At 47.1% G+C, this 144,179-nt stretch overlaps 1 protein-coding gene across 9 annotated transcripts; it reads right to left on the bottom strand.

Moving 5' to 3' along the window:
- Window positions 1–42,554: 42,554 nt before the first annotated feature.
- Window positions 42,555–130,224, bottom strand: Bin1 (bridging integrator 1). Of its 9 annotated transcripts, XM_027936815.2 has the most exons (18): window positions 98,740–98,982; window positions 70,497–70,577; window positions 63,454–63,508; window positions 63,229–63,323; window positions 62,716–62,811; window positions 61,699–61,806; window positions 57,141–57,226; window positions 56,895–56,970; window positions 55,522–55,604; window positions 52,328–52,475; window positions 50,826–50,954; window positions 47,603–47,710; window positions 47,131–47,154; window positions 45,992–46,099; window positions 44,961–45,050; window positions 44,606–44,716; window positions 44,279–44,380; window positions 42,555–42,748 (listed from the first exon to the last, which is right to left on the bottom strand). In XM_027936815.2, exons 1-18 carry the CDS (start codon window positions 98,821–98,823, stop codon window positions 42,641–42,643), a joined length of 1,692 nt encoding a protein of 563 aa, XP_027792616.1. In that variant the 5' UTR covers window positions 98,824–98,982; the 3' UTR covers window positions 42,555–42,640. The 9 variants fall into 9 exon arrangements, with proteins under 9 accessions (XP_027792616.1, XP_027792609.2, XP_027792607.1 ...); XM_027936808.2 differs by lacking the exons at window positions 47,131–47,154; window positions 47,603–47,710; window positions 98,740–98,982 and adding an exon at window positions 130,137–130,224; XM_027936806.3 differs by lacking the exons at window positions 47,131–47,154; window positions 47,603–47,710 and having other exon boundaries at window positions 98,740–98,979.
- Window positions 130,225–144,179: the final 13,955 nt, after the last annotated feature.

Below are 144,179 nucleotides of genomic sequence, written 5' to 3'. Positions count from 1 at the left end.
GTCTTAGACTATTGTAAGCAGAGCTCAATGGTGATTCTGGTGGGAACTCAGAAGACCAGAATGTCAGTAGGAGTGTGGACTGTGCTCATGTGGTTTGAGAGAGAAATACTAACACAATGGGGAACTGGAGTGAAGGCCATTTGTGTTATATTTTGGCAAAGGACTTGGCTACGTTTTGCCCATTTCTGATATCTTGTGAGAGGCTGAATGTAAAGGTGAGGGACTAATCAATCTGTTGGAATAAATTTCACCGCAGCACAGCATTCAGTCAGTTGCATGCCTCTTGCTGACAGCTTTTATCCAGGTTTACTGTGAAGATTGGGATCAAAAAAAAAAAAAAATAGCTAAAGGCTTTTGGAAACTTGCAGTTTGACCAAAATGTGCTTGTAAAACTGGGACCAAAGAAGTTGTGCTTTTGAAAGAGATGACACCCACTAAAGAGGTGCTACGTATTTTGAACAGAAATAATAGGAAAAGTGCCTGGAGGGCATCTCAGGAATTTCAAGACCACACCCACTACAGACTCAAGGGTGTAGAAGGGAAAATTCCTTTGATAAGTGCGATGGAGCATTCTACTGTCATGTATAACCAATTGGAACAAATTATAAACACTTTTTAAAAAAGAGTGATGAAGGTGGCCTACTTGCAGGAAGGGTTGTTTTCTCAATAAGCAGCCACTCAGAGGCCACTGCAACCATGATCTCAGGGAGCTCAGCTACTGAATGAGCTGGCAACAGATCTTGGTATAATCCACATGGTGCTGGTTCTGCAGGAATGCGGGACGCTCCAGTAAAGGGGTCATGAACACTTCCACAAGATTTCAACAAAAGGCCTAAGAGTCCAGACAAAGCATTGCAGAGTGAAGATGAAGATGGAAATGAAACTGGAATGGAGACCCTGGGAATTAAGAAATGCCAGTAACAAGGATTGTTTGCTGAAATAATCTGCTGGCTGTGGAGAGAGTCAGACTAAAAGAGAGGCCATGTGGGCTGCAACTGGTGAGGCAAAAGGAACAGAGCTACCCAAACCCTTTGGAGAACACATCTCAGAGCTGTGTGTCCTAGATGCTGTACGTGGAGTTAGGGGACTTGTGTCCAGCTGGATTTTAGTCTTGCTTTGGCCCCATCCCTTCTTTCTATGCCCCTACTCCTCCTTTTGAAATAGAAATGTTTACCCTGTGCCATTACATATTGAATACACATAACTTGCTGAGATTTTTATAGGGGCTCATGGCCAAGAGTTTGCCTTGAGTCTCAGAAGAGACTTTGAACTTGGACTTTTGGGCAATGCTAGAACTATTCAAACTATGGCACTCTTGGTGCTGGACTAAGTGCATTTTGCATTGTGAGATGGATATGAGCTTTGGGGGGCCAGGGGTGGAGTATTATGGTTTGGATAGCAGGTGTCCCCTAAAACTTCCTGTGTTGATTCAGCAATGTTCAGAAGTAAAGTGATTGGAACCTGATCAGTCCATCCTAGTTTGAATGGACTGAGTGGGTGGTAACTGTGGGGAGAAGGGGTATGGCTGAAGGAAGCAGGTCACTGGGAACATGTCCAGAAAGGGTTGTTCTTCCATGAAGTCCCCCCCACCTTTCTGCTTCCTTGCTGCCATGAAGGGAGAAGTTTTCCTTCACCTAGCCCTCCCACCATGATGTTTTGCCTCACCTTGAGCCCAAAGCGTTGGCTCTCTATGCACTGAGACCTCTGATACTAGGAACCAAAATACACTTTTCCTTTTCTAAGTCATTGGTGTCAGATATTTTGGTCTTAGTGACACAAAACCTGACTAAAACACTATTCAAATCATAGATACCCATTCAGAATGTTCCCCACCAACCTCCAGACCCAATTCATTCTCAGCACCATCTACTTCTTTCTAGTTCTTTGGAGAGTTGCTCAGAGTCCTGAGCCACTTTCTCTGTGGTAGGGGGAAAGCAAGCACTGAACTGATGACTGGGAAGAAAGTACTTATCTCTTGACTCTGTCTCTTCTACACCGGGGCTGTTTCTCTTCCCAATCCTGACCTGGCCCTCTCCTCCACCCTGGGTCAGGCTCACACTGCAGTCCTCCCCGCTCTCCTTCAAGCATAGTCTTTCTGTGTCCCAGTCTGGGGCCCTGCTCAGGGACTGACTAATCCAATGAAGCTATCCAGGCTAGGACCCTAATGAGCCATAACATCTTAATGGACTCTGCCTCCTATAAAACACTTGAATCTTAATTCAGCCTTGGTGCATTAAACCAAAGAAGAAAATAATTGAGACAGACAAAAAAAGAGACAGAGTGGTGGAGAGGGACAAAGGGAGTGAAAGAGCTAAAAATCCACCATGCTCAAAATATGCCACTCTTATGATTCATAATTATAATTAAATAATTATAATCTCATAATTCATATTATGGATTAAAGCATTTAAAAAAAAAAACAGTAGGTATAGGCTGGGGCTCTAGCTGTGTGGCAGAGCACTTGCCTAGCATGTGTGAGGCCCTGGGTTCAACCCTTGGCACCACATAAAAAGAAATAAATAAAATAAAGGCATGCTATCAATCTACAACTACAAGCAAAAACAAACAGTAGGTACAAGAAGATCTGTCTAATCTCCCTTCTGTTTTTAAAAGCGAGAGATTGAAGGTAGAAGTCTATAAAGTAAACAGGGCAATGATTCTTAAAGTATCTCCCTGTGCCAGACCCATCACTAGCACCTGGAAATGTATTTAAGATACAAATTCTCAGGCTCCACCCCCACTGGATCATAGATCTAGGGGTGGAGGCCCAATATTCTGCATTTTAATACGCCCTCCTAATGATTCCGATGAGGGCTAAAGTTTGAGAACCAGTGATAGAGAGCAATGGAAAGAGAACTATAGTTCCCCACTGGCAGTCAGAAATTCTAAGACTCTGAGTTATAACCAGATGAGATCTCTTATCATGCAAACAACTGAAGCAAACAGACAAGAAGTCAAGTCTGGTTGAGCATGGACTGTGTTGGTTCCAGCCCCAAAGAGCTGGCAGGCAGAGCACCCCAGGGCCTGTACTGAGGCTTTCACAGAGGACAATGCCCATAGGGACTGTCCAATTGACTGATCCAGGGACAGGGTTCCTCACCATTCCCACCCAGCTGTGATAGCTGTGGGTCTGTATTCCTGTACCCACCTCCCCAGTGGGTCAAGTTCTTATTCTTAACAACTATTCTCTCCATGCTAGCCATTGCACAGTGGGAATGCTAAGAGGAAATAGCCAGTCTTTTACCCCTAGGTAATAACTGGCTAGGTCAGGTCTCTCCCTCCTAATGTCCCCTCTTCACTCCATGTGTCCACATCATGTTCTCCCAGCTATCCTCCTACCCTGCATGGACTCCATCTCCCATTCCTGCTATGAGTCCTCCTCTCCCCGACTTCCTGTGGGGACCCAGGATTCAATGCCCACTGCTCTCCTCTTTCTGAACTTACCTCAGAGTCTTATCCAGACCCAGGGAAATCTGTACAAGCATATTTTGGCAGGCTAATCTAGATCCTCCTCCAACCAAAAACTGCTCCGGCCCAAACTCTGCATTTAGATCTCCAGCTCAGACCTCTCCATTGCACCCCGGGCCCACATGGTCATCTCCACTGGCATCTCTCATGGTGACATCAGTTCTAACTTGTCCAGTAATGAGTTTTCCCCCAAGAATCCAGAACACTGCTCCGCATGCCAGTGGTGACAACTTCATCCTTCAAATTGTCAGCCTTAACTCCTTTCTTCCCCTCATAGCCTTTAAGAAATTCTGTTGATATTGACTTGAAAAATGTGTCCAAAATCTAATCACTTCCTACCACCTCCAATTGTATGGGCCAATCCTCCTTTACTTCCATAAACTCTTTATCAGTGCTTCTGTTTTTAACAGCAGCCAGAGGGAGACTTTCACATGATCTAGCCATCCCACTACTGAATATATATCCAAAAGAAATTAAATTAGTGTATCAAAGCAATATCTGCACTTCCAAAACTATGAGCCAAAGTAAATTCTTTCTCTAAGATTATCTCAGGCATGTGTTACAGTAACAGAAAACTGACTAACACACTCCAGTTGGTATTTGTAATAGTTCATTTTCTTTTACTGTAGAAAATACCTAAGGCTGAACAAATAAAAATGTTTTCTTAGTTCACAGTTCAAGGGCATGGCACTGCCACTGGCTTGGATCTGGTGAGGACTTCATAGCAGACGGTGTAACAACAGCAAAGCACACTCAAGAGGAAGAGATCAGGGGGTAAGACAGGAAGTCAGAGCAAAATGAGGGGCCTTCCACTAGGCTCCACCTCTTAAAGGTCCTCCTACCACTTAACATTGCTATACTGGGGACCAAGATTCCAATACATGAAGTTTTGTGTGGACAAACCACATCCAAACCATAGCAGTGCTCCCTTCAAAAATGCCTCCATCCTCTCAGCCACCATGCTGCCTCTGTTCTAGTTCTGATTCTGTTCCAATATCTGCTCTGTACCATCTGTGTTTTGAGTCTCAGCTCCTTTGACAGCATTCAGCCACCCCATGCCCCTTTCTCCATCTGCACTGGTCACCTACATATCCCTCCAACGCACAACACTGTCTCTCCTGGACCCTGAGACACAAGGTATGTAGTAAAGTGAGGCTTTTCACTGACCCTTTTGCAAGGTCTTTGCAAGATTGAGTGTTTGGTGAGCAGATGCACCCAGAACAGTTCCAATCAGCGTGTTATTCCCTGGTGCACAAGGTCCCATCCCTGGTTCCTCATTGGCTGAGCACTGTGGGGTGGACAGCCTTCCAGAACATCACCTTACGTTTTATTGTCTCCTATTGTGTTATATAAAGAAATATAGTACATTGATTTGTCCCCACCTCCCTTTGTTCTCTGCACCCCTCCCAGAATATGGATTCCCTACCTTCTTACTACCCACATACCAACCATCTTTCTCCCTTTGAGCTTGTTCTCATACCCTTCTTCCTTCAGGAAAGCTTTCTGATCCCCATCTCAAACTGTAATCCCTTTTCTCTTGGTCCCTGCAGGATTTCCAAGTTTGTGTCACTGTGTGTAATAGAGGAGACCCTCCATGTATGCTTCTCCAACTTTGGACCAGTCTCATGCTTGTGCTTGCAGAATTTTTCCTGTGATGCAGAGAAGTGTTGTAACAAGGTCATGGACTTCGTAACTGCATGACTTTGGGTAACTTCCTCAACACCTCTGAGTCTCAACTTGGTCATCAAGAAAAATAGCATGCACTTGTGGGGAGGCTTTGAAAATTAAATGAGAAAACATATATAAAGTACCTAGAACAGTATCTGGAATCTAATAGGCACTTATAAGAGGAAATGAACATTGTATTCACCATTATAAGGGGCTTCCTTCCTCTTTGTCACAAGATTCTACAAGCCAAGCATTTTCAGGGGGATGTGCTAAATGATTCCTTAGATGTGTCATAAGATATTCCAGTGTCTACAGAACAGCCTCCCTTTACAATATTCTGACTATGCCGAGCTATCAACAAGGACACATGACTACAACCACTACTACCACCCACCTAAGATTCTTCCCTAGGACCCCAAATCTAGCTTCAGAATCTTTCATAACACAGTCTTCAAAGCAGCCACTCCTGAGAGTTGTTATAAAGAACAAGTGTTTGAATTATCCTTTTATATAAATATCTATGATGCAGACCTAGTGTAGATCAGCCTGCATGTCAGTCCACAGAAATACAGTGGAAATGACAGGGAAATGGGGAAGGTCCTGTGGTCCTGTCTATAGGTGCTCAGAGTGGAAGCAACCTGCAAGGATGCTTCGGGGAAAAAGCAGGTGTTTGGAATGCTGAGGAGCCTCTAGACCTGAGCACTAAGCAGGAGTTGTATGTCTGTCCACTTTTTCCCAAGTCCTTCATGTTCCTTGGGGGTCCACCCCATCATAAGGTATAGAGCCAGGAAGTATTTAGCTCCTGGCCTTTCTGGGGACAATCCTGGAAGTATTGTCCCATGGTGGTGACCTCACTGTCCTATCTTGTGCTGACTTTGTCTCCTTCTCTATCTCATTCAGCCCCATTCCTTCTCTCTTGCTTCGCTGTGCCCAGGTGTTTGCTTCAGTCTGTTTTCAAGGGAGCCTGGCACTGGAGTTATGGGTTCCATAGTGTAGTGGTATGAGAAACAAGCTCACCTGCTCAAACCCAAAGAATGAACTACGAGACACGAGGTACATAGTAAGGTGAGGCTTTTTACTGACCCTTTTGCAAGGTCTTTGCAAGATTGGGTGTTTGGTAAGCAAATGCACCCAGAGCAGTTCCAATCAGCATGTTATTCCCTGGTGCACAAGGTCCCTCCCCTGGTTCCTCATTGGCTGAGCACTGTGGGGTGGACAGCCTTCCAAAACATCACCTTACGTTTTATTGTCTCCTATTGGGTTATTTAAAGAAATATAGTATGTTTAGTAGTCCCCACCTCCCTATGTTCTCCGTCTTAGGTTGAGTGCATCTTGCAGATTCTCCCCGTTGGTCAAAACAGCCCCTTCCCCCTCACCTCCTGTTTGTCAAGGAGCTGTGATTTTGTCACACTCTGGTATTAAATGCGTTTAACTTTACATTTTGTGCTCCCCTCCTGTTGTTTTTCTTATAAAATTTTACCTTTAAGGCAAAATATTCTTAAAATGGACCACTGGACTTTCTATTTCTCACAGGGGAATGATCTGGAACTCTCCCCAGTGCCTCCATCTCGCCAACAACACAGCAGACAAGACAAACCAGGTGTAAAAGAGCTGGCTGCAACATTAAGCTGAGAAAGCTGCGAAAAACCACGCAACACAAAGAGTAGTTTTCAAATCGAGGGAGAGACGGCTCTGCGACCTTAAGGGTCAGCTTCCACACCGAAAGGAGCACTGGAAAAAAGAGACCGTGAGCCCACATTTCCTTTATTTTATAGCAGAAACATCAGAGGGAGATAAGCTTTCAAGGGGGGAGTCTTGCTTCATGATGTCTGGTGGTCAGCAGATTGATTGACATCTTGGAGAGTCACACCCATCTCAGGTGCTGTGTGGGGTTTTAGGCAGAGCTAGAGGTGCACCTACATCATGAATTCAGTCCCTGACAGGAAGTTGGCAGAGACAGGCCTATCCCCTCCAGAGGCGACTATGCACAACACAATCCACACACACCTCATGGACAGCTCGTGAGGCCTCCATGTGTGGGGATCTGAATGAAGAGGTAAGAATGAGCACTCTGTAAGGTTGACTTCCTTGCACAAGAGGATCCTGGGTGGGGCAAGTGAGCATAATTTCCCTAGGGCCAACCAACAAGTTCAAGGACCATGAGGGCAGAGTCTTGGATTGGGCCACAAATATGACAGGGGCTGCCTCAGTCACTCCCAGCACAAATCTGGAGTTGGACAAGAGATGCTGCAGGAGCCATCATAACACACAGGCCAGGGGCAGGAGCCAGAGGGAAGGGTACAAGGAGAGCAGGACTTTTTACTTCTAGGGAAGGCTGCATAGTCGTGGGGTCCCTTGGACCTGCCTGGGGTCCTAATGACATAATGACTGAGGGAGCTCTTGCCAGACTCCCTGTGCAGGGAGAGACTCTGATCCGCTTAGGGACACTTTGCTATGTGTATAAGCCATCCTCTGTCCGAAAGTGAGGAGTGAAGAATGAGCGGTGACCATTAGGCACCCATCTGCTCAGCATCAGCCAGGGTGAAGGCGACCTTCCTCACCCTCCACCTGAGGCTGCCTCAGTCTGATTCATAAAACTACCAGGTGTTTTCAGGCCAAGGTTCTGACCACCAACTCTGGAGGGCTTCAGGGGGGTGGTCCAGGGTGGAGAGACTCTGGAGAGGAAGTTCCCGTTCTCAAAGTCCCCTTAAAGGATCCAGTTATTAACCTAAGTGACTCCATTTTGTCTCTCTCTGATCTGTTTTTGTTTGTTTGTTTTCTGATTTGCTTTTTCCCTCAATTTGTCACAAATGGGTTGCAGTCTTTCCTCTTATCCTGGACTCTTCATGCCTGCATCTATCCAAGCTTGCTTCCTAGAGGACTCCACATCTTTTCAGGATCACAGGTCTAACAGATAAACATACTAGAAAGCAAAGGGAGATTGCCAATGCAACCCCTCTACTCCCCACCAACCTCCTTCCTCACCACACCCCCTCCAACACCCCCCCGCCCCCGCCCAGCAGTGGCAACTTCCTTGACACTGATAAGACTCTATGTCACCAGATCTGAGATAATGACCCACCAGATTATGCCCTGACCAGGATCACTAGCTGTACAAACCCCCTTGACTCTTGCCTATGTTCTTTCCTATCTGTAATCTCAAGTCTGTTAATGATACACAGGAGACACCCCTTATATTGTCTTCTAACACTAAAATTAAAATGCCTTTCTTATTTTACCTTCAACTAACTTCTCCACCTGTTTTTCTTTTGGAACGAGTGGCCAAATCTAGTCTGTTAGAACCCCTGAGTCTGGCCTCTATCCTAGATAGAACTCCAGTAATACTCTCTAAAATTCACTGCCAGCCTCAAAGCTGGGGAAAGAGGGGGAAAAACAGATAATAGTTGTTGAGGGAGATTGTGGAAGGGGATAACTCTCTATGTCCCCAAAAGGACTGTGGAGTGATGTCACCCCGGATCCTGCCTCCTAGCCAGCTCATGAGCTATTTCTGGGCTTCTTATTTTATTCTTTGTGCCTGCCTGGCCTCCGAGGAGGCTTAGCAGATCTCAGATGCTCCTGAACAGATCACTGCTCGAGCTCCTCAAGACCTTCACTGTCCACCTTTGCCAAGTGAAATCCAAGTGTCTTCACAAACGGGCTGCAGTCTCTCCTCTCGTCCTGGACTCTTCATGCCTGCATCTATCCAAGCTTGCTTCCTAGAGGACTCCACATCCTGCCCCATCCATCTCCTTCCCACACGCAAAGTGCAGCCCTCCCTTACCTCTCCTGCCCTGGTGGGAATGCATCTTGGCATCTTCTCCCTCTGAGGTAAGAATGAAGAAATAAGGATTAGATAGAAAAGGACACAGACAGGGAAGGAAAGAGGGACTGTAACTCTGAATCTAAAAACTCCATGAGCACCGTCACCTTCACCCCAAGTCCTATTTTCCTCCATGCCTGAATTCTTTAAAGTTCCAGTGAATCTTGTGCTATAAATCCAACTAATTGGCGCCTATATCCTTTGTTAGCTTGCAGAATGTATTTTTAGACTGATTAAATGAAGCCTGGAGAGAGAGATTATTAAAGATCCATAATACGGGTACAGTCCAAGAGCTATCTATTAACTAGATAACGTCAATCTAAAGATTCTGAGAAGCTGTTCCACGCTCCCCGATCAAAGGAATGGAGATCCTTAGGGCTGATGCCACTCCCATATGCTTCTCAAGTTCACCATTTACAAAGTTTCCCTTAAAAGAAGCCTGAGACCCCCAAAGTACCCACACTACCTCTCCCTTTAAGTGAATACCCTGCTCTATTGCTAACTTTTCTGAAAATCTCTACTTGTGTCTTTTTTGACACATCCTGAAATTCTTTCTGAGATTTAAGTCAAGAAACCTCCCAGGGGGCTGGGGATGTGGCTCAAGCGGTAGCACGCTCGCCGGGCATGCGTGCGGCCCGGGTTTGATCCTCAGCACCACATACAAACAAAGATGTTGTGTCACCTGAAAACTAAAAATTAAAATATTAAAAGTTCTCTCTCTCTCTCTCTCTTAAAAAAAAAAGAAAGAAAAAAAAAAAGAAAAAAAGAAACCTCCCAGGGATGAGTTAAGGTCTCCTCACCCTTCTGGGGACCTCCTCAGACCTTATCCAGTGATACCTCTGCACTTGGAGCATGAAACAGATGGTTCACTTCTTGGGTCCAGTCTTTTTACTTTTTATACAAGTTGTAGGATGGCAGTTTCCCTGGAATTTCAGCTCCAGTTCCCCCTTGTGGCAGGTTTAAGCCAAAAAAAAGTATATGATAAACAAAACATCAAATTTTTAATTAAAGACGGGATTGATATTACTGATTTTTCTTTCCTTTTGCCTCAGGCTCCAATATTACTAGGCAATGATCCTGGCTTGATTTTAAATTTTAATATTTTGTTTATCATGGAAATTTTGCACTGATTTTTGTTTTTTAAAAATATTGCGTTAAAATTAGCATTGTATTATTGTGAAATATATCTATTTGGCCTTCCCCAAGTTTCCCAGCAGCAGTTCCTATAGGAAGTCCTTGGAATCTCTGGGGTGAAAATTGTCTTTTTTATGCTAATGATCTCATGGAAGTTTCTAGTCTCTGGGAAGCTTCAAGATGGGGGCTGATCATAGGAAAGACCAAGGTATGGTTAGAGTGGAACTTTCAGCTGCCACATCACCAACCTCCAGGGAGAGAAGGGCTGAAGGTTAATTTGATCATCAGTGGTCAATGATTTAATCAATCATGCCCATGTAGTAAAACCTCCATAAAATCCCCAAAAGACAAAGTTAGTATGAGCTTCAAGATGACTGCAGACATGGAGGTTCCTGGAGGGTGATGTACATAGGAAGAGCACTGAAGCTTTGCATCCCTCCCTCATAACTTGTCCTGCACCTCTCTTCTGTTCCCTGTGTAACATCCTCTATACTAAGTAGGTAAAGGTTAAGGGTTTCCCTGTGTTTTAGTCAGTTTTTTCTCTGCTGTGACTAAAAGATATGCCCAGAACAATTGTAGAGGAGGAAAAATATATTTGAGGGTGTTGTGTGTCCCACAACTAAACATTCAAGGTCACTCCAGGTGAACTGGGCTGGCACGGAATAATCACACAGAGACAGAGAAATACCTTTTTCTTTGGGTCCTGTGATGGCTGCTCTGACCTTAGGGGTCCACGGAAAGAGAGAGAGCGAGGAGCACAGGCTGATCCCTTTTATTGGGGAGAAGCTGTTCATATGAGGCAAGGGATCGGGTTTCATTGGGTTGGGTCTAGCTTCAGGATGTCTTCTGTCAGCAGGTTGACTGACATCTAGGAAGGCCATGCCCATCTCATGGGCTGAGTGAGGATCAAAGACAGAGCAAGAGAAGGGGACTGGCAATGGGAGTTTCCATTGAACATTCTGTCCCAAACAGGGCAAAGGGGTTGGATCACAAAGGAATAGGTGCATGTAGCTCAACCCCTGTGGGTAATGCCTACACCTGGAGCCACTCTTTGCTATCCAAGATGGGACAACACCCAAGTCACTATGAAATGTAGTGATTGATCAGAGCCTCGTGCATCCAGGACAGCTCCCAACATGAGGGCTCATGGTTTCAGAGCTCTCAGTCCATAGAAGGCCTGCTCCATTCCTTCAGGACTTGAGGTGAGGCAGAACATCATGGCGAAAGAGTGTAGCAGAGGGAAGCAGCTCACATGACAATTGGAAAGCAGAGAGAGAGAGAGAGAAATTCCACACTCTAGATACAAAATATATACCCCCTAGCCAAGCCCTCAATTCCCTCCTCCAGCTACACCCCACCACTTCAGTTACCACTCAGTTAATCCCTACCAGAGGATTAATTCAACTGATTGGGGTAAGAGTCTCATAAACCCATTCATTTCTCCTCTGAACCTTCTTGCATTATCTCATATGTGAGCTCTTGGGGCATACCTCACCTCCAAACCATAATGCCCTGAGCTTAGTGAGCAACTCTAGCAAATATACTGAGCCCAAGGAGGGATCTGATGGGAGCCTTGAATTTTAGTGTTAAGGGACAGACAGGTGAGGATGGTGGGAACATAAGTTTAAGAGAATTATTCTATAAAATGGCCCCACTGTGCTGACCCCCACATGCCTTCTTTTCCGAAAAGAAATTTGCCTGATGCCTGGCCTAAGTGGACAGGATATGTCACATTCCTCAGCAAATTACCTGTTATCTGCAATATAAATGCAGGCCGGAGATAATGTCCATGGGAGGAACCCAGGAGACTTAGGTGACCAGATCCTGAAACTCTGGAAGATAAGTATAATTCATCCTAACAATAAAATCTGCAAGAATGTATGGTTAAGAATCCAATTAGAACTGGTCAGCCTGGGCCAAGGTGACCTAGAGTTGCCATGGCAATGGGGACATGAAAATCTAATATTATCTTGTTGTCAGTTGAAAGTCAAGAGGTAGACTTGGGCAGGACTCTCCGGAAACTTCTCTGGGATTCCAGTAAAACCAGGGTGCAGGAAAGGTACACTGTTCCTCTCCTCTCTAAGAGGACTCACTCTCTACCTTGAGAATGTCCCCTTTCCCTTTTCCTATCCGTTCAATAAACTCATGCCTGTTACTGTGGGTGACATATTTGAAATCTTTCTGACTTAATTGCAAGAATCAGGCTTTGAAGAAGGGATCTTCATGTTGCCTCAGTTTCCCAGAATGTCCCAGCTCTGTAACATTGGCACAGACAAAATAACCTGGAGCTTGTAATGGCATCTGAGGGGAGGGCAGTCCTATGGGACTGAGCCCTCAACCTGTGGGATCTGATGTTATCTCTAGATGATAGTGTCAGAACTGAATCACAGGACACTCAGCTGATGTTTGCTGAAGAATGTAGAATTGATTTCTTGATTGGTGAGTCACAGAAGTATGCTGTAGTGAAAAAGAATTTGTTTTTATTTCAGACATATATATCTCGATGGCTAAGTTTCTTGATGTTTAATGTCTGTCCCCGAGGTGAGTGCCTCACTCCCCTGATACTGGTCTTGGAAATCGGGATCTGGTCCTTATCCCCACCCCCAACCCCCATGTTGAAGATTAAACATCCCAGAAATATCGAGGCAGGAGCAAAAAGTAAATTTTACTTAAAAGACAGAACGGAGGGAGAGAGAGAAAAAGAGAGGCTTCTCCAGAGAGGAGAGAACCCAAGAGCTGATGCCTGAGGGAATGGAGATGTCTTGCCCCTTTTACAGATTATGTGATCAAAAGTCACCAAAAGGCAGGAAGAGAGCCACCCAGGCACAATTGCTTGTATTGGAAAGCACAGTCCTTCCTCTTCCCCAGAGGTTGTCAGCAACCAGGCGATGGGGAAGTGCTATATACTCATTTCCTTTTTATTAATAATCTCCTTTGCCCTGGTGTCACCCTTGCCATATTAAACAGTTCACCTTCTAATGAAGGAAGACTCCCAACCCAGCAGGTTCCTACAGTGTCTCACAGTGCAAGAGGGATGGCACATCACCCTGAGCCCAAAGTGGCTAAGATAGCCATGGATATCAGAGCCCCTTTGAAATTCAAAGCCCTAAAATGTTTTTCCCCATCTCAATGATGCTGAGAAACTGCCCCCCAAGCCCAGGTGACCCCAGCAAGGGTTGAAAAACAGGAATTCTGGCAGTTCTCTGATTAGCACAGCCTAGCTAAATCTACATATGTTTATCTCTTGTCTTTCATTTCTATAAATGGTAAAAGCTTCTCTAGGACCAGTGGAAACAGATTAGCTGCTTCTCCCCAATTTTGATCATACTGTTACTAAAAATTTATTTTTTCCAGCCTTTGACAAAATCTAACACACATTTATGTTTAAAAAAAACTGAAAAAATTATGGATAGAAGGAACATATCTCAAAATCACAAAGGCTGTATAGGACAAATTCAAAGCCAACATCATATTGAAAAGATAAAAAAACTGAAAGCATTTTCTCTAAAATCAGGAACAAGATAAGGATGTCCACTCTCACCATTCCTGTTCAACATAGTTATTGAAACACTACACAGAGCAATTAGGCAAAAGAAGGAAATTGAAGGAATACAAATTGAAAAAGAAGTCAAATTACTTCTTTTTATTGATGACATGGTTCTATACTTAGAAGACCCAAAATATTTCACCAGAAATTTTTACCTTCACACATCAGATACAGCACAAATCTCTAGGGTATATTAAAAAAAAAAAAAAAAAAAAAACTCAGTCAATAAATGGGCCTAGAGATGATAAGCAATTTCAGCAAAGTAGTAAAACACAAGATCAACATACAAAATAACTTTCCCATATTCCAATAATTAATCTGCTGAGAAAGAAATCAGGGCTGGGCACACACAGGTAATCTCAGTAGCTCATGGGGCTGAGGCAGGAGGATCAAGAGTTCAAAGCCAGCCTCAGTAAAAGCAAGGTGCTAAGCAACTCAGTGAGACCCTGTCTCTAAATAAAATGCAAAATAGGGCTGGAAATGTGGCTCAGTGGGAAAGCCCCTGAAACCCAGTACCAAAAAAAAAGAAGAAAAAGAAAAGAATCAGAAAAACTATTCCATTCATAATAGCCTCAAAATTTTTAAATATTTTGGAGTTAATCTATCCAAGGAGATGAAAGACCCTTATAATAAAATTTATAGAACACTGAAGAAAGAAATTGAAGAAGACCTTAGAAGGTGGAAAGAACTGTCATGTTCTTGTTTAAGTAGAATTAATATTGTAATATTCTCAAAATGGCCATCTTACCAAAAGCAATAAACAGATTCAATGCAATCCCTACCTAAATACCAAAGACATTTTTCACAGAAATAGAAAAAAAATCCTAAAATTCATATAGAAGAATAAAACACCCAGAAGAGTTAAAGCAATACTGAGTAATATTGCTGGCATCAGATACCTGATCTCAAATTATACTGAAAAACTGTACAAAAACAGCCATGTATTAGTATAAAAACAGACATGAAGACCAATGGTACAGAATAGAAGACATAAACCCACACATCTATAGTCATCTGATCCTTGACAAAGGTACCAAAAACATACATTGAATAAAAGATAGCGTTTTTAACAAATGGTGATGGGAAAACTGGATATCCTTAAGCAGAAAAATAAATGAAACTATCCTCTCTTCTTGTACAAAAATCAACTCAAAGTTGATCAAAGTCCTAGGAATTATGCTAGATATACTGCTAGAAAAAAACATAGGGTCAACACTCGAACATACTGGCACATGTACCAACTTTCTTAATAAGACTCCTAAATCTCAAGAAATAAAACCAAAGAACAATAAGTGGGATGGCTTTAAATTAAAATTTCTATTTAGCAAAGGAAGATTGAGCCTACAGTATGGGAGAAAAATCTTTGTCAGTTACTCTTCCAACAGGAGATTAATAACCGGAATATGTATAGAACTCAAAAAACAACAACAAAAAAGCCATCAATAAATGCAAACAAACTAAACAGCCATTTCTCAAAAGAAATGCAAATGGTCAACAAATATATGAGAAAAATGTTCAACATTCTTAGCAATCAGGGAAATACAAATCAAAACTACATTGAGAATTCACCTCACTCCAGTGAGAATGTCAATCATCAAGAACACAAATATTTATAAACATGGGCAAGGATGTGGGAGAAAAATACACTCATATATGTTGAGTACAACCACTCTGGAAAGCAGTGTGGAGATTCCTCAAAAGACTAGGAATGGAATCACCATATTACCTAGCTATCCTCCTTGGTATTTATCCAAAAGAACTAAAATCAGCATGTTACAGTGATACAGCCACTTCAATGTTTATAGCAGCACAATTCACAATAGCCAAGTTATGGAACCAGCCTGAGTCTCCCTCAATAAACAATTGAATAAAGAAAATGTGGGATATATACACAATAGAGAATGTTATTGGCTGGTGAATAGATGGAACTAGAGAACATCATCCCGAGTGAAATAAGCCAGATTCAGAAATCAAAAGTTCAGTGTTTTTTCTTATATGCAGAAGCCAGAGAGAAATAAGGAATATTTTTAAAGGTGGGGTGGATTTCATGAAAATAGAGGGGAGAACAGTGGAGTAGAGGAAAGGGGAAGAAAAAGGGATGGGGAAGGGGAGGAACAGCAGAATGAAATAACCAAACTCTGTCATGTGCATGTGCGAACATATCACAATGAATTCCACTTTTATATATAACTATAATGTACCAATTAAGAAAACAAATCAGGGCTGGGAATACAGCTCAGTTGGTAGAGTGCTTGCCTTGCATGCACAAGGCCCTGGGTTCAATTCCCAGCACCACCAAAAAAAAAAAAGAAAGAAAGAAAGAAAAAAGAAATCAAACACAAAAAGAACAAATAAGGGGAAACCAATTTTAAATGTAACACTCATATTAAAATCCATTCAATTGAAGAAAAAAATCATTTTTCCTTTTGTCATGCCTAGTTCTTATCCAGGTGGGAGACTGAGTCCAGCGATCCAGGGTCCAGATCAATTCCCTGGCTTGAATGCCAGTAACAGTGGGAGAGAAGATAAGACCAGAGGAAGAAGGGAGACAAACAAAATCAGGAAAAAAGAGCAAAAATACAGAGGGACAAAAGTAGAAAGAGAGACATGCAGAAGACAAAAGATTATAGACACCAAAAGGGACTGGGTGCAAGCCAGTGATTATGAGAGTTTGCAGTGTCTCCCCTACCCTACAATGCAAACTTTGTCCTCATTTGGGAGCTTTGCTTCCAACCACTAATATTTATAATCTACCAGACATAGCAGCAGGACCAAGGTGTCTAAGGAGTTGAAATAATCTCCATAGACTGAAAGCATATAACCACTTATAAATGCATTTTGTATTCCCTTTGAATTGCATGATGGCCCTGCTCACCTTCACCTATGTGATTACCTGTAAGAGCAAAGCCCAGCAGGTCAAGATAGATGACCCTCGATGTACAGGGTAAACCAGATGTCCCTATTTGCTCAATGAAGTCCAACTTCACATGTGTTGTCTCTGTGTAATTACAACTAGTCTACTGTCTCTGTCCTAATTAGAACAGTTTATACTTAGCCTGTATGATCATCTTACCCATACTGAATCAGTTATTGAGCTTCAGATAAATCCCCTGCGGCAGGCAGAGCACATAAGATTGTCTTTATTTTATAGATGAAGCAACAGAAGGTCATAGAAGTTATGATCCTGCCCAAGATTGTAAAATTGCTACATGGAGGATCACCATTTACAGTGGTGCCACCTGTTTTCCAAGTGGTCCATCCATTTGTGGCAATCCATGGAAAAGCCTTCTCTTCCACTGAGGTGAGTGTTGCATAAGCCAGTGCTAAATCTCACTCTTCCCGGCCAAGCCTATTGTCCTCTGTTGAACTGGAATCAGAGCAGAGAATGAAACAAGATGAGGCAGGAGAAGCAGGCCAGGCTTAGACCATGTAAAGCCTGCGTCCTGTTACAGATGTGATTTTTACTCCCAACAGCAAAGGACAGCTATATACAGACAGGCAATATAAAGAGATCCAAGTTTGGGGGTGCTCCTCAACTCAAGATAGTGTTACAGCTTGATAAACTCATCTCAAGCTGAAAGCCTAAGTTGAAAACGTACTGAATACATCTAACCTATCAAACTTCATAGCTTAAGAGGATGGGTTGATCCCTCATACTGCGTGGCTGACCGGGAACTGCGACTAGCAGCTGCTGCTGTCCAGCATCTCAAGAGAGAATGGCACCATATATCACTAGCCCACGAAAAGACCAAAATTCACAGCTTCTACTGCACCATTGTAAAGTTGAAATGTCCTAAAATTGAACTATCATAAATCAGGATCATCTATATGCACATGGTCGTCACATTTTATAAGAGCTCTCAGGCAAAGATTCATGGAAAGCTATGATAGCCAGCAGAGCTGGGAGTGGGGCGAGTCCACTCATTCCTTTGTCCAAAAAACACGCAGTCCATAGAACTGCAGAATTGCTCTGAAGTTCAAGAAACATTTGTCAACCAAAATGAGTTCGTCAAATACTCTATTCCATTCTTTGTACTCAAACCATGCGCTTACTATCTGGATTCACTTGCCCACCATCTTTCACCCTCCCCTTACCACTCCAATCCTGTCTAATCTCTTCTCAGAAATTCCTTCAGTGGACTTCCATTTCCAAAGCACCCCAGTAAATTAGGGGGCGAGGAAGCTTTGAAGGCATGGCACACCCAGCATCTCTCTGGCACAGGGATACCTCCTTCAAGGGTCTCTCAGGACCAGACAACAGTTGCTCTAGGGTTGGCACCATTAGCTCATCTAATCTCCTTTACCTCTTGGGAGACCAAGGTTATCTCCATTTAATATATGGTAAGGGAAGCAACCCTGTGCAGTGACAGAAGAGGATGCCCCCTGTAACTCAAAGGAAATGACCAGTGCTGCTAGTCTTCGAGTCCACAGTGAAGTTTGAAATATGCACAATTGGACTTTGGCTTTAAAAAGAAATTTTTTTCTTGGTATTGGGGATTGAAGCCAAAGGGGTTCCACCACTGCACCACACCCCCAGCTTTTTATTTTTATTTTGAGACAGGGTCTCAAAATAAGTTGCCCAGGCTGGCTTAAAACTTGTGATTCTCCTGCCTCAGCTTCACCCCAGTCACTGGAATTACAGGTGTGCACCACCATACCTGGCCTCAGAATTCTTACTTGTAATGCTGTAAACACTTCACCCAGGTACACCAAGGTCCTTGTTACCCAAAGACACTGGCAAATAAATAAATAAAGTTCACTAAGAGCAAATTTGCTTAAAGCAGAAACTAAAATTCATAGGAAAAGGAATTATGTAGAATACCCCCCACCTTGTATTTAGACTTTATTTTGAAATTTTATTTTGAAAATTATAAATAAAAATTTAAATACAATTATGTTATGATGTGTTAAATCAAACTGAGTTTACTACCATAATCCTTCACTTCTGTTTTTCGTTGTTGGGTTTTTTTTTTCTTATTTTACTTTGTATTATGCAAAACTTCAAGCAGAACAGCAAAGAACAAAATTCTTTCTTCATGATGTCCTTTAAATTCTTCCTCTACCCCTTTATTTCCTATGAACTCCAAAATTAGAACTAAAGCCTTAATGTTTTTAACTCTTAGAATGAGCAGAGAAAGAATCAAGTGTTGATTGGCAGGAGAAAGATATGTTGTTTCCCACATAGTGTGTGCAAACAGTATTAGGTATGACCAAGTGCTCTTGGCTTCACGATGAACTTGACTAGTAGAATATATTGATTATCTAGTTTTCGTAATTGTTTATTTCTTGTGTATTTACTTTTTGACTAAATTATGACTTTATATTGTGAATTTTTTTGAGTGACGTTAACCTATATAAACACAATGCCATTATAAGAAAATCAACAGAAGTACCTTAATACCATCTAATATCCAGGACAAATTTAAATTTCTTCCAATTATTCTGCAAAACACCTTATAGTTCACTTGTTCAAACAAAGATCCAATGAAGAACCACTCAGTGCTGTTATGGTTCTGACTTCTAATAGTTTTTCAGTTGGATATTGCACTTCCCAGTATGGTGGACACTGGCTACGCATGGCTATCTAAATTAATTTAAAATAAACAAATAAATAATATTGAAAATGCAGCTCTTCAGTTTCACTAGTCATACTTTCAGTGTTTAATAGTTTCTCGTGGAAATGGAAGGAGACCCTCATTGTTACACAAAATTACATATAAGAGGTTGTGAGGGGAAAGGGGGAAAAAAAACAAGGGAGAGAATTGAATAACAGCAGTTCGGGTAGAGAGGGAAGATGGGAGGGGAGGGGTCGGGGGATAGTAGGGGATAGGAAAGGTAGCAGAATACAACAGTCACTAATATGGCATTATGTAAAAATGTGGATGTGTAACCGATGTGATTCTGCAATCTGTATTTGGGGTAAAAATGGGAGTTCATAACCCACTTGAATCAAATGTATGAAAGATGATATGTCATGAGCTTTGTAATGTTTTGAACAACCAATAAAAAAATAGAAATTAAAAAAAATAAATAACAAAAAGGATCAGAAAAAAAATAGTTGCTCTGATAAGCTAGAACATTTCCATCACCACAGAAAATTCTACTGGACACTGCTGATCTAGAACATTCCTCTTGTTCTAGGTATCCTCAGTCTGGCTTCTTTCTATGAAGGACGTCAACCTCTTGAAGAGACCAGGCTAGCTGTTATGTAGAATACCCACCACCTTCTGGATGTGTCTGATTCTTTCTTCATGATGTCCTTGAATTTCTTCCTCTACCCCTTTATTTCCTATGAACTCCAAATTAGACCTCAAGCCTTGATGTTTTTAACTCTTAGAATGAGCAGAGAAAGAATCAAGTGTTGATTGGCAGGAGAAAGATATGTTGTTTCCCACATAGTATGTGCATACAGTATTAGGTATGACCAAATGCTCTTAGCTTCACGATGAACTTGACTAGTAGAATCATACCTTAGCCCTGGCCTCGTGGTTTTGATATTCAAATTGTACTACTCTTATATGCCTATTGCACATAGGATTTTACCAAATCCACACCAAACTGCTTCATAATATTCTGCATCTTCAACAGGCCCTAATTTGTTTAAGCAGTATAGTTGCCCTGCATCTGGGCATCAATGCAAGGCTGGGCAGTAGAGACTTGACCACCAAGAAAGAGTCCCCATAGCAGCAAGATGCCTGAGAGGGGCTAGGATCACACACAGGAAGCCAGCAATGAGCATGCTTATCTCATAGCAACTGACTGTTTAAAAAATATCTCATTTAGGAAACTCTGATAAACAAAAATCAATTTTTAAAAAATGAGCCATAGAATTTTTTAAATTATTTACTTGAATTCTTCACTTTTAAAAAGGTATTGAAATAACTCAATGGTAGAAATTATAAGAAAAAAGTCACGATATGGTATAGGGCACTGATTAAATTAACTGTATTTCAAGCACATAACAGAATACTAAGCCACTATAATTAGGAATGAGAAGAATTTCTATACAGTGATAATGGAGAAGAAATAAATAAATGAAAGAAGTATATTATTGGTAATATGGTACCTTTTTGTAAGAAGATAAATAAATGATGGGTGGATGGAGAGATAATAGATGGATGATAGATGATAGAGTATTAATCAGGTTGCCATAACAAAATACCTTAAACTGGGTGCCTTAAACAACAGGAATTTATTTCTCACAGTTCTGGAGGATGGAAGTTCAAGATCAAGGTGCTGACCGATGCAGTTCCCAGGTGAGGACTTTCCCTGACTTGCAGACAACTGTCTTCTCACTGTATCCTCACATGGTAGAGAAAAAGAGCAAGCTCTTTTGAGTCTCTCGCTCTAAGGGCACTAATCCTACCTTGAGGGATCCACCCTTAAGCTTAAGCTTAGTCACCTCCCTAAGGCCCCATTTCCAAATACCTTCACATGGAGGATGAGAGCTTCAAAATATGAATGTGGGAGGGATAACACAATTCAATTCATGGCAGATAGAAAGATGCTTATTTATATTATCAAAAGAAACAATGGAAAGATAGACCAAAATCCAATATTTTTAATGGTTATCCATTGGGAAAAAAAGAAACAGGTGAAGTTATAGAAGCATGACATCTGTGGATGTAACTTAAATAGGATTTGAGGGGGAGGGAGGTCATAAATGTTTTATGTAATTTAAAAGATTTTTTTAAGTCATAGAAAAAATCCCTTAAAATTTGAAAGTAAATCAAAATGAATGAGCCTAACTGCACATAAAATATGCAGCATAACCACATAAAGAAAACAATTACTTGAAATGCCTTTAAAATGCATTTGACTATGCATCCCAAATGGGAGATATTCTATAGATAATAAACAAGGAAAGAAATCATAAACTGCGTGCGATAGTCATATTATTTGTATTGATATTTTTATTAAATGATTATGTTTCCATCTTTAGGAATCATGATTTTTCAGCATAAAAGTGACATAAAGTTCACTTTAAAAATAAAATAAAGAAGTTTAAGCAAAAATCCTATAATCTTAAAAATGAATTGGAAATAGCATGGTGAACTCATATTGTACATTTCTCTTTGGAAAATGCCGGTTGGGCTGGGGATGCAGCTTAGTGGTAGAGCACTTGCCTAGCATGCACAAGGTGCTGGGCTTAATCCCCAGTGCCCCCAAACAAACAAACCTGTTCCCTAGTTCTGTCTACTGAAAAGCCTAGAAGCAATGACAACCTAGTAACAATGACCACACATTCCCAAGTTACATTCTCCAGACCAGTTTGCCAGGGAAATTGGATGATTCCAGGTTTAAGGCTAAAAATATGCATAGTCTGGGTCATCTTATTGTACCAGAAAGCAAGAGAGTGATCAAAGATGGATAAGGTCATATTAGAGTGATACAGGATGGCAAGGCCACTCTGCATAAAGTACTTGATAAGGAAAAGATGAATCAATGACTCCAGGACTCCTGGTGATATGGGACAGACAGATGTGAGAAATGGGAGCATGAGGTTAATTCTATAAAATGGGTCCAAAGTGCTGACTCTCACGCTCTTTCTTTTCCAAGAAGAACTTTACCAGCAGCCCTGCCTGGCTTAAGTGGACAGGATATGTTACATTCCTCAGCAAACTACCTATTATCTGGAGTAGAAATGCAAGCCCAAAATAATGTTCATAAGAGGAACCCAACTTACCCTGAAGGAGGAGACTTTTGTTCCCCCTTTTATAGGCTAGATCCGAAAACACAGGGAAATAAGGATAATTCCTCCAAACAATAAAATCTTTAAGAATGTATGATAAGAATCCAATTAGAAATGGTCAGCATGGGCCAAGGTGACCTAGAGTTGCCATGGCAGTGGGGACATGAAAGTCTGATGTTATCTTGCTATCAGTCAAAAGTCAAGAGGTGGGCATGGATAGAACTCTCTGGAAATTTCTCTGGGACCCCTCCCCAATAAAACTGGAGGGCAGGAAAGGTACACTGTTCCTCTCTGAGAGGACTCACTCCCTCCCTTGCGAGTGTCCCCTTCTCTTTGTCCTATGCCTTCAGTGAACTCATTCCTGTTACTCTGAGCAACACATCTGATCAGCAAGAATTGAGAAGGGACCAGGGGTGCTGTGACCCTGAGAAGGAGTAGGGAAGACTGGGGACAGTCCCAGCACCATCAGGGTAAGCCCAGCATGGAGGGTAGGATTTGAATCCCAACATTTGTGGGCCCTCTCATGCACAAAGAACAGAACTCAGGTGAGAATGCAAGAATCTAAGTACTTCACTACTTCACGGCCCCCACCAGCCTAGGCCGCCAGATACCTCTCCCAGGAGAGGGCGTCAGGAAGCGCTCTGGTCTACTGCAAGGAACAGCAGTTGAAGCTGGTGACACGTATTGAGATGAACAGGCACGCATCTCACCATGAGCTGGTGGTCGTCAAATTCAAACGGCAGGAGCACCAAGTGCCAGTGCTCAGCAGTAGCAATGACAATGGGCACCGCCAGGGCTGCAGCTGGGAACCCACAGATGCATCCGGCCACTGTCCCTACCTCTGAGGGTCCTGTACTCCCGGACGTGTTGTGGTTCTGCACTCCTCCTCTGTCTAGCCCTTGGGAATATTCCCAGCAGCAAAACCATTGCTACCAACTCCCTGTAGGTCCCCGGGGTCAGGGCGCTGCACCACGCCGCCAGCAGGGTGCTCCTTCTACTGTAGCTACTGTAGCGTGGGCTTGGACTCCTCTCTGCCCTCTCTGCCTGCGATTCACAGCAGAGGCTGCCTCATTTATCTGCCCCACCAGGACATTTAATGAACCTGGAAGGCAGTGTTCCGTGAACCGCCTTGCAGGTCCCGCGGGAGCCCGTGGGGACCGGGTGCATTCGTCTGCTAGGTGCGCTGGAGGGTGCCGCAAGTCACTGCTGGCTTGTCTTACTCTTTCACCGCTCAAAGTGCTTCTATTTGCTGGCCAACCGTCTGGCGGTTTGCTTATTTTTCTTTGCAGACATTTGGGCCCTGCGTGAGCATTCTTGTCGATACTTGGGAGTAAGGGCGCAAGTGCTGCTCCCAGGTCGCCGAGCAACCCTTGAGAGTTTAAGAGTGGGTGGATGTTGCCGGAGCTCTCCAGAGGGCTTGACTTATTCACTCTCCAACAGCATTGCTTTCCCACAGCTCTTGTTGGTCAGAGTCCTTTACTGTGAGACTAACCTTTGCTGATCTGCCGATTCCTTAGCTCCCTTGTGGTTTGATGTTCGTTTCTCTGAAGATGGTGTGGTTGAACAGTTCTCAAGTATCTAGAGTGTTGGAGGTTTCCATGTAAAGTATCTGTATTTGTTCATACGTTTGCCCATTTGTCTTGATTACTTGAATTGATTCTTTTATGGTGTTTGCGAATTAATATGTTGCCAACATTTGTTGGATTTTTTTTTTTTTTAGTAGAATTTCTTGAGTCCTTGATTTCTTGATTTTCGTGTTATTTCTTAAGTTATCTGGGTGATGGACCAGTTTTGGTTAGTGTGTTTATTTTTTTATTTCAATCAGTGGCCGAATGATTTGTTCAAAAGTCAAATTAAGTTGTCTTTAAAATTCTAATCTAAACACAATCTAAGCCAAATTTTTTTATTATTAGGTTAATAATTAATCCACAGATGTAAAATAAAATCAAGTTGATAAAGTATAAAAAGTTTATAAAAGCTGACTTTCGACAAGACTGTCTGACTTGTCACAAACTGAAACAGTTTGCAGATGGCACCCGTTTAAGGTCTTGCACCAACTATTTTGAATATAGCTCAGTTTGCCTTATTTTTCCACTATAGAATTTTTTCTTTCTTATTAAAGAAATATTTCACTATCACAGGGTCATGAAGATATTCTGTTTTTTCTCTAAAATCTTTATAGTTCTACCTTCCCTAATTAGGTCTTTAATGAACTTAGAATAGATTGTATGTGTGTGTAGTAGGGATTCTGATTCATTTTATTTTCTCATGGATTTCTAATTATCAATTTATTGAGAAGTTTGTAATTTACATTGTCATAAATCAAGGATCTGTTAAAGTATGAGTCTGTTTGAAAAGCCTATATTTTAAGCTGATGGTCTATAAGTCTATCCTTGTTTAGGTAAGTACTCCCTTAATTACTATAGCTTTAGAATAGGTCTTAATCTTTGGTGACTTAAATACTCCCACCCTGTTCTTTTTTATTTTTAATTTTCTTGTTGCCTTTTTTAAAAATACCTTTATTTTACTTATTTATTTTTACATGGTGCTGAGGATGGAACCCAGTGCCTCACCTGTGCTAGGCAAGCACTCTTCCACTGGGCCACAACCCCCACCTCTGTTCTTTATTTTTTATGTGGTGCAGGGATTGAACCCAGAGCCTCATACATGCTAGGCAAGTGCTCTACCACTGAGCTATCTCCCCAGCCCCTACCTTGTTCTTCTAAAGAATAATTATACGAAATCTTAAATGTGGTTGCCAAATTTCACCTAGAATCCTGTTGCAGTTTTAATTGGAATTGCATTAACTCTACAAATGTATTGGTAAGAAATGATATGCTAACATTAATGAGGCTTTCAATCCATGAGCATGGTTTATCTCTCCATTCACTTTGGTCTATTGACTGTCTTTCCATAAAATGTTATAATCTTAAAAAAAAAAAAAAATACAGGAGCCAAGTTGAAGAAACTCCTACTGTCCTAAGAAGGGACCTCTTTGTATGCCAAAAAGTCAAGTAATAAAATGAAATGAAACAAAATAAATATACAAAACTCCATGAGTTCATAATTACATTTTTAATACTTTGGTCATCATTAGGATTAAAACATCAGCTTATTACTCTGAAAATTGATAGTGGGAAAAAAATCAAACATTCTTTCTGTCTTTCCCTTCTAAACTACATTTCAGAGGAAACAAAGGGTAGATGAGGTAAATTTTTGAAGAAGAACTTTGTAATGGAGGGAGCAGGTTGATCTTCATCAGAACTTACTGATCCATCTTATCATCACTTAAAGTAGAACGGATAGGATGAGCCTCCCTGGTGGAACCCAACAGGAAACCACAACATCACCTACCAAGTATTCTGGCCTTGTGCCAGGAAATGAACTTGAACCTAATCAAATCTCTAAATCCAATCACCAGTTTATAGGAAAATACTGAGGGTAGAATAAGTTTGAAAAGCCCAGATAGCAGTCAGCCAAATTCAGGATACAGGACATTCTACAGATCCAGTGAATTAGTTTCTCCCTTGAATCAATGGTGTTTATTATTACTGGTGCTAACTACTACTGCTATAACTAATAATAATAATAATAATAATAATAATAATAATAATAGTGATGATAGAGGGAAGGATATTTAAGACATACCCAAACACAATGTGTGGATCTTGTTTGGATCCTGATTGAAGCAAACCAGCTCTAAAAGGTGTTGTAGGGAATTTGATCATGAACTGTGGACTATAGGATATGAAAGAATATGTGGTTTAATTTTGGTAGATATGATAATGTGTAGTTTTTGTGTTTTAAAAATGCTCTCACAATTTGGAGATGCTCTATTAGTCAGTTTTCCGTCATTGTGACAAAACAAAACAACTGAGATAATCCACTTAAAAGGAAGAAAAGGTTTATTTTGGTTCATGGTTTCAGAGGTTTCAATCCACAATCGCTTGGCTCTGTTGTTTTGGGCCTGTGGCAGCACAGAGGAAACCTATCCACCTTATGGCAATTGAACAGCAAAAAGAGACAAGAAGAAACCAGGCTTCCAATATCTCCTTCTGAGTCACATCATCAATAACCTAACTTCCTCCCTCTAAAGGTTTCATCACCTCCCGTTGTCAATCTAAGGACCACACCATGTATTCATGGCCTTTGGGGACATTCCAGATCCTAGCTATAGGTGACATATACTGTAATGTATATAGGTAAAATGACATGCTCTCTGTGATATATTTTAAGGGACTCAAGTTTGAAAAACAATAGTATGAGAAAAAAGAGAACTCAAGTTAGGATGACCATTTTGATAATTATTAAAGTTGAGGGATGAGTACATGAGATTTTTTTTTATTACATTTTCCTTTTTTGCAGATGTTTAAAGTTTTCCAAATTAAAAAAAATAATTTCCTAAATTTATTGTTTGTAATAAAAATTCAAAACAAACTAGAACAAATCTTTCAATCTATATGAGAGTGGAAAGGTACTTTCTAGATAAGTAGTTGTTATAAAATGTTAAGATACAAGTGAACACTATGACAGAAAAGTGGTTTAAAAACATGAAAATGCAATTTACCAAGTTATAAATGGCTAATAAACTTACAAAAATCAGAGAAAGTCACTAATTATTAAAGGGATCCAAGGAGTGGTGAAATATTATCTTTAGATCGTTACCATGTAATGAGAAATACGCACTGGTCCTGCTGCCTGGATTTTAAATTGCGTGAGCTTTCTGATGGAGAATCTGGCAATAGGTTTTGGGGGAAAAAAATAAAAACTTTTAAAAATGTGTGCTGGGCTTCTTGGAGAAATGACTGGTTCTAGGAATGGGGCAGAAAATAGATGAGATTACCCTGAAGGATTGTGTGGTGCCAGAAAGTAAGACAGTGCTCCAAAACAAATGTATCCCACAAGGACAGGGGTGTATCAAGGGACACAGGAGCCAAGTGAAAGAAATCCCATGAAAAAAGCTGGAACAATTTAAGCAAGAAAAATAAAATAGTGTTGAGTTATAACCCAGGGTATGAAATTAATAGCCCTGAGTCTATGTTTATATAAAAGAGCCGTTGAACAAATAAATACATCAACAGGGGAGTACAGACTAACTTCCCACGCAGGCCCCATCTAAATGCTTCATGTAATTCTTTTTCCCCAGAAAGATGGAGCATTACCCCAACCCCTTAAGTGTGGGCTGCATGCCGTGACTTCCTTCCAGAGAATACAGAGGGTAACTTGAAACACCGCCTCAGCCAGGTGTTGATCAGGGCCAACAGTGGAAGTCATGTGGACAGTACCTTTGATGCCAGACAATGGAAATGTCACTCTAACTTTTTGGTCTTCAACTCCAAAACACACAAGCCCAGTCTAATCGTGAGAAAAACGTCAAATGAATCCTAGTTAAGGAAATTTCTATGAAATATTTGATCCCTCAATATCTTCAAAGTTACCAGCAGCAAGGAAAGTATGAGAAAAGATCACAACCCAAAGGAGGCTGGGAGATATGATGATTAAATGCAATGTGGGATCCTGGATGGGATCATGAGACAGGAAAAAAAAGGACACAGAGGGGAAACTAAGGAAATCTGGATGAAGTAGGGACTTCAATTAATAATAACATAGATTGTATAACTTGTGTAATAATATGAGTTTATTTGTTGTAACAAATTCTCAATACTAATGTAAGAGGTTAATAGTAAAGGGTGCAGGGTATGTGGGAACTCTCTGTACTGTCTTCATAATTTTTCCATTCATCTCGAACCATCCAAAAATAAAACATGTTTTTTGAAAGTGCATGCTCTTTGATCCAGAAATCCCATTTTGGGAAACTTATCCTAAGGAAATTAATAAGGATATAAACAAAGAACAAGTTATAGATGTGAAGTTTATAATAATTAAAACCAGAAACAGGCTAAGAGTCCAATAGATAAGAGCAGTGAAGGATGGTAGATCCCCACAGCTCCTAGGAAACTGTCAGACATAAGGTGCTTCAGATATCACATAGCTAATGTTGACATACTTAACTACAAATTAGCAGGTGTGAATCTATATTTGAAAAATATCAAGCAATAAAGTAGATAAATAGAAAAATCTCAAATAATATGCACAAGTTACCAACTAACACTGTGTTCACTTGGGGCATTTTCTGATTTTTCTATAAGGAGCAAGTTGAAATTTACAGGGAAAAAAATTTAGTCTGGCCACATATAACTAAGGGGCTCAAAGCTTACATCTATTTTCATTGGTTCCTTGGAGTTGATTATCACTTCCTGTGCCATTCTGGTTGTTTAACTTTTTTTCTGTAATAAGAAAAAAAGTTTGATTATTTAAAAAAATCATTATAGCATTCATTCATTCACTCATCATAAGTGCTAATTGTTCATGATGGCAAAACTCCCTCAACATACTTAAGGTAAAATTTTATTTGCAACCATTCCATACAACTTTTCAGAAAAACCAGATCAATCTCCTTTACCTCCCCGCAGGAAGCTGTATTCTTATATCATTAAGCAACTGATCACTCTTAGTCACTGGGCTTAACAATGGCAGTTGCCATTTATTGGGCCTTTACTTTATGACCAAGGCACTTCCTGGAAAAATATTTTGCAATAGAAAAAAGTGGCAGGGTTATTCTTGTAATGGAATTCTGGTTATTGTCCAGAGGACCCTCTAAGAATTGTCTTTGACTATCTTTTCTTTCTTTTACTTTTTTCCTTTTTTTTTTTTTTTTTTTTTTTTGGTACTGGGGATTGAACCCAGGAGCACTGAGTGACACCCCCATCCCTTTTTTGATATTTTATTTACAGACAAGTCCTCACTAAGTTACTTAGAACCTCACTAAGTTGCAGAAGCTGGCTTTGAACCCGCCATCCTCTTGTCTCAGTCTCCTAAGCCACTGGGATTCCAGGAGTGTGCCACTGCACCCAGCACATTTGACTGTCCAGCTGTGCTACCTGGCAACTCCATAGTGACAGAAATTAACTTACAAAAGGATGATGACAATGCAGATGTGTTCTGTCAACTTAACACAAAGGGTATCCACAGCGATGCAAATGGATTTTGTCCAATGGAGCATGTAAATATAAATATGTGAACTGGCCCCTTGCTAAATAAAAGTTAATTACAATCTTTAACATTCATTCATTTGTATTTACATGAGAGTCAGGATTCTACCTTTCTAAAAATGACCCTTCAGCTCTACTTCTCTCTAATCTTCAGTGAACTTGTGTTTGTTTTATTTCTGGTTTATGCATGACGGATAAGTGATTCTCCCTTCTTGGCAACAATGGTTGGGAATTTGACTCTATGATCTGACCACTGAGTAATGTCTTCAGATGGATGATAGGGATCTAGTCCCTCTTGGGTGAGAAAAAACAGAAAATTCATTATTTTGTCTTTTCTTGCTTTGTTTATTTTGTGCTCAAGTAGATTAAGAATTTAGTGTCCAACTGAGAAGAACACTCTGAACCTGTGACAGAAAAGTTTGTGTTTCTGTGTTTAGTTTTGGCTGAAGTTGCAGAACTAAAGCCAAAAATCTCCTATGTGCCTGTGATCCAAATGTCTGTGAGTCTATAACGTGGACTTTGACCACTCGATGTATGTTAATAAATCAGATTATTATGTTTCCTAAATCAAAGTTACTCTGTTCTGTTTAGTTTATAGGAAAAAGATTCTTTTTTTTTTAGTTGTAGTTGGACACAATATTTTATTTATTTATTTTATGTGGTGCTGAGGATTGAACCTAGGGCCTCATACATGCTTGGTGAGCCATAATCCCAGCCCAGGAAAAAGATTCTTATATAAATCAAATAGTCCTGACTTCTAATATTTTCAGTGTGCTAAACTTTGAAAAAAATAGTCATACAGAATCAGTGAACAAATATTTAATAAATCCAAGTTCACATAATCAAGACAGATCTCTAGCAAATTGGATTCACTTAATAATTTTGGTTTTAAAAACAAAGATACGTGGGGCTTATGGTAGAATGTATGCTTAGAATTCATGAGGTTCTGTGTTCAAACCCCAACACTAAAAAGTAAAATAATAAAAAGCCACACAGAGTTCAAAATGATGGGTATGCCAGTCATCTTGATCGATCATTAAACATTATATAAATGTACTGAAACTTCACATCATACCAAAAATTATGTGTCAGTTGAAAATATAAATATATTAAAACGAATAAAGAAGAAAGAAAATAGTTTACAAGTCTTTTAAAAAACAAGTAGACCTTCTCTTTATTAGTATTAAGTATAATAAAAGTAATAAAATTAAGTATAATAAAAGTATTTTGTTTGATTTGAACCTTTATGAAAGATAACACTTAATCTGAACATCTGAAATAATATACTGACCAAGAAGTTAACGTTACTCTTATATAATGTTACGTTTATGATCATTTTAAATCAGTGTTTACTTTTTTATTTATTTATTTTTTAGTTTTAAGTGAACACAATATCTTTATTTCACATTTATGTGGTGCTGAGGATCGAACCCAGTGCCTCATCCATGCTAGGTGACCACTCCACCAATGAGCCACAGCCACAGCCCACGATGTTTACTTTAAATGGAATTATTATTCAGACAAACTTATAAACCTGTTTTATAGTATATCAGATTTAAGAAATTTCCAAGATCTTTAGGTTACTTAAAACCTTGAACGGATATGAAGCTAATTAATGGATAATCAGTGGATATCTAGGTAGATTTCTAAATAAGATACAATCAGATTACTAGCATTATTTTAAGCATATATAGTTTGGATAAGCAGCAAAACTATATATACTTCAGATAACCATCATTTAGGTGAAATGGAGACAAAGAAAGACAACCACAGGCACATAGGAGATTTTTGGCTTTGTTTGGTTCTTCAACTATATATTTTCATCTTTGAGTCATGTTGACAAAGGTATTTGCGTTTGGTGCTATCAGACGTGACAGGTGTGTGTGACTGGGGAACGAACGTGTATGTTAGTGCACTCTAGAGTCTACAGAAATACTCGGTAGGCAGGTCCCAATTTTCTACCCACTTTCCTAGTTTTTTTCTGTGAAAGAGAAAGTTGGTGACTTCAGATAATCATCATATAGGTGAAATGGAAACAAAAAATACAACCATGTACACGGTTTTGTTCTCTAAGGCAAGAGTAGTTTAATTCTAGAATATAAGATAATTCAGTGAAGAAGGAGGAAAAAGAAAGGAAAAGTGAATTTTATTTACCTTGGTTTATAACATCTGGGTCTGAAAAGAAACCATGAAATATATTAAAATTGGGGCAAAGTTCACTCACTTTGAAGGGTTTGCTGCTTGACTTACTGATTACTGATTACAGTACAAAAGATTGTTCTTTACCATCCATGAAGTTTGCCCAGACAGCAGAGTCTGTGTCCCAAGAGATTTCTGTGCTTTTTGTTATAGTTTAGATATAAAGTGTCCCCCAAAATCTCATGCGTGAGACAATACAAGAAAGTTTAGAGGTGAAATGATCAGGTTACGAGAGAGTCTTAACCTAATCAGTGCATTAATCTGCTGATAAGAATTAACTGAATCTAATATAGGCAGGTAGGGTGTGGCTGGAGGAGGTGGGTCATTGGGGGTGTGTCTTTAGGGTATATATTTTGTCTGCAGTGAGTGTTCTGCTTCACCTCAAGCCCAGAGGAATCGAGTCATCTATGGACTGAGACCCGTAAAATGTCATTTATAGAAATATTTCATTCATCACATGCTTTCTGAAACTGTGAGCCCCCAAATAAACTTTCTCTCCTCTAAAATAGTTCTTGTCAGGTCTTTTGGTCACAGCAGGAAAAAATCTGACTAAAACAGCTTTACACTGATTTTATTAACTCTTTGATTACTAAAACACATACATACACACACACACACACACACACACATGTGCTTGTGAAAGTAAAGTTCTTGAAAATTATGCTGCCATCTGTGTTCACTTTAGAACCTGTTATTGTCACTAACAGATGAGCAAGCCTTGTTTCTGGGCACCCATGAACTAAATGCTCATATCTCTAATAATTCTTTTGATTTTTCCTTCCTGAGCTCAGATCTTGAATCTAGAAATACTAAAATAAATTCAATGAAAACATTCTAAGAAACTTCCTAGAAGGCCCCTGAAAATTCATAAAGATTTGCTCTTTCCACTTATAAAACAAGAGCAAGAATGATGCTAGAGTACTTTTGTTATTCCTTAATCAGGGCTGCGTGGGAAGAATTGTCACATCCGAAGAAACACTCAGCCTCCCTTAGGTTAAGTTTGTATCCGTAAAGTGTCATTTTTTTTAAATTGTTTTTTAGTTGTAGATGAACACAGTATCTTTATTTTATTTATTTGCTTTTATGTGGTGCTGAGGATCGAACCCAGTGCCTCACACGTGCAAGGCAAACGCTCTACCAACTGAGCTACAACCCCAGCCTAAGCTACAACCCCAGCGCATAAAATGTCATTTATAGAAATATTTCATTCATCACATGCTTTCTGGGAAGGCCTGCAGCTTGTCAGTGCCCTTACCTGTAAGCTGTTTTACCCTGACAGAAACATTGATCAGAACTCATAGAAAATTCCCGATAGAGATTTCACTCTCCTGCATTTGTGGGTTACTGGTTGCTGTTGTAAATTAACCACTATTCTTATCATCTACAAGTCAACTTTTGTTTGCTCTGTCATGCATCTGCAAGCTCTGCCATCAGATACTGACCAGGTGCCCTATCTTCAGTAAACAAGGGTGGCCAGAGTACACCTGCAAAAGGGGCTTGGGTAAATCATCTCATGCAACAGACCACTGGGCTGACCTCACTCAGGCCACTTTCACACAGGTGGAGCCAGGATTCCAGGTCCTCTCGGTTCAGAGCAGCAGCTTCCTGAAGGCAGCCTTTTGCCCAGGATCCAGGGCTGGGCATGTAGTTCAATGGCAGAGCAATTGCCTAGCGTGTGGAAGGACCTAGTGTTATGGGCAAGGCTACACAGGCAATGACCAAACAGACTCCATTTTACCCAGACTCCATGTCATGTAAGAAATGCTTCTCCCCTGGGAAAGCCCTGCCTCTGTACCCATTAATAGTTACCTAGCATAACATACTTGGCAACACAAAATAGCAATTCTTATACAATGTAAAATTGTTCTCTTTGGTTTCCATTTTTCTTGGGCAATGTACTTTGTCAGAGGTTGATCGTCTAGACCTCAGTAACATTTCTCTAACTTATACTGAACTAGGATCATTTTGACCCCCTTCCCTTCTGCTTGCTTGCTGCTATGCCAACCTGTAAAGTCCCAAGGGAAATACCAATGTCCCCATTGCATTGTCTCGCTGACTGCCCATTTCAGCTTCTGCACCTGCTTGCTTGCAGCTATGTCAACCCGGATGTGGTTTTTGCCTTTAAATATCCTAAAATGCTCAGGCTGGGGGCTGTTCCTTGCAGAGACAGTTATGGGTCCTGTGGGGAGTAGTTACCAGCCGGCCAGATAAATAAAGACTCTTCCATTTGGACAACTGGACTTGGTATGTTTTCTAAGCAACCTGCCCCACAACACTGGGTTCAATCCCAGTGCCACAAAAAAAAAAAAAAAAAACCTCAATTCAATGATATCTGATTCTCACTGACCTCCCAGAATTCCAAAACTCACTCAGTCTCCTTAACTTTTTCATGGAAATATAGTTACTTTCATAGATTCAATGAGAAATTACCCTTTTCACTAGTACATAATTGCACGTCACCTAAGGGCCATATTTAGTATGTCATATTGGGAAGGATTCTCATCATAAAGTGGTATGATGAGCCACTTTATAGACTGACTCAATGCTACAAAACCCTCAAGGAAGAATACCCGGGCCCCTGACTTAAAGTCCCTGTCTCACAGGTGGCAAAGAAGATAGCTCTCTGCAGGTCAGGAGCTTCATTTAATTTGGGGAATTTTGAGAAGAGAAGAAATCATCCAAGATTTCATCTCCAGCATCAAAACCATAACCCAAAATTCAAACACATGCAAACATTTAGAAGAGCTTATCCAGGGCCTGCCTGTCACACAGCTCTCTAGACTTGAAAATAGTCTCGAGGAGGCCTATAGAGTCACACACTTTCTTGCTGCACCCTAAGTATTCAGACCAAACCTAATGAGACCCATCATTTTGTGATCAAGAATAAATTTTGGAGATTATTATGATCTTGAGATTATTAGGATCTTCCCATTTAATAAAACAATCATGAGAGGTTTTAAATGGGCTAAAACTTCCCTAGTGTCCCTTTGATGGAATTCTAGATGTTGTCTAGTGTACTCTGGGCATTGTCTGATTCCACAGGAGCCGTCATGCCATCCTGTAAAGACAGTGTCAGGTCCCACAGGGTTGCAGGGATTATAGGCACTTCCTCTTCTTGGTGATGCATGTGATTCCTAACCAAGGCAGTGCGCATGAATCTTGTCCCCTGGAGAATGTAAACCTCTATAAATCCAGTTCTCCTTTAAACAGCCTATATATAGCACCTTGCTGGTTCCTCGTTAATTAGATAAATAAAATGTGAACCGTGGCGCCAGGGGTGTAACTCAGTGATAGAGCATATGCTAAGGATGCATGAGAGTCTCAGTCCCAGCACCCAAAAGAAGCAAAACAAATTATGAAAATCGTTCTGTTTGAATGATATATGCATATATGTTTGATTTTATCTTTAAAAAAAATTGCATTGTAGCCGGGTGCCATGGTGTACGCCTGTAATTCCAGCGGCTTGGGAGGTTGAAGCAGGAGGATCAAAGCCAGCCTCAGCAAAAGCGAGGCACTAAGCAACTCAGTGAGACCCTGTCTCTAAATAAAATACAAAATAGGGCTGGGGATGTGGGTCAGTGGTCAAGTGCTCCTGAGTTCAATCCCCAGTACCAAAAAAAAAAAAAGGCATTGTAAGATTTCTTAATGAACCCAACAATTCTGTGAGTTACAGGAAATGAAACTGCAGCCCAAGACAATGTCACATCATAAAATCTAGATGCTTCTCACTCCAGAGCCCAGCTGTGAGCCACCCCAACACATATTTCCAAGTGCCTGAGTACAACCCAAATACCTGCTTTATCATTAGCCCTGGGTCCTTGCACTTTCCAGGATTATGTTCTTCTTTGTACCCAAGTAAAAAGGTCCCATTCCTACAACAAATCCTTGTAATGTGGAGATTTCACTTCCCTCCCCCCCATCTCCAAAGAGATTTGCCAAGCAAGTGGCTGGGAGATGGTGGTGTGACATTTGCTCTCAGCAAATGCTCTCCTCTCTGCAAATCAGCCCTTCCCTGCTTTGTGTCAGCTCCAACATGGAGTCCGTCCCTTGTCCCCATCTCCTTAACACCACATTGATACACTCAAGATTTACAGTGGACGATGGAATTTTTCAACCCAGCACAGAACGGGACCAGCTTCAAACTGAGCATCAGTCCTCAGCCCCCATTTGCTGCCAGGATACATCATTCCCGCAGCCTGGCCCCCCAGGCACATCCTTCAGCCTTCCTCCTGGACCCCCATCTCTCCCTCCAGATTCTCCTCTTGATTCTCCCCCCTCCCCATTTTGGGGGATCCCCACACCCAATCGCTGTCTGTCCCCCACAGACAGAAACACAATTACCATTTCTTTTTCATACAGACTGACTGGTCCTTTGACTTCCCCACCCTGGCCAGGGTTGCAGGGCCAGGGGCACCAAACATGCTCTTTAAGGGTAGGTTTCTTTTTTTTTTTCCCCAGCAGATAACATTTCATTTCCATTAAAGGAATTTTTTTTTTTTTGGCTTCCTCCTAATCCAATCCATCCCAACTTCAAATGCTAAACAACTTTCAACTAAAAATTATTTTCTTTCTATGACCCCAAAATTGAATTTCCTGACAGAAGATAACAATTTCTCAGCATGGATGGCATCCAACAGCACTGCCGCCACACACACGCCTGGAGATGTGTCCTAGACAAGAAATTCTAGAATGTGCTGAACAATTGCAGCCTTTTGTTAGAATAAGGATACACACACACATACACACATGCACACACACACACACACACACACACACACCCTTATTTTGAAAGACCAACGTTCACTAGGATGGATGTTTATCATGGGCTTAAAAAATTATGGCTACACATCTTAGAATGTTAATCTGTGCTGCCAGATCTCATGGTCTCTCAAAATACTTGTTAGCTTGGGAAATGAAATTGACCAAATTATATGGTTATATTGTGTGTTTCTATGAGAATGTAACAACGAATTCTACTGTTACGTACAATTGTAATGCACTGATAAAAATATATACATAAATAAGATTTTAAAATAACTTTTGTAAACAAAATAGAGAAAGATTATAGCATGTAGGAAAATAGTGGGGGTTGGAGGGACCAAACTTGAGGAAAACTAGCATTCCAAATAAATACCTGAGCCTATGATGATGGGCCCCAGGGCTCTGCAGGCAGAATTTAGCAATTTTATTATAACACATCTTGTCATCCAAACTCCCTACTTAAAGATGTGGAAACTGGGTTTGAGGGCTTTAATAGGTTTCTGGAGTCACATGGTGGGTTCTGAGAACTGCAAGGGCTCGTTCCCTGCCCTTGGCCCAGTCTGGATGGCAGGTTCAGCCCCTGGTAGGACACAGGTTGAGACTGAGATGTCGATATCAAATCTAACCAGGTAAGTCATGCCCAAGGGAGATGCCAGAGCCTGGCCTTGAGTTTTTATAAATCTACTGGCAAAAGTGAAAAATGGTTTTAGGGTGGGGCGAGAGGATTATGAGTCGTTTTTCCAGGTTTTAGTGTACAGTGCCCTGTGGCTTCTGCAGAAAGTGGAGGGTGAGCCTATGGCAGGGACCCATCCGAGCAAAGCCCAGCATTTATTTGCTCACTGAGACTCTGGCCAGGGCTGGGGCTGCACAGGGAGTCAGCATCCAGGCAGGAGGGGCAGGAGGCTCAAACATGGTGCATGCAGTGCGTAAATGTCTCCTGGACAGGTGAGCGCTAAAGAGGAAGCCATTCCCCACGGGGCCCTGTGTCCTACAAGGAAGTAGGAGTCACCTGGGAGAGATAGAGGGAACATCCCTGAGGCCTGCTCAGCCACAGCATAGGAGAGAAAAGTTACAGTGAGAAGAGGCATGAGGCTCAGCAGTGTTATTGGGACAGGCCATGCCAGGCAGAGGGGGGCAGAAAATGTGTGCCTAGGGGCCAGAACAGGAAGGATTCATTAAGGGGTCTGGACTTGTGTGGGAAATGGGGACTATTGGAGGGTTCAAACCCAGGCATGCTAAGGTCAGAAATAAGTTTCAGAGGAATCACCCTGGCAGCAGGACCCCAGTGGGTGCACAGGAAATGGATGGCAAGCCTGGGTCAGGGTGGTGAGGCAGATGCAGAATTCTCTAGGAAGTCAAATCAGAGGACATGAGGAAAGGACAAGGGAGTATTCAGGAAGGCCTCAAGTAACAGATTGTTTGTTTCACACAAATATGTCAGAAGGACAGACGACCAGGTTGGACTAGACATTCTGAATGCCTCCACCTTTGCCCTCTGCCATCCTCTGTGAGTTGTTTTTATGGCCATCTGCAGAGGTATGTGCTTGCACCACAAAATGGCTGCTGCACCTCCAGCCCTTTCTCCCAGGCAGGAAAAGGAGGTGAAAGCCATTCTCTTAGCAAAGTTTTGACTTCTTACTAGGGAAGGGATGTCAATCATCTCATTGGCCCGATTATAAAGCTACTGATAGCTGCAAGGAAATCTAGAATAATGAGGTTTTAGGGAAGTATACTGGTTCCTTAGACAACATCATAGTTCAGTTAGGAAGGTGGAGGGAATGAGTACTGGCTGAGCACTGAGCAGCATCTGCCCCAAGAGCAGAGGAAGAGTCCAGGGAATGATACAGGTTTAACAGACCTAAAGTTTGAGGTGCCCGTGGCATAAGGGAAGATGCCCATCGCTGAAGATGGGTAGAAACATTGCCCCGAAGGTACAGATGTGGGTCATCAGCTCATAATGGAAGATGACCTTCCAGAAAGTTCTCAGCCCATTACAAGACTGCTCTATGGAAACTGTGTGTCCTCTTGATCTACTAAAATAAGAACGTGGTGATGTTATCAAGCTCCCAGAAGGAAGAACGCTGAGATGGTCTCTCTCGGTGAACCTTGGCCCACCATAAGCTTATCACCTTCAAGGCAAAGCTGTGGCTCCTGCCCACCCACCCCCTGGCAGGTCACATGGGAAGGGCACAATGGGGACATGAAATAAATGCCTAGGGTTGACTGGCAGGGAGGACAGCAGGGCCTTTTAGTCTCCACCCACCCTAGGGGTCAAAGCCTGGCCTTTATCAAGACTCCACAGCCATCCTTGACCTTGGCTGTTTGGGAGAAGGAAAAATGTCCTGTCTCCCCTTCTCCCTCCACCAGCCTGGATCTTCCTCTGTAATCAGGGGCTGTCGGGAAGGCACCTTCCTTTGGCCTCATTAATTATCCTTTTTAATTACTCTGAGAAGGGCCTTCCCTCAGTGGTCTGCTCTCCTGCACTGTCAGAGTCAGGGCCTGCAATCTCATAACGGCAGCCTGCCTGTCCCTGCCCATAGCAGTCCCTGCCCACGGAGCCCCAAAGACCCAAGAGCAGGCTGGCAATGCCGCCATCTTGACTGTATCCCTGTCCCCTTGGCCAAAGGTCTTCCTAAGGGAAGGAATTCAGCAGTCCCTTATCATCTTCCTCAAAGATGCCCTCAACACATCTTCCGTCTCTTAATGGCTCTTCCCTGAGCCTCCTTCCTACTCCCCGTTAGGCTGGGTCCACTCCTCTCTTCCCTGGCCTCTTTCTCTCCTGAGATTCAGGCTCCTCGGGAAGAGCTTGGACTCCACAGATTTCTCCAACTCAACCAACCCCGTGTCCCCAACTTGCCTGTGACACTTGCTGCTCCCTGCCTGAGACTGGCCCCAATGTCCCAGGCCCCTGGAAATCCTGTGTCTCAGTCAAATATGTGGAACTGGGTGGTTTATAAAGAGGTTTATTTTGGCTTTGACTCTGGAGGCTGGGAAGTCCAAGAGCATGTCACACTGCACACACACACACAGGGACACACACACTCACATACACACCTATTCATAGTTTATGTCCACTTAAGTTTCCTGGTTTCATGCCCTTTCTGGAGACCACTGTGGAGTGGACATGCAGGGTCTGAGCTCCTAGAATCCACTGCCCTTCTCCTTGCCTCAGCTAACCTGCCCACTTGCAGCTTCAGGCCCTATTTGTCTTGGGCCTGTCCACAGGTCCCATATCCAGCCACCGCCATTGGTTCAGGACTGGGGACCTGACACAGATCAGGCCAATGACACAAGATTTACTGGGGGCTTCTGGGAAGGAAGTGTGCCGACATCAAACCAGAACCACTGGAGACCGGTCCAAAGACGAAGCTGACGCTAGAGGACGGGGAACCAGGAGTGTCATGGGAATGTCACCTAAGTGCCCGCACACCTGGACACAAGGGGGCCCAGCCAAGGCTTCTGAGCAAAGGAACCCCATGTTTGGCCTCCCTTCACAATGTCCCTTCAGGGAGCCCGGTTTTGGGGTTGGGTATGGTTTTTTTTTAATTCCCAGAGGCAGGGCCAAAGGTCTCCAGGGCAGAAGAACCAAATAGTCATCCCAACATGGTTACCAAATCCAACCAAGGACGGGAAGCAGGAGGCCACAGGGTGTCCCTGGGGAGGTGTCCTAGCCACTATGGATGCCTTGGGAGCTGGCAGGAGGGCAAAGAGACCAGGAAGAGTTCCCTGAACTGGGATGGAGACTTCTGAGACACCCCAGGGGCCCTTTGTGCAGAGCCCATGGTCTTGACCATGGGGTCAGTTGGGCCATTCGCACTGATAAGATATGTAGTTATATACATGTATTTTGGCAGTACTGGGGATCGATCCCAGGCCCTCATGCATGCTAGGCAAGCATGCTACTCCCAAGCCACATCCCCAGCCCTAAAGTGTCATGATTCCAGCTGCCAAGTCCCATGGGCTAAAATCCTGCTTCCTGTCAGCAACTTGGTTCATAACATAGAGAAGTAATAAATAAGTCAATCAATTTTCTAAAGACGTTCACAGATTCCCAGAGAGGCCCACGCTTGCCAGAAAGCTTTATGACTGCCTCCAGGTGGGTCCTGTCCCCCCACCAGCACCCCGAGGCACCTGAAGTACTGCAGGCACCCGCACACAATTGACCCACCTGCCTAGGCCTTGCTCCATCCAGGCCCGGCTCTGCACCATCACTATCTTCCCCACCACTCTCCTGGCTCCCGGAGGACAAAGGGGAGCCAGAGCAGAGGACTGGGCTCCTTCCAAACCCCTAGCCTGGCCCTCCAAAGCACAGGGTCTGCCAGAACCTCCAGCCTCCATGCAGGGCCCAGAACCCACCCTGGCCTGCCCCCCTGTGAAAGCCAGGAGCCCTGCCCAGGGATCAGGCCTCCTTGCCCTCTGATCAACACAAATCAAGCCAGGTTTTGGCAAACATGCCAGGGCCATGCATGCCCAGGTGCCAGGTGTAGAAACTGGCTCACAGGCTCCTGCCTTTTGTGCCTCATTCCGTCCTGGCTTCAGCTCAGTTCTCTGCCCAGCTGGTCACCTCCCTAACCTCTGGTCCAGGCCACCTGGCTCTGAATTTCCCTGACAGGAGCCTAGTGCCACCTCAGCTGTCCAACACAGACCAGCTAAAGCTCAGGGGGAGCCATGAGTGTGGCCCTCGCACCCTGCATGCTTGCTCCGGGCACTGTCTCTGGAGACCTACCGGCTCCCCTCTGGAGCCCCCTGCAGATCCCCACAGTGGGGTACCAAGCATGGCTTGTCCTGCCAAACTATCCCAATTGCAAGGGTCAGAACTGCCTTGAGGGTCAGGGGCAACAAAGTCCCATCTGACCTCTCTTTGAATCTCATATTGTGGTAAACTTAATGCAAATTCTTTTTGCTAGGTGTTTCCAATGACTACGTTTTCAATATTCACACTGAGATAAAAGTGAAGATTTCTCCTGTTGCCACCCTGGCTGCACAACTCCTCATACATACATACAGCCCAGGGCACACACACACCCCAGATTCAGAAGCAGTGGAACTGGCCAGGTCTGGGCACCAAATCCAGCTCCTCCAAGGGAAAAGGGCTGTCAACAAGGAAAGAGGGAAGGAGGGACAGAGGAAAGGAGGCAGAGAGACACAAAAAGCAAAATCTTTCAAAAGAGAGGTATCTAGAAATCAACCCTCTGTTTGCTGCTGCTGTAACTTCTACTGCTCCTGAAAGTTATGGATGGCAGATTCAGCACTATCTGTCACCCACAGGACCCGTCAGGGCCAACAGCAAGGACACTTGTGCCACCTAAAGCAAAGTTGAGAAATTTTACTCTAAAGTAAAGCTCAGAGTCTTCTCACAGTCACCTCCTTTTACTATCAGTGCAAATTTATGGGAAGACAAGTTCTTCCCATCTGCAAGTCCAGGCTGGTTCCTGGGCCACAGGCATAATCTCCCTTAGCTCCTGGGAAGGCCCAGGCCACCGCTGCGTGTCATCGTGGGCTGCTCAGACCGGCCCACATCACCGATGGAGCGGAGGAGCTGGGGCTGCACTCAGTAGGGGCCGCAAGAGGAGGGTGAAGGTGGGCCAGCGCCCAGGCCCCTTCCTAGTCCACCAGACTCTGGACAAAGCACTCGGACCCCCTTTCACCAGCAGGGTCCCGGTTTTCTCCTGTGTGGACTCCTGGAGTCCTGATACAGATGATGGGCAGGGGTGGCAAAATAAACACACAGGCTTTATTTATTATTATTATTATTTTTTTTTAGTGTTTTGTCAGTTTTTGTTGTTGTTGTTTCTTTGTTTCGTTTTGTTTGAACACTAAGGTTTATTTTCAAACAGCACACGGATGGTCTGCGGGGCAGGGCCAGGCAGGGCTGGTGTCTGCGCCCACCCACAGCAGCTGCCAGGTAAAGAAGACCCTTGCCCAGGTGGCGCGGCTGAAGCTTCAGGCAAGCGTGGCGGTGACTTGGCGGCCCCCAGCCCGCCCTGCAGCCGGGCACACATGCGGGCACAGAGAAGGATGCCAGGAACTCAACTAGGGACCACAGCAGCTTCAGAAACACTGGTGAATTCTACCAGACTGGCCAGGATTGGGCTTTTGGGGGAGAACAACCTAATCTTTGGGAGAATACCTTTCGGCTTAGGTCTCTCGTCTCAGTTTCCCTTTGCTTTTTCAAAAGTTTAAAAACGAAAACGAAGAAAGAGAAGAAGAAAAAAAAAAAGAAAAAAACACACATTTTTTTTTAGGGGGGAAAGGTGTTCTTCACACGCCCAGAGGACTGCAGGAGCTCCGCTGTCACGTCACTGCACCCGTTCCGTGAAGTTCTCAGGGAAGACGCCCCGGCATTTTTCCAACTCCTTGTGCTGGTTCCAGTCACTCTCCTTTACGCCCATGAGCCAGCCTTCATCCTGGTGCAAGGAGAGCACCCACATCACACAGGGATGAGGGACAGAGGGCACAGAACCAAACAGGGTTCCCTGGAATCTCTTGGGAAGATGGTCCCTCTTCCTGCTCTTTGCCTCTCAGCCTGCCCAGCCCACCTTGAAAATGCCTCCTGATGCCTCTTCCTGAGACCTATACCTACCCCGCAGGAGCCAGCCTGCCCTCAATGGGTGGGTTTAGGGTCAAACCTACGCCTGGTTTGGGTGAGCTGCTCTTTTCTAAGACAGCCTGACCACTGCACTGATGTAATCATGCCAAACAACACCCCCAGCCCCAGTCCCAGGGCTTCATACCACCCAGTGCCCACTGAGGAGGACAGCAGCACTCCTTCCAGGTTTCAGATTTCTATATACAGTACTGGAAAGATCTAGAAGCACTCACCAGTTAAAAGCTACTAGAAGGTCCCCAGTCCATCCTGTCAAGCGCTTCACTTCCAACTTGCCCTTTGCTTCAGGGCTGACCCCTAGCAGGGGTCTTCTGCCCAGGGCTTACCCTGGAACTGAGTGACTGTCCATCCCTGCCCACAGCTGGGCCATGCTGCCCCTGCGGCTGGACTAGGCCTGGGAACTTCCTGGATCTTTGTGATTTACCTTTGTGTTGTTATCTGCCTTGTCCCATGTAACTCTGATGTCCTATCTGAGCCCACTCCAGCCACCCCTGAACAAAACCTTCCTGTGGTTGAGGTTCAGGGGTCTCCTTCTTGAAATCCCACCCAGTGAGGGCAGGCACCCTAGAGAGGTCAGTGGAGACGTGGGGGCTTAGGAGAATCAGTGGGTTCAGACCTAGGTCCCTTATGCTCTGCCAGCAGGTGCTCAGTGCTGAAACTAAGGGCAAAAGCCAGACGTCCCCATGGGCACCACCAAACACCCCACAAAGGCTCCCTTGCACCAAAAGTGAAGTCCTTCTGAGAGCCCTTAGCCATTTGAGCAAATCAGCTGGTCCAAACCCATGAGGGTCCTCTGAGATGAACTAATATGGAGAAGCCACAGGCGCAGAAGGCATCTGGAATGAGACCCAGCTGTGAATACAGCTGAGAAAATGGTGGCCTGGCGTGGACAGAGCAGGGCCAGCCTCGAGGGCAACAGCCGGGTGGATGTGATCCCAGAGAGGGGCCACTGCTCAGCCATTGCTCCGTCTACTGCACAGAGGACACCTGCAGGCAGGGACCTGAGCAAGAGGGATCCTGTTTGGGGAGGAAGGTGGCCTGGGCCAGGGGTAGGTAAGGAGGGAGAAGCGGGAAAGAGAAAGCTGACAGAGCCTAAGAGGAAGAAATGGAGGCTGAAGGAAAAGAGGACACTGAAGAGCTGAAAGATGGAGAGAAGAGGGGCAGGGAGAAGAGGCCAGTGGGAGAGGACAGGATGGACAAAAATCAGGATGAGAGTAAAGGGCTTTAGGGAAAGGGGAGGAGCAACCCACGGAGTCCTGGACCACCAGACAGCGAGCCTCTGCTGCCCTCTGCTGGCTGTCTCCGTCACTGCAGCCCGGCACCCACTCACCTGTTCCTCCGGGTTCTGAAAGGGGATCACCAGCACCACGTCACCAGCCTTGAGCTGCAGCTCGTCGGTGTCAGTGGCCGTGTAATCGTGTTGAGCCTGCACCTTTAGAGGTCGGGAGAGTATGTCAGCAACCCCGTGGTCCCCCTCCAGACCAGCACAGGGCAGAGGCTTTGTACCGTGAACCCCTGTGAAATGGTGATGCGGGGCTCCAAGGCCACTTAGTGGGTTGGAGTGGCATAGCAGGGATCCTATGACAGCAAATCTGAGAGGATGGCCCCAGCCCCAGGCACAGTGGAACAGTGGCTGGGTCTGCTAGCCTGGGCTCACCTTGAACATGAAGCCCGGAGGGAGGTCCAAACGGCCGGCCCCACTGCTGCCTTCCACGGTGCCATTCACAGTTGCTGAGAACGTTTCCACCACCACAGCCGGAAGAGAACTCTGGGGACAGGAGACAAGTTAGCTGATCAGGGTGGTGGTGCAGGAAGAACCAGGGCCACCGGGGAGGGAAGGAGAGGTGTCTGTGCCAGGTGCCGGACCAGCCTGTCCCCAAACTCCTCAACGGGAACCGCAGCCTACTGGCAAGTAGCACAGGGGAGCCACAGGCAGGCAGGCAGGTGGACAGACAGACAGACGGTGGACACAGCAGGAAAGAAAAGCAGGGCTTTGGTCCCTGCCGTCTTACGGAGGCTGCTTCACTTGCCGCCGTCTCCCCAGGCTCCTGGGCTCCAGGCGCAGGTTGGGTCCCACCTGCCACCTCCAAGGCCTCTGCGGGCTGCAACATAAATGCCGTCAAGGGGTCAGACACAGGACAGGATGCTGCAACCAGGACACAGGGAACAGGCCAGGGGAGGGCAGCACCTGAGTGGGAAGGCCAGGGATATTGGCCTGGCTGGTCTCCAGTTCTAGCATTGCCAGGACCTTGAATAATCTGGGAGCCCCTGCAGATCAGGCAGGCCCCAGACACAGGAAGATGCTGAAGAGGTGCTGGCAGGCACAGGAACACCAAGTGACGTGCATGCAAAAGCCTAGTGCAGGAACCCAGGATGCCACCCCAACCATGCCTCGCAGGCCCTATCCTCTAAGACATCACCAAGTCCCAGCTGCCTCCTGTCCACCCTGCCTGGCCCATCTGACCAGGCAGAAGCCTGCATCTATGCTCCTGTCCCCACAGGAATGCAGCTCACAGCAGGCAGGGTGGTCCTTTCCCAGCCCTGGACACTGCATCACAGTCAGGGATGCCCCAGCAGCCCCCAGCAAGGGCCCTGCAATTGGGCTGACCTGGGCCAACACAGACTCGGACACTTCCTACCCCTGAAACCAAGTTACTCGACCTCCCTTAGCCTCCACTTCCTCACCTGGAAAAGGAAGAAGCGTGGCTGACAAGATCATAATGAAGATTAAGTGAGAAAATTCTGGAAAGTGCCTGGTATAAACTGGTAAGTGTGCTCTACAATGGTCTTCCCTCCCCCACTCAGAGGGGGCCCTGCACTGGGGTGGGCAAGTGGGAGGGAGGCAAGATGTGACTCCAGCCATGTACACCCACACCCCCTAGTGACCTTGTCCAGGGCCCTCCTGGCTCAGGGCACCATCCTCACCCTCAGGCCCACAGTGGCCTGGTCCATCCTGCACCCCCTCCTCTGGCCTCTTCATCCATGCTAGACCCCCAGAGATGGGGACAAGCTGGACAGGGGGTGGGGGTGGGCAGGCACTTACTTGGGCAGACCCCTGCTCGGCCGTCTGGTTGGGCCAGGACACAGCAAATGTGCCCTCAGCAGCACCAGGCTCCCCGGATGGCAGGCTGCCAGCTGGACTCTCTGTGGGCTAGTGACAGGCCACCAGGAGAGAACGGGGCAGGTGGGGAAGGGAGGAGCAGGGAGGCCAGGTGGGAAAAACGTTGGGCAGGGGCACGAGACAAGAGAAGACCGTCATGAGTGGCCAGAGTGTTGGCGGGAGGGTGTGGGTGCCTGGGGCGGGTAGTCTAGCCAGAGCCCGAGGGCTCGCCTCTCTCTCCCTTCCTTATTTCTGCCTCTGCCAAGGCAATGGTCAGGTGGGATGGGAACCTGCAGTTCGGCATCCACAGAAATCCACACATGAAACTCGCCCTGCTGTTCAAACCAGGTTGTCACTGGCTGCTCAAGTAAAATGCTCTACTGGAATTCCCAGGAGCAGCACTGGGGTGTATGCCCCCAGAGCATGACATGCCACGTCCACTTGCTCCTGCCAGGGCCTCAGCTTGCATCAGGAGGTCTCAAGGACCAAGCCCATTGGGAATTCTGGCTCAACCACCACCAGCCATGGGGCCTATTCCAAGCGCTCCCTGGGCCTCAGCACTCTGAGCTATAAGCTGATGGGTGGCACCTGTCCCAAGTGAGCTGGCCTTGTACCTGCCCATAGTCACTGATCTCGGAAGACAACAGCCCTGCCCTCACCCACCAAATGGCTCCCTGATGCCATTCTGCATTCTTCCACTGCCAAAAAGAGCCCTCCACTCCAAGGCCCTCCTGCCTCACAGGTCTCTGCCCACCATAAAGAACCCAGTCCATCCTAGGTGACCACCTGGCTTCTTGTCCACAGGCAAACACTCACAGGCCCTGAGGGCTATGTCACATCATGGAGGGGACCCTCATCTCCAGTTAAACTGAGGAGGCCCTTTCCCATGGTGATGACCAGGAGAAGCAGTAGATCAGCTACAGAAGCAGCCTCAGTGGGCTCCCTGTGCATGTGTGCACGTGTCTGTGTGTGCTGCTTGGGTGAGTGTGCCAGGTGTGTGCACCTGTGAACAGGAGTAGGGGGTGAGTGGCCTGGGCACACAGAGACGCAGCTCCCCCGGATACAGAGCAAACACAGCTTACCTCCCAGAGGTCCCACGGAATTGACTGAGCGCAGCAGTGGGGGAGAAGGACAGAGTTAGCACGGAGGTTAGAGACAGGAGAGCAAGCAGTCCACAGAGACCCCCTACCCCAGGGCTTGGGTACAGCAGGAACAAGAGCTAGGTCTGCAGCTACCACACCCCAGGTCAGGGAGTGGCTGCCAGAACAGGCAGGGTGCTGAGATGAACCAGAAGTTGCACGAAATATTTAACCAGCCCTCTTCTGAGGGGTGTCTGATGGCTAGTCTGGGTCTGTTTTCTGCCCTGCGCCTAAAGGAGTGACAAGGGCTGAGAGTCAGAAAGCAAGGTGAAGGGCAGGGCAGTGAGTGGGAAGAGGGCCTGGTGATCTGGGACCCCCAAAACCTTCAGCCTACGTGGCCACATAGCAGGTGGGCAAACATAAGCCCAGACCCTGGAAGTTGGTGGGCCTGCGGGTGGTAGTGGGCACAACCAACCTGACCAGAGGGCGTGGGCGCCTTCACAGGGCTTGCCACGGGTGGCAGAGGGTCAAAGTCCAGGTCCAGCAGACTGGCCTGCTCAGAGAAAGGCCCTGGGGCCTCGAACTTGGCAGCAGCAGCAGCAGAAGAGGAAGGTCGTTAGTGGCAGGCTGAGCACCTTCACCTCAGGGACACACAGTAGGTGAATACAGACCCCCATCCCAGGCTCTAGCCCACCCACCTCACACACATATACTAAGGAGCACTATCCGTGGCCACAGGACCTGGCACAGGTCCCCCTCACATAAGGACAACACCTAGCACTCAGCACTGGACATCCAGCAGCAGTCCCACCATGGGGCAGCCACCCCATAAGACCAAGGCAAGCCCCAGACTGCCCCCATCTCCAGCCACTGGATGGGGCAGGTTCCTGTGCTCCTCTTCTTTCTCCAAAAGCTCCGCTGCACACCAAGAGCAGCCCCAGGCCACAGCCCAGCTGGACAGGATCACCCTCAGTCTCCCCAACCTGCAGGCCCCAGGGTTGGGAGTTCTATACTACTTGTCCCTGGGGAACCCCAGTCAAGTCACCCTCTGTGTCATCTACCAACCAGCTGCAGGGATGGAGAAAAAGTTGAGCAAGCCTAGACAGCCTCAGAGGCCAATCTCCAAAGTGGGGCCCCCAGTGCTAGGGGCTTCAGATCCACCTGGGAAATCTGCATTAAAGCTCAACTCCACCCCTGCAGCCACCACCAGACCCCTGTTCAGTGGGCCCAGCAACACGCATAGAACAGGCACAGCCCCAAGGGAGAAGCCCACTGTACAACAGGCCGCACCACTACAGGGGGAGGTCTCCCCAGAGCCCCCAGGGGAGGACCCTTGGATGGAAGAACTGATGACTGGCTTTGAAAAGCCCTCTGAGGCTGGTAGGGGGCTGGGAATGCACCAGCACTCAGGGGACAGGGTGCTTTTAAGGAGGGGCTGGACAGTCTGCAGCCTTCATCTTTTTATGCAAGGGATTTCCTTCTTTCAGGACCAGAAAAGACTTTATCCAGATCCAAAAGAGGATGTGGCTCAGGGTTCTGGCTCTCTTGAGCCCTCATGCAGTACTGGGCGGGTCCGTAGCCCCAAAAGCCCAGGCCAGCCAACTCCCTAGCCCTACTCACTCTTGACAAGCACCCAGCACTAAGAGGGAGTGCCCTCCAGGCCGGTGTCCACCACAGAGCCTCCATCAAGGGCCTGAGACTTGAGGTATGGGCAGTGGCTCTCCAGAGAGGCCTCCTGAGAACACTCACGGGCATCTGTCCCCCAGCATCAGGCCTTCCACGTCAGCAGGTCAAATAGACCTACTCCCCAGAACCAGGGGGGCCCAGGCCTACCCCCAGTGGCTGACTCTCCTTCAGGTCCAGTCCTATCTGATGGGCCTGAGTCGGTAAGGTCACTGCCCCAACTCACAGCCAAGCCATCTCTGAGGATTGAGTACTTAGGACACCAAGTGTCCCAATACACATAGCCTCCAGGTACCTCCCACCAGCAGGGGGCCAGCATCCTCCCCAAGCCCCACCCTGCTTCTTCAACACCCTCACATTAGTCGGCTAAGTCCAGACAGCAACTCCCCTAGTGCTCCCAGGGAAGGGTCATCAGCCACAGCATTGACCACCTTGCTGTATTGCTCCTGGCAAGTGACCCCCACCCCGCACCATGCATGACTGAGGATCCTTCCTCACAGGGACACAGGCTACTCACCACATCACAGCAAAGAAGCCCTGGTAGAACCTGCATCATGGATGGGGACAAACCCACCCCTGCCCCATGCAGCAATACTCAAGGTAGACAGTTGTCCCACCCCAGACCAGAATGGAGAGCCCTACCTCCCTGGATATGGATACAAGGGGTGGCAAAGGACACATGCAGACACATGGGGGGACAGAGACACACAGAGTCATAGTCTGGGTATGAGCAGTCTCTAGCCACATCCTGGCCAGACTCCTCTTCCCTGTCTGAGACAGGCTGTCAATCAGGCCTGAAGGTCCCTCACCTCCTAAATAGGGGCAATGCCCCCTCCTAGAGGGTGTTTGAAAACCAAAGGATGTCCTGCAGGAAGTAGGTGGCACTACCTGGTCAGTACTTGGTAGCTCTCATGTCATCCGTCTCCCTCATCTGAAAACATGCTGGCCAGCATGTCCAGGTCTCCCAGACAGTCACCCTCAGGCAGAGGAGGGCTGTCACTGCTATTCCTACCTCCCTGTGCCTCCTTCTCAGAGAGGTCTGTATCCCTCCTGGGCCGCTGGCATTGCGTCACACAGCCACCTGCCAGCAGTCTTGGTGCCAACCTGTAACCATTGTTCTCTGATCCCACCTGCCCTTCACCATGCTCATGGGCCTCTCCTCCAGGCTTCTGGGCTTATGCAAAGGATCCTGCTGGAGGCAGAGTCGAAAACCTCCAGGGCCAGGCTGCAGGCAGGCCCGAGAAACCCCACGGCACTGTGGCCGAGTCCTCCACAGTCTGGTCTAGCATCACTTCCATCAAAGGTGAGGCCCTGCAGAAGGGAGGCTGTGAGGCCTGGGGAGCCAGCCTCCAGCGGGAAGTTCTCTGGGGGTTGCCCCTGAGTCCATCTGATAATGTGTCAGCCCAATCTGGTGCCAGCGAGAGGTTTCAGCCATGAGCAACACTCCCTGCTGTGCCCTCCTCCTGTTCATACATGGAGGGGCATTACACGTCTGTTAGGACATTTACAAGCCAAAGTCTCCATGCCAGGCCACTCTAGGGTGTCCAACTGCTCTGACCAGCTACTCCCACTGCCCCCACCCCCATGTTATTCTGGCTACAGTCATCCCATCTCCCATCCCTCCCAGACTCTCCGCTATCTCTGCCTATGGCTCTCTGTGAGTACCCGCCAAGCAAAGGTCACCTGCTCCAGGAAACCTTCCCTGACTGCCCTAAGCCCTCCACACTCCCCACCATAGCATCAGCAGAGCTGGCCCCCAGAGGCAAGGGGACAGCTTTCACCTCCGTATCCCTGCATCTGGCCACAGGACATGCTCAGAGATGGATGATGGACAGTGATGGAGGAATGACGGAGGTGGGAGGGCGGATGAATGAGAGAGGCAGGCGCAGACTACACAGCCAGATTCCTGGCCCTAAAGACAGGAGCCCAGGGCATGGGATGGAGAATGAAGATCATGCACGCTCCCGGAGAGCGAGAGGAGGGGAGAAGACTGGGCCGCGGCGGCCGCGGCTGACCTGGGAGGGGGTGGTCACGCTGATCTCGGGGACAAACGTGTCATCAAACAGGCTGAGGATCTGCTCCTGCTTGATCTCCTTGGACGGGGTGTGTTTGGGGGGCGGAGGGACTGGTGGACCTTTCCGGAGCTGTGGGTCCGCAGGCCAGGGGGCAGCGCAGGAGGCAGAGCAGAGCGTGGGGGTCCGGGGAGACAGAGACAAAGCCAAGGTTAGTCACACCCCAAGCCCCAGCACCACGCAGGCAACTGAGGAAAACAAGGTCAATGAAGAGTCACTGCCCCAGACCCAGACACCAGGATTACAGGCCACCCCCAGGGGGGAGACCAAGGCAGGAAGTCCAGAAATACTGTGCAGGAAGAAGAAAAAGGAGAGCGGAGGAAAGAGAAGGAGGGAGCAAAAGAGAGAGCTAAAGAAGGTAAGAGTGACCGCTCAGGCCCCAGGACCTCTGGGTGAGGTCTGGCGCTCACCCCTGTCCACCTCTGCCCTCCCACAGTCCACTCTTCCATCTCCCTAGGCCCAGGGCTGCCCCAGCTCAGCCTCAGTCTGTCCCTAGAGAGGCCAACATGGGGCCAGGCCATGCAGGGCCACACACCTACTCACAAGGTGAGGGAACTCGTGCAGGCCACACAGTCCCCGAGCCTGGGCTTCCCCCTTTGTTGAATACCGGTGCTAATGGTCTCCACTGCCCAGGGCAGCTGGGAGGATTCAGTGAATGAAAACATGGAGAGCACTGGTATAATGTCCAGCCCAGAAGAAGCGCTATTCACTTGGGCACTTGTCCCTACTCTTAGCATCATTATCCAAATTGCCCACTGAATCAGGAACAGCATAGAAACCAAAAGGGTTCTCCCCTCTCAACCCCACCTGGCTGCCCACTCCCAGGCCCCCTGCTGGTGGGGCAGATGGAGACAAAACAGTCCAGAAGCCCAGGCTCTGTCCCACTGGACCTCCCACGCTCCCTCACTGAGTCCTCCCTCTTTCTGTCCCTTTCATGATCCCATAAGAACACCTGGTGGGGCTCCTTCCTCAAGCCCCCGCCAGTGAGAGAAGAGACTTCCGAGACTCTGGAGGCTGAGGACACCTGAGCACCTATCTAGACACGGAAGGAAGATGGAGAGAAAGTCAAGGAGCCAAAATCGGAAAAGCCAGGGAGAGAGGGAAGGGGATGGAAAGGGTATGTGGGGACACAGGAAAGGAGAAATAGTCACAGACCTGGGGTGGGCCAGGGCCACTGCGCCAGCCTGGGCTAGGTGGGGGCCGAAGAGAACAAGGCCCAGGCCCGGGCCCCCGCTGGGCAAAGCCTTTGGCTCCAAACCTGTCCAGGCAAGGGATGGAAGAGGAGAAGGAGGAAGAGGAGGAGAAGGAGAAGGAGGAGGAGGAGGAGGAAGAGGAGGAGGGAGAAGAGAAGGGAGAGGAGGAGGAGGAGGAGGAGGATGGAGACAGCAACATAGGAGCAAGAGAAAGGGGGGGCAGGGGACAGGCCACTGAGACAGCATGCCTACCTGAGATGGGGACTTGGGGATGGAGGCCCCGGGTGTGGCCCCGCTGGCTGCCTCTGGCTCATGGTTCACTCTGATCTCGGGGGTGGCTGCAGGGGAGCCATCTGGTGGAGGCGACGGGCTCTTGTTCCCTTTGGCAGGGGCATTGTCACTACGGAGGCAGGATAAGAAAGGGAGGGCAATGTAGAGAGGCCATGGCATAAGAGAGATGCGCAGACGTGGCGGGTACACGGGTGTATGCCTAAGGACACCTGTGTACCTGTCCTCGCAGATCCTGATGTGGAATTGTGCGTATGTGGGCCTATATGTCCCTATGGATCCGCGTGTGAGAGTAAGTGTACATGGTCCCTGCATGTCCCCAGGGTTCCACATGGGACAGGGTGTGTACATGGTGCCTGCATGTCCCCCTGTATCCACGTGTGGAAGTGTGTGTGCATGCGTGCCGGTACAGGAGAATATGAGGTGTGTGTGTCTTTGAGAATGGGTGGTAAGGAAAGGCCCTGGGCATGCACCTGCAGGAGTTCACAGTGGGGACCTGCCTTGGAGGCAGGAGCTGCACCAGCTGGGACTCCAGACCGGAGGCCTGTGATCCCTGGGGACACAGAAGGCACCTGGTACCCCAGCCTATGCTGATGTTGTCCGAGATCTGCAGCATGAGCAAGCCAGACACTCTAGAGGCAAAGTGAGTCTCCCCAACTACACAGCAGTCCCTCTATCAGGGGGTGGGGACCGCCTCCCCGGCCTGCCCCACAGGCTGCCACCTCTACCCACTGTAGTCCATTAGTCCACCCATGATACCCTCACTGTCTCCAGACCTTCGATCCCCGTCCCCCTCAGCCCAGTGTGCCTCCCCAATACACTCCCAGAGGCCAGGTAAACAGATGGCATGACTTCATGGCAGAAGAGCAGACAGACTCCTCAGAAGAGCAGGGGAAGGTCCTGGGCATAGTGTCCACGCAGTAACACCAGGGGACGAAGGTGTGCACAGCGGCCATCGGGTGTGAAGGATAAAATCATCTGTTCTTGCATACGGATGTTCTAGAATGGCACCATCCAACACAGCACCCACCAGCCACAGGGGAGGCGGGTATTCAATCTAAATTAATTAACACTACGAACTCAAAGCCTCCATTACCCTGGCCACATTTCAGGCATTCACTGTGCTAGCCGGTGCAGATCTAGAAAGACCAAGTCACCTGGTGGGGGCTTGGGGACAATGTGAGAGACATTCCTGGTACTGTCTTGTCTATTTTGAATTTGTTTTATGGAAATGTATTTGCCTCCTTAAAGAGAGATCAACATGACATGTGGTATACACATGTGCTGCGGTGTCCCCTTCCCGAGCCTCCCCAGGCCTCCCCCTGCCACCTTTTCCACCTGTGAGCACCCAGGCAGCCAGGGCCACATCTTCATACTGCCACCTTGCACTCTCCTCCTTTCTACCTGACAGCTCCCTTGGTCCTTTGTCCCCTCCCAACACATGGCACAACCCAGTCCCCTGGGGCAGCACAGCACACGGGGCAGGTTAGGGGTTAGTGGCACCCTCGCAGCAGGGCACAAGGCACATGCATGATGTGGCCGGGTGCTGGCTCGGAGGCCCCCAGCGCAGCACTATCTGCCGGTACCTGTTCTTCTTTCTGCGCAACCGGGAGAACAGTTTACTTTTCTTTCTGTGGGGATGGACGGGACATGGAAGCCTTCATTTTGGGGAAATGCCAAGTGCAGAGGAAGGCCCCTTCCTCTGCCCTCCTGTGAGCCAGGAGAGGCCTGGACAGTCCATCCTTGGGCCTGTTGTCAGGCCTAGTGCCCTGGTCAAACCCCAGTTTGGTGCACCAGGGATGCTGACAGGGCCCAGGCCACAGGAACCCCAGGTGGGCCCAGAGTGCCAGGGAGCGGTCAGCTGGGCAGTGTGCAGCCCTGGAAGAGGAGGGCTGCACCATGGGCCAGCTGGGTCGAAAGCTGGGTCCCAAGTCTCCACTTGCCTCCCTCTGGCCTTGGGTGCCCTTCTCAAGGGGGCAGCCTGCACTGCCCAGGACAGTCACACCCGCCACCACCTCACACACCCTGGGTGTACCCACATGTCCCTCCGCAGCTAGCAGGTGCCCTCCCTAGTGACCTCAGCTCCACCTCTTGGCCTTTATCCCACCCTCCCCTACCCTCCACACCCCTCCTGCTGCCTCAGGCACCGGTGGAGCCCTCTCTCAGTCACTCTTGCATTCAGAGAAGGAAGAGGGGAGACACAGTCACTAGGCAGCACCCCAGGCACCCACGAAGCACCCACAATCACCCTGTGCAGAAACTGAGGCTCATGAGGGTTCTCTGCACCTGCTATGACACGTGCATGGGCACACACACACACGTGCACACACAGAGACACATGTCAATCTCACAAACACACTCGTACACCCTCACATGCACTCATACATTCACACACTTACACACACACTCATACCCACACTGTCACACATACATTATCATACACACTCACACACTCATATGCTCACTCACACACACTCATATACACTCACGTGCACTCATATACTCATGTTCTCAGACATGCCCATACGCTTACTCCCGCAATCTCACCAACATACTCATGTGTACTTTTGTACGCACTTGAATTCTCACACTCTCTCACACACATACACCCAGAAAGGGAGGGAAATCCCAGACTTGCTGTTGCTCCAACCCCACGGCCCCAACCCAAGGCACAGGGCTTTCCCCTCCCCTAGTGTCCTCCCTCAGGAAACAGGGACCTCTTGGGCACCTGGCCCACTGGGGCACCTGCAGAGGACAGGGAGGAGCCCATGTGGAGCATTTCATGCCAGCATCCAGGCTCGGGGCCTCTCACAACAGCCACAGTGGGGGGTGGGCAGTGGCACCGCCCTGCTCTGGAGTTGGGCTCGCTGTCCAGGGACCACTCAGTCCTGGCCCCCAGTGCTGAGCAGGGGCTTCTCCACACCCTGACCGCCCCCTCTCCACAAACGAGGTGGGAAACCCCGGGTTCAGGGACACACTGGGAGAGCAGCTGACCTGCCCTCACCTGCTGCCCTGTCACAAGGAGGCAGGGTCAGAAAGGTTCCCAGAGTCCCAGGGCCAAAACCCCAGGAGACCAAGAAAGGCACTTCAGGGTCCCAGCCACGGAAGTTGGCCATGCCGGAGCCCAGGCCAACCACAGCCTCCCCACCTGCACACACCTGGGCTGGGCCTTGACTGTGAAGGTGTTGCTGCCATGCTGCTTCTCCAGGCTGACCAGCACATCGTTGAGGTTCTGGTTGAGCTGTAGGGGGACACTGAGCAGGTGAGGGCTCCACACCCGTACAGCCACACCTCCCCAGCACCACCTCCTTCTCCCTCTCCCAGCCCGGCCCCTGCCAGGAACAAGCTCCTCTGTCTCTATCGATGAGAGTTGGGAACCTGGACACCAAACCCGAAAAACCAAGGGGAAAGAGAAAAGGGGAATGGGCTTGTTACTAACCGTTATTGTTTGCGGGGATCATCTCTTCTCTTCTTACTACTTATAAGGCTGCCCCAATATTCTATATGAAGTTTGCACTGTTTCAACTTTTGGTTTTGCCATCACTGTTTATCCTAATGGTCAAGGTCGTTTTGCCAAGATGCTTTCAGACCGACAATAACTGCCAGGAATTTTACCAAAGCACAGGCAAGAGGGGCAATTTGTCCCATGCACCTTGCGGTTCTCATTACTGAGACGAGGAAGCTCAGAGCTGAATTTTTCTCCTACTTATACACAATTCTGCCTTGTGCTTTTTATTTCCATGGACTAACTTTAGATAGAGAGATTCCCCTCCCCAAGACTTTTCATAAGCTGTCTCAAATCTTTGAAGGGAAGAAGGAAAACATAGGAATGAATGAGAGACCCAAAAAGGCAGGAAGCCCTACTGAGGGTTGTAAGTCGGGAAAGGTCCCCAGCTGGCTTTTCCTCCACTGGCCCTGGGCTTGTAATCCACCATCTTCAATCACTTCATTCCTCTGGACCCAAGAGACCAAAGTCAGACCCACCCATTGCATGGATCAGGGAAGCTGCCAACACTGGGTTTTTCCAACTGCAAAGTTAAACATCTTTGCACTCCAATTGCCAGTCCAGTCATGGAAATAATACAATGTAGGAATATCAGCTGGCCAGACTGCTTCTCACATCTGGCAGATAAGGCGGGCCTATTTCAACATCTCAATTTTTTCCCCATAAATTGGGAAATCGTCATCATTTCCTAACACTGAGCTCCATGAGCCAATGTGGCCTGAGAACACGTTTACAGTTTGAGGACAGCTGATCCATGTCCCCCAACCTCTCCGACCAGGCAACAACAGGCTGCATGTGGGGAAGGGGCCAGGGCTGGATCTGGGATAGGCAGAGGGAGTCCCTTGAAAACAGGTACCAACCAGTTCCTCCCCACAACCCAGAGAGGGTAGTGGGCTAGTGTACCCAAGCCAGGAAGGCAAGGGGGAGCCTGGGTGGCCCCATCCATGGCTATAACCACCATGGTCAGACCAGGAGGGAGCATGGTCCAGAGGCCCTGAGGCCCACAGGGGTCCCCCCAGGGCCTACCTTGCTCATCTCCTTGTGGAAGTTCTCCTCCAGGCCCGCGATGCTCTGAAATGTATTGACATAGAAACCTACACGGCTGGCGGAGGTAAGAAGAACATGGTTAGTAGACAGCCACGTGGCCAGCTTGTCCACATGTGAACACACACACCCTCATCAGAGACAAGCCCTGAGCGGGCAGGGGCCACCCCAGATGGACACGGAGGCTGGGCACTCCAGGCCAGCATGAGGAACCCCTCCTGGCCTCACCTGTTCCACAGGGATGGGAGCTCCTCCTGGAGGTCCACATTCATCTCCTCAAACACCTTCTGAGCCTTGATGAGCTCCTCCTCAGCCTGGAGGGCAGGATAGGTCATTCCTCTCTCTGGGCCTCTGTCCCAGCCAGCCCCTGCCAGCCCAGGGCAGGCCACCCCCATCCCCAAGGCCAGCCTGTCCCACTGCTACCTCCTGCCAATATGCAGGGACCGGGGCTCTAAGCAAGGCAGAGGGTGGACTGGATGTGGACACTCATCCAGGGGCTCCCACTGCAGCCTTTCAGGGTCCCTACACCCCGGTCCAGGCTGGATGGAGGGAGGTGCTCTAGGAATTGAACCGGCAGAGCAGCCACACAAAAAAGGGGAACCCTGTAACCCAGTGTGGGGGCTGCGTGAGGGAGCACACAACAAGAAAGCTCGAGACAAAGGGCCTAGAGAGTTACCCAGGAGGAGTGCAGAGGCAAGCCTCAGACCCGGCCAGGTGGGGTCCTGCCTGCCTCCATATGCACGCCCTTGGGCTGAGTGGCAGCCCTGACACTCAGTTCCCTGGGCTGCTGCTCTTGCTGACCCTCCTGAGTGCTCCTTCCCTGTTCCTCAGGGCCAGCTCCTGCCCAGCCAAGGCCAGCCTTCCTTTACCTTCCTGGGACAGTCTTTCCCACCAACCCCTCTCTCTTCTGTGACCTACTAGGAGCAGCTGCTCAGGTTCCCCCGGGGCGGGCAGAGGGAGGTGGTGACTAGGAAGAAGGAAGCTAAAGCTGCTGGCAGGTTGGCCAGTCCCCACTCCCCTTCCCGTGCCTCTCGGGTGGCTGACATCCGCCAGCGGGTGGCGCCAAGGTTCCATCAGCAGCCAGAGAAAGGCAAGTCAGATCCAGGCCAGGCCTGGGGAAGGGGCTCTGCTAGTTCACTTCTGCAGAGACACTGCTGGGAACAGTGACTCAGGAAGGTGACTCAGATTCAGGGTGTGAGTCACAGCCCAGGAATGTAGCGGGTCCCACCCAGGGGGGACCTCTGCCAGCAGCCTCAATTCTCAGGCTGAGGCTGGGGCTGGGGCCACCTCCTGGCAAAGGCAACCAGCTGCCTTAACACCACTTTGCCAAAAGCATGCGATTTCCCCAGGCCCAGCCAGTTGCTCCACCCAGATTCAGGCACCAGGACCAGCCCTAGTGAGCCCCTATCCCAAGTATACCTAAGCTAGAGCCATTTGGTGATGGGGTGGGGCTGAAGAAGGGACCACCATGGCTTCTATACCTCCAGGTACTTGAAAGAGTGAGCATGGACTCCTTATCTGACCATTTAAAATCCACCTTATAAAACTGAGAGGTGTAACAGAAGTGGGGAAAATATCCATCTAAACACACACCCATCCCTCAATCAGAGGCCCTCTGAGCACCAGGCCCTGTTCACAGGTCGCAGCCACATTGCAAAGAACAGGGCAGGTCCATTAGTGAGCTGCCAGATGTCAGGGCCTGTCTTTTAATCCCTTTAGGTCACATTCCTCATATTCTGGTTCATAAGTAGCACCTGGGGTTGGCAGAGAGTTGGGGGGGGGGGGCAGGGGAGACTGTCCATGGCTAGGGGAGCCCTTCCAGGCCCTTGGAGCTCCCTTATATGCTGACAGGTCAAGGACAGATCCAAGATCAGCACCAGGTCATGCAGGAAGGCCTCAGGAGGCCATGGCAAGTATAGAAAGCACCTCAGAGCCAGCTCAGGGACACGTGGAACTGGTCAGCTCCCAAGAGCACAGCTCAAGAGGACCCCCCTGCCTCCCCAAAGCCAAGTCCACAAGTGGGGCAGCCCTAAGCTCCAAGTTCCAAGCTCATGGCCAGCCAGCAGCCCCCAGGTCATGTGAGCAAATCCAACATATTTCCAACTTTCAGACAGACCTAAGAAGAAGTAGGATATGCTCAAATAAAAATGGGACCCATGATGGGCACTGTGGTGGGGCCCTGTACTCTCAGCCGCCTGGGAAGCTAAGGCAGAGGGATGGCAAGCTTGAGGCTAGCCTAGGCAACATAGGAGACCCTGTATCAAAATAGAAAATTAAAAAGGGCTGGGATGTTGTTTAGTGTAGAGCACCTCTGGGTTCAATCCCCAGTGCTGAGGTCTGGGGGGAGGGGGGGGAGAAGAGCAGGGGGTAGATACAAGTAGGAAAGCCAGTTTGGGCAAGAAAAAACATCTGCAGCCCAGCGTCCCAAGATGGGATCACATGCCTCAGGGGCCCCACCCAGCAGCATCTTCGGCCACACCCACCCAGGAGCCCAAATGCAGCAGGAAGGCTCCCATCCCAGGTCCCATGGCCTCCTAGGGGGCCAATACAATGGTTTCACCTATTTCAGGGGAAAGTATGCAGGAACCCTGGCTCTGGCTCAGCAACCCCAATCCTCCCTCAGCCCCTCTCTCCTCTACCTCCCCAGCTGACTGAGGAAGACTCAGGTCTTTTCAAGGCCCCCAACCATCTCCACAGGCCCTAGAGAGCCAGGGTCAACCTGACCCCAACCTCAGAATGAGGCTATCAGCACCCAGTGCCTCCAAAGTCAGTCCCCAGCTTTGGCCTGAAAGAAACCAGGCAGCAGAGGTCAGGTAAGAAATTGGGCAGCGAGCCACACCAAGCCAGAGCTTCCCACATCTTAGGCACTCGATACATGTGGGTTGAAGATGATGAAATCAGGATGCGGCCCAGGAAAAATAGGGCAGCTGCCCAGAGAGAAACCCAACCTCTTAGGTCAAGCCTGTCACCTGCCTCCATAACACACACACACACACACACACACACACACACACACACACACAATGAAGGGTTCTGGAGTCTTGTTCAGGCTTCATCTACACCGACCTGAAAAATAACAGGTTTCACTGGACAGAAAATCACGTAGCCCACCTCTCACAGGGCACTGTCTCCAGTGGTCTCAGTCACACCAGCCCATTCTAAGGACAGGACACTGAGAAAAGGGAAGTATCTATCACCAGGGTGGTGGGATAACCCAGGAGTTTTGTACAAAGAGCCTCCTCCAGGAAGCCCCCCAGGAACACTGTGATGCTGAGCAGCTGTCCTCAAGAAACCTTCAAAAGGCCAACCCTCCAGGACCCTGATCTCTACTTCCAGGTCTCAGCATCCCAGTCAGACTAGGGAGCCTTCTCCACGTCCCCTTCTGTCACCTCAGGGGCCCACAGTCCTGGGCTAGCTGTGGCAGGGCCCAGCCAATGCAGCCCCAGAGAGTGACCAGGTTAAGGACCCAGTAGCTTGAGTCAGGTGAGATCCAGCTATGCCACTAGCCAGCTCTGGCACCCAGGGCAGGAGACTGGGCCTCTCTGGACATATCTTCTTCAGATATGTCTCCCTGGTCAATTCAGGTAACCGTGGAGTTCTGTGAGACTTGAAGGACGGCTCACACCAGGACAGGAGCCCTAATATCACCTCCCTCCCCACTGAAGCCCTGGGAAACAACAAGTGGTTCAAAGGTATTCCTGAGTTCCTGGAGCTCTGGGACAAAAGAGGAATCTCCAGTGGACTGCAGCCCCTCTGCCTCTATCCACCTTGGACATTCGACCTTAGGTATTCTCTAAACCAGACGTGTCTGAGAGTCCCCTGCCTGATTGCAGCTCAGCCTCGGCCAACTCAGAGACCAGCCCTACCCCACAACCCCAGGAAGGGGCTGAGCCCTCCCCCACCCGCCCAGGGAAGCTCTGGGCGCTGGGCAGGCAGGTGCCCAGTGAGAGGACAGAATGACAGACCGACAGACCGAAAGGCGCCAGCACGTGCAAGGTTAGAAGCCAATGTCACCTGATTTCGGAGCAGGTTAGTTTGAGCTACGAGATGAGCCTGCAGTTTGCCTTGGCACCACTGGGGGGCGGCTTTCTCAAGCAGCGAGACAGGCTGGGGGGGCAGGGAGGCAGGTCAAGGCAAAGGAGAGTGGAGAGACAGGAGGGAGGTGGGGAGAGAGAAACAGACACAGAGGTTAAACACTAAGCCCACACACCCCAAATGCACAGACAGACAAGCCAGCCCCTGCAGGGAGCCAGCCCCTGCAGCAAGAAAAAGGAACCTGCCCGAGGGGGGCACGAGGAGGGGGTGAACTCCAACTGCAAAGGCAAAGTGAGAGTCGTTAGCAGAGCAGAGGGGCTCAGCAAGCAGGGTCTGGCCCCAGGGTGGGAGGAATCCCACCATCCCAACCCCCTTACCAAGTGGCCAGTGGTGGCCGGAACTGTGACCAGCCCACCAGCTTGTTCCAGCCAACCCAGGGTCACGTCAGATCCCAAGAGAGAAGTCCACCCTGCGCCAGGCAGGGTGGTGGCACCATTCCACTGAAACCCAAGCTAGGTCTATTCTCATTCTGGAAACGGGCCTCAGAATCTCAGAAAGGGCAGAGGGGCCTGCCGAGGGCAGGGAGGAGCCACAAGTGAGCCCCCACCCCGGCACCCTGAAGGGCCTTCCTCTCTGCAGCCCTGGACCAGCACCATTCCCACCCCAGCCCAGGGACCCTGGACTATCCCCCCCCCACCCCGCCATCTGCCTGCCTCCCTGAGACTCCCCTGACCCTTCCTCCAGCCCTTACCTTGGCGATTTTAACTTCATCTTTCTTTTTGGCGGTTTGAAGGGACTCATAGTGGTGCCGGGCGCTGTCGTAGTCCACCAATTTCCGCCCTCGCTTGGCAATGCGTGACTGGGGGGCAAGCAGAGGAGGAGGGGCTGAGCGGGGCCTGGCACCCACGAGAGCTTGTCTCAGGCCTGCGGGAGCCCTGGGTGCTAGAGCATTCCAGAAAGAAGGAACTCACCCCTTCCAGCGGCTTGCCTCTCTGCCTCAAATGTTTTCTTTAAAACACCAGCCAGTAATATGGAAGCCAAGAATCTTCTTGGCCTAGCACTGGGCTCCTTACAGATGCCGCTGGGCCCCTCTTCTCCTTCCCAAAGCACCCCCAATCAGTGACAGGAAGCCTGAAGCATCGGGGGCAGCTCCCAGGGCAGCATGACCATGACACCCGCACGCATCCAGGGACCAAAAGCCCAGCATAATGGTCACCCTCCCGGGCGCCAGACCCCTGTGCCTTCATGAACACAGCACCCCAGGTCCCCTTTGCCTCAGTCAGGACAAGGCGCACCGAGAGCTCTTGGCACTTACCCAGCATGATGGAGGCAGCTGGCCTTGTCATCACACAAATACAGCCCGACAAGCAGACCCTGATAGCAGGCAACACTCACCACTACACACACCCTTCCACATAAACACACGCCTGGGCCTCACACTCCACACACCTTACAGTCAGTCCCAGAGTCACTCCACAGCAACCTGGCCACACACAGGTAACACACCATGGTAACACAGGTAACACACCATAGCCCTCAGACCCAAAGTACAGGAAGGGCCAGTTCTGTGGAGCAGGTGAGGTGGTGGGCTGACCACAGAGGGAGTAGCCCCAGAAGGATGAGATGCCACGCCAGGCGAATGTCACCCACAGGACAGAGTTGGCTGTGGCCTGAGCCAGCCCTGGACAGCACCTCTGGGTCTCCTCCTCCTTCCCCTTCCACTGGATGCCAGACTAGAACAAGTCAGATCCATCAAGAGGACTCTCACCTTGATGTCAGGGAACTGGCCCAAGTACGTGTCCATGGTCAACAGCGCCTGGTCCACCAGTTTCTGGTGGTAGTCCATCCACAGCAGGTCATTGTTCTGAAACAGGTAAAGCATGAGGCCATACCCATCCCCGTTTCCCACCCAAGGACCTGGGGGTCAGCCCCAGCCCCACTACCTTGAAGCACTCAGTGGATTCTCAGAGCCTCAGTGTCCCTATCTGTAATACAGAGGCAACAACTCCTGCCCTGCAGCTTCTCGTGGATGACAGGGAGGTGTAGTCAGTGAAGGAGACTTTGTAAGTCATGAGTCATAATACACAGAGACTGCCACAATCCATTATCTCACCCCTAGGGTGACTGTGTCAGAAGAATGACAGCCAGCTTGCCCAAGGGCACACAGTGTGTGCACACTGGGGAACCAAGACAGCTTGTCCCAGAGGGTGAGGCTAGGGGACAGGAGCTGAGGCTAGAAGTGCACTCCGGGAAGGGCTGAGGTCACCAGTCCCATGCTCACCTCGGCGATCTTATTGGCCTCGTCCCTGCCGGGCCAGTCGGGCTCATACACCTCCTGTAGACACTCGTTCAGCTTCTTGGAGGCTTCGTGCATGGCTGAGGGGCAGAGAAAAGCGGGTGGCCTCTCAGTGACAGCCACTACCATTGCAGAGGTGGCCCTGCCATCCCGTCCCCAGCTCTGCCCCCATCACCCCTCACTGCCAGATCTGCCCTGCCTTTCCCTCACCTTTGACTGAAGCCAGATAAGTCCGGAGATCCTTCTGCAGCCGGGTGCCCTCAGTCTGTGGACAGAGATGAGAACCAGGTGAGGGCCTGGGGCACCCTCTGTCCCCAACTCTCCTCCCTGCTTCTTTCACATGATAAACTAGGCTGCTCGGCTGACCCCTCAGTGGGCCAATATGGAACCCACCTCAGAGGACAGTAGCTATGGCCACAAGCTCACACTGAAGAGCACTGCACTCCTGGCATCATCCCTGCCTCGAAAACCCTGTCTCCCCACCATGCACACTTTATAAGACAGGGTCCCTGTGCACCAGATGACATGCCGGAAGTACAGCAGAATGCAGCAGGTTATTTGGGTATGGAAGGACCAAACTGCACTCAGACAACAGGCACAGGAGCCCAGGCCAGGAGAGTGTCACAGCCAGCTGTGGTAGTGCCAGCTCAGGTAGGACCCAAGAAGAGAGGGCTGCCACAGCACAGTGTCAGGGAAGGAGGCCCCAGTGGGGGCCCTCACAAGACAGAGGGTCTAATGGCAGAGGGCCACAGACCTCCAAGGACAGGAAAACTCCAGAAGGGACAGTGTCAGCAGGGGTGCAAATGGGGGCGGGGGGGGTCATTTCCAGGACCCTAAAGTCGCTGGTCCAGCTGAAAGGGAGGATGTAGAATATAGAATGTAGGAGGAAAAGGCTGAAGAACACGAGTGAGCAGAGTGTGAAGCCTCCTGAACTGAGAACAGGGCCTCCGGAGACAGCAGGGCCAGCACAGAGGGTGAAACCAGCTCTACATCCTTCTGCACCATCAATACCACAAAAAGTAGGGGCCAGGCTGGGCACAGTGGCACACTCCTGTAATCCCAGCGGCTCTGGCTGAGGCAGGAGGATTGCAAGGTCAAAGCCCACCTCAGCAACTTAGCAAGGTCCTAAACAACGTAGGGAGACCCTGTCTCAAAATAAAACATAAAAAGGGCTGTGGATATGGCTCAGTGGTTAAGCATCCCTGGGTTCAATCCCTGGTACTACTCCCTCTGCAAAAAAAAGAAAAGAAAAGAAAGAAATCAGGGGCCTGGGACACTGAACTCTGGGACAAAGAGGGGTGAATAACAGGTAAGAGGTCTGACATGACCAGCAATGAGACATGGAAAGTTCCAGAAGAAGTATGGGAAGAAAGGAAAGTATATACAGGTTTTGGAGCCAGGCAGTAAGGCCCAAGTGAGTGGCCTCCCTGAGCCTGGGTGAATGACCATGCCTGACACATCAAAGGTGGTCTGGAAGTGGCTCCCATGAACCAGATTCCAGAGGCCTTGAAGACCACTCTCAGGAGATGGACTACATGTGAGGAGGAGTAGGGGTTGGGGAGGAGGGACACAAGGAGAACAGTAATGGCTATGGCTGACCTGTGTTACACAAAGGCACCCTCCTGGTCTTACAGATGCCCATCCCAGACTCAGAGACACCCTTGCTCTGGATCCCCTCACCCTAAGAGGGCTTAGGGAGACGCAGGCCCAGCAGCCAGCCATGGTCCCAGGAGATCAGTCACCCTGAAGAGTGTGAAGATGCTCTCCACCCAGGCAGGTCAGTCCAAGGAGGGCAAGCAGGCTTTCCCACCTCCCTCCTCAGGCTCACCCTGGCTCAGCTCAGGCCGGCCCTTCCTCCCCAACGCACACAGAGCTCTGTGTACCAGCTGCCCACAGGGAGGCAGAGAGGGTCAGCGACCTGCCCAGAGTCACACAGAGACTCGGACAGCCAGGGAGACCCTCCAAGGCCAGGCGGTTTGCTGAGTGAGTAACTGGTGACAATGTGGCCCCCATGAACACACGGATCTGCCTATTCACTACAATGAATGCTTTCACATCAAAGTGGGGCCATGTGGCGGGGGGGGGGGGGGGCGGGGGCGCTGAGAACAGCATATAAGATGTTATATAATAAAAAAAAGGCCTCTCTAAAATTCCTTCGGTTGCCCATAGAGAACAGTGGATCTTTGGAATGCATGGGGAATTGGCTCCAGAACCCCTTTTCAGATACCAAAATCCACAGATGATCAAGTCCCTTATATAAAATGGCATCATATCTGCATATAACCTAGGCACATCCTCTCGTACACTTCAAACCATCTCTAGATGACTCATAACACCTCTCATGTAAATGCTATGTAAATAATCATTATACTACATTGCTTTTTACTTGTGCTGTTTTTTTGTTTTTTTTTTTTTTTGGTAGGTGTGTTGTTACTTTTTATTGGTTTTCCCCAAAAATATTTTCAATCTGCAATCAGCTGAATCTGCAAATTCAGAACACACAGATAAGGAGGGTCAACTGTATAGTACATAACCCTGATCAAACCTAAATGTGAGGCTACTGATTAAAAATCAAATGAAGAAACGAATGTTCAGATCTCTCTAGAATGCCAGCAAGGATGGGTTGTGCACCCTGCCCGACTGACCAATGAGGAGAGCTCCATCCACCCTTGACACTGCCTCCCTAACCTAACAATTAAATGCTTTGTTGGGCGAGATGAGGATTCAAGTGTGTTCATGATGCAATGCCATTGTGTCATCTGATATCATAGAATCTTCCAGACCCGGCTTCTTTCCCTGCGAAGACTACCTCAACCCAGCTGCACCTCTGGCCTGATCCCCACCTGCCTCTATACAGCACCCAAGCAAAGGGTTCCCCATGGGGTGGGCAGCTGCACTAATCCGGGCTGCTGGCTGTACCAGGGCCTCTTGTGCTTCCAGGACAACGCTGAGCTGTAAGCAAGCACGTGGTCTGCAGATGTGCAAGGGGCTGCCCGGAGCTCTGCCTCTCCTGTGCAGCTGGATCCCTAAGCCGCACTCGGCAGTCAGTCCTCGAGGTGAACAATGCCTTCCTGTACCCTGGATCCCATCCAAGCCAGCCCCTCTTGGACCAATCAGAACCGTGTGTGCTCACTTCTAAACTGGCTCCCTCAGCCTCCTAAACAGGATGCCTGGGAAATAATTTTTTGGAAGCTTCTTGGGTTCTAAGCACACCCTTTGCAGAGCCCAGCTGGAGAAGGAGAAGATTCTGGGGCCACTGTCCAACTTGGCCTATGGGAGTTAATAAGGAGCTGAGGCAGTGCCAGAAAGGGAAGGTTCAGCCATCATCCCCAAGCTCCTGCAGACTCAAGAACCCAGCTTCCTGGAAGGTCTGGAGGACAAGGATGGCCCCCTGCCACAAGGACCCCTCTGGCTCCAGCTCTGATTCTTGCCCCTCACCATTCAATGCTCAGGGATCAGTCTTCACTCAATAGCCAGGGCTGCCCACTGTGAGCAGAACCCAGGTGGGCCCTAGGTTAAAAAAGAAACCAGACCTGCCCCACTTCAGAGGGTCTTGGGTCCTACAAGCTGCAAGGGGACCCTAAGAAGCAGAGCTTGGCCAACCTTCAAAAGCCAAGACGGTTTCCAGAGGGCATGATGTGCAATGCTCTAGAAGTAAGGGGGCCAAGTAGGCCCCTATGGTCCCTCAGTGTAGGGCCAGAAGACAAGGGCCTATGACCAGCACCAAACGGGCCCAGAGGGGCTCATTATGAGAGCAGGTGATGGAAACGTGAGCAACACCCTCTCCAAGGCTTCGCCCTCACAGGAAAAATTTTCTTCCCTGGAGACTAAATTCTCTGCTACCCTTGTCCACCCCTAATGCTGGGCCTAGTGATACTGGGGCACACGGGTAAAGAGGCAGGAGAGTCTCCAGGCTTTCTACACTGTCTCCATCTTGCATTTCCCGGGCACCCTCCCCCAAGCCCTGTAGGTTGGCTGAGGCCAAATCCACAGCAGCTCCCTCATTTCCTCTCTCAAGGGCAGTGACCCTCACACCGGTCCCAACCCCAACACTCACGCCACACCCCAGACATCTGCATATACCAGTCAGATCCAGAACTGACAGGGTGCCATAACCTTCAAGGAAGGTATTACAGTTTGGATCTGGAATGTCCCCCAAAAGCTCATGTACCGAAGACGTGGTCCCCAATGCAGCAATGTCCCGTAGTAGGGCTTTAGGGAAGCGAGTGAACTATGAGGACTCTGACCTCATCAGTGGATTCATCTACCAATAGCTAAACAGACTATGGCGGGAAACATGAGAAAACATAATACGGCAGAACAGTATCTTCAACCTACAGCAGGTGGAGCATGGCTGAAGGAAGCAGGTCACTGGGGGTGTGCCTTGGTGACTCTATCTTATCCTTGGTTCCTTCCTGTCTTTCTCTCTTTCTGCTTCCCAGCTGCCATGATCTGAGCACCTTCCTCCACCACACCCTTCTGCCATGATGTTCTGCCTCACTTCAAACCCAAAGCAATGGAGCCAGCCAGCCACGAACTGAACTCTCTGAAACCGTGAGCAAACAATAAATCTTTCCTCTAGTTGTTCTTGTCAGGTATTTTGGTCGGAGCAACAAAAAAGCTGACTACCACAGGAGGGTTATCCCAACACTTGAATGAGACTTCAAAACTGTCCACCACCACTATCACCCCCGGCCCCGGATAAGTCAGTCACCCCACCAAACCTGGGGCAGACAAAAGCACCAGCTCAGGTGACCATTCTAAGCCCACAGCCAGGAAGCCACCAGCACTGGCTATCTTTAGCCCTGGCATCTCTACCCAGTACCTCTGCCCAAAGATCAGCGAGTGGTTATTTGTCCAGGACCAGGGACTCAAAAGGGGTCACTCTAAGGGAGGAGTAGGGAGAGCAATGCTGTGGCTTCAGCTCTAGAGCCAGGCCATGGGAACCTCAGCTTCCACATCTATGCTTTCTTTCCTCACCTCCACCAAACAGTCCAGTCTGCTCTGGGGAGACACTACCATGCTCTCTCTGGGACTACAGCTTTCCCACCAACCCACCCAGCCACCTGCATTCAGGACTAGGGGTCAGCTCCAGAGAAGAAACTCAAGAGTAAATTCAAGGGTCCCGGGTCTGGATTGAAATCCCCAAGTCCCCAAACCAGTAGTGTGGGCCTGAAAAAGTTTGCTTAACCTATCTGAGTTCCAAGTGCTACATTTGCAAAATGAAGAGAATATTGGCGCCCATTTCAAGGGCTGCAAGGAAATATCTACAAAAGACACAACATCTCATGGCCCATAGTAAGTATCCAAGTAGCAGCAATCCCTAGAAGGACTTCCGAGCTGCCCACAAACTGAGGAAAACAGCTAAGAAGGGGACATATCTGGAGCTTCCAAGAGACTGAATCAGAACTGAGGCTTTAGATTTCTTGTTCAAGCCTTTATTTTATTTGAGGAAACTTAACACAGTAGATGTGGCCTGTTGTGGGATCCACAAGGGTCTTAAAACACCTGTAATTTCTGGTCTGGGGGACAAGCAGATATGATGGCTCCCATCCCTGCTCTGGGAGCCTCTTGGGCTCAGCCTTTCTGGCAGACCAAGGTAGCTTGGCTCTGCGGCCTCACCTAGCTTGCTCCCTAGTCCTCTCCCAGAATGCTATCAGCTCTCTCCCAGCATGCTCCAGAACCCCTCTCCCAGCATGCTCCCAGGCCCTCTCCCAGTATGCTCCCTGGCCCCCTCTCCCAGCATGCTCCAGAATCCCTTTCCCAGCATGCTTTCTGGCCCTCTCCCAGCATGCTTCCTGGCCTTCTCCCAGCATGCTCCAGGCCCCCTCTCCCAGCATGCTCCATGCCCCCTTCTCAGCATGATCCCTGGCCCTCTCCCAGCATGCTTCCTGGCCTTCTCCCAGCATGCTCCAGGCCCCCTCTCCCAGCCATGCTCCCTGGCCCTCTCCCAGCATGCTCCAGGCCCCCTCTCCCAGCATGCTCCATGCCCCCTTCTCAGCATGATCCCTGGCCCTCTCCTAGCATGCTCCAGGCCCCTTTCCCAGCATGCTCCCTGGCCCTCTCCCAGTATGCTCCTTGGCCCTCTCCCAGAAAGCTCCCAGCCCTCTCTCAGCTGTTCTCTGTCACTCTGGAATGCTCCTAGCCCTTGGTCAGTGAGCTGTCAGTAGTCTCCAAAGGAGACCCTTTCCCCTGGGCTTCATTCCAGCTACAGAGGCTTTGACAGGAACCGTCAAAGACCACAGCCATGGACAAGAAGTATCAAGAGTCTGTGCCCACCCAACCCCACTCTTAGCAGAGCTTAGATCCTGACCTCACTCCCAATGCCCAGTCCCATTCCACTGGCCACCACCTCTATCTGTCCCTTAGATCTCTATCTGCCCTTCTGAAGCCATAAAGTCATGGCCCAGATCTCCCTCCCTTCCTGCTACCTTGTTCTTCCCCAGGGAAAGAAGAATTGACAGGCTCATCTCACTCCCCCTTTTTCTGGACTTAGCAAATCTCCAGCAGGGAGTTTCAAGGACAGCCTAGTCAGGATATTCAGAGTTTTCCCTTCAGTAGGGGAGTCCTCCCTCATATCTAACCACTGCCCCATACTGCCAAGTGTGATTAAACCTCTTTCGGTCACTGGCCTCTAGCCTGGAATGGTCCTTAGTAAGGATGCCCTGGAAACCCACTCATGGTTTTATAAGCAGATAAGTAGGGGTCTGCATCCACTTCCCAAACTGGTTGGCCTTGAATGAATCACCTCACTTCTAGAACCTCAGCTGCTCCATCTACACAAGGTAACCTGGGGTTGTTTGTAGGCATCAACCATCATCCACAGAACCCAGCCTGGAGCCTGTTACTCAGCCCAGCACCCATCATGTTCAGCAGATGCCCAAATCAAATCCAGCTTGCTCTGCCCCCACACTAAATCCTGCAGATGCCACTCTCCTGGCATGAAGCTTCTGTAGCTCCCACTTGCCTTGGCATGCAAGCTCTTCCAGAGTCTGGCCACCAGCCAGTGCCCACTCCCACCTACCCTCCCCTTCCCCCATCACTCTCTCTAAAGTATCCCCTGACCCTCTTCTTTTCCAGTGTTCCTAGCCAGTGCCAGTGCCCTCTCCTCCAGGTCTTTGGTGACACCACCAGCCCACACTGATCCCCCTCCAATCCCTCTTACTCCACAGATCTGGTCCTTCCCATTTTCCACATGGAAGCCACAGTTCAATTCCCATGAGCTCCCCAAGGCCAAGGGTCACTACACTCACCAGCTGCTTGTTGAAATTCTGGACGCACTGTTCAAACTGCTCATCCTTGGTCTCATCTGCCTTCCCCAGTTTCTGAAGGACCTGCCGAGACAGAGAGAAGAGTGTTATCATGAGAAGCAGAATAGCCAAAACAAGGGTGCTGATGTGCCAAGACCATAGATGAGAATGAGGGGGCCTGCGGACCATATCACCCAGCCCAGGCACTGGGACCATCAAGAGATCTCCCAGCTGCTATGAGCTGAACCTGTCCCTCGTAGTTCCTGTGCTGGAAGCTTAATCCTCAATGCAGCGATGTTGGAAGATGGGGCCTAATGGTAGGTAAGGGCAGAACCTCATGAAGGCATTAATGTCATTATCAAGAGAATGGGTTAGTTTTCAAGAGTCTGGTTTTGTTATATTGCTGATATCCTGGGATAACAAAATCTGTGGATGTTCAAGCAGGTTATAGAATAACTGCCTGGTATTTGCACATAACCTACACACGTCATCCCACAGACTTTAAGCCAACTCTAGTTTACTTAGAGAACATAATACAATGCAAATGCTATGTAAGAAGTTGTTCTACTGTGTTGTATAGGAAATAATGACAAGAAAAATAGTCTGCACGCGTTCAATACAGACACAACCACTGTGGGCCTAGCTACCCGGTACAAGAACCAGGCACAAGACAAGAAGCATACGATGCTCAAGGAGCTGGAGAGACAGAGTCTCTGGAATGGTGGGCGGATACAGGAGGGAGCACCCACACATTGCTTCATTCATATGGATTCCATCAATGCATGGCAAATTCAAGTTTTGCTTGTTGGAACTCTGGAATTTTTTTCCCCAAATGTTTTCAATCCACAATTGGTTGGAGCAGAACCTGTGGATACAGAGAGCCAACCATAAAAGCTACTTGGTTCCTCTCATGCCCACTCTCTTGTCATGTGATATCTTCTGCCATCTTATGATTGCCAAGAAGGTCTCCCCAGGAGAACTTCAATCAATCTCGGACCTCCCTGTCTCCAGAAGTATAAGAAATAAGTTTCTTTTCTACTATGATTTAAATAGTATGCCCCAAGGCCCTGTGTTCAAGGCTTGGTCCCCAGCCAGTACACTGTTGGGAGGCAGTGGAACTTTTACAAGGTGGGGCCTAGTTGGAAGTCACTGCCCTTGAAAGGGGTATTGGGACCCTGGCCCCTCCTGTTCTCTCTCTTTGCCTCCCTGCTGCCACAAGTCCAGCAGACTGCTACACCACCATGATGTGCCATCTTGCTGTAGACACAAAAGCAACAGGTCAAGTGACCACAGCTTGAAATCTTCAAAACTATGACCCAAAATAAAACTTTCCTCTTTTTTAAGTAGATTATCTCAGATATTTCTTAGGATAATGGAAAGCTGACTAAGACATTCTCTTTATAAATCATCCAGCTGGAGTTTTCTGTTATAGCAACACAGAATGGATGAAGATAGGAAGACAGTCCCTTGGGCCTTACAGCCTCCCCACCCTCCATCCAGGCTCCACCATCAGCCAAGAGCCTCGGACAGGCTTGCTGGAGGGATCACACCAGGAGGGAGGCTTCAGAAACAGAGTGAGTGGCCAGGTGTTGCTCATCACACACTTCCTCCCTGGGAGCTCCACCCCGACCTGGCAGCTGGCAAGGGAGCTGAGCAGGAGCAGGGCAGCCCCACGTCTCCACATGAGTCCACTGCCTGGGCTCAAGGGCCATGACCACCACAGGGAGCACAGAAAGCCCTGAGCTGGCAGGTAAGCATCCCAGGCAGAGGTGGCCAGGTCGAGTCTGAGGTCACTTGGAATCAGCGCCCGATCTGAACGGACTGTTAGGAGTGACCTGCTCCAGCCACACTGCTTCCTCCTTCATAACCCACAGGCAATGCCGGCCCACCCCTGTCCTTATGGTCACACACACACTCTCACACCTATACATTCACACATACACACGACCACATGCTCTACTTCAGCTGGAAACCTCAGAGGCCAACTCCCCCCACCCCCACCCCGGTCATTCACAGTTGTTCCTCTTTGGCTACGTCTGGGAGAAGAAGCAGAGGCCAGAGGTAAGGTGGGAAGGTTAGGGCAAAGAGGGAGACCCAAGGCCAGGAGAGAGGAAGGATTTGGGAAAAGGCAGGAACTGCATCAGGAGGCCGACAGGAAGCCCTGACCAGAGAGCCAGCAGGTTCTCCGATACTTCCCTCCCTCCCATGGCCATGCTTCCTCCAACCCCAGAGCTCACTGAGAGGGAGAAAGATATCATAGCAGGGGAGGAAAAATAAAGAGGCAAGAAGGACAGGGAGCCCTAGGACAGGAGGCCAGCCCAGCAGCTGCCCAAGGCCAGCGGATCACCACGCACCATGTCCTCTGGCACATCTTCCCTTTGAAGGTACCAAGGTGGGCCACACTTCCTGGAATGCCAACTTTGCCCACCCAGGGCCCAAGCCAACACCTTACCCACCTTGACCAGACTTTGCAAGGTGGTCACTGCCTTGCTACATCTTCCCTGGCCCAACCTAGGAAGCCAGTGCTCTCACTGGGCACTGGCCATCTCTCTCTGCCGGCCTTGGGAATCTCTGCTGGAGCAGCATCCCAGTCGGAGACAGAGGGAAGCACATGGGGCTGTGGTAGCCAGGGCAGAGATCAGACGGGGGAGACTGAAGAGATGAGGCACATCACAGACAATAGTCAAACCTCTCAAGGCCCCCACAGGTCACCGAGGATGGAGAGAGGATGAGAACGGCGGGCAGGAGGGCAGGGGTGGATATGAGGGTGCTACAGGACATAGCTGGGCAAACGCAGATGGTTGCCAGGGACTGACCCTGGGGTGAGAGGAGAAAACCAAAGCAAAATCTCCATGAGCCAAAAAAAATCAGCACTCAAGTGCCTCATCTGCAAAATCAAGAAACTATCCACACTCACCTCCCAGATTGCAAGGATCATGTCTGTAAAACCCCTGGCAGGGCCTAGCCCACCATACTCAAAAACACCAAGTCCCTTAAATGCCCGCAGGGCAGCCTCACACCACTGGAAGCTGGGTCTAAGACCCCCATCCCTCACACCAGGTCCAGACAGACTGAAACCCAAGATCACCCACACACCCTAGATGTGCACACGGTCAACTCCTACGCACCCTTTAAAACCTTGCTCAGATGACAAGGTTCCTCTGTGAAATGGTCCCTGACTTCTCTCGTCCCCAAAAATACCCTGAGCCACTGTGGGCCTGCACCCACCTTCCTTTTTGCTGTGTGATGTGCCTGAGTGTCCATCTCATGCCTCTGCCCTGCCTATATGAACAGCTAGTGGTCAGGGACAGCATCCCCATTATCTCTGGGTCCTCAGCTTCCACAAAGGCTAGACACAGGACAGACACACAAGATATTTTCACTGGTTTTTGGCACATTGAGCCAGGAGCTTCAAGAGCACCCATGTGACCGTGAACAAAATACCCCTCTCTCAGCCTCAGTCTCCTTCTGTGTTTTAGACAGAAGGCACTCAGCCCCCGAAGTGCGGAACTTTGAAGCAAGATAAGACCGAACATGCAGCACAGCCAAGGCCCAGAGAAGCAGCCCTGTTCAGCCCTCCCTGCACTCACCCCTTCTTGGAGACAAGAGACGAGGGCACAAGGCCCCATCTTCAAGGAGTTTCCAGTGCCTGGGTGGGGATGGGGGGGAACCACTGGACACTGCCTGTCCCAGGTCAGGGACAATTCCCCATTACCTTTCTCAGTGCAGCTTCTAATTCTTCCTTCCATGAGTGGGAGCCCTGCCACACCCTAGCCACCAGAAGAGGAGGCCTTTCTGATCAGCCCTTACACCCAGGACACCTTAATGCTGCTTGGTCACCTCGGTATCTGTCTGCATCCCAGGGATACAAGGTTGTTCTCTCCATCCCTACCAGTGCCTTCCGTCAGGAGACTCACCTGTGAGTCATGCACATGCACGCACATGCGCACAAACTACACACACACACACACACACACACACACACACACACCACCCTCTACTCTGATAGGGTCCACATCCCACCCATTTAACACACCAAGAGTGGGCACTCCCTGTGCCCAGCTCACAGATGGACGGCGGGGGGGGGGGGGCGGGGGGAACAGGGCAGGCAGTAAGTGTCCAGGATGGGCCTCACCTAGCAGGACTCAGGGAATATGGGACAACTGAGCTGGGTTTGGAAGGATGAGAAAGAGCTGAAAGAGGAGGAGGGCAGGGTGGCACAGGCCTGTTCACAGCCTCCTCAAGGTTACACGGAGGCTGAGGGGGTGGGACAGGCCTCAGACCACCAGCATCATTTACATTTGTCCTGCACTTAACCATAGGTGCCTCACTTTGTAATAAACAAAGAAGAGCCTTTGTTCATGTGACAGAAGAAGCCCGGCTAGACACCCCTAGCTAGCAGAGGGAGGGAGGGAGGGAGGGAGGAAGGGCCGGGCAGAACCAGTGTTTAGTTCAGGAAGCCTTATCAGTGCCACTCAGTGTCACTTCATATCAAAGCTTCCTCTCACCACATCCTCAGCCGGAGGCCAGGCGTGAGTGGAGCTGAAGTGCTGGACAACAGGCTGCCACGTGGCTGGCTCCAGGACCGCCTTTTGCAACCACCCACATGGCTCAGCCTCTCCCCTGGGAGGCTGGGAGGTTCCCAGACACAACAGGGCACGGTGCCTCCTGGTGCCAGAGCCCATGAGGGCTTGGCAAGAGGGTCCCATATACTTCAGAAAAGGGAGGAGGCCCTGCCATCCCTGCATTGTGGCCCTTGTCACAGCCTAGGACAGGAACAAGAGCTCAGGCCCAGTTTCTCCTGTTGATATGGGGAGTCCAGCCAAGCCCCTAAACAGCCCCGAACATAGGAGTGAGTTTCAAGGATACATGTCAGTGCAGGCCACCAAACTCAGAGGGAGGGGAAGCCCCCACAGGCTGCTCATCACTTCTGACCTCCTCCACCCCTGCATGAACTTCAAGACACCAAGCACTTCCCCCTCACCTCCTGTGACACATGACAGGTGGGTACAGACAAATCAGGACCAATGGTCTTAGGTCATCCAGCCAGGAGCGGCCATGACCAGAGAGGGACAAGGATCAGGCAGGGAGGGCACTGCTCAGATGAGCAGTCGTGTGACCTCTCCTGGCTGAGCCTTGGGTTCCAGGCAATCCCCTCCTGGGGGCTCTGATCTCTGCCTCACCCCAGAGAGTGGCCAGGCCCCCTGCACTTTGGAGACACACACCCACCACCTAAATGGCAAGGCACTGGGGCAAGGAAAAGCACTTTTCAGAACCCAGGACCAGTGAGAAGAGCCAAACCCGGAGCCAGGAGGAAAGCCTGAGGGAGGCAGGGACAAGGTCACATTCTCAGTCAGCCCTGATCCAGGATTCCAGGCAGGAAGGCAGAAGGCTGCTCTGCTGGCCCAGGCACCCCCCTCCCACCTGCCGCAAGAGGCAGGGATGAGGCCAAGGCAACCCCCAGTTAATGCTCCCCACACCCCACCACACAAACACCCATATGCACATCCCTGTCCCTTTCACCCACCACCACATTGCTGAGACCCCAGAAGAGGCACCTGGCCTTCACCTTCTTCATTATCTCCTCCCAGCACTGGCTCAGCTGCAGCCTCAGAAAGGTGGTGTCGAAGAGTGAGCCCAACCGGGGGGCAGGGTGTCTTCCCCGAACTTCTTCCTCCCAGCAGAGCCTGCGGTCAGGGACCACAGTGACAGGATATACGCCCTCACGCCCCTGCAGTTCACACCAAAGCTCCCCAGGCAGCGAGGCAAGCAGAAGGCCCCAGAGAGGCGCAGTTTTCCCAGCCTGCCTCTGGGGGAAACAGTTCTCCAAGGCAAAAGGGAGAGGGGATCCCCAGAATCAAGCTAAAGGCAATCAGTGGTCTGCCCACCTGTCCAGGGCCTTTTGGTTTCAGGCTGTCTCCCTGACACCCTGGGCCTTTCTCTTCTGAATCTCTCCTACCCCCAGTCCCACACCTAGCTCAGGTCTGCCAGGCTAGGAGCTGCAGCTGACTGAACAGGGCCCTTGTCCTTCTGCCCTAATGCTCAAGGGGACTCCCAGGAAGACAGGGGAGGGCCAACAGCTGCAGGTCTTCACCACCACAAGCTCGGAGGCCTTGAGGGACATGCCTGGAGATGCTGGGGACATCAAAAGACAAGCCTGCAACGAGGCAGGGTCTGTGTGGGTGGGCACCCAGGCAGAGAAAGGATACAAGGCCTTCCCTCCTCTCTTCTCCTGCCCTGAGAGGACTCTCACTGCTGGGCCCACAAAACTGGGGAGGGCAGAGTTGGCCTCTCCTGAGGACAATCCTGCAGGGTCCCACCTGTCACCAAGCCCCTCAGCCTCCCAAACCCCCTCCAAGGCCATCTCTCAAACACAACACACAAGGTTCCCTTGTTCCCAAGCACACTCCTGACTGCAGCTGGCACCTCCCCAGAGGGACAAGCGACTCCACCTAATCCCCGTGATCTGCTCAGACACTGGAGTGGCCTAAGCCCACTCCCACACTGCCAGGTGGAGGGTCTGGGTGGCCTCCAGTAATCCAGCCTCCAACAACAGCCGCAGGAGGGCAAAGGGATCAGAAAAGAGATTCAAAGCCACCATTTACTACCACATTTCATATGCCCATCAAACTTTTTATTTTGAAAAGATAAACCTCAAAAAAAATTTAAATAGTGCAACATACTGTCATCCACCCTTCTCGTTGGTCCACCAACCAATTGCTACCATTTGACCACAGTTGCTTTTATCTCTCCATATAAAAACAGTTTGGTCCCTTTTACATTTGCCCAACCAACCTAAAGCAACCTGCAGAAACATGACCCTTCACCCCAAAAGACTTCACCACTAAATACTTCAGCACAGATCTTCAGAGTATTTTCTAGCCAGGAGCAATGGTGCACACCTGTAATCCCAGCAGCTCAGGAGGCTGCGGCAGGAGGATCCTAAGATCAAAACCAGCCTCAGTTAAAAGCAAGGCACTAAACAACTCAGTGAGACCCTGTCTTTAAATAGTATACAAAATAGGGCTGGGGATGTGCTCAGTGGCCAAGTGTCCCTGAGTTCAATCCCTGGTACCCCCCAAAAAAAAATTTTAAAGAATTTTCTATATATCTTTAATGGCACAAGCACCCCCAATATGCTTAACACCTATTTGATAATATTATACGCATATAGATATACATACATGGACTATATATACAGTCCATATTCAAATATTCCTACTTAAACCCCAAAATGTCCCTCACCTCTAGATGGCTCGTTCACTTTCCAACGTGCGATCCAAGCACGGTTCACACATTGCCTTGTTGTTGGATCCTTTAATTCAGGATATCTTCCCACACACCTATTTATCACTTATTTTTTTATGATTTTGACAATTTTTTTAAAGTACAAACCAGCCCTTTGGAGAATCCCAAACTCTGGATTCATTTGAGTATTTTCCTGTTATTATGCTGAGGTTGAACATATTTTTGGCAAGAGTACTACAGAGGTGACATTGACCTCTTCCAACTGCATTACCACAGAATGGCCCCTACCTGGTATGCTAAACTTGACCTCGTGGTTTGACTCACGTTTGCCAGATTTCCTGGAGCAAGAATAACTATAACTTTTTTTTCCTTTTTTTTTTTTTTTTCATGTAGAGGGAGTACTAGGAATTGAATCCAGGGGTGCTTAACCACTGAGATACACCCTCATTTCTCTCTATTTTTTATTTTGAGACAGGGTCTCACTAAATTGCTTAGGTCTCACTAAATTGCTGAGGCTAGCCTCAAACTCGTAATCCTCCTGCCTCAGGCTTCTGAGTTGCTAGGATTACAGATGTGAGAGATAATTTTTCTCTTGACAACTAGTCATCTGCTAGTCACAGTCACTGTCACCATGTGAATGCACATAGATTGGCAATCACTTTGCTATTCAAAGTGAGGTCCCCAGCTGTATCACATCACCTGAGAGCCTGGTAGAGATAGAGAATTTCAACCTCCACCCCAGGTCTGCTGAGTTGATTTCCACTTTAGCAAGACCCCCTGGTGCACTGAATGCACATCAAACACTGAGATGTATCGCACTGTCATCTTCAAGGAACTCCACTGTCACCCAGACTCTACCACGTGCCCTAACATTCTCTAAAAAGGAGCTTCCCTCAATCTTGCCTTTGAGGGGAGGGTAGTAAAGATGTGACTACAAACGCAAATCTTGGCTTTGCATTCTATATGTTATAAATCTATTTCCATCATTATTCTTTTTGATGCTCAAATATCCCAAAGAGAGCCAGTGGGAGCCTCTGGACACATCCCCATTCATCTTCCTGTACTTCCTTCTGGCACTATAAGGTGCTCCGGGCTCAGCCTGTCCCATCCCTGCCTCAGCCCTGGAACCAGCTAATCCTTCAAGGAGTCCTGACTCTGTCTGGTGGGCAGGTATGCTCCTTGCTACTGAGGGGTCTTTGCTCCTAGGCATTTAGTCTTCACACCATTCCTTGAACTACAGATTGTTAAGAAAGGCAAAGACACTAAAGAATTCATCCACACTGAAAATCAGGAGCAGAGCCAGGACCCTGTGGCTTTGTGGTGCCCATAAGCAAATGCTGCTCAGATTTGTCTTCCTGTGGGGAGTGAGACAGACCCAAGGCCCCTGCAGCCACCCTCTGGGCCCGTCACTGTGCTTGAGCCAAGGCCACAGTGCCCACAGGCTGCTGCAGTCAGAGACTGAGCATGGTGGAGCTCCAGGAAGCTCTGGTTCAGGGTTGTCGGGTAACCTTGCAGGACACTCTTGGGACTATTCTGTAGTCTGGATCTCTTCCAGCCAGGGCCTCCCATCTTCCCCTTCCTTTCAGTAGCAAGCAGGAATATGGCAGTCCCACTTTATGGAGGAGGAAATAGGAACAGATGCTGACGTAATCTGGCCAGGACTGGGCCCTCTTCACTGATGTCACTCTTGTCCTCAGGCTGTGGGACTACTCATGGGAGAGCTTCCATGTCTCATCTAGCCCAGAAAAGCTCTGCCTCTCCCTCTTCAGAGCTTAGGGAACTCACACAGCGGGGCGTCAGGTGCTCTGCCCCTTCAGAATGGCAACACTTAGCCCAGAGGCTGGAAATTCTAAGACTCAAGGTTTAGGTCTGAAGTGCAGGTCCAAGTTGGAGGGAGAGGGTAACCAAAGGGAGAGGGAATAGGATGAGGGCACAACCTCTGTTGGAGAGCAGCAACTGCCGCTGCGGTCACAAAAGGGAAATGAAGCCCAGGAAGCAGGGCCCAGGGCCACTAGGAGGTCATCCCAGAAATCAAATCCAAAACAGAGGAGAGACCTCAGGTGATTAAAAACAAAAACAGGCCCTTAGACTTCTGTAGCACAGGGCTGGCTGGCCATGCCTCTGACTTTGCCTTCTACCTTCCAAAGGTACAGTGACTTTTTAAGAAAGATAAGCACTGAGACACTGGCCCTGGGCAAAAAGCCAGGGAAAGTGTTCCATCCCCAGGAGGCAAAAATGCACTCCAGCCGTCAGACCCCCATGCAGGGCAAGCTCCCCCAGACGGGAGGTGGTGCTCATACACATGTGACACACCCTCCCTGGCAGAGCAGGATTCATGAGGAAGACATGGAGTCAGGCAAGAGGCTGAGGGTGGGAACAGGGGAAGAAGAACCCCAAATGAGGCAAGGGAGCTGGAGAAAGAACTAGAGGAAGGGAAATCAACATTGAGTCCTAGCTGGTCTCCAGCCTGAGAAGAGCTGAGCACCTCTCAGAGAGAATGGAGGGTCCTTCCCTGTGTCGCTCCTCCCCTCTCAGCTTCCCAACACACAACAGTCTGCCCCAAGAGATGGACGCGCACCCTGGCCTTAGTTCTCTCCCCTGAAAATCTCTGTGTCCCCATCCCAGGGACCTATTTCCCCACACTGACAGGGAGGTGGTGGCAGGAGGAGCTGGCTTGGGGACAGGTCATCATCTCATTGTCTTTCCCCTGAGGGAAAATGTCCCCATCAGATTCCATCTCTGGGCCATGTGCCTGCCATGTAGATCCCAGCTGAAGGCACTGACCCTCCCTCTGAGCCCCACAAAGCTCACGCTGCAAGGCAGGACCTTTAGGGAGTCTCTGGTCCAAACCCCCTTTTGGTCCAATTAACACCTGATCCAATTAACACCCCTCTCACAGTTGGGCTCATATCAGTGGGTCTCCCTCAGGTGGTGACTGTTGACCCCATTTTATAGATAAAGAAACTAAAGCCCAGGCTGATAGTCAGTGGGAGAGCCAGGCAGGACTCAAACCTGTCCAATTCTACAGCCCAAACTCCACTTGTGATTCTCAAGCTGGGGGACACAGGCACCTAGAAGTAGCAGGCAGCCCGTGTGGCGTTTACTGCCCAAGATTCGCGTGCCACCTTGCCAAATTCCAAGGATTTAACTGGTAAAGAAAACGCTTTTGTGAAATAGAGACAGATTGTGGATTAGAATACAAAGTTTTGCAATGATATACCACACACACACACACATACACACACACACAGAGTCCAGGTTCTTCCTGGCCAAATGAGGCTGGGTGGCCCCTGCCCGGAAAGCTCACAGCCTATCTCCCACCCACATGCTGATCTGATCTGTCTTTTGAACAAGTCCTTGTGCTTTGGAAGTCACTGTCCCCTGACACCAGACCACAAAGATTCATCAACACTTTTCTGTAGGCCTCTGGTCACAACAGCTGACTAAGGAAGCCAACTGGCCTCTCCAGGAAGGCTATCACTCCAGAATGACCACCACCCTCCTCTTTTGAGTGATTTTTCCCTTTCCTTAGTGAAACACTGGTGAGAGGAAAAACCAATGTTTGGTTTTCCTTCTTCTGTCCTTAACTGACTGAATAAAAACTTGGCCACCTATGTCAGCCCCACAACAATGACTTTCACTGTGACTTGCTGGTCAAAACCCAAAGTGCAAAGAGGCCAGCTGCCTTCCCAGCTGGTGGGACACCCCCTGAGAAAGAATGAGGGGGGAGGGGATTGGGGGAGGAAAAGGCAGGTCCCCTCCCCCATGCTTCCCTCTTCAGTGGCAAGGGACACTCAGACCCAGGGAAAGGTGTCCAGTTGGCCCTGGGGGACCAGGAAACCCCCCCACACACCTCTCTCTCCCTTTACCCCTCCCAGGGTGCCTCAAATTCCAGCCAGTTCAGAGATAAGCCTACTGCCAAGCAGCCAGGGTGGGGCCACCCAGACTCCAGAGAAAGCCAGGCTGGGCTAGGGAGGGTCAGGGAGCCCACAGCAAGAGCAGAGGCAACTGGGCCAGAGTCAAGATGGGGAAGAGGCTGAGGGAACAAGCTCAGAGGGGCTGAAGAAGCTGGGCCAGCCAAGCAGAGGGCAGGAGGTGACACAAGAGCAGCTCATTCAAAGGCATCCCAAAGCCAAAAGAGTTCTCAAAATCTAAAAGGAGGAGGTGGTGGTCCACAATGGGGAAACCAAGGCTCAATGGTTAGTTCAGAAATGAGCTAGAATTTGCACGTGGCCCATGGGCTCCCAAGCCCGTGGCTCTGGCCTGCCACCCCTTACCACCTGCCACATGGGCCTAGGGTGAGCCAGTCAGCCAAGAGGAGGTGCCAGCTAAAGGAGAGATGGAGAAGCTGCAGTGCCCAGGCAGTGCTGGGCCCAGGGCTTGGTGGTGACTCGCTCCACGACCATCCACCAGGCCCAGCCCATGCCCAGTCATTGGCAGAACCAGGTGTCCACCAGTGGGTAGCAGGGTTCCTGGAAGGGCCAGGGCCACCTAGACCCCTAATCAAGCACCCAGCCAGCCCTCCTAGTCCTTTCTCACCAACCTCTGAGAGTGGGTCAAGCTGCCCCCACCAGATTTCACCCCTCATAGCCCGGACCCAGCAACCCACTCCCCAACAGTAAGTCCTCTCTTCTGGCTCAGAACTTGACCCCTAGGCCCCTGGGCTGTGTGGCTAGAAACTGCAAATGTGCTCTGAGGCCACAGTGTGCCTGATCCTGTTCTGTAGAGACCCCAGGCAAGGTCCCCACCCTGGAGCCCACACTACGGAGGAGACATGGTAAGAAGGATGCACATCTCTGAACAAAAATCCAGCAGGACCTGGAGAAGGGGAGATGGATATGCAATGGCTGGGGCCCACAGAGCCTCCCCACCATTGGGCCTGACCACTCCCCATTCCCTGACCATTCCTTTCTTCAGTCCTTCCCACCAGGGTGACTCACTCAGAGCAGTGACCAGCTTAGAGTGACTAGTCTAGACAGCCAGCAGGGTGCCCCTTTTGGTGAGTGGACAAGAAGTGCAGGCAATGGCTGCAAAGTGCAGGCCCATGCTGTGCAAATTTGGGCAGTAACTTCACCTCTCTGAGCCATTGAACCTCATCAGTAAAGCCAAGAAATCCCTCCAAGGGGGTTTTAAAAGTGAGTTGTGACTGTATAGACAAGACAGAACACTACAGCGTGGTGACTGGTTTTCCCTTTTTGTGCTTTTACCCCTATCTTGACCTGAGATTCATCCACCCAGGCCAGAAACCTTGGACAGCTTAATCCACCAAGTCCCCACCCTGCCCAGTTCCCCCCACACCCAGCCCACACATGCCTGTCTGGGTGCCTGCCACCCCATACACCTGCCCCCATGACTCACTAGGGCTCAGCATTCCTTTGGGAAAACAAAAGTCATCCCACCCCACAGCCTCTGGTACCAAGCCCTTCAGCAGCCTCCTCCACCCACAGCTCTGCAGACACCTGCAATCCCCCATCACTTTACCCTGGTCCCCTTGGTCAAAAGGGTAAAGTGGTACAAAGCCCCATCAAAATCAACCAAACAGCAAACCAAAGTAGTGTCCCTGTGGGACCCGCAGCAGCAACTACCAGAAACCCTGGCTGGGCCTCAGCATTGCACCCCCACAGTGCCAAACCCAAAGACTGGCAGCGAGGACTCGGCAGCAGAGTGTGAGTGACACAGGGAGCCTCTCTGGCCTCTTCTTTCATGCTGGGTGGGGCCCACTGAGGACAGGGTGTCTCCATAGGCATGCACCACACCCTTGGCCGCAGCCCTCGGCCCATCTGTCCTGAGATGTCAGCAGAGCCGCCCCACCTGTGCCCCCACACGAGTGTGGGTGCTATTCTCAGCACAGGCCAGGATGCTGGCCATAAACAGTGCTGGGATCTGCCCCTCCGGCCCATCCGCCTCCCACCTGCCCCTCAGCACCTGCTTACCCGACTCAGCGAAGAGCAGCCCATGCTGGGGAGGGACGGAGCTGAGGAGCCCAGGAGAGCAGGGAAAGGGCCTGGCAGCGCCCCCCGGGCCAAGCAAAGGTCTGAGTGGGTGGGTGGGTGGGCAACGAGCCTTGGTGCCGTGAGTACCCCCACCATCCTGCCTCCCTAAAGACGCCAGGTCCTGCTGGACCTTCACAACATCTCCTCCAGACCCAAGACTCACTTATCCCTCTGAATGCCCTCAGCTGTTTGTATGTCTGTTTCTGCCTGAGAAACTCCATCTAGACCTGCACCCAGGTTATTCACTAATTAATCAGGGTCCTCAGTTTCCAAATCTGTGACACCAAAACTACTAACCGGTAACTAAGAGAGATAGGATATGTGTTTACTTCAAACACATCAATATTATTTTGGACACCATTGTTATTTTTGTTATTCAGTGGAGTGAATGCCCAGAGTTGGTTTTAAATAGCTCCCACCAGTCCCGCCCACCAAAATTCAAAGTGCAGCACAGCAGTGGGGGAGACCACCCTCACTGCAGCTTCCTGTCACTCCCAGAGCCTGGGGCTTCCCCAGAGCCTGGGTCTCCAGGCCACCGTGCTAAGAGCCTCCTGCCTCAGACCTGGACTATCCACTGTACCCAGCACCCGAGGCACCACAGAGAGGGACCGCTGCATCACAGACATGGAGCCAAGGTGAGGCTGGCAGGTTCAGAGTCCAGAGCCGATGAGAGGGGCCCTATCCTGGCACAGGGTCGTTCCACCATGTTTTCCCCCAAGAAGCCAGTGGAGGAGGTCGCAGGAGAGTTGAGAATGGACACAGAAGGAAGGAGTGAGGGCAGTGGGGAGGAGAATCAAGAGGGAACTCTAACAGGCAGAAGGAGTCACATGCCCCCACCCCTGCCCCTGCCCTCAGCCCTGCCCCCAGCCTTGGGCCTCCCATGGCCTTAACCCTTCCTCTGGCCTTGGTCCTGCCCCTGCCCATGACACTGCCCCTGCTCACAGCTCTGACCCTGGCCCTGCCCATGGCCCTAGCCTTAGCCCTGGAGTTGCCCCTATATTCTCTGGCAGATGGAATGAATACTCAAGGACACAGACGGGACTTTTCCAGGTGTTCCTCTGCTGATCCCATACCTATTATTCTTGTGCTGGCAAAAGGGAATGGCCTTAGAGAACATGGTGGGCTAGGGGAGGCTTAGGTGGGGGTGAAGGGGCCAGGGAAGGCACTGTCCATCACCTCCTCCAGATGCAGGAGGTCTGTACACAGCTGGACAGGAGCAGGACAGGAAAGGGAAGGAGAGGGACCTCCCAACCCCACTCTGACAGGCTGCATAACTTAACAGGTACCAATCCTCTCTGGGCCATAATCCAGGTCCTGCTAACACCACGCAGAAGTAAAAGGAGCAGAAGAGCTCAGAGAGGCTGACCACTGCCCAACTTGCTACCCAGCATGAGGCAGTGTTGCTAATTAAATGTCTTCACCACCCTAGAGGCTTCTCACCAGCTCAGGGGAACAATTGCTCGGGGCAGCCAGAGAACTGTCACTAACCCACAGCCTTAGGCAGGTCACCAGCCTCCAGAGCATGAAAGTCTCTGACTTCCAGGACTCAGAGCCTGACTGTCTGAGAAGGTGTGTGACCCCGTCCCTCTGCTCAACAAGCCAGGCCTCCTCCAAAGGCTATAGGAGGAGGGATGTAGCAGTGAGATCAGAGGGGTAGAGAGAGGGCAGAGGTTCCCAGAAAGCATAGCCAAGATCAGCACCCCCAGTGTGCTGCAGCCACCAGGCCTGAAGCCCTGGTCTCATCCCTAACTGTCCCCTCCCATAAGGCCCTCTTCACAAGAGGAAACGCTGCTCTCCAACAAAAGGGCCTTGATCTGCCAGCCAGAGCAGCCAATCACAGGAAGGAAGGAGCAGGGGTTGAGATCCAAAGCTAGGTTGGAGATCTGCAGATCCCTGGCCATTCCATGCAGGGACTGAGAGGGCTGGAGTTCCACAGTGCAGCTGGGGCCTGGCACCTACAAGGTCCTCAACAGACCATATCCTTCCCTTCCTTACTCCCTCTGATGGCCCTCAGGTCATCTAGATCCCAAGTGGGGCACTGGTGGCCCAAGGCCTGGTTTCAGGAATGATGCCCCAAGAGTTCACATGCACAAGACACGGTGTGGCCTAACACCCTCACACCAGCCTAAGGTTCTAGCACCTTGACCTTCAGTGGCCTCAGTGTGAAATGGAGACCCACATTCTCCCATTTAATCCTCAATGATAAACCCATTCCACCAACAGGAAAACTGGGGCTCAGAGGGGATGAATAACTTGCCCAAGGTCAAAGGACTTAGGAGAGCAGAACTGGGATTTGAACCTGAGCCTCTGAGACTCAAAAGTGAGAACTCTTTCCACCTTGCCATACTTTGCAAAGCCTTTCCCATCCATCCCTCATCCCCCGGAGTCTCACACTCCAATTCACTATGTGCTGTGAGTCTGTTCTGTGCCCAGAGCCAGCAATATAAACGCACAACAGAGCTCATCTTCCTCCTTGAGGGCTGGGGTTCAGCAGGCAGGATTGTTACCCCATTTTATAGAAGAGTGAAGAGAAGCCAGAAAGGTTTACTAACTGGCCCAAGTAACAGGAACGGGGCGGAACAGAATCCCAGGGTCTCAGCTGCCTGCCTGAGGCCTTTGCAGCTCCAGACCTCCGCAATGCTAAGGCAGCAACTCTGCGCACAGAATGAAAGAGAGCTGCTGCAGATTGCGGGGGTGGCCTCTCCTCTCCAGTCAGAGTGGCACAGCAGGCAGGGTGACCCGCCAGTGCAGCAGCTCGTCCTCACTCCTGAGCAGTTTCCCACGCGCTGACTCAGCTCTCCCGGCTGGGCCCCGAACCCACATCCACTTCTCCGCAAAGCTTCCGCAGTCCACCCCAAGCCAGCCCGGGAGCAACCCCCACCTGGCCACCAGAGCTGGGGCAGCACTGCCCCCTAAGTCCTCAGGATAGAACAGGAGCACGCCTTAGCTGTGGCCTTCTCCAGGCCTGCTGACCATTCAACCAGTAAGGTAGGGCCAGGCTGGTTCACTTGGAGAAGCAGGTGACATTCCAGCTCAGCCAGGCCCGCTCCCAGGACATACTGGGTCCTTCACTGGGTCCTTGGAGGGAAGAGGGGACAGACATATTTCAGAAAAAAAAGAACAATATTTGGGTCCTGTCCCAGGTTTAGCAAATGCATCCAATTAATTGTGGATTCTGATTCTCCATTTAGAACAAGATTCAGCTCATACACCTGGCTGTTCACTTGGCCTTGAATTGCTTCCCAAGCTCCTAAGTTCCCCCAGGCTCCCCGAATCCTTTCTTCGAGGGAGGTAGGACATATGGCATCTGACCTAGCTCCCCCTGACACCCTGAGGATCTGGGGAGCACAGAGTCAGACCAGCTTCATTCAGATCCAGCCCCGAACCTCTCGGGCACCTTGATTCCTGCAGGCTCCTAGGTCCCCTGCACCCTGCCTTCATCCTGAAATAGCTGAGGGAATCCCAGGGGCCACGTGGAAATACCCAACAGTGAGAGGTCCAGCTCTCTCTTATCAACTTCTCTTCTGATGTGCCAGCCTCCTGGGTAACCAAGAATGCACCCCCACCTTCAATCCCCAAACATACACCAGGTGCTCCCTGATTGCTGCAGCCCACACACTGATTTTCATTTGAAAACACATTTGCTCTTCAATAATCATCCTCCTGCCCTCCCCCACCATCTCACTCCAGGAGAGGGATAACAAGCTAGTGAGAAAGGCCACTCTGAGTTTCAAAAGGGAGGAAATGCCAGGATTCCCCTGAGCTTCAGTGTCCTCATCTGCCCAAGGGGACTGTATTTCTGTAGGGTGACCTCACAGGCCAGAGAGAAACAAATGGCAGGTGGTAGATGTGATGGCTCTTAGTAATTTACCAAATTCAATGAAGATGCTAAGGTGGTCCTGCCCTCCTGAACCATCCAGACCCAGCGGGAGCCAGAGCTCACCTGACTGCAGGCTTCCCAGTCCCCAGATGGGCACACTGGGGCTCTGTGGCCAGGGCCCAACTCAAGTATCTCAAGTTCATGTTCTTCTGGTACACATCAGGATCCTCCAATGAATGAATGCATGACTCTGAGACCCTCCTCTGGCCCTTCAACATGCAGCCTGACCTGGAACCATGTGTCCTCCATCCCTACCCCCTTCAATCAGGGTCTAGCTCAGAGGAGCTCTGACTTCCTCCCTTGTAAGGTGAAGCCAGCCAGCACCTCCCAATTTAGCTTCTTCAGCTTATGCAGGGAAAAAAAAAATTAAGGACACTGCAGTTCAATTTCAAGAGACCTGCCATAGCACAGACAAAACACAAAAGCCACAATGGTGTGCGCCTGTAGGATGTCAAGGGCTTTCCCAAGATCTCCCTGGGGCAGAGCAGAGCATCAGCCCCCACCAGTGAGCAGGCTGCAAGCCAGGTGCTTCACCCTCAAACAAACCCCAGGAGCCAGAACTCCCACCATACCACTCTCAGAGGATGAAACAGAGAGGACAGGCAACGTGCCCAGGACTGCAGGGCAAATTCCCTGGTTTCTCTGAAGGTTAAAGCTTCTTAATTCTCCCCAACATGCCCCTGAATCTTCTTTTTCCTCTTTCTCCTACCACCTGCCAGTGGTCCTGAATCCAGATCAGCACACCCATCCTCCCCATCACTAGTGTCTGTCCCCCTAGACAGTTATCCATCAACTAGACAACGTGGAATAAGACAGCTGATGACACCTTGGGCCAGAGGAACAGGGGAGCTGCAGGAAGCTGGCTAGATGGAAAGCAGGGGTCCCCACAAGGGACCTCTCATGGCTCAGGCCTCTCAGTGCCACTTTGGTCCCCAGGGCCCAGTGACGGGCCCCGGCTCGCCCAGGGCTCAGGCATCTTGGCAGGAACCTCATGGAGAGGGCGAGTTAAGCAAAGGGTCCAAAGAAAGCAGTCACAGCTGTTGGAAAATGGAGCTGGACTGGCAAAGACTCTCCTATCACCCCATCCCCCTTCTGGTCCTGAAGTCCCAGCAAAACTCCTGCAGCCACAGAACTCCCTGGAAACTCTAATCAGCATCATCAACCCGCTGGTGCTCCCAATCCTCCATCCACACAACAAAGACTGTGTCCTCCTATGCCCACTCCCCATCCAGTGTGAACATGCAGCCGGGGGTCCCCATAGCTGGCAGGACCACTCAGATCCAAAAGCAAAGGGAGTCTCCTTGCCCATTTAAGTTAATGGCCAGCCCCACAGGGAGGAGCAAAGCGCAGGTGCCCAATGACCCTTGCGACTTGCTCTCCAAGCCCAGCAGTGTCACGCCCTCTTTGTGTCATCCTGGGTTCTGAAACACAGAAACAGACCTGCATGGGGCAGAGCTGGTGCAGAACACTGTCCACCAGTAATTCAGCAGCAGGTGTCACCTGGCCCTGGCCCCAGCCCTGACAGGCAGCCTCCAGAATTGCAGCCTAACCCTGCCCCTGTCCCCATGTGCCTTCCTGGAAATGTTTGGATCTTTTCTAGTTGAGGCTGCTCCCTCTGGAGACTCAGGACTCACTACCTCTCCCAGGCCTCAGTCTTTTCCTCCTCGGAAAGCCAGAGGCTCCCGAGGCCCACATCAGTAAAACACCCAGTCCTTAGTTGAACCCAAACCTGGAGTCAGAAATATGGTTCAAATCACACCTGAAGAAAAAAGCTAAAGAGCTTGATGCGGGTCTGGGGCCAAGCCCCCGGGCTACATCCCAGGCCTGGCTCCGATCTTCAGGTCCAGGCCTCAACTCACCCCATCCACACTCACCCTTCCAGGTACCCAAAGAGGCCTTGGGTGTGCTGTTCCCAAGGCTGCCAGGGCACGTCTCCCCACCCCAGCCTGCCTCTTTTGCCCTGGGATTCAGTCCAGACTCACCATCCCCAAGGACCCCTTCCTGATGCACAAGCCTAAGGCACAGACCTCAGGGACTACCTCCGGTGCCCTCCCTAGACCCAGGATGGGCACTGTCTGCAAGGCAGGAAGCTCCGCTGGCCAGGGACAGCACCATCACGAGCCTCTCAGTATCTTGGCTCACAATGGACATAAGAGAGAACACTACCAGGATAATAAGATGGCCACGGCCACCTCCTATAGGTGAGCTGCAGTCCTCTCGGGGGATTGAACCCGTGTAAGAAGTGACTCACACAAATCAAGGAGCCAGCCTGGTGCTATGGCATGCTCCTGTAATCCCAGCAACTCAGGAGGCTGAAGCAGGAAGGAAGTTGAGGCAGGAGGTTTGCAAGTTTGAGGCCAGCCTTAGCAACTAAACCAGGTCCTCTTTCAAAACTAAAAAAAAAAAAAAATTTTTTAATTTAAAAAGGGCTTGAGATGTAGGTCAGTAGTAAAGTGCCCCTTTGGTTCAATCCCCAGTATCAAAACAATAACAAAAACAAAAACAAAGCAAGGAGCATATTTGGGGGGACAAGACCCTGAAAAGGGTACCCTGACGACATTGAGGAAAGGGTCAACAAAGGTCTGGAAGAGCTGAGAGCAGCAAGCCGCGCTGGCAGCAAGGAATTCACCAGGGCTCAGTTATGCAGCAGCTGCGGCCTACAGCCGCCCACTCACTCACTCCCTCCCATGATGATCTGGGGCTCAGCCCATGGCACTGGGCCCTCACACTGCAGAGGGGACATGTCCACAGCTCACAGCCCTTCCAAAGGGGCAGAGTACTCAGCACTCCAAGCTCTGTCCCAGAAGGCTTCAAGCCTGGACTCCTCCCCCACTCCATGCTGTGACCCCAATCCCACTGCATCTGCTTGCTATGACACTCAGGATCTGGGTCAGGGAGTGGGGAGAAGGTGTGGGTCCTTGCAAGCTGAGGGAAGAGCCTCTGCAAAGAGCCCAGGAACTGCGTCTGAGGGCAGTGGCAGGCTGCATTAACAGTGAGGTGTCTGGTCTGGCCAATCACACTAATCCCCACTACCACCAGTCAGCGCCCCCAGTGCCCCTGTCACCCAGAGGCTCTTATGAACACCCATCTGCTGAGGACTGAGGCCAAGCCCCATTTGGCATCTGGCCTAAAACCAGGCAGGACTCCGTAGCAGGGCCCCAGCCAATCACAAGAGCCCTGTTACCCAGCACAGAGTGCTATAGCTACTGGCTTAGATTAGGCCACACTACAGCACTGGGCTGTCCACTCATCATCATGCCATTTGATCATGGGAAAAAGCAGTGTGGAAGGAGGACTAGATCACCCCACAGTGGTAGAGGCAGGGTGGGATCGGCACCTTGTAACCCCAGTCCGAATCCTGCAGTCCCTCTCTTCCAGCCTGCACCCTGAAACCCAGAGTCTTTGACAGCCATCAGCCCTGTCTCTTCACTACCAGAGAAGCCGTGCACTCATGCATGCAAGAAGTACAGTCGGCCCTGGGTATCTACATCTACAGATTCAACCAACCACACATCAGAAATCTTCAAAAGAAAAAAACAGTGCCTGTACTGAACATGCATAGACTTTTCCTTGACATCATTCCCTAAACAATGCAGCATAATAGCTATTTACATCACAATTACTTTGTATTAGGTATTATAAGTAATCTGGAGATGATCTGAAGTATTACAGGAAGAGGAGCCTAGGTTATATGCAAATAATACATCATTTTATATGAAGGGCTTGAGTATAGAAGAATTTTGGTATCTGGAAGGTGGGGGTCCTGGAACCCCCCTGACCAAAGATAGCAAGAGACGACTTATGGATATAACAGTGACTGTAGGATACAGGCCAGCCCTTGTCCTCATGAGCAGAGATACACAGGCCTGCCTCCAGCCTGAACCCAGGCCACAGAGGTAGGCATCAAGGGACCCAGAGCAGAAATCCCTCACCAGGAAAAATCTTCTCTGTGTGCTTGCATGTGATGAACAACATGGCTACTTCTTCCTCAAACACAGTAAAAAGTGACTAGTAATGCTATCATTTCAACAAAGAAACATTGTAGCAATGACTGAAACAAAAGTAGGCAGGATACAATTTCAGAATAAGGAGTCCTCCTTTAGATTAAATTAACATAGCTTTTATTATTGGAGAAAATACACACACACACACAGGGTCTTGTGTCCTAGTGATGCATAAACCTGTGACTCTGGACTTGTTTCTGGAAACCCTAGGTCTTCCCATCACCCCCAGAGTCTACCACACACCCCAAAGTAAAAACCTGGATCCCAAGTGGGGCTGGAGGGACAGGCAGGGTCCCCAAGCTGGAGACTGCCATCTCATCTGCATGTCTCCAACGTGGTCTCCAGGGTCAGACCCACTGCCTCATCCACAACAGAGGTGGCAATCCATGGGAGTCACACCTCTGGGCCAAGCCTCAATTTCTTCCTTTGCTCAAGGGACTCCTAACGAACTCACTTGTTGGCAGGGATGACGGCACAAGGCAGGTGTACAGTGACCCACAGCTATTATTATTAAGTTAATATTTGACGAACCTTCCCCTGGGGCAGGAAGAACCTGCCTTTCTCTTTTCCATTCCCCAGCCCTGACCCCTGCCAGCCATTGGCATGTGTACAACCTTGTGGCCTTGTTAAGAGGTGGCAGCCTGAGGCAGGGGTGCACAGAAGCCTGGGTGCCAGGCTCGTGAGGTGGCACGAGAAGAGCAAGATGCTGAATCCTACTGGTGGCTCTAGGGCCCTGCCCTGGGCTAGCAGCCTCCCCATTTCATCTCCCAATGGCTTCTTCCCTCAGCTTGCAAGGACCCACACCTTCTCTCTGCTCCCTGACCCAGATCCTGAGTGTCACAGCAATAATTAATACCTAATAAGTAATTAGGTATTACTTATAATACCTAACACAAAGTATGTCTGAAGTATCCCTGCTTCAGACAAGGAAACTGAGGATCAGAGAAGTCAGCATGACTGGCCTAGGATAATAATCCCTGGGGAGGGACTCAAACCCATCTCTAAGGCTGTGTCAGTCTGCTATGCCAGTCACAGCTCCATGTGGAAATCTTACACATGGCCCTCCTGGTCTAGGCCATCTCTGGCACAGTCCCCTTCATCTTTTAGTGGCCTCTCCCACCTCCCCAGTCTACATCCAGCATAGGGGGCCCTGACCCCGGGCCCTGCACAAACACCCACCAAAGCTGCACATCTGCCCGGATCTGCCCTGCTTGGTACTTTCAGTGTTGGTGGCCTTTCTTTGTATTTTTAATCCCAAAAGGAGACTTGATGGAAAGGTGGCTTTAGAAAAACACAATATACACCAGGCCTGGTGGAATACACCTATAGTCCCTGCAACTCCAGAGGCTGAGGCAGGAGGATCAAAATTTTGAGGCCAGTCTTGGTAACTTGGGCTCTAAGCAACTTAGTGAGATCCTGTCTCAAAATAAAAAATATAAAAGGATGGGGATATCGCTCAGGGGCAAAGTGTGCCCGGGGTTCAATGTCCAGTACCAAAAGAAAAGAGAGAGAGAGAAAAGCACAATACACCTGGCATCCAGTAGGAAGCCCTGCTCGCAGAGGTGCCCTCTCACCTGAAGACCAGAAGCTTCCCACAACCTCAACCCCACCCTCCCATTGCATACCTACATCCCATGTCACATCTGAATCTCAGATCAGCACAGGTCTCATATACAGGACACCCTCTTGCTTTCCAGCTCCTACCTATCACCACAGTCATTTGTGTATTGACTCTCCCTGATCAGCTCTAGAAAAGCAGGGGCTTGGATTGTTCACCTCTGGGTTCCTACTCCCTGGAACAGTGCCCAGAAGGTAGTGGGTACCGAATATTTGTTGTGAGAATAAATGAATGAATATGCAAACCCCATTACCACTTCACCAGTGGTGAAAAGTGAAGATGAGACAAGGGAAATGTGCCCAGTCACAGTTTATGTGTAGGAGTCGAGATTCACTCCCAAACTGTCTGATCTCTAGTGCAAGCCTTCCACCTACCGTAGACTGTCCCTGCACACACCACACACAGGCACATGCACAGAGCACAAACACACACTACACACATGAACATATGCATGCACCACGCCAGGACTGTGACAGCACCCTAAGCCCTGATCAGCTAAGGGCTCAGCAGGGATTAGCTATCTACAAAGGCCTGTAATGGACCCTCCCAGGGAGAGGAGTTGGGAAGACAGACTGTGTGGGGAAGTAGGTCTCCCTGTGGGGGTTTTGTGGTGCTGGCTTTAGTGAGCATTTGCTATGTGCAGGACATCTGTCAAAGGTTCTACTTTCCACAACATACATGTAAAGAGGAACCATCATTATCCCCAATTTGACAAAAAGAAACAGCGCTTGGGAAGGTATTGCAGCTTGCCTAAGATCGCGCAGCCAATCAGGGAAACCCAAAGCCCATTCACATAGTGATTTGCAGGACACAAGGCCTAAAGTGGAAAGTGGGACTCTGGGGTTCTAGAACCTCATAGCAAAAGGACCACGTGAGGCTCAGCCTTGGGTTACAGGGGCAAAGGCCTGGCCAGGTGCCAGAGAGCAAAAGTGAGAAGGGAGCCCCAGTGGGTGATCTGTGAGGAAGAAGAGAAGTAGTCGAGCTCGGCTTCCCTGAATCCCCAGCATTGAAGACTTGATCAAATCTGACCTGAATCTGCCACCTGTCCACCCTTTTCTTCCGGGTTGCCAATGTCCTGACCATCCCCACTCCCCACTCCATACCTCAGCCCACACTCATGGCTCCTGGGACCTCTTCTTCCCTGGGCCCCAGGCAGCCCATTACACTCCCCTCAGCTGCCCTCCTAGACAAAACAGGCTTTGCCTGGCTTATGTCCTGCCAGCACACTGTACTAAGGCCACCCAAGCCTGCAGAGGCTCAGAGAGGTCCCCGGGATGTGCTTCCAAGCTCCCCCCACTCACCTGCCTAAACCCAAAGCCCACAGAGCATGTATACACACCTAGATAAGATGTCAGGATCCCTCCCTCCAGCAGGTGATGAACATTTACATAAATAACCTGGGTTCAAGGGAAGCTGATGGCAGTCTAGAAGGTACATCAAAAGCCTGAGCAAGCTGGGCACGGTGGCACACGCCTGTAATCCCAGCAGCTCAGGAGGCTGAGGCAGGAGAATCTCGAGTTCAAACCCACCCTCGTCAAGGGCAAGGTGCTTGGCAGCTCAGGGAGACCCTGTCTCTAAATAAAATACAAAATAGGGCTGGGGATGTGGCTCAGTGGTCAAGTACTCCTGGTTCAATCCCAGTACCCACCCCGCCTCCCCCCAAAAAAAGCCTGGGCAAACTCATAGGGAAAAGGCCCAGAGCAAGGAGATAGAGAGACAGGTAGAGGAAAAGACAAGTGATCTGGGAAGGAGGAAGGAGGAGGGCAAGGAAAGGGTCTCAAATACTCAAGGGCAAAGGTGGACAAAGCACCTGCTGCTCTTGTGCAGCAGCTCTGGACTGGGGCCTGAGAAGGAGAGGTACCTGCAAAATCAGTGGTCCAGGTGGGCTCTGAGCTCTAGCACAAGGTAGTATGATTGGATGGATGGTAAGGACTGCCTATGCCCCAACTGCCTCTTATGTTAAAAGGGCCATGGGCACCTACTTTTAAGTGTGGCCTGGCCACTCTTATCATTGCAGCAAGGACGGGCTTGGTGTATAGGCCCGGCTCCTACTGAAGAGGCTGACAAAGCTACTGCGTGGGGAGACCTTGACCACGCAAAGGAACATGGTGAGACTCATGGCCATGTGTCAGGGTCCTATAAATAACTGCCACTGCCCCTTCCTTTAATGAGCATCTGCTGGGCATGCCAGTGCAGTGTGTGCATGGACAGCCCTGGGACCTCCCACTCCCAGCTGGTACTCCCCACTGTCCAGCCTGCTCAGGGAAGGCCAGCCAGGAGGGGGAAAGTACACACTTCCACCCTGGTCAGGGCCTTCTCCCATGTTCATCACCAGCCCAGCTCCGCCAGAACAAGGCCCAGCCTCCTTGACACATGCTCCATGAGGACTCTCGGGCCACAAACCTTTCTCCAACAGAACAGATTCCACCCCCTGCACCCCAGCTGTCCTTCTGCCCAGCCACCCCATCCCCCAAGGGGCTCTGTCCGCCAACCTCTAATCCTCTCTGTCATCTGACCCAGGCTCCACCCTAAACTGGCTTTGCCCAGCCACCCTTCTGAGGCCCAAAAATGGACACAGTCATTTATAGAGGGTCCGACAAGCCAAACGCAATGGGAAGATGACCTCATGGCGCCCACAGGCCTGAGCTTCAGGCACACTGGGGGTGGCTGAGAGGCCAGCAGTGGCAGTAGGAAACCTTACAGGAATACACTCCTCATGAGCCAGAGCCACATGCAACCCGGTCTTTGACCGTGTCCAGGGACTCAGCCTAGGACAAGGCATCTGGCTCACATCTAGATAGGATTTGATGAACAAGGGACAGCAAAGTAGTACATGACACAAATCGGCCCACCCACAGGCCTGTTTTAGGGCTCCCAAATCAATCCCCCCAAATGCCCTCATTTGTTCATAAACACTAAGCTCCTATTGGGCGATTTACCTATTGGTAAATGCCCAAAGTGCACACATATGGATCTGCCCTAATCAGTGGTAGAGGCAGATGGATCAGTGGGTAACAGCAACCCAGGATCCATGGAAAGACACAGAGGAGACCTGGTTCAGTGACTCCCATAGAGATCCACAACACCAGAGGACAGGGTGCCCTTGACCACACTGTGACCCCCTGAGTCTCAATGGATGTTTGAGCTGAGATGGGGTGTGCGGAGAAGAGAGGATGAACGATGGGGGGCACTTCTTCCTATATGAATATCATTTGACCCTTCCACCATAGCTCCTGTTATTCTTCGTCAAAAAATGCCCTCCTATGACAAAAAAAAAGTAATAGGAATTGTCCCGTTATTCATTGATTTGACTGAGGCAAAGTAAGGACAGTGGTAGGGCGATTATAAGGCAGCAGGATTGAAGTTCCATTAGCAATGAAAGTTAGAATGGGTCCTGAACACCACCAGAAGATGCTGAGGAGGCAGACCTGTGAACAACAGCCAGCCTGTGACAGATTCTGAGTGGCAGGAAAAGCAAACAGAAGAGGTTGGTGTGGATTGAGGTATGGGGAGCAGGGCCTGCAGCTGGGCCAGGAAGGAAAAGGATGGAAGGAAGTCTACGTTCAAAGACAGCCATGATGCCTGTTATACTGCCTTGGCTTCTGGTGGGGTGAGGGTGCCTAACTAGTACCCGGTGGGGAAGAGAACAGCTGTGGCACTAAGCAACTGCAGTTCCAAGAAGCCCAGGTTTGGGCAGGGCCTAACCTGCTGTTGGCCAAGTCCAGCATCCATTGCCCACCAGTTGTCAGCCAACTGCCCAAGACCACAGAATAGGGGTTGAAGAGGGAGCTCAAGCCAGGCAGGAGCTCCCAGGCCGCTGTGAGCCAGCGACACATGGCCACTTACAATAAGGGGACACAACCCATGCCTACTTTGCCTAGAATTACATCAAAGATGATGCTTCAGAGAAAGGCAATTGGGGGAAAGGGGCACGCCAGGAGCAATGGGGAGCCAGGCAGGAGATGGACATCAGCAGAAGGGACAGGGAACCTGTCTCAGGGAGCTCTCAGATTCCTATTCATCTTCCTCCTCTTCTTAGGATCAGGAAACAGGCTCAGGCCCAGGGCTGCCTGCTCCAGGCACCTAGATGGATTAGCCAGTCATGGGGAGGAGGGGGAGCAAGAGTAACTGCTGCTATCCCTCCAACCTGGAAGATGTAAGTCTTCCCAGCCCCCACCAAGCTATTCCTGGGGCTCTAATCCCTCCTCCTGGGGTGGGGTAGGGGAGCTGGGGCTGGCCAGATCTGGAGCCTGGCCCGCAGCCCTTCCCTCCACACACAACCACCCCCTTAGCCCAACCACAAGGATAAGCACTGGGACTCAGGGAGACACAGGGGAAGCTTCCCCCAATCCCCCCCCCCCGGCCATCACGTGACTGCATCCTTAGGGAGCCCGCAGGTCTCAGCTGCAAAAGTCATTGTTTATAAACAGCCACAAGGCCAGCTGGGGAAGGCCGGCTTGTCCCCGGGTCCCCACCCGGTCCGCCACGGAGCTCTTGGGGGGCTAGCTACCCTGGCAGAAACACGGATTCTACATTCTCAGATTTCAGTAAGAATCGTCAGGGGGAAGTGGCGTCAGCAGCTGGCGTGATCCAATTCAATAAACCAGAGATGGCTTGGGATAAAAAGCTGACCCGGCAAGGACCCCCGCCTCCCAATCCCTGCATTTCCTGCACAGTCAGGGTGCCCCAGGAAGCCCCGACACCATCCCCCCGCGCCAGCTGGGAGTCATTCTCGGCGAAGAGGGGTCGGATTTCCTGCGGCGCCCTACACGCCCCTACTCTGGGACAGGTCCCCACCCGGCCGGCCAGGGCTACCAAAGCCAGCACCGCCACCCCCTCCCGGACAGCGGGAAACGCTAAGCCCCTGCTCGAACAAGGGGACCTCCTGGAGGGGTGCGCAGCCCTCTGCTGACCGCGGAGCCAGGCAGGAGCTCCCAGGCCGCAGGCACCTCGCAGGAAAAGAAATCCGATCCTTCTTTCGGGCCAGTGGGATCGAAGGTGGAGAGGTGGTGGGAAAGAAAACTGCGGGCTCCAGCACCCCCGGGCTGGAAAGTAGCCTTAGGAGTCCGGGGCGTGCGGTAGCCCCGGGCCGGAAAGAAACGCTCCCACCCTTCCCCGGAGTGGGCCCCTCCAGAATTGCCCGCACGGGCTTGGAGAGCTGGGGGTCTCCACCTTGCCTCCCAGCTTCCCAGCCCTTGGCCTCCAGGGTGGGGTTACACAGGACCCAGCGCAGCTACGGGATCCCAGAGCGTGGGCCGCCACTTCTCCGCAGGGGAACAGCGACTGTACAAAGCGGCCGAAGGCAGGGAGAGGAGGGGGAGAACGGACAGCTGCGCCCTCCCCTGCCCCAGCCCAGGTGGGGAGACAGAGAACGCGAACCGAAGGGGGAAACTCAGAACATCGGGGGTCGCAGCCTAGGGACCCCTGGGCAGCCGCCGTGCGACGGCGACAGGGCCCGACCCTGGGGAGTAGGGGGACAGGTGACCGACACCGGTTCGCTCACCTTCTCCTGCGCGCGGGTGAGCTTCTTCTGTACATTGCTGGCGATCTTCCCCGCCGTCACCCCCTTACTGCCCATCTCTGCCATCGCGGCGCCGGCCTCGCCCGGTGGCGGGGGCCCTTTCTTGCTCTGGGAGGCCGTGCGCGCCGCGCTCCCAGCCCCCAGCCCCGGCCGCGCGTCCGGCCCCGGCTCCTGTCCACGCCGCTCACTAGTCAGCGGAGCCGACTGACGGAGGCGGAGCGTGCGTTGGGCTAGCGAGACAGCGACGCTGGGACCCGGGAGGGACGGACGAACCAAGGAAGGGGGCAGGGAGGAGGGGCTGGGCCTCGGGCGGCGGTCAGCTCCCCCTGCCCGCCCCCTCCGGACAAGACACTGCCTTTTAAAGGGCCACCCCTCGCCGGAACCGCACAGCCTGGGAGGAGGGAGTCTGCTGCGCTGACGCCGGGTGCTGCGGCGAGAGGTACTCCCAAAACGCTCCGGTGACACCGCCCCGGGGCGGGGCCTAACACGACAGTCTGGGGTCCAGGACCGCCGCGGGCCCGACTCTTTGGTCCTCTTACCCAGCAGTCACCTCCTGCAAGTCTAGAGGATTGGGAACTTTCGAAAATCAAAGATAATGTGTTGTGATTGGTACGTGATCAAGGAGCCTCAACTGGAAGAATATGGCCCGAGAGTCCAGCCTTTCCGGGGGCTCGAGTCCAGCTGGATACCTAAAGCTCCGCCTTCTCGTTGCTGGTAGCCGCACAAGTCTCTCTGCACGCCTGGGGCACATCTCCAAGTCTTTCCCTGGCGCCTAGCCCTGTGCCATCTTAGGGCTCCGTCTTTCCAAGTTGCCAGTAATCGTGATCATAATAACCACCTAACATTACTGCGCACTTACTGTGTGCCTGGCACTGTGCTGACTGTTTTGATAACCATTATTTCCTTCAGTCTCCAGACAGCCCTATGAAGTAGGTGTTGTTATTGCCATTCTACAAACAAGACACTAAGACGCCTGAACCAAGATTTCTGACCATGCGCCTGGTTCTCCACCGCTCAATACTGAGTTGTTTCCTAATTCCTGCAGACGGGAAAATAATTAAGGATCATTTTCATGGAGAACAAGATTATTGTTCGCCAACTTTGCCAACAGACCAACGTCAGTTATTATAAATTACAGAATTGGTTCCAGGACCTCAGCAAACTCCAAACCCCATGGATGCTAAAGCCCGCTATATAAAATGGTGTAGTATATATTTTTTTAATAACCTACACATATCCTTTCTGGGTACTTTAAATCATCTCTGGGTAAGTTATAATACCCAATACTTGCAAATGCCAAGTAAATAATTGTTATACTGTATTGTCTAGGGAATAATGACAAGTGGAGAAAAAAGAAGTCTGTACATCTTCAGTACAGACACAATGTTTCCCCTTGAATATTTTTGATCCAGAAATATGGAACCCACAGGTACAGAGGATGAACTGTAATAAATATGTACATCCACTACCCCCAGAACATACCAAGAACTGTAAAGGATGCTGCCCTGGAAGTTTCTCAGAAACTATGGGAGACAAGTTAGACTCAGCTGTCCAGAGTATTAACAGGAGCTGGAGGGAGCCACACATCAGTCAGAGGTGCGGGCCTGGCCTAGGGTTGGGGGTCTCAGGACTGGGGGTTCCTGTAAGAAGGGTTCTTGCAAACTGCATGTGAAGCCCCTTGTACAAATAGAGACACTGAGGCCCCGGAATAAAAGATCCAGCCTACATTCATACAAGTGCATCTCTCTTTCCTGGGAGGCTCTCCTGCCTGCTCCTTAGTTGCTCCTGGTTCTTTCCCCCTCCCTCCTCACTCCCCTGGTCTCCCTCCTGGCCTATTATTCTTCCTATTCTGCAGAAAGACAGCAGGTTCAGCAGTTGCCTCACTGTTGAAAGTCACAGAGATAGCAAATGCCAAGCACAGATCCAGCCCTCAAAACCTACCGAGCACTGCATAAATAGAAAGCATTCTGTCGAAACTATTATGAACTTGTGCTTCATTCATGAGCTCCTAAAACATGTCAACAGCCCTGGTTCCTAAGGCAGCTTTCTCTTGAAAGCTCAACATGCTTTCAACTCAAGGTTCCTCTCCACCTAATTTTAAGACTGTCAATCATTCTTTCAAAATTATTTTTTGGGCTGGGGATGTAACTCCATGGTAGAGAGCTTGCCTCACACGTATGAGGCACTGGGTTTGAACACTCTGTGTTCCATCTTCAGCACAGGGGGAGGGAAAGTGATTTCTTCCAGTGCTCCTCTAAGGAGAGGAAGAAATGAGCAGAAGTCAAATTCTGTTATAGTCAGCCCCCCGGGAATAGTAGGAGATTCTGCTTGGCTGGACATTGGTGTTTCAAAATATCACTTGAAGGAAAAATAGGAAACAACTGAAATGTTCATCAGTGGAACAGGGTCAGTCATGACTATACAGAAACCAGAGGGGCCATTAGGGAATCATTTAAAATAACCATGACAAAGATTATGTGGCAATATGAAAATGATGCTTATGGCATAGTTATGAGTGCAAAGAGCAAGATAGGAAATTGCATATGCAGTATTCTTACAACCACATAAAAATTAATTAAATACTCAGGATTAAAAGATTCAACCATGCATCAAAATAGAAAGTAGTTGCAATAGGGTCAAGGCATTGTGGCTGATATTTTCCCCCTTCATTTCCTAAGTATCCTAAAATATATTGCCTTCATAAAAAGAACCACATGTCCTTCTATTTTGAGACAGTGTCTCACTAAGTTGCTTAGGGCCTTGTTAAATTGCTGAAGCTGGCTTCAAACTCACAATCCTCCTGCCTCAGCCTCCTGAGCTTCTGGGATTACAGGCATGTGCCACCACCTCTGGCCCATGGCTCTATCTTTAAAAGTGATTCTTTATCTAATGTCTAGATCAGACTTCCCTAAACACAAAAGCATTGAAGCATATATGAAATTTTTAAATGATAGTTTTTAAGTGCATAAAAATTAAAATTTTTGAACTTCAAAAACTGCAGTCCACATGTAGGATAAAAGTTTAGAAGAAAATGCTTCAAAAATGTTAATACAAATCAAAGAGGTAGAATGTAGGAGATTTTTACTTTCTTCACAATTTTTTATAATATGCTATTTTCTTTTAATCGGGATAGTTCATTATTTTAAATATCAAGGGGAAAACTTTCTGTTTTGAATTCTGACATTTAAAAAATAGTGTAAATAGAAATAGTTTTTAAGTTCATTTTTAAAACAGTAAGAGCCCTATTTATAAATGGTAAAATAGTACAAATGGATAATTCACAAAATTGGATATTTGAAAATTAACAAATAGATTTTTTAATTTCACTCTTTACCAGACAAAAAGAGATGTTCATTAAACCAACAGATACCTTCCCTGTCCTACTTTCATAATAATTTTTGTGTGCATGGTACTGGGGATTGAACCCAGAAGCGCCCTACCAGCTGCAATCCTTTTTATTTTTCATTTTGAGTCAGTGTCTCACTAAGTTGCCCAGGCTCTCCCCAAACCTGTTATCCTCCTGCCTCAGCCTTCCAAATCACTGGAATTGCAGGCTTGCACCATTGTGCCCAGCAACTGATTTTTTTTTAATTATCTTACTTATAAAAACCAGAGAGACAGAAACTCTCACTCACTGCTTCTCAGAGTACAAACAGATACAAAATTTCTAGAAAGCAGTTTGCAGTAGTCTAAGAATCATCAAAATATTCACACTCTTCAACCCTACATTCCCAAGTCCAGGAAATAATTCAAAAATTTCAGCAACACTTTAACCACACAGATGTCCACCACATTATTTAGAATGGTACAAAACTGAAAACATCCAATATGCTACCATCATCATTCTGAATGATTAACTAAACTATGTGTAATGTCATACATGAAATGTTTACCAGAACGATAATGCTTGTGAAGCTTTTCGTGATGGTAGAATAATGCAGAATAAAACCAACCACTATCCAAAATGCGATTGCTATTTCTGGGTGGAGTAATTTGGGAGGGAGGATTTGGGGGTTTGTTTTTCTTATTCTTTGTTTTTTTACTTTCCCAACTTTGTATATGTCCTATTTTAGTCATCAGATAGAAATGCTATTAAAAATGCGAACTGAAATGAAGAAACTCTCCTAGAACAATAATTGAGAAACCACAGATGTGGCAAAATAGAAAGAGAAATCTCAGAGTCAGAGAGTATATGCCATGTGTTTGAACTTCAAGGACTGGAGAAATTATGTTTTCTTGTTTGTTTTTAGTAAACTAAATATTCTACAACCGTTTTTAAGTTCTCAAGAAAATTGAGTGGAAGATACAAAGATTTCCTGTATCCTCCCCACAACACATGCACAGCCTCCCCCACTATCAACAACCCTCCCACCCCCAATGGTACCTTTACTGCAATTGATGAACTACATTGATACACCATTGTCCCCCGAAGCTCATAGTTTACATCAAGGTTCACTCTTGGGGATATACATTCTGAGAATTTAGACAAATGTATAATGACATACATTTACCATTAGTGTATCAAACGAGTAGTTTCACTACCTAAAAATCCTTTATGGTCCACCTACTCATCTCTACACCCTCACCCCTTAGCATTCACTGATCATTTGACCTTCCCCATAGTTTTTCCATTTCCAGAATGTCAGATAGTTGGAATCACACCCGTGTAATGCATTCAGATTGGCTTCTTTCACTTGATAATATGCATTTAAGTTCCCTCCATGTCCTTCTGTGGCTTGATAGACTGTTTCTTTTCAACACTAATAATATTCCATGGTCTGGATGTAGCAGTTTATCCATTTACCTATGGAAGGACATCTTGTTTGTTTGTAAGGGTCAGCAATCATGAATAAAGCTGCTGTAAACATCTATGTACAGATTTTCATATAGACCTAAGTTATAGACTCCTTGGATAAATATCAAGGAATTCAATTGCTGGATAAATGGGAAGGGTATGTTTAACGTTGTGAGGAACTGACCAGAGTAGTAGTCTTCCAGAGTAGTGGGGCCATTCTGCATTCACACCAGCAATGGATGCCAACATTTGGTGTTGTCAGACTTCTGGATTTTGGCCATTCTGATATCTGTGTGTTGGTGTCTCATTGATTGGAAAGTGTCTGTCTGCCTGTTTTTGTTTAAACCATGAGGAACACAGGCAAGCCAAAAGGAGTCCTCCTTTCCCTTGGAGAGAAAACAGCATTCCCCCATGTTCCCTTTTATAATTCAAGAATTAAAGGCTCTGAACTAGCACTATCAGCAGCAGCAGCAGCATAATTCTCTTATGAAGCAAGATTTCTATTATTTATACATTTTGGGCTGTCAAAATAATCCTGTGTTTGACAAAAGCAGGATTTTTTGCTACCCTTTTATCGATAGATACTCAGATAAACTTACCAAAGGTACTTGGTTGGTAGGTCCTGCACTGAGACAGTCAGCACCCAGGCCCTGAATAGACCAGCTTCATACCTCCCTTCTAGAACAGAAGGCTTCACCTCTTAGGACAGGAAGAGACTGTCTGGTCCAGCATCTAGAAGAATCTACAGGCTGAACCAATTATTTAGGGGTACCATAAATGTGATAAAGTGTCTAAGAAGTGCTCTCTGACTCAAATTATCCTCCCTCCCTCTCATATATAAAATGTTGCCATTTTCAAGTTCCATGAGTTTATGAAAAGGGCAAACAGACCTGGGGTCAGAAATTGGCTCCCCGGTTTGCCCCTTTTCCATCCTTATGTGTGTTACTTAAACTATTCGAGATTCATCTATAATATGATTTAGAATGTTGTGGAAATATCTATCAAGCCCTGGGAATATTGGAAATGACTCTGACAATGATGGCTATATATAGTAGCTGGCAGATGGTATAACTCTGGTCTCCTCTGCTAACTGTCCTGCTTTCATTTGGAACTCCTTCCTATTGAGAGTATGCTATGGTTTGAAGGTTTGTCTGTCCCTCAGAAGTTCATATGCTAGAAGTCCAGAGCTTGAGAACATGCAAAGAGGTGGGCCTAGTGGATGTTATTAGGTCATGGGGACTCTGTCTTCCAAAGGTATTAGTACTGTTCTCCCGGAATCAGGTTAGTTATCATGAGAGCCAATTGCTATAAACTGAGGTCAATACCATGAGTGTAGACCCTTGTATCTGTAGCTGTTTCCTTTTCTACTTCTCTACCAGGGAAAGCTCTCACCAAAGGCCAGTCAAGTGAGGCCACCCAATGTTTAACTTTCAGTCTCAAAAAAAAAAAAATAGTAAGTTGAATAAACTTTTTTTCTTCATTCATCACTCAGTATCAGGTATTCTGTTATAGCAACCCAAAATTAACCGAGGTAGTGTGGTTGGTGCAGTCTTGTCCCTTGTACCCTGATATGCTAATACCATGGGCTTAAAGGATGGACACATGAATACATGGCCCAAGCAGAGCTCATTGGAACCTTCTCTGGACTGATCTAGTTTGTGAGTCCAGAAGTTCCTCTTTCTGCTAGATTTGCTAAGCAGGGAGAATGAAATTTTAGGTTGCCAGAGGCCAGCTAGCCTACCATGTGAAAGAGATACCTAAAAGCTTCAGTCAATAAGAGTAGAGAGATGGAAAGATGGAGAAATGGCAAAACAAAGACAGAGAAACAGAGGCTAAGAAGCAGAATGAAGGATATTACTTGAGAAGTTGGTCCCAGTCATTCCTAAATCCCGCCCACTCCCATCTGCAACTATCCAGCTATAAGAGTCAATCCATTTTTTTTTTTGCTAAATCCAATTTGAGATCACTTGTAATCAAAAGAGACATGACTAATGTACCACTGTCATAATAACATCCTTCTGAGAGACATCATAATGCATCCTTAATTCTAGGGGAATCTCCAAATTAGTCTCTACTATCTCTCCTGCCTCATCTGCAGTAATAAGGAGTGCACAAATTGGGACAGTTTCAAGTGAAAAGGAAAATAAATAATTATACTTGGAAAATAGGCATAAACCCAGACTATTCTAGGCTATATATGAAATACGAGTTCCTAGATTAGGAGTGGGAGTTAAGAAGAAATTTGGGGAAAGAAGTTAAGGACATGCAATTCACAGTCCTCTTTCCCAAGGACTGACCATCTTATCCTAAGCCTGTTCATCTTCCCAGGTCCTGGCCATCTTCCCCAGGCCCGTCCATTTCCCCCAGACTGTCCATCTCCCCCAAGCCTGTCTATCTTGCCCCAGGCCTATCCAGTCTCCTCGAAGTTATCCTTTTAGAAATGAGAGGGCAGCCCTTCAAAGAACTCTGTGAAATGACCCTCCCTCCACCTCCAACTTCCAAACCTACTGTTTAGATCCACTGTCACCAGTCCCTGCAGGAGGGGCCTGTGGAATGGGCTGGTTACTGAGCTACCAACTAGCTTGAGAATGTGAACAAGGCTTCTGGCAATAAGTAAGCAAGTTCCTTCCTTCTGGCGCCAGCAATGAATTCTCCAAGAGCAAAACAACTTTTCGAGATGACCACTTGCTTGTGTTTCTCCTGCATATCTTGAAATCTTTGTTGGCCTCGGTGTGGTCTGTGGTATGTCTAAAAGGTAAGACAACAGGAGCAGCTCAGACTCTAGAACAGAGGGCCCTGGCTCCATCAGTATTAGTCTAAGGCCATGGGCCAGTCACTACCCACTCCTTTTAAATGAAGCAAAAACACTCAACAGACCAGGCTGTGTTGAGGATTAGAGGTAACCTAATCAGTCCCTGTTCCCAGACTGAGAAGACTTGGGAAATGGTAGCTGTTACAATGACACGCTGTCACGTGGCCCACATTGCTGCTGAGGCACAGTAGGCTGACCTTTGCCAGCTTTACAGATGGGTAAATAGAAGTGTAGAAAAGCAAACAGCCCTTTGCCCAGCACCTCCTTCTATAAATCACTGCTTAGCTCCTATAGAAATAAGATCTCAGTCTTTGCAAATGCTCACTGGAAATTTACTGTCATTATCTTTGTATTATCTACACCCTCCAAAAAATGTCTTACTAAATAAAGTGCAGAGACAAGATTGTATAATATATTTTTAAGGATTTCTAAAGTTTCATTAATCTATAGACTAACAAGCTATGAGACAACTAAGAAGATAAGTCTGGGTTTCATTGACAAGGTTACCAGACATCCTTTTTTAATTAATTTTTTTTATTGTAGATGAACACAATATCTTTATTTATTCATTTATTATTTTTATGTAGTGCTGAGGATCAAACCCAGTGCCTCACACGTGTGAGGCACTGAGCCCCAGCCCCAGCCCCAGCCCCACAAGGCATTCTTTAGAAAAGCAATTTCAAGGTATATAACAAAAACCTTTTAAACATTTGCATCCTGAGATGTATCTGAGACTACATTAGAACACAGTTGTAAGTACAAAGATATTCCTCTCAAGTAAAATAATGATTTTAGAAACAATATAAATGTCTAAACGTGGGTTGGTTTCCAAACTTCCAAATTCTGGTTTGTCTCTATCTTGAATATTAAGCTACCATTAAAATTTGATTAATGGGACTTAAAAATTTTTAAACCTGCTCTTCCAAAGATACATTATGAAATCAAAAGGGTGATCCACTCAGATAAAACTATTCATGATACAGACACCCTGTATTTAGAATGTATAAGGAATTATTATAACTCTTATTCAGAATATATAAGGAATTATTATAATTTAATAAGAAGAAGATATAGAGCCCATTTTAAAAAAGGATTTGAAGAAACCTTAAGAAGATCTACAAATGGCAATAAGCCCGTAAGAGGTTTAACTTTAGTCTTTTGGGGGAGGGTAACTTGAAATCACAAATGAGCTGACACTACACACATCCAAAAAAAAAAAAAAAAAGGCTCAGATTTAAAAGACTGAAAACACCAAACATGGGTGAGAATGCAGAGCAACTGGAACTAAACCCACAGCAACTCTCCACTCTACCAGATTTCTCCTGCTTTCCTGATAATGAGTTTTAATTTCTTTATTTTCCTTTTATCTTTTTTTTTTTCCTTGTTCTAAGTTCATCATATAGATCTAATCTAATTGTGGGTCTGGGTGATTTTTTTATCTAATGGGTATACCTAGAACTCCAAAGAACATTCAGAGAGAAAGGGACTCCCCAACTCCAAAGCTTGCCTATTCCTCTCAGTCTTGCCTAAAGACATCTGCTACCCAGATGGGATTTTGAATATATCCTTCCTAAAGACATAAGGATGATGGAAAACCTGAATGACCTTCTGTGTTAGTCAACTTTCCATTGCTGTGACAAAATACCTGAAATATATCAACTTATAAGAAGGAAAGATAAGTTTTGGCTCATGGTTGCAAAGGTTTTGGTCCATGGCCACTTGGCCCCATTACTCTGGGCCTATATTAAGCCATGCTCTTTGTGGGGGTGGGGGCAAAGCTATTCACCTTATGGTGGCCCTGAAGCAAAGACAAAGCAAAAGACACTGGGCTTTCCATATCCTCCTCAAGGGCACACCACCAGTAACCCAACTTCCTTTCACTAGGCGCCACCTCCTAAAGTTCCCACCACCTCCCAAGAGTATCATGGGCTGGCGGCCAAAACCTTGACACATGGCCTTTGAGGGATATTTAAGATCCGAACTATAACACCCTCCTGGCTTAACCTGCTTTGCTTATTCTTAATCGCTTGCTTCTAGTCAACTTGAAAATCGTCAATTTTAGAGGTGTAGATAAGACCTTGGACATATGTGCCATCATGGTAACAGGTGATGAAGTGATCACACACACAGACCTCCAATTTTCTAACCTCCAACTACCTTTATGAACACCTCAGCCGATACCCGTAAGCCCTATCCCTGGGCAGGCCCACTTGACACCTGTCCTCCGGATTCCATTTGTGAATAAACTCATTTCAGTGATGGTCACACTGCACAGTAGACAAAACAGGACTGGTTTAGTGACAGGTACACACATACCCAACTTAGCCATCTCTCCTTTCTTCATTTCTTTACCCAGTAATTTGGCAACCTCTCCTCACCCTTAAAAACACACTTAGGCATCTTCTCCTCCAAGAACTTTCTTTGGCCAGCTAACTCAGATAGGCCAAGTGACCTTCCTCCAGAACCCTGTGCTTGCCTTCTCATACACCCAGCATCCCATACACCTGGAAGACATTCCATCCCAGTGGAGGGAAGGGTGATGTGGCACCCAGTTCTTAACCTGATAGTACGTTCTGTGTGCTCCTCCTGACAGAGCGATGACCAGAATTGGGGGAGGAGGTCACAGTCATTTGGGAGAAGAATCACTTCTTGCTCAGATGCTAAGTTGAGAACTGACAACAACCTCCACTGGATGTTGAGTGCCCTTGAGTAGATGGAATGTGTTTGAGACCACAGCCTTCAACTGTGGTATAGAGGTTAATGACATGCAATTTACAGTCCTCTTTCCCAAGAGGACTATGGCTACTGTGGGGGTGCAGGCAGGAACTGGATCTGGTTAGCTCTGACCCCCAGTTCCCTCCTTGAGGCTGGCCACAGATCAGGTGCTCAGCCAATATATACTCATGGTAGCCACCAGAATGGTTGTGGAAACCCTCCACCCAAACTTAGAAAGGCTCTCAGCATCAAAAAGATGGAAGGTGGGGGGCAAGGCCTGCCTGGAGCTGGGATCTCATCAGTGGGCAATTGTCCAAAGTTTCCTGCTTGTCTGTCTTTTCACATATGTCCCACCCTTGTCACCTCCTCGGTCTTTATATTAGGCCTGAGTGAGGCCCAGGATTTTATAAGTCATTGGCCACGTTTAACTCACGTTCATCATGCTGGCCTGCATTGTTTCTACAAGCAGCATCTACCACCCCTACCTTCTTGCAGAATCCCAAAAGCTGGTGAAAGTCGCTGGGGACACAGCTGAGCAGGGCCTGGCTGGACCTCAGGCAGCCAGTGCAGCAAGCAGACAGAGACACACATTCACCAAAGCGCAGGTGGCCAGTGTCACCCTCACAGTGAAATCATGTTTTCCACATCTTATATTCTACAGAAGAGCGCACAGAACATAATAATCGTTTTTGTTCATTCTAAGTAAACATCTGACAATGTCCAATTCAATGGTTCTGCCCCTCAAACCCAACAATGCTGCCTTAAATAAAAAATGACTGAAAAGATGTGCATCTCAACCCACAATCCCAGCTATACAAGATTCCTTTGCGCTTCTTTTTTAAGCTCTGGTTTCCCCAATGGGCCAGTCACTTCTGCCCCTGCTCACATTTCTTAGAAAGCTCTGGTCCTCCCATTTGTCTCCTTATCAGTTCTCTGTGCCAAAGCAAGCTGGTGGCTCCTTCCCTTCTCTCTCCAGTCTCGGTCCCTTGGGTCACCCACACAGTTACATCACAGTCTGTTCCAGGACATGGGAGAGACATTCTCTCCATCATTTATGACTTGGGCTTTAGGACACTCCCCTTGGATGGGGTGTCTCAGGCAAGTGAACAGACATAGGTGCTTTTTGCTCCATAGGGGGGCTTCAGGCAGCCCTCTGAGGCTTCCTTGGGCCCATTACCTAGAAAAAAACAGGCAGAAGGTTTCCTCTGCTCTCAGAATCTCCCAAACCTAGCTGGGATTTCTGTCACTGTCTCCCTGTCCCTGGGGATCGGTCCTGGCATCAGAGCCAGGGTCTTTGGGAAACAGAGAAGGATTTAAATCCTCTTCACTGCCTTTAATCCCCCACCCACCCAAATCCCACCAAAAGAATGGCTTTCACATGGGACAGGCAGTGGCCTTGCTCTCAGTTCACACAGCAGGTATTGCCTGGTTTATACACAGGTCCAAGTTTTTAAAGGTTCAAAAGTCAAGGATTGGGCTGGGAATATAGCTCAGTTGGTAGAGTGCTTGCCTCACATGCTTAAGGCCCTGGGTTCAATCCCCAGCACCACTGGAAAAAAAGAAAGAAAAGAAAAGTCAAGGATTTGATCCATTCCTTAAAGGCAATGAAAACAGAGAACTCACTGAATTGAAAAAAGTAGGGCAGAACTAACAGGAAATGTGGAAGGCAGAAGAATTGGTTAACATTTCAAATATTATCCCGTGTCTATCATGTCTATTTATATGTCTATATCATATAAATTATGGATCACTATATATCTATGTAAATATATGTGATAACTTGTGCAAACCCCTGAAAACTTGAAGATGAAGGTGGTTTTTGCAGTGTGATAAGCCTCAGCATAGGCTACCTCTATGTGTAGCTGCAGTGGCTATTTACAGTGAATTCTACCTCTCAGGCAGTAAAATCTCCATAACCAGCATTCACTGAAGCCTGAGCAAATGAATGCTAGGGACATAAAAGAAAAGAAAATCGGTGCCTGTGCATAGGATTGAAGGAGATTAATGCTCTATGCATCCCTCATAGTAGATGATAACACTAACATAATAAAGTTCTGCCTGTTGCTCGAACTTCTGCAAGTGGGAGAAAATCCTACACAAAGTAGACATTTTGAATTGGCTTTGGCAAACATGTAGATGCACAAGGAGAAGAGCAACTGCCTGTGTGAGTTCATAACAGGGACTGCAGATGCCCTATGAGTAACTGAAAGAGGATAAAACTTGGCGGTTTTGCCTCCGTTTTGTGTAGGTCTCCTTTACAAAGCTCTGCACCTAGTCATGTCAATCATTTAAGGAATGTTCTTCTAAAAACTGGTGTCTGTCATGTATACCTAAAATGAACAAAAAATATTTTTGAATAAAATTAAAACTGGTATTACAAGGTTTTTAGCCCTAAATTTACCTGATCTATAGCACCTCTCTTCAAGACTGGAGGCAAGATTTGCAGCACCCTGTTGCAGACCCCTGGAGTGGTACCTAGAAGTCTTTACCCATTGTTCCTACACCTTCCAGAAACAGCAGGAGGGAGGCACATCACTCCAAGATGGGACAGCCCCCTAAGTCTGAGCAGTTGTCTCACAGGCACACTGAATTGTCCCCTGCCAGGATCACAGGTCTGATAGATAAACACCTGAGCAGCAAATGGAAATTGCCCCCTCGTGTGATAAGGACTCCTCCAGAGATACCTGCAGAACCAGAACTAAAATAAGGATCAACCAGACTGCAGTTTGCCCAAGATTGCTCAATTATGCAGATCTCTCATCTCATGCCCCAAATCTTTTTCTTTTTTATTTTTTTTAAGGGAGGAATATTAGCATCAGATTCACCATTTTAGGTCGGGAGCCATTTTTAAATTTTTTGAAAAATATTTATTTTTTAGTTGTAGTTGGACACAATACCTTTATTTCACTTATTTATTTTTATGTGGTGCTGAGGATCAAACCCAATGCCTCACGCATGGTAGGTGAGCACTTTACCTCTGAGCCCCAGTCCCAGCCCCCAAATCTTCCTCTATTTAAACCTACAGCTCTTGTCTGCACCCCCAAAGATAGGGCTGAGATGCTGCAACTCACTTTACCTTCCCAATATGGCTTGGTTGATTAAGATTCTTTTCCTGCTCCTCACCTTGACCTCTTCTGTTTGGTTTCTGGGGTCAGTGGAGGACCTGGTTTGTTGAAACTCCCTGGAGTCAGGCTGCTGGCCTAGGACACCAGTGACAGAACCTATTCCTGGGGCCTCACTAACCACAGCTGCATCTGCCTGGGAGGGGAGAGGTCCCTTCAGCCAACACATGACTTACCATTTCTAGAAGGCAGACCCTCCTACAGGCCATCTGCAGAAACTAAGGCATTCCCAAGCAGTGAGCAGGCTTTTGGCCCAGCAACTCAGAGAGCCGAGGCCTGCTCTGCCCCAGGGTCCAAATGGGGACAATTTGGCAGCCTGGAGGGAGTTGCATTCCAGGGATTCTTAGAAGAGGCCTGGACAGGGGGCTTAGCTCCCATGGGTGCCCTAAAACATACTAACCAGTACAGCTGCATTGTGTCTATAAACCTTGTTCAGCTCTGTGGCCCAAGACCGTTTCCTGAGCTCTCTTCTCCTTGTCCACAGTCTGCCCCTGCACAGGCCTCCCCACTTCTAACCTGCATTCTACTCTTGGTCAGACCCTAGCCTTCCCCTCCAATCTGTTCTCTCCAATGCCCAGGGGAGACATTTCTGAAATGTTTATCTGTAAAGGCCACTCTTCCGGCTTTCACTGCCTCTGCAGAAATTTTAGACTAAACTCCAAATATTTTAAATTAATGCACAGCCTTCCCTTCCTCCCAGCTCCCACCTGCCTCTGCACTGTCTTCTCCCTGAGCCTCCAGGTTGAACCCAGCCCCAATCCAGCCTGCCAACCCTTACCTGCCGCATTGGTACCAGCTGTTCCCACTGTCTTTGTCTCTTCAGTTCCGGCTCATCTTTCTGGACCTAGTTGAAGACTTCTGCACCTAGGAAGCCTCCTGGGTCCCCCAGCTGGGCGTGAGGTCTCCCAGCACTTACTCCACTTTATCACTGTCTGTGTCTCTCCCAAGGCAGCAGACCACACCTTATTCTCCCCTGACTCAACAGCATTTGATGCAGAATGCACTCACAGCACCTGATGAGGGAGCAGCAGGAGAGCAGAGCGGGAGGGGAAGCAAGCTTGCATTATTTGCACCTTCTTAAGCTGCATGGAGCCTCCTCTGGGGCAATTCCTTCTGACATCATCAGTGTACCCTCATATACAACCCGACCGCATGCAAAAACGTGTAGGGAGGAATATGTGGAAACACTGTGCCACACCCGGTTATACTTTTTTTTAAGAAGTCTTTATTTTTTCATCATTTTTCCCTGTTATTTTGAAATAACAACAAATTCACCTAAAGTGGCAGGGTAGTGTTACAGGAGGTTGAGTCAACGGTGGAGCCCTGTGGTCCTCCTCCCTTGGGTATAATTGTCTAAGATTAGGTAATTCCCCCGGCACAGACAGAGAAGTATACAACGAGGCAGAGACAGATGGCATGCAGGGCAGTTTTATTACAAGGCAGAGAAAGGGAGATAGACCCCAGAGAGAGGGGCAGCCAGATCGGCAAGGGACTGAAATGATCATGCTGGGGCCTCTGTTAGAATGGGCTGTGGAAACCTGTATGGATACAAAACCTCAGCCCACACCTCTTTGGACCCGGTGTTTTGTGTACCTGTTGTTGCCCATATGGGGGAATTCTCATGCCTACGCTGTGTTAAAATTGGGCACGCACCTGGATACTGGGATCATTTTGCCCTTTCTGGCCTAGCACCCCCTGGCGGAAGGTCAGATAATGGTCTACTGACCCTCAGGGCAGCTTGTGATGCAGTGTGGCTTTGAGAATATGATGTGACCTGTAAATCTATAGGAGAGGGTGCTGGGCCTCCTTTTGGAATGTGGCAGAAGACTGATACCTTTGGGTTAATTCACAGTCAAGGGCACTTTGCAGTTGCTACCCTCTGTCACCACTTTTCCTCCTTCCATTCCTGATCTTCCCTAGCTAACTACTTACACTAATAGAAAGAGGTTCCTTGTGTCCTTCACTGAGTTTCCACCAAATCTAGTACCACGTGAAAATTAGGAATGTGACACTGGGACAGTGCATGTGTACAGCTGGCACTCTATATTTGCAGGTTCCCTATTTGTAGATTCAACCCAGCCTCAGGTCAAAAGTATTTGGGAAAATATTGTGTCTGTACTGAACATATCCAGATTTTTTTTCTTGACATTATCCCCTAAACAGTATAGCATAACAACTATTGACAGAGCATGCACATTGTATGAGGTAGAATAAGTAATCTGGAGATGGTTTAAGACATAGGACAGTGTGGGGAAGATTATGTGGAAACACTATGCCATTTTATCTGAGGAACTTGAGCATCTACAGATTTGGGTATCTGTGGAGGGTCCTGGAAGCAAACCCTGTAGATACTGAGGGATGGCTGTATAGTTCTTTGCCATTTTATCAAATGTCTACATTTATAGTAGCCATCATGGAACAATAGCCCTACAAAGGCCTCCCTGCTTCTTCCCCTTCTTGGCCACACCCTCCCTGTGATGGGTTAGATATGAGGAGTCCTCCAACAGCTTCTGTGTTGATGTAGGAAGTGAAGTGATTAGACTATGAGAGCCTTGACCTAATCAGTCCACCCTTGTTTGAATGGACTGAGTGAGGCATGGATGGAGGAGATGGGTCACTGGGGGTGCCCTGGGAGAGCTCATCTGCCCTGTGGCCCCTTCCCTATCCTCCCTGTTTCTCTACTTCCTGGCCACCACAAGTAAACCAGCATTCCTCCACCATGCCCCTCTGCCATGATGTTCTGCCTCAGAGATATGGAGTCAGCCAACCACAGACTAAACCTTTGAAACCATGAGTCAAAATAAAGTTTTCCTTCTCTAAGTTGTCCTTGTCACATATTTTGGTCACAGCAGTGAAAAACTGACTAGCATAATTCCCTCACCATCCTTCAACCCTGGCGACCACTAACCTGTTCTCTATTTCTAATGATTTGTTCATACCGAGAATGTTATGCAAATTGAATCATAGAGTATGTGGCATTTTGAGATTGGCTTTTTTTTTCACTCAGTGTAATATCAGTAAGATCCATCCAAAATGTTGCATCCATTCATAGATCATTCCTCTGTCAATAGTCCGTGGAACAGTATTCCAGGTATAGATGGATGGATCACAGTTTGTTCAAATATTCACCTACTGGGGATTATGTTCATTGACTTCGATTTTTTTATGTTCACCTTTTATTAAATTTAAAGCTTATTTTTAAATAGCATGTTCAGCCAATTCTTCTTTTTCTGTTTCACATCCAATTATTGTCCCATGTACCTTTCAGATAGGACCACACAATCAGCTTGGATTCCCCGTTAGATAGTTAAACAGCCCACTTATTTATTTATTTATTTTGTTGTTGTTGTTCTAATTAGTTATACATGACAGCAGAATGCATTTCAGTTTATTGTACACAAATGGAGCACAGCTTTTTGTTTCTCTAGTAGTATACCATGTAGAGTTACGCCATATGTGCAGTCATACATGTACCATCTCATTCCACCTTCTTTCCTGCCCCCATGTCTCCTCTCCTATCCTTCCTCCCCTTTGCCCAATCAAAGTCCCTCCAGTTTTCCCATTACCTCCTGCCTCCCACCTTTATGGATGAACATTCTCTTATTAGGGAAAACATTCAGCCTTTGTTTTGGGGGGATTGGCTTACTTTGCTTAGCATGATATTCTCCAACTCCATCCATTTACCTACAAATGCCATGATTTTATTCTCTTTTAATGCTTAGTAATATTCCATTATGTATATATGCCACAGTTTCTTTATCCACTCCTCTATTGAAGGGCATCTAGGTTGCTTCCACAGTTTACTTATTGTGAATTGAGCTACATTGATGTGGCTGCATCACTATAGTATGCTGATTTTAAGTCCTTTTTCAGTTTTTGACTATTGCAGACAAATATATGAACAATGTGTACATGTCCTTGTGTAAACATGAATTTCCCTGAGTTAAATAACCAGGGATATAATTACCAGGTCATCTGATAAGTATACATTAGTTTTCTAAGAAACTGCCAAACCATTTTCCATGCTGACCATTTTATGTTCCTAAGTATGAGAGATGCAGTCTGTCTGCATCCTTGCCTGTGTTTTGCATCATTTTTTTTTTAGGTATCAATGGACCTTTATTTTTATTATTATCTTTTTTTTTTTTTTTTTGTATGTGGTGCTGAGAATCGAACCCAGTGCCTCACACTTGCTAGGCAAGCGTTCTACCACTGAGCTACAACCCCAGCCCCCTTGCCTGTGTTTTGGTATTGTCACTATTTTTCATTTTAACTGTTTTAAAAGGTGTATAGTGATATCTTATCATGATCTTAATTTGCATTTCCCTAACTATGAATGATATCAAACATCTCATCATTTGCTTATTTGCCAAATGGATCTCTTCAGTGAAATATATTTTTATGTGGTCTATTTATTTTCTAATTGGGTTGCTTCTTTCTTCATTGTTAAGAAAGCTCTTTATATATGCTAGATAATCATTCTTTGCAAGATAAGTGCTTTGCAAATATTTTCTCACAATCTGCAGCATGTCTTTTTATCCATTTAACAGGCTTTTGAAGATTGAACATTTTTAATTTCAATGACATCCAAATGATCCATTTTTTTTCTTTAAAGGATGGTACTTTGAGGGTCATATTTAACACTTAACCAAGCTCTAGATCCCACAGATTTTCCCCTATATTATCTTCTAATAGCTTTCTGATTTTATAACTTTTAAAATTATGATCTATCTGAACTTTTGAGTTTAAGTTTTGACTTTATAAAAGTGAACTTTTTGTAAAAGGTTTAGGTTTAGTTTTTATCAATATCCAATTTCTCCAGCACCATTGACTGAAATGACTCCCCTTCCTCTATTGAATTGCCTTTACAATTTTGTCAAAAGGCATATCTTTGGTCACAGCCATGTTTATATTTGTCATTTTGTGGGTTCTCTAATTTGCTCCTTTGATCTGTGTGTCTATTCCTTCTGCAATACCCAACAGAGTCAATTACATGCTTCATGGTTGAGCCTTAAAAGCAGGTGAAGAGATTTCTCCCACTTTTTTTTCCAAAGTTGTTTCAGCTTTGGTTGTATAATAAAGAACTTGACTGGCCTTTACCCCTGTATCTTGGAAGAAAAGACTAAATCCTTAGAATTTCCTAAGAAATAGGAATGCCTGTTATTCATATTATTACCATGGATCCGACCTGAGTTTATGCTACATGATGAAGTGGCTCGGGACAGAGGCTGGTTACCAGAAAGACCAACCATGTAACCAGGGTTCCAGCCATATGAATATCACCTAACCTCCTAACTTCTGGGATTGGGGAGAGAACCAGAGATTGAAGAAAGGACATCAGTCATGCTTCCTTGATGAAACCTTAGTAATAACTGTGGACACTGAAGCTTAATGAAGCTTCCTGGTTGATGAGTGCATGAATATGCCGAGATGGTGATGTAACATGACTCACGGGAAGAAGCTCTGCACGCCCCAGACCTCACCCCATGTGTCTCTACATGGGGCTGTTCCTGGTTTGAATCTTTTATAATAAAACTGTACTCATAGTACAGGGCTTTCCTGAGTCATGTGAGTCATTCTAGTGCATTATCAAACCTGAAACCATGGGAACTCCCTGGATTTGTAGCTTGATAGTCAGAACTGTGGGTGTCCTGAGGAATGTACTTGTCACTGTGTCCACTGGAGACTGTGTCCTTTAATTTGTGGGGCTTGAGCTATCCGGGTGGCTAGTTCAGAACTCTAGTGCAATATACCCACTGGTGTCCCAATAGTTGAGGTGAAATAGCTATTTTAGTTCCTTTGCCTAAAATCATATCAGTTTTAGGACAATCTTATATACATCTATAAACTTTCTTGCTGGGATTTTGAGAGGAATTGAATTATATATCAGTTTTTAAAAAACTGATCCTTTCATTGAGTCTTCCAACCCATAAATTTATCATTATTTGTCTTGTATTTATTTAAATCCACTCTGACTTCTTTCATCAAGATTTCCTTTGTAGACTATCCTGTCATTTGAAAATAGGAATGATTTCATTTCTACCTTTCTTATCTGTGTGCCTTTTAAAAAAATATCTATTTTTTAGTTTTAGGTGGACACAATATCTTTATTTTACATTTATGTGGTGCTGAGGATCCAACCCAGTGCCTCATGCATGCTAGGCGAGTGCTCTACCACTGAGCCACAACCCCAGCCCCATCTGTATGCCTTTTTAATTTCCTCTAATTTACTTCCCTTGGCTAGAACTACTTGTGCTGTGTTGAACAGCAGAGGAAGAGCGTGGACCCCATGCCTTGTTCCCTAGGTCAAAGGGGAATCATTTAACTTTCCCCCATTATGAATGCTGAGAGCTGAAAGTTTCTTGCAGCTGTGCTTTATTAAGTTGAGAGAGTTCCTCCAAGTCCTAGTTTTCTGAGCGTTTTCATCATAAATCATGTCAGATTTTATCAAATAATTTCTCTGGATCAAATGATCATATCATTTTTTCTTCTTCAGTTTCATTTAATAAAAATTTCAGAAGGGGAGCCGGGTGAAGTGGCGCATGCCTGTCATCCCAGCAGCTCAGGAAGCTGAGGCTGGAGGATCCTGAGTTCAAAGCCAGTCTCAGCAACAGTGAGGTGCTAGGCAACTCAGTGGGACCTTGTCTCTAAATAAAATACAAAATAGGGCTGGGGATGTGGCTCAGGGGTCGAGTGCCCCTGAGTTCAATCCCTGGTACCAAAAAATAAATAAATAAAAATGTATAGAAGGTGAATGTTTTATATTAAGCTCCTGAAGTCAGCCCCAACAGATCAGGCTAAAAATCAAAATGAAGTCACCTTTGCTAAAGTTCCACATCAACAAACAAACCAAATTGTTCTCTGACCTTCAGAGAATTGAGGAGAATGAGATAGTCAAATTTCCCAAACAGGCCAATCAGTGTGACAGTGAAGTCCGGTCTACTCTAATCCTTACATCCCTTAATCCTTACAAAACGTAACCTGAAACCATCTGATGATAATCAACCAACCAGTCAGTTATTTTTCCATTGGTCTTCTTGTCCCTGATTTGTGAGGGAAGTTACTTTGAAATAGTCTACTTTTTGTTTCTTTGTTTCTGCTTTCTTCAGCCCTTCTATGTCCATTAAAAACAACCTCTTTTGCCCATCAGAATACTTATCATATTTTTTGGAATTAAGTGCTGTCAGTTTTAGATTAAAAAATGAAGCCATTTAAGATCTTAAACCTGTTGTAAACTTGTCCTTTTACAGCTTGCTAGTACGATAGATCCCATTGATCGATTTTTAAATCTTGAACCAGTCTTGTATCCCACTTAGTCACCATTGAAATTCTTTTTTATCTATTACCAAATTCTACTTGATGATATTTTGTTAAGAAGTTGATTTTGTTGTTGTTGTTGTTGTCAGTTTGTTTGTTTGTTTGTTTGAGCTGGGCACACTGGTACATGCCTGTAATCCTAACAGCTCAGGAGGTTGAGGTAGGAGGATCATGAATTCAAAGCCAGCCTCAGCAACTCATTGAGGCCCTAAGCAACCCAGTGAGAACCTGTCTGTAAATAAAACAGAAAAAAAAAAAAAGGGCTGGGGGTGTGGCTCAGTGGTTGAGTGCCCCTGAATTCAACCCCCAGTATAAAAAATAAAATAAAACTTTTTTTTGCACATATAGTCATATGATAATCTAAGTATTTATCATTAGTGTTTCCTGAATACATCATTCAGGAATGTCCTTATTTACAAGTTAAGTGAACAAGAACTGTTTTAAACACATAGGAGTTTACTTTTCTCATGCAGTAAGAGCTCTAGAGAAAGATGGTCCCGGGCAGATGCAACTGGTCAAGGATGTCATTAGGAGAGCGTTTACTTCCATCTTCTACTTACTCACCCTGTAATGGTTTGTGGAACTGTGTTTCTCACAGCTGCAGAACGGCAGCTGTATCTCCCTCATTGGTCAAAGGAGAGGAGCCAAGAATAAGGGGTCGAAGCTACATGCCTTCCACCTGTGTCCCTTGTACTAGGGACATTCAGAAGCCCCACCCAATGAATGATTTTTGCTTTCATCTTGGCCAGAACTTGGTCATGTGCTGTGGCTAATAACAAGGGAATTCGGGAAAGTGAGTTTTAAACCTGGCAAGCACGATAATCATTATACTGATAGTATGGAGGTAAGTAGGTAACCACCAGGGTCAGCACCCTGGATTATCTGCATGACCACCACATCTGGCTGGAAGTTATGCTTCTGTTTTGGATGAGACTGGCACCGAGTAAATTACTGTGCCTTATAATACATATAAAAGAAAGGGGCAGATTTTACATGTCAATCTTAGCAACAAGTCAAGAGACAGCCAAAAAACTTCATAATGCCCCATAAAAAGGCTTTCCAATATTTGGGTAGAGAAAGTATTTGGAGAATTGCATCCTTTTATGACACTAAATTCTATGGCATGCTGAACCTACCGGGCACCCTGCAAAGAATGAGAAGTAAAACAATTTGTCACATTAAATTTATACTATTACTTTCATTTTATTGGTTTTACATATTTTTCCCTTCAACTTTTCCTAGTAAAAAATTTCAAACTTAAAGAAAAATGAAAAGAGTAACACAACAAATATTCATATGCCCATCACTTCAATGCAAGAGCAGCGAACACTTTGCTACATGTCTATGGTGGGAAAAATCTCTATTATATATCTATTATAATACATAGTATACCTATATAGTTTACCTGAGCCATTTGAAAATAGTTGCAGTTGACACTTCACTCCTGAAGACTTCTATGTGCATCTCGTAAGAATAAAGGATGCTGCATAAAAATTAACCATTATTACATCTAATAAATTTAACAATAATATGTCTAAGGTCATTTGCTATGATTTGATCTCCATAGGTCCATACAGGAAGCTTGATCCCCAGTGTACACTATTAATAGGTAGTAGAACCTTTAAGAGGTGGGGTTTAGTGGGAAGTGATTAGGTCATTGGGAGCCCAGCCCTGGGAAGGGATTAATTCTGGTATTTTGGGGTTTGCTTGTTAAAGCAAGTGGTCAAAGAGAAAACCTGGCCCCTGAGTCCCACTCTGACTTCCTGACTTGCCAAGTGATATTCATCAGAGTTACAGAAGCCAACTCTTTGACCTTCAGAACTGAGAACTAAACAAACATCTTTTCTTTGCCAATTTCCTAGCCTCAGGTACTTTGTTATGACAGAAAATGAACCAAGACATCATCTAATATCCAATCTATGTTAAATTTAGTTCTCTCCGTTGTCACAAAGATGTTTTTGTAGGTTTTAAAAGGAAAAGAGGATTCGATTAAGGTTCATGCATTGTATTTATTGTTAGAACATTTGAATTCATTTTAAACAGCTCCCCACCTTTGGAAGGGAATATGATATTGCCTGTTTGAAGAAACCAGGTAAGTCATCTCACAAAATGCCCTATGTTCTGAACATGGGCCATTTGTTTTCTCTGGGTTTGGTTTAATTTGTTCCCTTAGCCTTATCATAAGGAATAGATCTGAACACTTTTTGGTAGGCATCCTTCACTCTGCATCACAATGTGAGATGCCCGATGTCAACTGGAGCCACTGCTAGTTACACTTTAATCACATGGCTAAGGCGGTGCCACCTGATCTGTCCATTGTAAAGGTATGTTTTTATCTTGCAACAAGTAGGTGAGCTGCGGGATGGTCATTTGGCCCCATCTATATTCTGATCCCTAGCAACCTTTCAATTAGTGATTTTAGCATCCGTGGATGGTTCATTCCCAAAGCAGTTATTTTAGTGAGGATCACACACTGGCCATTTTCTGATTCTACCATTTCTTCTACATTTTCTGCTAATGGATATAAATGCATAATTGCTTCTCCATTAATGATGACAAGTAGGGTGAATTTTTTCCCTTTTCTTTTTAAGCATTGCTATCACCTTGTGTAAGTCAGGTTTTCATTGCTGGAACTAAAAATACTGATAAGAACAACTTCAAGGAGGAAAAGTGTTATTTTGGATCATAGTTTCAGGGGTTCAGGCGTGGTTGGCCAACTCCATTGCTCTGGGCCTAAGGTGAGGCAGAACATCACGGTGGAAGGCATGGCAGAAAAAAAGCTGCTGAGCCCATAGTAACCGGGAAACAGAGAGAGACAGGAGCCAAGGACAAGATTTGGTCCAAGGCCATATTGCCAGTGACCTACTTCCTCCAGCCATGCCCCACCTGCCTATAGTGACCACCTAGTAGACCATTCAAATTATTAATGTCAGATGGATTAATTCACCGATGAGGTTACAGCTCTGGTAATCTAATCATTCCACCTCTTAATGTTCCTGCATTGCCCAACACATGAGCTTTTGGGGGACACCTCACATTCAAACCATGAGTTTTTGTTTATTCAAAGTTTTCATTCAGTTTAGTTCTTACTCTTTTCAATGTTCAAACTGTCCCACATTCACCAGTGGGAGTCTCTTCCAGATGGCTCCTTGTCTTTCATCTTCTAAATTTTTTTTTTTTTTTAGTTATGATGAACACGATACTTTCTTTTCTTTTTTCTTTTTTTTTTTTTGATGTGGGGCTGCGATCAAACCCAATGCCTCACATGTGCTAGGCAAGCGCTCTGCCACTGAACTATGACCCAGCCTCTCCTTGTCTTTTTGATGTATCTCTCTTCATCTTTGAAATTGGATTACTCAGGGTTCTCCAGAGAATCAGAACAAAAAGAAGGATGAGGGTTGGCTGGGTGGGGGATCTGATTCTTTTTAAGGAATTGCTTCACAGAATTGTAGAGGCAGGTGAACCTGAAATCCACAGAGCAGGCCAGCAGGCAAGACATTCATGCGTGATTTCAGTGTTACCATCAGGCAGAATGTCTTCTGCACCTGAAAACACTACTCTCATTTTCTTACGGCCTTCATCTGATAGGATGAGGCCCTCCTACAATAGAGAGGGTAATCGCATTCACACAAAGTCAACTGATTATAGATGTTAGTCACATCATAAAATGCCTTCACAGAAGCGTCTCAACTTGTATCTGACAAAACAACCAAACCTAACCAAGTTGGGCCAAAAAAGTTATCAACACAGAGAGTTTCTTTTCTTCTTCCCCTGGTCCTCTACTCTACTGATCTCCCTTTGATTTTCAAGAGATTCGCCCTCCCCATACCTTTCTTTTCCTTTTTTTTTTCTTTCTAGCTTCTACACACATCGCCCACAGCTTTCTTACTTCAGTCTGGGTTGGCCCAGGGACAGAGAGGCTTCAATCCAACCTTTCAGTTCCCGTTGCCTACAAATATATCTATGGCTATATGTGCAGATGCATGTTCACATATATGATTCCCTAACCCTCTGCCTTCCACCCTGTTCATCTCTGGCCTTGACAAAGGATTTTTTGCAATTAGATCATAAGAGGTAGTGGGTCTTTCAGACAACATTTAGTCCAAACCCCTCATCAAGGAGATGGATTTTCCCCTTGTCTCTTGCCATCTCCTCTAAAAGAGCCTGGGAAAATTAAATACTTCCTTTATCAGCCTCCCCTACAACTAAGTGAACACTTGACATGACTCTGGAAATGAAATTTAAGTGAATTTTCTGGAGCTGGGGAAAGTTTCTGCTTCTCTTGATTAAAGGGAAATGAGTCTTTAGCACCTGCTCTTCCTCCTTCTCACTTGAACAGAAATAAAATGACTGCAGCTCTTTTGTGATCATAAAGCAACAAGAAGAGTCAAAGCCTAAGAGACTTGTGAATAAGACCACACTGACGTCGTGAGGTGAACCAATGTAAGCAGTTTGGGGATTTGCTTAGGTGACAGCCTATTATAAATCAGATGTTTTCTTTCTTATAGCGAAAACCATTTTTAATGGATTCAGACATGCACCACTCACAAGCAACTTAACTCAACAGATGTTTACTGAGCTTTCGTGAACCTGGTTCTAAAGATCTAGACCTGAATAAGACATCGTCCTTGATCTTAAGGAACTGATAGTGCCAGGATTAAATTTGTATCCCTCATGCAATTCAGTAAGCTAAATATCATTGTCCCCTCTTAGCAGACAGAATAAACAGAGGCTCAGAGGGGTGAAGGAAACAGGTCAAGGCCACACAGTTCTTAGTGTTGACACATTCTAAAATGGGGACATTAATGCATGATCAGACGAGCAACCAAAGATACGATTCATAATGGGGATGCTCAAGCAATCAGAAACTTCCTCACAACTCTTTTCTCCTCAAATTGGGAAACCCAGAAAAAATCAGCTGGTTGTGGAGGAATGCTGAAGATGGAGACCTTCCCACCCCCCAGGAATAAGGAGAGATAAAGAGAGAGACAGGGGAAGTGAGTTGGGGGTGGGGAAGCACAGAGAGTGAGCCTGGGACACAAGGAGAGCAGGAGCACAGGAGAGCCCAGACATTACCAAGGCCCAGCCCTGCCCACTTCCCTTAGAGTCAGCCCTTTGTCCCCTAGGACATTCAGTAAGCAGACACACTCAAGAGAAGGAAAGACTTCTTTAAAAAAAAAAAAAAAAAAGTTTTATTTTTATTGGTGTCTTATAATCATACATAATAGTGGGATTCATTGTTACATATTCCTTCAGGCACATAACATGATCTGGTCCATTTCTTTCCCCAGCAAAGAGTAAAGACTTCTGACAGGAGGCACCTGCAATTCCCACCACCACCCACACACCCATCCCCACTAAGACGATTTCTTTTACTCCTGGCATTGATCTTGTGGCCTATGCTGACTTCTCTGGAAACGGGACTTTTAACTTTAAACACTATTTTAAATACACACACACACACACACACACACACACACACCCCTCTGTTCTGCTTTTTAAAAATTCTCTTTTCCCCTTTTTTACTTTAGCAGAAGCAACCAGAGAAGATGAGAGACAGGATGTGGAGAAACAGTGAGAGGAGAGAGGAAGGGGAAGTCTCCATGCTGACTGTGAGGCCCTGGGCTCCTGCTGGCCAGTAGGGACTGCCCCACGGCTGGGCCCAGAGCACACACTCAGAACTGATGATAAAAACAAAAGCAGCATCCACTTTTGAGCACTCCTCTGGGTGCCCACTGTGTGCAGTGTTTGTGCTCCATTATCTGTTCTAACCCTCCTAACGATACCACCAGTTATCAGTGACCAGTTCTGCTTCCTCACATGTCCAAGTCTGAACATTAGAGAAGCACACAGAGGCAAGCATGTGAGCAGGGTTTATTTTAAAAGGGGTAACATAGACTCTCCCGGGAGGGAGAGGGGGCCATAGCTGGTATCCTGGTATCCCCAGAAGCGAGGTGCTCTGCCCTTTTTATATGTCCTAGGCTTCCGTTGTTCTCCTGCCTTTCCCGCTTATCTTTCTCCTTCCTGCCTACGGACAAGGCCCAGGAATGCTCAAGGGAATGGCCCAAAGGTGAGAAAGAGGTGGGCTGAAGGGGGAAGGGCAGGATGGAGTAGCCAAGGACACATTAACAACCTTAAGCTCCCTGGAGGAAGGGACAATTCCTGGGATAGGTTACCTTAACCACAGGTTGGAGCAGGGGCAGGTTCTGGATAAGGGTGGAGGAAGGGCTCTGTCACTCAAAATTGGCCTGACTGGATCTGACCTGACTCGATTTACCTATCTATACTGACTGCCTGTCTAATTCTGGCTTCAATAACAACCCTGTGGGGTAGGCGGATTTTACCCATCTACACAACAGGAAACTGGGGGTTGGGCTGGTTGAGTGAATTGCCCTCATACATCAAGTGGCAAGCTTTAAATCTAACTCCAAAACCTATCTTTTCCATCCCTGATCAGAGACTGAAAATTGGTAGCCTATCCAGTGTTTCAAAATTTTGAGTCATCAACATTTAACAATCAGGAGAGTTCATATAAGAACACACATTTCTGTCCAGGCACAGAGACACACGCCTATAATCCCAGTGGCACAGGAAGCTGTGGCAGTGGGGATCTTGAGTTCAAAGCCAGCCTCAGTAAAGTGAGGTGCTCAGCAGTTGAGTGCCCTGAATTCAATCTCCAGTACCAAACACACACACACACACACACACATTTCTGGATTTTCTGTAAAATCAGGAATATCAGGCCTAATTAGGTCTACATTTCCTCATGGCAAACATTAGCCAAGTCAGGTAACTGAAGATTCCTTTATAGGATATTTGTCTTCCTAGTTTTCCCCAGTCCTCACCACTCTCTGTTGCACCTCCAACATTAAGTCAAGATCAAAGGCCCCTGAACATCTTCCCCTTGGAGCCACTCCATAAGACCATAGGACCCTATGGACAATGCAGTTTGTGACACTGTACTAAGCTACCCTGCTTCATAGACGGCTGGATGGATATATGCAGGGCAGGAGCAGGTAGACAGATGGAAGAATGAGAAGGACTCAGAGGATCTCAGCTGCCTTCCTAGGAAGTACCTATGATGCTCCAGCATCCTGTCAATCAATTCATTAAGCCCTAACTATGCTCCAGGATATCTGTCCTCACAAGTCAGCCTAGTTTCTTGTCCCCTCCCACTGAAACCCAAGTACCAGGAGACCCCAGAACCATGAAATGATTTGCCCCACATTCAGCAATTCCTGCTAGAGAAGCTGCTCCTTGTGAGAGTCTGAGGCAGAGAAGGGCAGGCATTGATTTGGGAGGACTTCCTGTGTAGATGGATGGGTAGAAGGACGCATGCATGCATGTACCCCACCTACTCATGCATCCTAACTCCCAGGGTGAGTCAGGGGCCACCTGGAATTACTTCTGGTTCAAAAGCCAGCTCCACAGTATTGGCTATATCTGAGATCCCTTCACCTGCATGTTCCAGATGCCAAGGTTACCAGCAAGGACTCCACATTGGCATTCAAGACAGTGCCCAGCAGACAAGTGCCTGGCCAGTGACAGGTGGTGGCCATCACAGAAGGTGGGAAACCAGGGAATTGTGGGTGTTAGGCAGGCCATGTAAGTCATGGCCACATGGGTTCTGGATGCTGACCTGAGTTGAAATGGGAAGGGCCAGGCATGGGTGAGCAGAGAAGAACCTGGACTGGAAGGTGGGGACCATAGAGAGGGGTTGGTATCCTGGGGCAGGGTGAGCCACAGGATGAGAATATGGAGAGTCAATGAGGAAAGAAGAGTGGGGCCACAAGGGGACATGAAGGCAGTAAGCACTGGCAGACCCAAGTATCTCCAGGCCCAAGATGGGACAGACAGGGTGACCAAGGTACTGCAGGGAAAGCAGTATGGTCCAGTGTCTGTTCCCACTAGTTGGGGGGAGGGAGGATTGGAGGTCTACAGAGGTTAATGATGCAGGCACATCCCAGCAACAGAACCGGAGCTCCAGGGTGAGGAGCCAGAACCCATGGAAGGAGAATAAATAAGTCTGGAGGATGTGGCTCAGACTGTGTGGGAGGCGAGGCTATGATTTGATGAGTACCCCAAAAGTTCATGAATAAGAAGCTTAATCTTCAAAGCTACTTATTGGTAGTATTTGGAGATAGGGCCCTGGGGAGGTATTTAGGACTACATGATGTCTTTAAGGTGGATCCCTCCTGTTGGCATTAGTGGTTTTCTAAGAAGAAGAAGAGAGACCTAAGTTCCCAGTAGCTCCCTATCTTGTGCCCTCTGCCAGGTTAGGAGGCAGCACAAAGGCTCTCACCAGATGCTTTCTCTGTGCCCTTGGATTTCCCAGTACCAGAACCATGAGATAACTAAACTTATCTTTTTCCTTCCCTTCCCTTCCTTCTCCTCTTTTTTCCTTTTCTCTCTCCCTCCCCCTTTCCCCCTTCTCTTCCCTCCTCCTCCTCCTCCTCCTCCTCCTCCTCCTCCTCCTCCTCCTCCTCCTCCTCCTCCTCCTCCTCTTCTTCTTCTTCTTCTTCTTCTTCTTTCTTTTTTTTTTTTTTTTGTACTGGGAATCAAACTCAGGGACACTTTACCACTGAGCTCCATTCCAAGTCATTTTTATTTTGAGACAGGGTCTCACTAAGTTGCCTGGGCTAACTCTTTTTCTTTACAAATTATCCAGCCTGTGGCATTCTGTTACAGCAGCAGAAAACAGATTAAAACAGAGCACAAGAGACAGAGGATTGAGAGGAGATATTAACTACAGGGACAGAGGTATGATTAACTCCCAAGGTGAGCCAGAGACAGCCTAGAATCACTCCTGGTCCAGAAGCCAGATCAGCACCTGAGAGCCTCAGGCCTGATGGCCCCACATGCCGAGGTCACCAGCAAGGCCTAATCTGGAGTGAGGCTCGTGGCCATTTTCCCTACAGCCTTTGAAGACTCTGATACACTCAACCTCTCCTCCAGGACCAGTGAGCTGAAGCTGCCCTCCCTCCAGAAAGACGAGACAGTTGATGAGGTGCCTCCCCTCCACTCAGGGGCCCATCCATCATCTTCCTTCGGTGCAGATCCCTGCAGAGCTGAGCCCCCAGCCAATGGCGAGCTGCCCAGAAGAGCAGAAAGAGGTGGGATCACCTTTGGCAGCAGGAAGACACACTGTGTAGATGTGCTTAGCCAGGCAGTTCAGAGAGCCCCTGATGGCATCCAGGCCCAAAGGACAGGCCCACTGTCCTCAGTATAGACACACACAACATGACAGTGAACAAGCCACCCGGGGCCTGGTCCCCTGTCTGCGGCTGCCATGACTTCTCCTGGAGGGCATCGCATGGGAAGCCCAGGGACCACTCAGAAGTTCTGGGCAAGTCTGACTCTGTACAAGGGAAGTGGTTGGTCAAACTCAATGGCCCTTGTCCACCAATTTTATCATATGGATTTCCCTCTCCGGATGACTCTGCCATATGGACCAGGAAAATAAGCCAGGGGCAAGGTCTGGCCTGAGGCTGGTGTTGGAGCCTCACTGGCTGATTCCGCATTTCCAACTGCCCTTTTGCAACCCGTGCTTTCTTCCACCAAGTTCCATGGCACTACCCTGTGTGAAAATGCATCTGCAGACAGCCTGGTACCCAAATCTCAGTGTCTGTAGAGTAAGTCCAAATCTGCTTTCTGCGTGGATATCATTTGTAGTGTGTCCCCGGGGGTATCAAGGGTTCAGAACCACTGGCTTAGGCATTAACCCTTCTCTTGAGATGTGCCCTCTGTTCCTTGGACTTTGCCTTGTGTTCAGCCATCCAATTCCACATGCCCTGTCTCTGGGAGAGCTCCAGCCACCAGGAAGGCAGAGGTCTCGAAGGATACTAATCCAAAACCACATTCCCCAACATCCCTGCCTGCCCTCAGTCACTATTTAACCTCTTTGCTTCCCTCCCTCATCCTCTCAGACTCTCACTGCTGGTCAACTGCTCCTCTGTTCTGACTAGAGAGCCCCAAAACAGCAGCACTTCTTGGAGAGCAAAGGACACTGAAGAAGGGCCAAGGTCACCCCCTTGGTCTCACCCCCTCTCTGCATCCTTCCTGGACCCCTTCCATCCTCCCTGGGAACCACCTGGTCGGGGGATTCGAGATGCCTTTCTCAAGACCTTCATTTTAAAAGGACATCCAGCTGAAAAAATAAATTACTGATGGTGAGCTGTGGTTTGGAGGTGGTGGTAGCGATAGTGGAATTTCCCCCTCAATTACTACTGGAACATAGGAAGGGCCTCGGTTAGCTTCATGCTATAGTGATATGATAGCATGCTGAATTCCCTTATTAATCTTAATTTACTAAATAATTCTCTTGGGGGGTTAGGGTTGTGGCTCAGTGGGTAGAGCACTTGCCTAGCAAGTGTGAGGTGCTGGGTTTGATTCTCAGCACCGCGTATCAACAAATAAAAAAAATAAAGGTCCATTGACAACTAAATAATTCTCTTGGGTTCTTTATAGACAAGGTTGTATTATCGACTAATAAGAACGATTTTGTTTCTTTCTTCCTTATGTCTATTATTATTATTATTTTGTAAAGAAACATCTATTTTAAGACCTACCAAAGGGTGCCCAGTAGAAGGACAGACTTTCCTTCTCATCCCCCACTCACCCAGTTCCCCTCTCCAGGAGCTTGCGCGGTTCCAACATCTTCCCACGTGTGTTCCCCTCACTCCTATTGTTGGGTAATAAAACACTCCAAATTAGTGGCAAAAAACAATACCCGCGGCATTAAGCTTGTTACAGTTTGGAAGTGTTCCCCAAAGACCTATGTGTAGAAGGCTTGGGCCCCACTATGTTGTGCTATTGGGAGGGGGTGGAACCTTGAGGAGGTGGGGCCTGGTGGGAGGAAGGAAGTTAGTCACTGAAGCACACCCTTGAAGGGATATTTGGGTCCTGGTACCTTTCTCAATCTATTTCTCTCTCTCTCTCTCTCTCTCTCTCTCTCTCTCTCTCTCTCTCTCTCTCTCTCATCCTCTATTTCTCCCTCCCACTCTCCCTCCTTCCTGTTTTCCATGAAGTAAACAGACTCCTCCACCTCACACTTTCATTAGGTCCCACTACCCTGACATGGGCCCCCAAGCAACAGGGCCAAGTGACCATGACCTAAAACCTCTGAAACCATGAGTCAAAATGAGTTTTTCCTCTCTATAAGTTGTTTGCCTCGAGTATTTTGTCATAGAAACAGAATCCTGACTTACATAAAGCCATAGATTCTGGATAAGGAACTTTTTAGGGTTCTAAGAGATGGTTTACTTTTGCTCCAACCCTGTCTGAAGGATCCTCGATTCCTATGTCTGGACCCCCTGTGCTAGGATGGCTTAAATATGGAGCTCAGTTGGGACTGTTGACCATATGTCCCACATGTAGTCTTCCCAGGTGGCCTGGACTTCCTCATGACATGGCAGATTCCGCTCTCCCAAAGCAATGTTGCAGGGATCTGGACAGAAGTTTCATAATCCCATAGTCACTATGGTTAAGACGGTCACAGAGCTTTGCCCAGTTTCAAGGATGAGGCATGGACTTTATTCCTCAGTGAGAAAAGTAACAAAGAGTTTGTGGCTATATGTTTAAACCATCAGATGTAAAATATTACCATACTATTTGTGCACATTGCTTGTTTGGGTTTTTATTTAACAATATGTCTTGTTGAGTCTTAGATATACATTTAGATAAAGTACACATAAGGCTTATCTGATTGTTTTTACAGCTTCACAGTAGTTCATCATCAGGGTACACCACACTTTGTTGAACACTGTCAATGGACCCTGATGCCACCCCCCCACCCCATGCTGTAGCATTTATCAGAATTTCTTTCCTTTTTAAGGCTGAATAATATTCTACATTAACAGAAGTAACAGAGTTTGATATTACAAGGATGCTGCAATGCTTGTGCTTGACCACATGTAAATTTCTCATGCCTGTCAGTGTATGTGGAGGATAATAAACCTTGCTAGATGTTGCCAAACTCTTCTCTGTGAAGGCTGCACCAATCGTATGAGTGTGTGTGAGCATTGTGAGTGATCATTCCCCCAAACACAATATTTTTGTTTTGCTCCAATAAATGCACTGTTGAACTGTTTGATCATTGACAATACGGTAAGTATTGTATTTCACCATAGTTTATTGTATTATGTTTTTCATGGCAGGTTTTTTATTTTTTCTTTGTTAGTGGCAGATTATACATAACATAGAAATTGCAATTATAACTGTTTTAAGAGTATAGTTCAATAATCTTAAGTACATTCACATTGTTGTGCAATCAATATCCATTTTTTTTCTCTTACAAAACTGAAACTCTATTGTCATTAAACCATTTCCTATTTTCTCCTCCTCCTGACCCCTGGCAACCACTATTCTACTTTCTATCTCTATAAATTTTTAACTATTGTACATACTTCATATAAGTGGAATATACAGCATTTGTCCTTTTGCAACTGGTTGATTACTTAGTATAATGTCCCCAAGGTTATAAACTAATGCCCCCCGCCACCATGTTGTAGCATTTGTCAGAATTTCTTTCCTTTTTAAGGCTAAATAATATTCTACATTAACAGAAGAGAAAAACCACATGATCGTGTCAACTGATACCTAAACGCCCTTGACAAAATTCAATACCCTTGTTACTTTCTGTTAATGTGGCATATTGTGTTGACTGTCCTATGTTGATCCATTCTTGTATTCCAGAGATAATATTAGTTGGTCATGCTGTATAATCCTTTTAATGTGTTGTTGAATACTGTTTGTTAATATTTTGTCGAGTTCTTCATTGCTGATATAATTTGTTTTTCCTTTATCATAACTGAGGTTGGGCATCTTTGCAACAAATGGAATTCAGAAGTGATGCTTCCAAATCTGGATTATAAATATCAATCCAGCTTCTGCCTGGCTTTCTCTCTCAGGACAGTTTTCCTTGGAACTAGGCCACACACCACAGAGAGAGGCCACATGTTATGGTTCTGGCTGACAGTACTGCTAAATTCCCAACCAGGGACCAGAATCAACTTCTAGATATGAATGAGTCTTCAGAGGACCCCAGACCCATCTTCAGCTCCTCTGAGGGCCCAGTCACTGAAGGATAATAAAGCCACCCCTGTCATGCCAGTCTGATGTATGAAGCATAATGGATGGTCATCATCATCATCGTTTGATGCCACAAGGCTTTAGGACAAATTTTTACATAACAATAGATAATTAGTGTATACTTTGTTTTTATTTTTATGTAGCTAAAATTAGTAATCTTTTACAGGTTGTAGTTTTTATGTCACACTGAGAAGGCCTTTCTCATTCAAAGGGTTATAAAAGTATTCTCACAGCTTCCATGTGGTTTTATTTTTAAATTTGATGTGGGATCTATTTCATATTTATTTTAATATATGCAATCACGGTCCAGCCTCACTTTTTCTGGAAGCCTGCCCAGTTATCAAATCTGTTATTAGATCATCCGCATGCTCTTCACTCGTACAAAGAACCCCTCTGACCGCAGAAAAAAATGTTCCATGTGCCTTTAGGTTTGATTCTGGACTTTCCTTTAAACTTGATGCCTATTTAGGTGGAAACACCACACTATTATAATTACTGTGGCTTTACCATGCATTTTAATAACTGGGAGGGTTATTTCCCCATTGTTATTCTTTTCCAGACTCTTTCTATCTATTTGTATTTGTGAAATTTTCCTTGTGAACTTTAGAACAATCATGTTTAACTCTCAGAAGGCTGTGTTCTTTTCTCAAAGGGATGTGCTCCTTTGATATAGGTGGGGAGAGGGAGGTTTGCTGGGAATTGGATCCAGAATCACACATGCTAAGCACATGCTTTACAGGGAACTACACGCCACCCTCCCACAGCCATGCTTTTGGCATTTTGATTGAGTTCTGTATCATTTACAATTTCCCTTGATTGTGTGTAACAGACACTTAACCACAGTGGCTTCAAACAAAGGTGAGTTAGCTTTCCTCTAGTAAGTAACACAGAGGAAGTCCTCAAGAATCCAGGCTCTGCTATCCTTAGCATTTGGATTCTTCCTCAAGGTCTCAGGAGGACTGTTCAACCTTCAGGACTTGTGTTTTTACTCCACTCAACATGACAGGGAAATGGAAAACAGATGCCTATTGGGTGTGCACTGCATGAAAAACTCACTCCATAAATCTCCACCCAGTGATGTCAAAACTAGGAGCCCTGGCTGCCCCCCGCTGCCAGGGAGTCTGGGCATTGTCACCTTGGACACATTAGGTCTTGTCAGTAAGGAAAGGCAGAAGGGTTAGGTAGAGGAGACAGCTAGTGGCATCTCAGGACTGTGCCCATAGCAGAGACTGAGAAGAACAAACATCCTCGCCAAGACCATGGCTCACCTTTCCGGTTTGTTTATCTTCTTTTGTGCCTTTACGGGCATTTTAAGATTTTTTTCATACACTTTACACATCTTAAAATTTATCCTCGGTATTTCATCTCTTTTAATGCTATTGTAAATGGAGTCATTTTTTCACTATATCTTCTGACTCTTCTTTGTATTTGTGTAGGTTATTGATTCCTGCATATTTCATATATAGTTGTCCATTAATATTGATAAGGGATTAGTTCCAGGACACCCCTCCAATATCAATATCTGTGGATTTTCAAGTTCTTTATATAAAATGGCATTGTATTTGTACATAATCTATGTGTATTTTCCTGTATACTTAAATTATCTCTAGATTACTTATTTTTTAAATTAATTAATTAATTTGTTCCAATTTGTTATACATGACAGCAGAATGCATTTTAATTCATAGTACACAAATGGAGCACAATTTTTCATTTCTCTGGATGTACACAAACTAGAGTCACACTATTCATGTCTTCATATATGTACCTAGGGTAATGGTGTCCATCTCATTCCACCATCTTTCCTACCCTCATGCCCCCTCCCTTCCCTTCCCTCCCCTTTGTACCATCCAAAGTTCCTCCATTCATCCCATGTGTACCCCACCCCTACCCCCATTATGGATCCACATCCACTTATCCAAGAAAACATTCAGCCTTTGGTTTTTTGGGATTGGCTTACTTGGCTTAGCATGATATTCTCCAACTCCATCCATTTACTTGCAAATGCCATGATTTTATTCTCTCTCTTTTGTTTTTTAAACAATACTTTTATTTTATTTGTTTATTTATTTATTTTTTTATGTGGTGCCCAGGAATCAAACTCAGTTCCTCGTGCATACTAGGCAAGCGCTCTACCACAGAGCCACAACCCCGGCCCCTGATTTTATTCTCTTTTAATGCTGAGTAATATTCCATTGCGAATATATACCACATTTTCTTTATTCATTTATCTATTGAAAGGCACCTAGATTGGTTCCACAATTTAGCTATTGTGAATTGTGCTGCTATAAACATTGATGTGGTTACATCACTGTAGTATGCTATTTTTATTTTTAAGTCCTTTGGATATAAATTCAGGAGTGGGATAGCTGGGTCAAATGGTGGTTCCATTCCAAGTTTTCTGAGGAAACTCCATACTGCTTTCCAGAGTGATTGCACCAATTTACAGTCCCACCAGCAATGTAAGAGTGTGCCTTTTCCCCCACATCCTTGCCAACACTTATTGTTTCTTGTATTCTTTTTTAAATATATATTTTGTAGTTATGCATGGACACAATATCTTTATTTTATTTATTTATTTCTATGTAGTGCTAAGGATCAAACCCAGTGCCTCGCGTGAGAGGCAAGCTCTTTGCCACTAAGCCACAACCCCAGCCCTGTTGCTTGCATTCTTTTTATTTTGTTTTGTTTTTTCCCTTTGGTGGTGCTGGGAATTGAACCCAGGGCCTTGTGCATGCGAGGCAAGCACTCTCCCAACTGAGCTATATCCAACTGCTGTGCTAACTGGAGTGAGATGAAATCTTAAAGAGTTGTAATTTGCATTTCTTTAATTGCTAGAGATGTTGAACATTTTTTTCATATATTTGTTGATCAAATGTATATCTTCTTCTGAGAAGTATTTGCTCATTTCTTTATCTCATTTATTGATCGAATTATTTGTGTGTGTGTGTGGTTTTTTTTTGTTTGTTTGTTTGTTTGTTTTTGGTGTTAAATTTTGAGTTCTTTATATATCCTGGAGATTAGTGCTCTATCTGATGTGCACTTGGTAAAAATTTGCTCACATTCTGTAGGCTCTCCACCTCTCTGGTTGTTTCTTTTGCTGAGAAGAAGCTTTCACTTTGAATCCATCCCATTTATTGATTCTTGATTTTATTTCTTGTGCTTTAGGAGTCTTGTTAAGGAAGTAGGGCCCTAATCTGACATGATGAAGATTTGGGCCTACTTTTTTCTAGATTACTTATGATACTTAATACAATGTGCATGCTTTGTAAATAGTTGTTACACTGTACTGTTTAGGGAGTAATGAGAAGAGAAAAAAAAGTCTGCATATGTTCAGTACAGATGCAATTTTTTTTTCAATTCTTGGCTGCTCTGGTCTTCCAGATGTGGAACCCAAGGGTACAGAGTACCAACTATACAGCCAAACTTCCTGAGTTCTCACATCACTTGTTAGATTTTACAATCCTGAGTTTTCCCAGTATCAATTATAATATTTGCAAATAATATTATTTCAGTAAAACTTTTAGAGTTCTTGTTTCATTCTCCAGTTCAATGATATCAGCTTATATAACCATAACAATTTTAAATGGGACAAACTCTCTTCTTTCTGACTTTATCAGGAATATTCTATGGTCTCCCCATTGGGACTGTGCTATGTATATATTTATCATGTTAAGAGCCCGACTACAGTTATTTTATTAATAAGGGATATTGAATTTTATCAAACGCCTTTTAATCATCTATGGGAAAGATCTTATCATTTTAAACTTTAAATTTATTAACACAAATTACATGTATTAAACAAACACCATTTGGTTATGGCTTCCTTTTTAATGTGTACTTTCTTTTTTAATACATTATTTTGATGTTAGGCTATTAGATCAATGAAAGTTCATAACTGTTATATCATTATGAAATATTTTCTTTACCCCTTTAGTGTTTGTTTTATCTTGAATTCCATTTATCTGATATAAATAGATTAGAATTCTTGACTTTTCTTCAGCATATATTTTATATGCCTTTTTCGTCCATCCTTTCATTTTCAACTTCTCTGTTATTTTGTCTTAGCTGTCTCAGAAAAAGCATGTAGTTACAATATGGAGATTATTTTTCTTCCTGATCTGCTGGGTTTTTTCGTGGGACAATTTTTTTTTGAGAGAGAGAATTTTTCAATATTTATTTTTTTAGTTCTCGGCGGACACAACATCTTTATTTTATTTTTATGTGGTGTTGAGGATCGAACCCAGCGCCCCGCACATGCCAGGCGAGCGCGGTACCACTTGAGCCACATCCCCAGCCCTCGTGGGACAATTTAATCTATTTACATTTATTGTGATTTACTGATGTGGTGAGGCATGTTACTACCATCTTATTTTGTATTTTAGATCTACCATACATTCTATTTCCCCTACTTTTTCCTTTTTTGCCAATTGATTGGGTCTTCTGATGGTTAAATGCCTGCCTTTAAATTTTAACTCTAATATTTGATCTTTATTTTTATTTTCCCTTATAACCTACACAAGTATATGCCTCTTCATTAATCTCCAGGATATATAAAGAACTCAAAAAATTTAACACAAAAAACCCAAATAACCCAATCAATAAATTGGCTAAGGAAATGAGCAAATACTTCTCAGAAGAAGATATACAATCGATAAACAAGTGTATGAAAAAATGTTAAACATCTCTAGCAATTAGAGAAATGCAAATCAAAACTACTGTAAGATTTCATCTCACTCCAGTTAGAATGGCAATTATCAAGATACAAGTTACAATAAATGTTTGTGAGGATGTGGGGGAAATGGTTTACACATACATTGTTTGTTGGTGGGATTACAAGTTGGTGCAACCACTCTGTAAAGCTGTAGGGAGATTCCTCAGAAAATTTGGAATGGAACCATCATTTGACCTAGTTATCCCACTACTTGGCATATACCCAAAGGACTTAAAATCAGCATGCTATAGTGATACAGCCACATCAATGTTCGTAGCAGCTCAATTCACAAGAGCTGAACTATGGAACCAACCTAGATGCCCTTCAACAGATGAATGTATAATGAAAATTAATATTTATAGGGGATTAGTTACAGGTACATATACATAATGAAATATTACTCAGCCATAAGGAAGAATGAAATTATGGCATTTGCTGGTAAATGGATGGAACTGGAGACTATTGTGCTAAGTGAAATAAGCCAATCCCTAAAAAACCAAAGCTCAAATATTCTTTCTGATATGCAAATGCTAATTCACAGTAAGCCAGGGTAGGAGGAAAATAGAAGTTCACTGGATTAAACAAAGGGGAAAGAAGGGAATGGAAGGAGGATGGGAATAGAAAAGATAGTAGAATGAATTGGACATAATTTTCCTATGTTCTTATATGAATACACAACCAGTGTAACTCCACATCATGTACAACCACAAAAATAGGAAGTTATACTTCTTGTATGTATGATATGTCAAAATACATTCTACTGCTGTGTATAACTAAAAAGAACAAACAAATTCTTTTAAAGTATATGCCTCTTGTCATTATTCATTCAACAAAGTAAAAGTCTTGGCCCACTTACATCTCCTTGTCCTTTTCCTCCCCACCTACAATGCTAATACCATTTTAGATTTCAGTTATTTTTTTCAATTAACACTTATTTAGAGTTATCAGAAAATTCTACAGACTTCTTTGCTGACCACGGCTTCTTGAATCCTGCCACTTTCTCTTGGACTTACTTTCATGTGTTGGCAAACATCCTCTCATAGGTAAGATCAAGGAAACCCATTTTCTTATCCTGGGGTGTGTGAAATTTTCTTTATATATTTTGCCTTTACACTTGAATGATAGATTGGCTGATTCAAATAATTATTCGTTGGTTCTCTGAAGATACTTCCCTTGGACCTCTGAAGGTTTGCCAGCGTGTAGTGCTATGGTTGAATCTAATGTGAATCTGCTTTCTCTTCTGAGTAACCAGTTTTCCTTCCCTCAATCCTTCATGTTCTACATTTTGCCATGGTCTGTCTAGTCATTATATTTTGTGTTTTATTTGTTATTTCATTATGAGGACTTTTAACTAAAGAAATGTCTTTCTGTATTTATCTTAGTATTCTTCACTTTCATTCTCTGTATTCCTTCTTTATGGACGTTCTATTTGATAGATTTTTTTGAGGGGGGGATACTAGAGATTGAACTCAGGGGCGCTTGACCCCGAGCCACATCCCCAGCCCTATTTTGTGTTTTATTTAAAGACAGGGTCTCACTGAGTTGCTTAGCGCCTCACTTTTGCTAAGTGCTGGCTTTGAACTTGAGATCCTCCTGCCCCAGCCTCAGGAGTTGCTGTGATTACAGGCATGCGCCACAGTGCCCAGCCCATTTGATAGATATTGAACTTTCCAATCTAATCATCAACATTCTAGCTTTTATCTTAAACTACTATCTCTTCTTCTTTTTGCAATTCTTGGTCCTCAATATGTTTTTCCGCTTACTAATATGCTATTATTCATCTGCATCCCATTTTTAATATTCAAAAAGCCCATGTTTGAGTATACTGTGAAGTCATTTTTTTTCACTTCTAAGACGTCAGGCTTAAATAATAATACATAAATTCCGTTGAAAATTTAGAAAATACAGAGTCACAATTAAGAAGGGAGTAGACGTCACCCATTATCTCACCTTGCCAAGGTCCAGCAATAACATTTTGGTGTATATCCTTCTAATAATGCTCTGAGGGAACCTATGCTTCTTGTAAGTACTGGATGTCTCTATTCGGCCAGTTTTTGTTTATTATGATGTGTGCCTCCCTCATGATAGTGGTTTTCTTCAACATTTCACAATTCTTGGTGAGCACTCATCTTGTATTTGAGATTCTTTGTTACCCAATCTACAAATGACGCCTCCCACCACTGTGTCAAAGAATGACAGTGGGGAGTGAAAAGGCTGATATGAGCCCATATCCAGTGTGCACTCTTCCTGGCTATTGCTTTCCTCTCCAGACTGAGAGCATACACGCATGATGCAGGCAGATAGCTCTGCTGCCTGCAGTTTGGCTAATCCAGGAAAGTGGAGAAGGGGGAATGGATAGCTGGTTGGCTTTATCATTCTTGCTGAAACCTCCCAATCCGTCCAATTACCCTGACAATTACACACACACTCACACCCTCCCCCATCTTAAACCTTGGAGCACTTTCAAAGTGCTCCTGTTACATTAGGTCTCCCCCCCCCCCATACAGGTTTTGGGAAGTGGTTTTATCTTCCTTCCGTCTCCACCAACTTTCTCCTTTTAAAAATTCTTCAACTTCAAATCCCAGGAGATTACCCTTTCTTTTTTCCAAAATGTTTATGGAAGATGATAATAATGATTGATAGACAGATAGATAGATATTCTATCTTTTCCAAAATTTCCCCAAAGATTTGGGGGTAGAAAAAGAAGCTGAAGTTCAGATTACTATTTTGAACTAATTGTCAATGAGATTGTTTAAATATTCATATCTATGAGCCTGGTATAATTAGCACTATCATTTACAAATGAGAAAACAAGCTTAAAGAAAAAAACTACATAATATGCTCAAGGTTGCACAGGTGTCAAAGAGCAGCATTAGAACTGGAACCTGAATCTATTCAACAGTAAGCCCAGAGCTCTGAACAACCATCCCATGGTGGAGAATTGACTGTAAAGATCAATTTCATAATTATTTCATGGTGCCCAGAAAAGGCTTCACAAATTCCGTATCTTCTGCCCCTGGAATACATTTAAGGATCATTGCTTCATGCCATGTTTCTGAGAACCTCCCACCTATCACCACCTCTAATTTCATTCATTCATCCACTCAGTCATTATTTGCTAGACACTGAATACATGTTATGTTACAGACTATGCTAGAACAAAATAGATATGACCCCAGCCTTTGTGCACCTTCCTGTCTACTATGCAATCCCTGTGTTATAGATTATGATGCCAAGATCAGAATGGGATTTGCCCAAGATCACAGATTGAGACAGAATGGCATTCAAACACAGAATCTCCTTTTCTCAGACCAATACCCCACACCCCTATCTTTTTAAAATAAATAATATGTGGATAGTGTTGAAAAATTAGCACAGATGACAAATGAAAAAGGAAATAAAAATCATTCATAATCTCACTTTTCAGAGATTCAAGATTAATATTTTGGCATTTATCTTTCTAGACATTTTTCTATGCATACGTGTATTTTTTTCTAACAATATTTGTAAGGCCTCAGCCTTTTGTTTTAACTTTTGAAAAAGGAGCTAGGTGCTGTGGCGCATGCCTGTAATCCCAGCAGCTCAGGAGGCTGAGGCAGGAGGATCTTGAGTTCAAAGCCAGCCTAGTTGTTTAGCAAGGCCCTAAACAACTCAGCAAGACCCTGTCTCTGAACAAAATATAAAAGGGGGGTGGTGTGGCTCAGTGGGTAAGCACCTCTGGGTTCACTCCCTGGTACCAAGAAAAAAAGAAAAGAAAATGGAATTATGTTATATATACTATTCCTCTTTAGGATGAACTGGAAAATTAATATACTTTAATGAGAATATTTTGTTTCATTCATATGTGTTTTTATGTGTGTATATGTATAAATATACATTATATGATAAATCTGTCTTCTATAAAATCTTCTTGATTAAATGACTCAGAAAGTTTATGAATTTCAAATACATTCATGAAAATGAATGTCACCATTTTCATAAAAATAAAATAAATGGCATATGAAATGAGATAACTTAGTTATTACAGGCAGAACCAGAATTATTTCCAATAGACTAAAATTAAATAGTTTATAAAAACTAAATTAATGGAAATTTAGAATATATTCCCACTTTAAATTGAATACCTGTGTCCATACTGTGAAAAAATACATATCTGTCTTTCAAAAAAAAAGTGTATACTGTGTAAATATCTCCATGTCAATAAATACTGCAACTTAATTGTTAATCATTGTATAATACCCCATTGCCTGGCTATATTACATGTTATTTAATCAATACCCTATTGTTGGAAGTCAAGGGTGATTTCCAATTTTTGACAATACAAATCAACCCTTCAATTTATATTTATATATCTTATAATATTAATCTTTAACCAAGACAGATTACAGTTAATATAAGCTTTACTACCTGTATGATCTTGGACAAATTTTAAGTCTCGGTGTTCTCATCTTCAAAATGAGATAAGTGATAGACCGGATTTGTCATTATTATATGGAATAATGTGTCAGTCTGCTTTTTGTTTCTATAACAAAATACCCAAATCAACTTAAAAAGAGAAAAGGTTTACTTTGACCCATGGCTTTGGAGGTTTCAGTACTTGGTTAGTTGGCCTCATTGCTTTTGGGCCTGTGGTGAAGCAGTATACCGTGGTAGAGAGCTACTCACCTGCAAAGTAAAAAAGAGAGAAGAGACTGGAATCCCACAGCCCCATTCAAGGGCTTGCCCCAGTGACTTAAAACCTCCCATTAGGTCCTACTTCCTAAGGCTTCCACCACCTCCCAATAGCACCCAGCTGGGAACTAAACCTTTAAAACATGGGCCAGTGGCAGATATTCCAGATCAAAACTACAGCAGACTGATAGCAATGCAATAAAAACTTCTTTTTCCTGTTTCTAAAAAAAAACTACAGCAGACAGGGTACATGAAAGGCCTAAAGTAGCCCCTGGGTCACTGCAGGTGATGATGAGTCACCACTTTTATCCCCTAGGAATCCTGCCAAATATAAAAGCAATAGAAAAAATAGGAAACTTTAATCCACCTCAGATATTCCCAAAAAGGAATGAGTTGATTCCTGCCTTGAGCTGGGGAGATGTTACCTAATACAGCCAGCTCCAGGCTAAGTGCAAGCATGGGTCACCAGCTTTCCCCAGTAACCATCTCCCCTCCAAAAATCCTCTCACTACTAAGGAGCAGCAGGGTGCTGGTAGGATTTCCAGCAGTGAGAAGTCTGGGTGCTGGAAGGAGAGGATCATTCAGAACCCTCTTCTCTAGAATAAGTAAGAGTAGCCAGAATCGGGATCTTATAAAAGCTAGTTCCTGTCTTAAGCCCTACTGCCCAGGGAATTCTATACAAAATACACAGGGAGTCCTATGGTTGTCCTTCCTGAACCCAAATCTAAGATCATGACAGATTCTCTGGGGAGTTGAGCAACAGAAGACATTCTATTTTAAAGGAAAAGTCTTGCCGTGGTCTGGGTGTTCTCTCAACTCATTTTGAAACTTAATCCCCTAAATCATGTTAGTGGAATTTGGAGATGGGACTATGGGGAGGTGATCTGGTTACAGGGGCTCTGCTCTCACGAATGGTCCATTCACAATTTAATAAATCAATGGGTTATTGATGTAGTTACCATGAGAGCAAGCTATTATCAGAGCCAGTTTCGCCATCTCCCATGAGACCCCTCCCTATATGGTACCCTATGCCTTGGGACTTTTTAAAAATCCCTACCAGCAAGAAGGTCCTGGCCCATGCAGCCCCTTGACCTTGGACGTCCCAGCCTTCCTAGCTGCAAGAAATATATATATATATTATAAATTATAATGTACAGGAGCCAATCAGGGTAAAGGTCAGCAGGGTGGGGAGAGTTCACATTTACACCCATATCCTACAGGCAGTAACGGGAGACATGAGCTGTCCGTGAGGGTAGAAGGGTTCTGAGCCTATCCTAGAGGTGGTCCGATTCTTCATCACAACCCACAGCAATGCCTTCTGGCTAATCACCAGGCGTTATCTAAGCCACATGTGGCCCCAGGACTGGGAAGTGGGTAGCAGCCAGCAAGTTAGGTTTCCTCTTTTCTGATGCAACATGCCCCACGTTACATTATGCCCTATATCACCTATTCTCAGATAGCCCGTTACACAGCAACAGAAAATGAACTAAGACCAGGCACCTTTTTTTTTTCTCCCTTTATTGCTTTCACTTCCTCTTTCTCTTCAGTGTGAAAACAGGAAGGGCAGGAGAGAAAGTAAAGAGGGAAACAAGGATTGGAAGAGAAAAGGCAGAAAGAGACCTGCCATGAGCCTTCCAACTGTGGGCTAATGACTGAGTGGCAGGAGGGGCCTGGCTACTGAGCAGCAGCAGCAGTCCTGCCCGCCCATAGGCCTCATCTCTAATTTTTACTGAGAGTTAGATGATATAATTTCCATTTCAGAGCCAAGAAAGTAGTTCTAAAAGATTAACCACTAATATTAATAGTAATATTTATGGAGCGCTAATTATATGCCAGGATGCTGTTGAACTCATTCTCACTATGAGAACAGATAACTATTATGGTTCCTGTTTTACAGATGATTTCGCTGAGATAGACAGGGAGAATCTGAAATTGGGTCTGTGACCCTCCTTGACCACTGAATCATATATATTCTTTTCCAAACCAGGCTTTGAAAGCAAAGGACCATTTATTTCCTGAACCTTCCCTCTTCACCTCCCACTTCACAGTTATGCAAAGCACCCTGGGCTGCCTCAGATGTAGACAAAGCCTCAGCTTCAAGGCTAGATGCCATGTACTCTTTGATGAAAAAGGGAAAAGTAAAGCAAGCCTAAAATGCATTCCTTTATACACTTGTTCATTCATTCA

The sequence above is a fragment of the Marmota flaviventris genome, chromosome 11, assembly GCF_047511675.1.
Source record: "Marmota flaviventris isolate mMarFla1 chromosome 11, mMarFla1.hap1, whole genome shotgun sequence".
NCBI lineage: Eukaryota > Metazoa > Chordata > Mammalia > Rodentia > Sciuridae > Marmota > Marmota flaviventris.
This window is presented reverse-complemented; position numbering and strand designations above follow the sequence as displayed.

Bases quoted from the DNA above. Each gene is read 5' to 3' on its own strand.
- Bin1 (XM_027936815.2), bottom strand. From the start codon at position 98,823: ATGGCAGAGATGGGCAGTAAGGGGGTGACGGCGGGGAAGATCGCCAGC. The intron at 52,476-55,521 runs GTGTGTGCAGGT...CTGCCTCCGTAG, and splicing joins ACAGTCAAGGCCCAGCCCAG to TGACAATGCCCCTGCCAAAG. The intron at 45,051-45,991 runs GTAAGTGCCTGC...TTTATGTTGCAG, and splicing joins CCGAGCAGGGGTCTGCCCAA to CCCGCAGAGGCCTTGGAGGT.